Consider the following 118,700-nt stretch of genomic DNA (forward strand, 5'->3'; position numbering starts at 1 on the left):
ATTACCATTTATTTTGGGAAGTTTGGAAGACAATGCATATGTGCATCTGATAAATGAGCTAATAGAGATTGTGCAGATAGTGTTTGCACCTGTCATGTAAATTGTCCGAACCGCTTATCCCTTGGGGTTGCGGGGTGTTGCTGCTGGACCCAATCCCAGCCTTGTCTCAGGGCGAGGGCAGGGTATTCCCTGGATAAGTCGCCAGCTCATCGCAGGGCCCTCACTAGTGAGCAATGTGGGGTTCAGTATCTTGCTCAAGGACACTTTGACATGCAGCTCTGCCCTGCCCGGGCAATCCCTAGTCGACCTGCTCTACCCGCTGAGCTACAGCCGCCCCAGTGTTTGCACCTATTCTTACCATTACAACTGTTTCTAGATTGAAGTCACTAATTGGAAATCATATGAAACATTGGAAGGCTCTTTTCCCAGATTCCAATATTACACCTAAACAGCATTATCTGATACATTTTCCATTACAGATTAGATCATTGGGTCCACTGGTTAGACATATGTGTATGCGGTTTGAATCTAAAAATTGCCTCTTTAAACAATGGGCGTCAAAGCTCAATTTTAAAAACATTTGCAAGTCTTTGATAAATCAGAACCAGATATATGAAATCTGCCAAAATGTTGACCCTTCATTACACCCAATATTTTCAAATGAAAGGGAGATGAGACCTGTATCTGAGATTAAAGATCTACAGTATTTACAAGGAAAACTGTAAGAAGGTTATGATGACGTAAACCAGTTGTATCAGCCAAATGGCATATGATAAATGGCAATAAATACACTGCTCACAAAAATTAAAGGGACACTTTTTTTATTGGACCTGGCATGAAATCAGTTAAACCTGTCTGATAATTTTCTGGTTGGTTAAGCAGCTGAGGGCATCGTTAATCACTTTCAGCTGTATTGGTGTTCATGGAATTAACAACAGGTGCACCACAGTGGCAACAATTAGAAAACCCTCAAAACAGGACTGGTTTTACATGTGGAGGTCATTTCAAGTTTCTCCCTCTTTATCTTTTTTGGCGGATTTTTCACTCATGCTGGTTTTGGCTTGAGTAATTATCTCTACTGGCAGTATGAGGTGATTCCTTAACCCTACAGAAGTTGCACAGGTTGTCCAACTTCTCCAGGATGGCACATCCACACGTGCTGCAGCAAGAAGGTTTAATGTGTTTCCCAGCACAATCTCCAGAACATGGAGGAGATTTCAGGAGACTGGTGGTTATTCTCGGAGAGCTGGACAGGGCTGTAGAAGGTCCTCAAGCCATCAGCAAGACCAATACCTGCTCCTTTGTGCAAGGCGGAACAGGCTGAGCACTGCTCGTGCCCTACAGAATGACCTCCAGAGGACCACTGGCGTGAATGTCTCTACCCAAACAATCAGGAACAGACTTCATGAAGGTGGCCTGAGGGCCCGATGTCCTGTAGTGGGCCCTGTGCTCACTGCCCAGCACCGTGGAGCTCGACTGGCATTTGCTGAAGAACACCAGAATTGGCAAGTCCGCCACTGGCGCCCTGTACTTTTCACAGACGAGAGCAGGTTTACCCTGAGCACCTGTGATAGACGTGAAAGAGTCTGGAGAAGACAAGGAGAACGTTATGCTGCCTGCAACGTCGTTCAACATGACAGGGTTGGTGGTGGGTCAGTGATAGTCTGGGGAGGCATATCCATGGAGGGACGCACAGACCTCTACTGCCTAGGAAATGGTCCTCTGACTGCCATAAGGTATCGAGATGAAATCCTTCAACCCATTGTCAGACCCTACGCTGGTGCAGTAGGTCCTGGTTTCCTCCTAATGCACGACAATGCCCGGCCTCATGTGGCAAGAGTATGCAGGCAGTACCTGGAGGATGAAGGAATTGAAACAATTGAATGGCCTTCACGATCCCCTGACTTAAACCCAATAGAACATCTGTGGGACATGATGTTTTGGTCCATTAGGCGCCGCCAGGTTGCTCCTCAGACTGTACAACAGCTCAGGGATTGAGTATGTAATAGAGTTGTACAACAGTTAGAAAATAACTCATGGTGTGTTCCCCAGATATGGTATGACTAGCTTTAGTAGCCTTGTAATTTGACCTTGGGAGATCAAATTAAGGAAGGTCTGTAGCAGATGAAAACATACAATACAGGGAATTATTCGAATGTATAATGAGAAACTATTTTGGCTTGAAAGTGTTTAAAATGTTACATGTTAAATGTTTATCGAATCCAATCAAATCCACTTTATTGGATAGCACATTTTAAAAACAGCAACAGTACCAAGTGCAGCCTAAGTGCTACATAACAGATACAAAACAGTAAAATAAAGAAAGTTAAAGTTAAAATACAATAAATTAAAAGCATATAAAAGGCAAACCCCCCCCCCCATAAGATCAGATAAAACACTGACAAATATAAAAATACAGTAAGACAGACAGAGACCACACAACTCTCACGCTGTATTAAAAGCCAAGGAGTAAAAATTAGTTTTTAGGCGAGATTTACAAGTATCCAGGGTGGGGGCCATTTTCACATGGGTGGGTAGCTCATTCCATATCTTAGGAGCTACCACTGAAAAAGCACGGTCCCCCCTGGTCTTTTGCCTGATTTTTGGCACAAGATGCAGCTGATCAGCAGATCTCAGTGCTCTTGGGGGGTATAGGTATGTATAAGGTCAGGGATATACTGAGGTGCCAAATAATTTAGTGACTTAAAAACAAACAATAAAATTTTAAAATTTATTCTAAAATGGACAGGGAGCCATGCTATTTTGGCTGCCATCTGTTTTAACTATGTGAAGAGATAAAATTATGTCAAAGTCATGATTTCTTATGTCATGCTTGAAATAAGAAAATGCTACTTGAAAAAAATAACAGTTTTATACGTGTATGTGTTGATGAAACAGCTTTGTAACTGTTGATATTCTAGTTTCAAGCATGTACTTTCTCAGACTAGGTCATACAATCTCAGTAACAAGCTGTACTATCTTATTGATATAATTAAAGACCAAAACACATGAAACACTTTCAACAAGTAAAAAAGTCTAACAAAGACTGCTAAGTGAGAAGAACTATCTTATCAGACAAAAAACAAGCATAGGTCACCTTGATCTAAGATATTTCATTTTACTTAGATTTCAAGATTAAGATTAAACAAGACTTTTAGTAGAAACTAGTTCTGCAACATTAAAACATGTCTGAGAGAGAACCATGAATTAATTACACTTTATTCACTAAATGCATGTAGTTTTTGCATCTGATGTGTTTTAATGTAGTATGCGCTCATTTCACCAAAACTCCTAATTTGTTCTGCTGTTTGCAAGTTCACAATTCTTGTTATTGGGACTGCTGTATTTATTAGTTGTGTTTTCTGCCATACTATCTTCTCATGGGGTACACATGTAAGCTTGTCTTTTTCTCATGATAGTTGTGTTGTGAAGACAGAAGCTAAGTGACATCATTTTGCTCTTTCTGGATTCAAACAGCTATGTTTAGATATGCTGTATTCCCATTGCTGCATTTGGAAAATGTCACATTTATCTTAGAAATATTGTGAGGTGATTATGGTGCAGTACATTTTCATGACTGCCATGGTGGCTGTATGTTTTGTGAAATATATTTTTTTCATGTTGGTCATTCACAAACACACTGTAATGGGCCATTTAGAATTTTAGGTTATTAATGTAGAATGCACATACATAGAATGTTAAGTATAATTTAATGTCATGTAATTAGAGACACAAAGCAATATTTGAAATTCAGTTATACACAGCTGAAAAAAATCTTAAGACTGGGGGAAAATTACAAGTATTCGCATGTTGTCGTGATGGATCGTAACCAGGTTGTAAGTAGAGCATCAAAATGCAAAAAGAAGAAACAGGAGCAAGAGACAAAGATTAGAGAGCAGGCAATTTATTGACAATTGCATTTAAACTCACCCAGGCTGTTCATCAGCTGATCAAAAGTTTGAGAACACTTTTTACTTAAAAAGTAAAAATCTGCACCAAAATTTCATTTTCTGTCAGATATGCCCTGTCATGACTTCCTGATGGCAAAAGTAAAAAGTTTTTTCTGTCTTTAAACGTGGCAGGATTGTTGAGCTGCACAAGCAAAGGCCTCTCTCAATGCACCATCACTGCTGAGGTTGGACACAGTAAGACAGCCATTTTAAATTTCTTAAAAGATCCTGAGTGTTATGGGACAGAAAAGTAAAGTGTTAGACCCAAAAAGATTTCACCTGCCCTGAGCCAGAGGATCCGACCGGCTGTCCGTGAAGACGCAGGCCGATCCTCAACCCAAGTTAAGGCCCTTACTGATGCTGACTGCAGCCCAATAACCAGAACATGGCGTCTGCAAGAGAAGGAGAACAAAAAACATCTTCAAAGACCACATCTCCTTCCACGCCACAAACTTGCCCGTTTGGACTTGTGCAAAGGAGCACCAAACATGGGACACTGAAAGGTGGAAGAAAGTTTGATGAACAGCCTAATTGAGTTTAAATGCAGTTTTCAATAAATTGCATACTCTCTTTTTTTGTCACTTGCTCATATTCTTTTTGCATGTTGATGCTCTACTTACGACCTGGTTACGATCCACCACCGCAACATGGTGGTCTACTTTTCCCACGGTCTTATACTTTTTTATTGTCATATTATGAGTTATCTTCAAGCTTATGTCACTGACCACTGAGCTTGACCGTGAGAGGTGTGTTGAGCAAGAATATACCTGAGTTCATCACAATATATGCTATGTCCAGCATCTGATTGCACACTAGAACACAAAGCAGTGTAGTTCGGTGCTTGCAGACCATCCTGGCTACATCTGTAAACTGAACAACCCACAATTTCCCTTTTTTTAGATACATTAAATGTAATACACGCATAATATGTCTATCATTTGTTGTTAGTAGTCAGCATGTCTGATGATTTTTGGTCTACACACTAGACAGGGAGGCTATTTTACATGGTGAGCAATATATATAATCAAAAACAAGGTTTTTTTCAACATTTTCATGAGCAGTGAGTATTCTGTCACTTCTGTTCTTGAGGAGTGAGAGGGTGTGGATGTGATTTCCATTCTGCTCAGCAGCCTGTTAAGTGGCCAATGCTTATAAATCAGACAGTGCAGTGACCCCATGGTCCAAGTTGGAGGGGTGGGTGGATGGTTCATACACTGGACCTTCCTTCCAGTGACCTGGGTCCAAGTAGTTTTTGTGCCTTATCCCACCAAAACAATTTGATGATGTTAATAACAGTCCAAAATAATATGTACACTGTTTGTCAGCCAGCTTTATTCTGAAAGTCTAATCAGACATTGCTTATTACATATTATTGCCTAATTGACCAAAGAAACACTTCCATGAAAGTATACTGGACCTGGATATGGTTGTGCTACTCTGCCTTGCTTGCAGTTTCCCTTGTGGCCTAGCTTCCACAACGCGTCTCTATTTTCTCCTTAGAGCACCATTATAATAGAGTAATCTGAAAACTTTTGACAGGACACCTCCAACAGCAATCATGGTCAGTTAGGACCCATTCTATTATGAATCTTCGATCCATGGAGGTTTAATATTTGTAAAAAATATTTAGGTGGTGGTGGGGAGGGGGTCAACAGGAGAAACTACTGCCAAGTCAGCAATTCTAACTGGATTGAATGGGGGCCATCTTGGGTGCACAATTTAGTTCTAGAATCTGTAAGCCCTACATGTGAAAAACTGTCACTGGAGGGGTACACATTTTCAGCAATATTGTGGGACTGTATATTGACTTATGTCTTTTTGACAACTGCCTTTTGGTACATTATGTTGTAGGGATGGACTGGTTTGGATTTTTTTTGCAGCATCAGCAAAGTTAATGCAGTTCACTAAAATGACTTCACACTGGACTGAAATGGTAGCAAGAATTTAATTGTAAATCAACAGTGTTAACATGTGTATTGTTAATACTATAAAAAATACAATGATCATACGTGAACTTCTTAGTACATGCTGAGTATAAGACACAAGGGTGGGAGGTTGACACAGTGGCTCAGGATATGGGACAGGGCTGAGAGGTACAATGAATGTCTGACATGCTGTATGTGATCAGAATCAAAGTAAGGTGTGATTATGGAGGGGTCTTTTGTCACTTCAATGACCAGTTGCCTCAGAGGGACTGAATTTTAGATACCAGGTAGGTGTGCAATAACTTTGAAAAAAGAAAGGTCTATCCTCAGTTCTTTGGTTGCATAGTAAAAGTATTGCCATATATTCAATCGGGATAAGACCAACACAAAGCTTGATTATGCTCAAATGTTAGTGTTTTTTAACTACAAGTTTCCGGTAATTCTCTCGTTGCATATGTGTAAGCTAATGTCTTTTAAAGATTATGTAGAGTTATAGAAAAGGGTCTGCTCATAATCAGGTTCTCTAAAATATATTTCAATCTTTAATAATCCACAGAAAAAGACAGCTGAGCATGGTTTGCCATCTTAATGTAATTCCAAAATCATTTAAACACTTTACAAGCCAGTGTGTAGAAAGTTTTCAACAGTATATGAACACCACCATCATTTGCCAGATTACAAATGTTGGTAAGAGAGAGAGGAAATGAAAAATCTTGCATAGTGGTGCATGGAGAAAAATGTACTGCTCTGAACCTCTGAACCAAGGAGCTGATTGTTGATTTTAGAAAAAAGGAAGTAAAGACACACCCCTGTCTGCATGAGTGGTGCTGAGGTGGAGCAGGTGAACCAGTATAGGTTCCTGGAAATTAACATCCAAGCGAACCTCATAGTATCCACAAATCTCCACATTGGTAAAAGAAGGAGTAAAAAAGAAAAACATAGAAAACGCTTGTATGTGAAGGACTCACTTCTGTGCCATTTCTTCTTGATTTTTACTGGGGAGCAGTAAAAAGCATCCTGACTGGAGACCTCATAAACTGGCATGGTTTGTGCAGGTCCAGGGCAGGAGGCCCCTTTCAGCCTTCAAACAAGGCCCAAAAAACAAAGAACATCACTGGTGCAGTACCCATCTACAGAGCATCAATGATATCAGTCAAGTGAGATGTCTGAAGCCCAAAGTATACAGCCACAGTCTGTTCTTCCTGCTCCCATCTGATAAAAGATACTGCTGTACCACCAGACTACAGAAATCTTGATCATTCTTATCCTACAATAGTAATCATGCGACACTAGTAACCTTTTTTCATAAATGACATTTTGACATGTCAGTGGAAAAAGTAGGTGTAGGTGTAAATAATATTCTCACCTCATAAGATTTCAGAGCAAGATTTCTCATTGAAAGAGACTTTTGTTTCTGTTTACAAAAAGGATATTATTTAACAAACAGGTCTATTGACTAAACATGAAAAATACCAGAATTCCCCTTTAGACCACACTGGCACATTCATCTCTCCACAGTATGCTGCTGACTAGATTCTTACAAGGTTTTACAACAAGGGTGCTCTTAGAAAACTGACACAGTCAAACTGTACAGGCAGCACTCAGCACAGCAGCAGATCTTTTTATTTGAAGTTTACTGAAGAGGACTTGCTACTGTTTGGTGTTCATTGTATTTCTATCATGAAATCATTTCCAAATCTTTATAAAGGAAAGCTTGGTTCACTTCATATACATTTGACCTAAGCGGGGTCAGCATCCCTTTTCCTCTGCCCTCACCTGCCTGCAGTCCAGCCTTTTGGTTCCAAACTTTATATTTTATTAATCTGTGTATTAATCAATTTATTTATGTCACTATACAGTGAGGATTAGATTAAAAAAAAAAATAAAAACAAAATTATTGGAAAAACAGTGTTGATCATTTGCATACAGTCACGTTTGGGTTAGTAGTGTTTGGGCGGGGGTTGACCTGTTGACCTATGACCTGAAGGCTTGACGTCGCCAAGTTGACATTGTCATCATGTCAAAATAAGCGCGCACAGAGCTCACAGTGAGCTAACTTAGCCAACGAACATTTGCTAAAAATATAAATAGATATCAGGAAGTGGTTACGTGGTGGACTATACAGTACATCCTCTCAAAGTACCACACACTTCAGATAGCGATGCCAAGTGTGTGACTGTGTTTAAACTTGCCCTGACATTGTTGCCTTCATGGCAATGTGCAAGAATTCATTCTCCACCTTGCGAAATTTGTTTTTGGACCACAGACGCGCAATGCTTCACAAAAGACAGGTCCAGTTGGTTCAGCTGGCCTTTGAGAGAGACTTGACCTGAAGATGCACCATCAAGTGGAAAGACACCATTCTTTGAAGGTTTAGTGGCCACACTCATCACATACAGCTCTTCTAAAGGTAAATCGCGCTTTTAATGTACCTTATTTTGCCTGCCGTTGCATACCTGTTTATAGCATGGCTGCATGTGTGCGTGCATGAAAGAGAGAGATGCTGTGTGTGTGTGTGTGTGTGTGTGTGTGTGTTTGTGTGAGTGTGTGTGTGAGAGAGAGAGAGAGAGAGAGAGAGAGAGAGAGAGAGAGAGAGAGAGAGAGAGAGAGAGAGAGAACTATGCGGTGCCTGTGTGAAAACGTGCTCGATTGGATGTTTTTGTATAAGACATGAATTAGCGTATTGATTACTGACAGGAAACTGATCACGTATTTACATAGTATATTGAGTTGTTGTGTGGCAGAAAATTACCCCCCGCATTCACTGAATGCCCCCCCGTTAGATGTGCTCTGACGCCGACTCTGGACCTAAGCAATAATTATGCGCTTCACTGCAATATGCTCCTATTCACCCACAAAAGCATTAGTGCAGTACAACATTGATAATGGGTGATAATAGGCACATATATCTGATCATGAAGTGTACCAATTATATAACAGAGACCATGATGCTTGGGTTCTATTGGGAGACCTATGTTCATTGGAGTTTGTTGGGCTGCCTGCTCTCACTTGTATACTGTATGTCATGTTCCTTCCACAAAATATATATGCGTTCACATTCAAAAATATATCCATATTTGATGCATTTCTTATGACTTATGTGAAAACTAAAATATAATTTTTAATTTCCAAACAATTCACTAGTTTCTCTCAACAAAAGAAAAAAAAGAAAAACAATGCAAAAATAATCTCCATCTAATTTTTCATGTGGGAAAAAACAGCTCTTGCTCTCTCTGTCTTTCTGATCTCTCATTCTGACTGCATGCATCAGCATTCCTCTGCAGGAGCATGGAGAAGAAGACTGATGGAGAGATCAGAGGTGGCTCTCAGATTCGCATTTGTCAGTAGTTCCAGTCTCCAACAGCCAACTGAACGGGCCCAGTTCACTGAAGTTCATGTTGCTCTCGTTGAGCCGCTGTACACGGTAGGTCTCATAGTGGATATTGTGTGTCACATCTTTCAGATCCTGCAGGTGAGACCTTTTCAAAAAACACAAACAGATAGATTCACAACTTGATCTTAATTTTGCTGCTTTCTAGCTGATACATCCAATTCAAACCAATATGCAATTCAGCATCTACAATCTAGAATAATTTATCAGATTATTTGTAGCTTCCTCTGAAATTACTTACGGCTTTTCACTACTTTTGGACATATGCAGTAGCACTCCCAAAGACCTGTAACCATGCCTTAATGTGTCAATTCATACTGTGATGTGTTCTATGTCACCACATCAAGTGTGCAAGTGAGTGACACTGCATGGCAAATATGAGACACTGATAGACAACCCAAAAGACTATAATAAAAAATGCATTTTGATTACCGCTATGGTCTATACTTCTAAATATTTCTGTATAACGATGTGTTTGAGTATCATTTATAACCTACACAAATGAAGGAGTGTTATAATAAAGTAAGTGTTTAACATATTCATAATAAGATCTACAACATGATATCCATATTGCAATGAACTGTGGGTGATTAAATTAGTGAGATCCTGTGAGGTCTGCAGCCCAAGTGGACTCCCTGGAAGTCTGCAGAAAGTCTGCTGGGCCCTTGTGGACTGAGTGAACTGTAAGTTCAGACAGCCCTCAAGACTTTTGGATTTCCCACTAACATGCCAACAAAGTGCAATGAGGTCAAGACATTTGGATGCAGCCACAGATGTATACTATTGTGCCCCTGTCCCCAGTGCTCTCTCGTGAACTCATCCTCCAGCAGTAGTCCAACAGTGTATTTTCATGTGTTCTGGAGGAGTGGCTTTCGAGGGGTGGGAGGGAAATGCTTTGGTAGGATAATGTTTATCAGTTTGTAAGTGTGTGTGTGTGTGTGTGTGTGTGTGTGTGTGTGTTTGTGTGTTTCAGCTGTAGTTGATCACATGACCCTCCTCTTGATTGTTGTAGAGATCCCTTAAATATCTCCACTGACTTTTATGGTCCTGAAAATGATTCATACTCCATCTCTTTTATGATAAGCCACATGTAACACCACAATTAAACTCACCTGATGAGTAGATCTCTCAGATTGGCAAACTCACAGTGCGCCACGTTTTCAACTGTACAAAGAGAACACATGTTTTTTTTTTACATTTGGTTTTCAAAAATATCCACTTACAGTAAGTAAAGAATTTATAGATGCAACGTAATGAAATAATGCATATCTCTGTATGTAAGCAAATATCAGAATCAATATATCCAATCTATCAGCAATTAAATTGGTGAGTGAAAATATTCATATTGTATTATGTTACCAAACAGGAGTTATACTAATTTGCATTTCCACTGCGGCGTGAGGACCAATGACCCTCTTGGAATGCAAGGAATTCTTCTTTCTATCTTAGTACAAATAAGTCATATTTTGAAGGGACTTAAGATGCTCGGAAACTCAAGACACTGCACACATGTAAGACGCGGTGAAAATATTTATATTTTACGGGTCTTGAACATGTGCCAAAATTGTCTCAATAGCAACCCCCAAAGAGCAGCCCTCGCACCAACTTTCTCCTGGATGCACAAAATTCAGTTGCCATGTGGATCAAACTTGGTTAAATATTCAAACTTCTTTTTGCTGCCATGAATAATACCAATACTACCAGCAATCTGTATAGCCTAGATCTTCCTACACTGTGTGGAGTGAAAGAGGAAGACAGAGTGCTCTGTACCAGACTCCTCTGCCCCTAGCAGCTGATTCCGCACCTCTGGGATAATGGTTTTGCTCCTTGTCTTATGCTCAGTCCTAGCATTTGTGAAAAGTGTATTGTATCTTCATCTCTCTATAAAAGCAAGAAATCTCTGTCTGTCTGTATGTGTGTGTGTGCTTCAAATGTCTCTGCAGATCAGGATCAGACTGACCTGAGATTTTTAACATGGCTGCTGTGTGGTTTAAGGGTGTGCAACGTTTTATTTGTTTGGACTACAAGCCTCATTTGGCCATCCATGAAAACACTACTTAACCTTCCACTTTTCTATAGGAATACATACTTCCTATGGGCAATGCACTAGTCTCCTAAATACGCTCTTGGTGCCATGACCTAAAACACCCAAAAAGAAATTAATGAAATGAATTTGAATTTGCTATTATTTGCCATATGCAGGTGTATGCCTAAAACAAACCCCACCTTGAGATTCAACCTGATTGAAATCAACACAGATCTTGGATATTTGATCCAAACTCCATATTTTATGGTTGACAAGAGTCCTGTCCTAAAGACATTTGCATGCCAATATTCGGATATGGCAATAATGCCATCTACTGGCAACAGGAAATTACATGTTTTATATTGCCAAGCCCTGTGCCTGCACCTCGGTCGGAGGCCCGGCCGAGTCTCACGCCAAGTCCACTGCCTGCACCTCGGTCGGAGGCCTGGCCGAGTCCAGTGCGTGCTCCTCGGTCAGGGGTCCGGCCGAGGTCGTTTATTGCCAGAGACCCTTCATCGACTCCCAGGCCACCAGCTCCCGGCAAAACTCTGTTGATGGTCCGGTCCAGGACCTGGAGGGTTTCCCCGCCAGTGGTCTGGTCACCTGTGGCTCTCAGCCCATGCCTTCACCGCCAGCCTCCAGTGGGTCTCAGCCCACGCTTTTGCCGCCAGCCTCCAGGGGGACCCAGCCCGCGCCTTCGCCTTCGTCTACGTCGCCAGCCTCCAGGGGGTTCCAGCCCGCACCTTCGCCTTCATTACCAGCCTCCAGGGGGTTCCAGCCCGCACCTACGCCTTCGCCTTCGTCGCCAGCCTCCAGGGGAACCCAGTCCGCACCTTCGCCTTCGCCTTCGCCTTCGTCGCCAGTCTCTAGGGGGTTCCAGCCCGCGCTTTCGCCTTCGCCGCCAGCCTCCAGGGGGTTCCAGCCCGCACCTTCGCCTTCGCCTTCATCGCCGGATTCCAGTGAGTTCCAGGCCACTCCTATGTCTTCGTCGCCGCCCTCCGGCGAGTTCCAGGCCGCGCCTACGTCTTCGTCGCCGCCCTCCGGCGAGTTCCAGGCCGCGCTTCCGTCTTCGTCGCCGCCCTCCGGCGAGTTCCAGGCCGCGCCTACGCCTTCGTCGCCGCCCTCCGGCGAGTTCCAGGCCGCACCTACGCCTTCGTCGCCGGCCTCCGGCGAGTTTGAGGCTGCGCCTACGCCTTGGTCACCGGTCTCCAGCAGGTTCCAGCCTGCGCCTCAGTCCATGTCCCTGGTCCCCAGTGGGCCCCAGTCCTCGCCTCCACCTCGTTTATTTGAACCTTGGCCCTTCCCCTGACCCCCTCCACCCTCCCGGATTTGACTCTGGCCCTCCTCCAGACCCCCTCCACCCTCCCAGCTTCACTTGGACTTTGAACTCGGGTTTTGAGGGACATCTGGGAGCTGTCCCTTAAGGGGGGGGGGTTCTGTCATGACTCTTGTTTCTGTTTGTTCTTGTATCTGGTTTTTGGTTTTGGGTTTTGATATCATGTCTTGTGTTGTGTTTTTTCCATGTCTTGTGTGTCATGTGTCTGATTTTCCTTGCCCTCATGTGTCCTTTAAGTTTCTCCTTTGTTCTCCCCTCTGGCTCCCTCTGTCTGTTGTCTTGTTCCCTCCTGGTCTGTTCCTCTGTGCTCCTCCCCCTCATTATCTCACCTGGCTTCCTTCCTCCTCTCTCCTCACCTGTGCCTCGTCTTGTCATTAGTGTCTGTGTATTTAGTCTCTGTGTTTCCCCTCACTCTTTGTCTGGTCATTGTATTCTGTCTTGTGCTTTCTGTTTGCTGTCTCCTGTCATGCTCCATGCTCCATGCTCCATGCTCCATGCTCCATGCCCATGCTCATGCTCATGCTCATGCTCCATGCTCCATGCTCCATGCCCATGCTCCATCCCAGTTTGGTATGTTTTGGATTTTGATTTCTGGTTCCTGTTGTTTGATTTGAACTTTGGTGTTTTTGCATTCAGCTTTTGCTTTATTAAAGCTCGCCTTTCGTTTTCCTTATCTTGCCTCCATTAACTGCATTTGGGTCCACCTCCCTTTTCATAGTTTTCCCTTTTTACCTCGTCGCGACAGATTGATACGAGTCCAGGCCCAAAGATACACTATACGCAACAATAATGACTCATAGTCAGGCCACATACTGGCAAAAATGGTAGAGTGGTAATCCAATTAGAAAGTTGGTGGTTCGAACCCACGCAGTCTACACATGTTGGAGTGTCCTTAGGCAAGACACTGAATCCCATATTCAACTCATGGTTAAAAAAGTTCCAAAAAGTGAAATGCAGGTGTAGGCTTATTAATAGATACCCATTATTATACACATTCTTCAAATAATAAATCTGTATGAATATTTTCATAAAGACGCATGACCAATTTAGATGGCATAATGTAGATGTAGTAACAGCATATCTGAACAATTGCATAACAGTGGAAGAAAAATTATCACTATATATTTTTGTAGTTAGAGGCACTGTCTCAGGCAGAAATGGAATTTGCTATTTGAAAAATTCCTTTGCCAATGAAGCAGGTGATGATGTCATTGCTGCGTATGATATTTCTCATCTGTTCGGCGGTGGAGAAATTGGATGTCTGATTTCCAGTAAGAAGGGAGGATGTAATTGTTGAAGAAATGGAAGAAATAATCCAATACATGAAGACCTATGCTCTAGAGTCAGGAAAATAACCCTCTTGTGTAAATGAAGAAGTTTCAGGTTGCATTGGAGCAGCTGTAACAGTCGTTGATGCCTTCACTGCACCTACTCATCTGCTTTGCCAAAAATGAGATCACAATCTGTACACAGTGGGAAATGTGTTCATGATAATACCAGGTGTGAATGTGGCTAAACTGATGCCTTACCTTCAATGATTCCCCAGTTTGTTTTACGGCCCAGCACCTTGTTTCCATTCACCTGGTGCTCCTTGTCTGTTCCCACAACGGCAAAGGGAATGCTTTCCTGCCCACACAATATGTGCATGTTTTAGTCTCATTTGAAGGATCATTCATTCATTGTGTGATGCAGTGATTTACGCTTTACAGAATACTTTGCAAGCATGCTGTAGGAGCCTACTTCTCCAACTTCTGACTGAATTGCAACAAAAATGACAGGAGTGAAGACATTACCCTGATACTATTGTTGAGTATGCGTTCCTCTGGATCCTCATCATACTCTCTCTGGGGATAAACTTGAATCCCATTGTCCACCAAGTCTTGCCTTATCTGTCAAGAATCAAAGGTTAAATATTTGCTCGTGTTGCACGATCTGAAAATCCTCTGGAGAGGAAAAAATAACTACAGCTTTGGTTGAGGGTGTGTATATGTGATCCATCACCCTCTCTTTGAACTCCTGTCTTTCCTCAATGGTAAGTGTGTCGGCTTTTGCAATGACTGGTACGATGCTCACTATCTTCCCCAGCCTCTTCATAAATTCAACATCGATGGGGCGTAACCTGGAAACAAAAACAGATCTCATCTCAGTTTGGACAATGAAGGAGGTAGGTCTATGGCACAGAAATGTAACACTACAAAAGGCTGTGGATAATACTTGGATGCTGTTTGTTAGTAGGAGACAATTACTGATTAATGGTTTTTGTCATTTCATGTGATTTGTTGACAATAATTAGAAAAAGAAAAGAATATATACATTTATTATAACATTTGGGCCAACAATAAGAGGGGACCAAGTAATTGCAAACATTCCTCCTCACATTTGTCCTTTTCATTATGTCTACCCTGAATGCCTGTAATTACAGTTAAAGGGGACGGCTGGGTCTCAGTGGAGCTATCTGTTTTACTGAGTACCATTCTAGGTTTTTCTTTGACCGTTTTTACCACTCACTGCGATGAATGCATTAGGCGGACACCATCATAACCCAAAGCAGAAACCAAAGTATCCCCATGCTGGGGACTATAAATCTAAATGTAGTCTTGTTTCTCTAGTGACTTTGTTTCTTCAAAAGTGTTTCTTCATCACTTGGAATTTAGAAATCACAACAGATTTACCTATTAACAGCATTTAGCTCAGTCAGTGGAGCGGGTGTCCCATGTACAGAGGCTTCCCCTCTCTCTCATCCTGTTTCCTGTCATCTCTTCAGCTGAACTGTCAATAAAGCCATATAAAGACCAAAAAAAAAAAACTTAAAAAATTAAAGCTGCAAACAGCGATGAACGGGCCCTTGCAGTCCACACACGTCGGGGCATGCTGCTGTTGAGGCGTGCCACATATACGGCACCATTGTCTGATTACACGCATCTCTTAACTGTCCGTGTTTTGAACAGTGCAGGAGGGGGTTAAATGTCATTTCCTGTGTCCAACATGTGGCGCTGTGACCATGACTGTATATTGTGTTCAGGTCTGGACTCTTATCAAACATGTGAAGTTTGGTCCAGATAGAAATGAGGAAGTTGTTCCTTTATGATCTGGTGGCCTGCTGCTGCCAGTATTCAATAATGTACTCTGAAGTCAGAAGAACACTCAGCAATCTACATAAAAACAAAATGGACTAGAGGTGAAAAATCCCTCAAACGAATTTGTGGTCAGTTGTGTTTTGATTATTTATTGGTGGCAATGCTGTTAGAGGGTGTGCTCAACTTTTAGTTGCATGTCATCTTGTGGTGTATAATATGGAGGAGAAAAACTAAACATGTTATTTAAATAGGATGTTTGTCTGAATTCCTGTGTTCAGTAGGTGGCGCTATGGATATGACACAGTATTCATGCATGGAAGTATTCAGGGCAACACCGTGTACATGTGTGATGAATTTGGTGTATGTGGGAAATTGGATGTTGAAGTTATAAGGACTTGATGCTTTATGGTGAAGCATGAAAATGGACCGCACCATGACACCCACCATGTTTGACATAGGTGAAAGCTTTTGATAACTTTGCCCGTTCAAGGTCTGAGGATGATACTGAGAGAATTGGAAGTCTGCGGTGATTAATCTGTAGGAGGATTTCGTTAAAGTACGAGGCATGGAAATGGATCAGAAAGGGGATGAAATGGGAACATTGAATCAGAATGGCCGACTTCCTGTTGGAGTGACAGTTTGGTACCCCAATGTTTTTTGCACTTCTGGTCATGATACATAGGCATACATTCATGTATGTGCATGTAGGAGGCGGGGCTTGGATTTTTAATATTTTAGGGGGCGCTATAGATATCTAACATCATTCATCAGCTATGCTCAGGAGGGCACTGACAAATAATTGTACCAAGTTTCGTGTTAATCTGACCTACTGATGTGGTGATATATAAAATACTGAAATTTAAAAAGCAACACATTGTGGTAATTGGCCAAAAGGGTCTCATGGGGAAGTAGTAACCTGAGTTTCATGTCATTTGGACACACCAATGTGGAGATATGCAACACTTCCTGTATGGAATGAAATAAGCTGGAATTTGTTATTTAATAACTTGAGTATTGTTTGAAATATCAAAAATAGTTTAATAATTGTTTGTCAAATGGGTCAACAGATGCTGTGTGAAAAGTTTTGTGCAAATTGGTGAAATTGCCTGGGAGGAGTTATAAAAAGTTGGTTTGTGACGTTTTGCGAATTTGCGGAAAAAAAAGGAAGGCGGAAATGGCCTATTTTACCAGACTCAACACAATTCAGGGAACGCCTGGATATAAGGTGTTTGAATGTGCGATAAAGTATATGGTTAGGTAGAAGGCAAAAAACCACTCTCCTTGATTACAGGGGCACCTAGTGGTGGAAATTCACAACGACAATAGATTATAAAAATTTTCTGCAGCTATAGTCCAAGATTGGTGAGTTTTGAGGTGTGTTCAGGCAGTGAAAAAAAATTGTCACTACAAAATCAATAAGGACCTTAAGTGTGACGCTGAACAGCAGCAAATGTGTACTGACCTGTGTCCGGTAGCAGGGAGGAAATAGATGCAACAGTGGACTCTGCTGTCAGGTATTATCCTCTTGCGGTTGATATGCAGCTCCTCTCTCAAGTATTTCTCATACTGCTCATTGACGTATTTCACTATAGGCTCCCAGCTGGAAAGAGGAGCGGCAGAGAAGAGTCAGTGAGTGACGGGAAAATACACTCATTTCTTTCAAGGATGTGGTAAGCTTTATTTGATATTTTTCTTACTGTCAACATATCCCATGACATGACCAAAACCAACATTGTTTAAATCTGTCTTAATCATATAAGACTGCTCTACTATGTCTGTCCACAAGCCTATTATTTCATAATGAAGAGAGAAATGTTTGATAAATCTACAGCTTAGCATGCATGGATGAATACAAACCTGAAAAAACCTGCAATATCTAGATGTGCAATCAAATTGCCTGTGATTACCTCTGCAGAATAATCATAAAGGTCATTAATGTTTGGTTTTCTTCTAACAAAACCTACATTTCCAACTAACTCTGTTGCTCTCTGGTTTGGATTGCAATAACTGGAATAAATTATTCTATTCTATTCTATTCTATTCTATTCTATTCTATTCTATAAATACTATTGTAGCCAGCTGTGGCAAGTGTCATCTTTTTCTCTGCCTCCACCCATCTGTCCTTTTTTGTCTCCAACCTCCTTCCTCTCACCAGTTGTCATTGTTAATCTGGTCTCCAAATCCTGGAGTGTCAATCACTGTCAGCTTCATCTTCACCCCCTTCTCTTCAATCACTAGACAGAGAGAGACATAGAAGGTATGTTTCCTGTTTTCCTGCCATTATAAGATCAATTATACATTTTAATTAAGGTTTATATGACACCGTACATCTAAAAGAAAACACATTGCAGGTTATTAGGGAGCAGCAAAAAGAGGAAGGACAAAAAAAGAGAATTCAAAATAAGGTCAGACTACAATTTTCCATTGAATAAGCAAAACTATATCCTAAGTAGTATAGTGCCCGTTATGGTGTAGTGCCAAATGTTATTCTCAGTATAATGAACCTTGAGTGGCAGAAAACCCACTGTTTTTAACATATTCATACACCACCATTTCTCCCCCTTTCTTAAACAGTACAGAAATATGTTCCCAAAATGTGAAACGCACCTAAATTATTGGGTTGGGACGCCTGGGATCTTTCTGTGTGGAGTTTGTATGTTCTCCCTGTGCAAGCGTGGGTTTTCACCGGGTACTCCGGCTTCCTCCCACAGTCCAAAAACATAGTGAGGTTAATTGATCATTCTAAATTGTCCGTAGGTGTGAATGAGAGTGTGGTTGTTTGTCTCTATGTGTAGCCCTGCGATAGACTGGCGACCTGTCCAGGGTGTCCCCTGCCTTCGCCCTAAGTCAGCTGGGATAGGCTCCAGCCCCCCCCCCCGCGACCCTGCAGAGGATTAAGCGGCGTACATATAATGTGTACAGATGATGGATGGATGGATGGACATTCAGTTATCTGGATGTAGGCAAAATACACACTACACACACAACTTTTATTATAAGGAAGAATGTCAGGAAGTAGTTTTATATTATCTGAATTGGACAAGGAGGAGATTGATGAAGAGCTGCAGGTGAGAGGCTGCACACATCACTGTTGCATTGAGGTAACCATCTCCTTTTTCCTCATTAACATTATCAGGTCCCCTGTTACCACTGAGTCAAATGGGTTTTGCTTTGACAGCAAATGCTCTGCCATTGTCTAGTCAGTCAAATCTCTTTACTCCCATCACGTGATTCTTCAGTGGAAGAGGGGGGGATCAGGACAAGCATGTCATTGTTTTAAGACATAGCTATAAGCAGGTAGACCTATGTTAACATATAGCTTGTTTTTGTATAAAGTGTTTCTGATCTTTTTAATAATCACTTAGTTGACCTAAGCCCCTTTCACATGAACTTGGAAATACTATGTATGGTTTGGTCGAGAGGTGGCACCTGAGTAGGAGACTACAGACTGCTTTGTAAGAATGACTGTTTTTGGGTTGATATCAATATTACATGCATTTGGATGTACCATGATATAAAATATAGTGTGAAGCAGCTACACTCCATGCACAAAGATCCCACCATTAGAAATAAAGCTGTAGCATTCTGGATCTTTGTCTAGCAGCAGTGTGAATGGGCCATATGGTGTCTTATTATAGAAAGGAGACAGAAGAGATCCAAACAACAATCCCACTAAACCTGAGCTTAGCTAACATTAGGTCACTAGACTTTAGATTTATTTGTTATTACTATGCGCTTGGAAATGCTGCCAAAAATCAGTGTGGATGTACATAGTCTTGAGGAAGCAGTAAAGCTGTTGGAGCTTTACTGCTTCATCACTGCACATGCCTGCAGCTGTGATGCCATAGCAGTAAAAGGGGGGGCTGCACTTGATAACTGTGTGTGCTAGATGGCTGTGCTTGAATGCTGATGATGACCTGTGTGACCACAGTGTGCTCAGCAATAGTAGTGTGACGTTGTCAGTATGTCATGTATGTGTAACGTAAAGTTTTTTAAGTGTAGTTGCTATAATTATTATTATAAACACTATTTACACCCACAATGCCTGGTGAGATTATGCACCGACTTCAGACACTTCAGACTGCTCTTACTTGCTGGTTTAGAAGCCAGGGTGTAAATAATGTCTTTTCAGATCAGTTTGGGATCTTGTTGCTCTGCAGGAGATTGATTATGCTAGACAAGCTGTCTGGAGCCATTTCATGTTTTTTCAGTTGTTACGTTATAAGTCCACATCTATTTCAATGCTGCAATGCTGATTTGCTGTTAAACTCCAGAAATGTTTTGTGGACTACAAAACGTCACCAGTATACATGGGGCTGAGTATAAATGACTGAATTTTTACTTTGGGTTTGGGGTGTGACTGGAAAGGTTTAAGGTAACAAGGAAAAACACACTACTACCATCTACTAACTACTTATCAAAAGCCATATACAGTACTTACAAAATAAAGTTAATAAAGTGTTTTGTCAGCTCTGTTTCACTTGGAAATGCAGATCTATGGTCCAGTTTCATTCTGACAGTCCTGTCATGTGAAGGCAAGCCTCACTTCCTTATCTACCCATAACACATCCCTGATTTTGTGAACATGCACCCAGAACATATTTATCAGACTAATGGCTTATCTGTCCATACCACTTAGGGCTCCAGTGAAAGCAAGCTTCCAATTACTTATTGAAACCCCTTCGACCTTTTGTCTAAGGGGTCTTACTGGCTCTTACTCAGATTGATTATTGAATGACCTTTCCATAGCAAATACATTTTTTTATGATTGCTAAGTCACAATTGTAGGATTGTCAATACTGCTTTAATTTACATGTGTCAAGACATATACAATGTCTAACCAGAAACTAATTTCCCTGCACCATGTGTGTATGTGTGTGTGCAACACTGACACATGCGGTGGTGCAGAGCGCGATTCTGCAGACTACTGAGTTGGCAAAAAACCTTTTTTTTTTAGAATCCGCAGAGATCTTAAATAAATGGACCAGATTAAAGCAGTAAGCGCAGCTTCACATTAAAAATCAGTTATTCTTTTCTCTAAAGGACAAAGGACATCAGGAGGGAAAGAGTAGGCAGCTGGAAATGCTTTAATATCTGGCTGTTTAGCACGCAGCTGGCACTTAGGGAAAACCCTGTCTCACCTGATCAGGAAGGGGTTTCACTGTGTTATTGTACTGAATATGAGGTCATCTTGCTGTCTGAGAGATTAACAATAGTCTGCATAATAACCTTTATTAATGCATATTAAGACTAATATTTTAAGCTACAATCATAATCTTTTACATTGTTAGAACTCTTCACACAGCCTGTGAAAACCATTGCATTTAGTCAGTGAGCCACTTTTCCAAAATTCCAAATCCAAATTCATTTCTCAATGAGATTTATTTTACTGCAAAACAAACATGATTAGTATTGTTAATCCTAATCCATCCTAAATAAATCCATCCATCCTAAATTAAATCAATCATATTCTATGGTGAAATGCTGATTAATGTGGGAAAAACAGCATTTTTAGTGAGTGAGAATCATTGATGCCGACTTGGATTAACCATTGGGTGGGCGAGACATGCACATAGTGTAAGATGATGTGACGGCGTGTGAGAGGAATCTGCTTGCTCCGACCAAGTATGGGGACAGCTTTGCAAATAATGGAGGGATTTCAGTTATTCCAGCTGTTTCATCATTACCTGGGGATAGTAACCTGGGAAAACATTGTATCTTCCTGCTGTGGTTGTGCAGTGGCAGATAAGCCTCTTCTGTGCCATGCATTTTAACCTACATGTTCTTGGGCAAAAATCCAGCCAGATGGCAGATTGCCTTGTGATGGTGAGGCTTATAGAAAACCCATCTCTACATGGATGTTGTCACTACACTGTGCAATCAGTATTTACTTCAGAGTGAATTAAATAATGTCCTTGAGTATGCAGAATGTTGTTTTGATGGGTTTTCTAAATTAGGCAGCATATAGCCAGAATGTGATTAAACAGCATTTCAGTGACGGTGATTACATTTACTGCATTTTCTATATAGCAGAAATAAAGCCACTTAATGCTGTTTAGCACACATTAAATCTCTGTTTCTCTTGCAGTCACTGTTGTAATGTTATCAGTGGACATAAACTCTAATATGTATTAGCATCCACCAAGACCACCAGCTTCAATGATGAGCCCTGCTCATTAATGTTCGACATTGTCCATGATAGCCTAATGCAACTGAAGATTGAAATGAAGAATACCACAGCATAAATTTAAAATGCAAAATCTCTGACATTTAATCAATGTATACACTGCAGGTATGATATGCACATCTGAAAACAGATTTGCAACACCTTTTAAAACTAGGAAATGTATTTATGAAAGCATTCACAGACCAAGCTCGGATTCCTGTCATGAGACAAGACCTAAAAGGAATGGTGATATGAAAGTAGGATGTGTGAGCTCTCTACTATTACATCCCCTGCCTTAACCCCTGGCCTAAATGAAATAAACCACTCAGGAAGACAGGCACGCGTGCGTGTGTGTGTGTGTGTGCGTGCACGCACACACACACACACACACACACACACACACACACACACACACACACACACACACACACACACACACACACACACACACACACACACACACACACACACAGGGAATGTATTATTATCATTATTGAGGCTCTCAAAAGGGAAGAGGTGACCTCCTTGCCCATCAACATCAATTTGTATGTTTGTTTGTGTGTGTGTGTGTGTGCGCGCGTGTGTGAGAGTGCTGGGGGTAAAAGAAGGGAGTCTCTGTAGCTTGGAAAGAACTAGCCTTGGCTGGCTCATTGCAAACTGTTGAATCCTTAAAGTCTGAGTTTGCGGACTTACCATGGCTGACTGTCTGCAGTTTGACTGTTTTGGAGATCTTCTCTTCATTGTTTGGTGTGCAGGACTTCCTGCTGACTTTGGACTTGAAGAGAGTGTTGACCAGTGTGGACTTGCCCAAACCACTCTGACCTGCAGACACAGAAAAACAAAACAATACAATACCAAATACCAAAACAATACACTTGATTCAAAATATAGTAGAATAAATAAAACAATTTTCTACAGAAAAAAAAACAAAAAACTGTAGGGTGGTAAATGTTAAAGCTGTTGTAATGGAAAGATGTGTTATGTGAAAGAGAAAAGCCAAAACTGTTTTCAAATAGAAACTCTGGTGATGTCCTTAGAATCATATATGGACATTAAATGGAGTTAAACAGAGTTGCCCTTAAATGTACATACAACAGGGGACTGACTGTGTCAGAAGTGCTCTTACCCACTGAAAAATACTCAATTTGGTATATGTGAGGGATGGCACCTTGGCACTGGTAATTATTTGATATCAATACTACATTTTGGACAGTATCAATCACAGTGTGAAAAGCAATAATTAGGCGAATAGAAAAGAATAAAACATTCAGCTACTGTCTGTGTAGCTCTGGGCACAACCTATGTGAACTGCCTGACAAATATTCACAATTAAACACATTATTGAGATATTTGTCAAACATCCTTTTCCTCTCCACTAGAACACCTCTTTCATGGGACTTGTTATGTAAAGCAGCATGCTGCACTGATCGTTGTTTGTTGGACAATAGTTCAAGATTTCTCAATTCATAATATACATGGAAAATTGAAAGACCCTGTGTCACAGCCCAGTGAGACCAGTATCCCAGACATGTCACAGTATGTCAGATCTAATGTAAAGGTCTGTATGTAAGCGTGTGTGCAACATTAGCATATTTGAATCATTAAACATTATCAATAGGAAACTTCCTGTTTTCAAACAGTAGGGGAAGTGTATATCATCTCTTTGTGTATGTGACAGGAAAGAGCACACAGACCGACTCTCAAAACCACTTCCTCCTCAAATAATCATTCTTCCTCCTCCAATGGAAATGCACTGCAAAATACATTATCTTAATGAGGAAGAGACCCATCAAGCCCATATCATTATACACAAATACACACACACACACACACACACACACACACACACACACACACACACACACACACACACACACACACACACACACACACACACACACACAGTGGAATAGCAGACAGCGGAGAGGATGAAATGTGTGCTTCACCCTAAGTCTTGCATTGCAGGGAGGTGTGGGGATGTTTATTTGTGTTTTAGGACATAGCTGCTATGAAACTGTGTGATAATAAGTGCGATAATTATTTTATATTATTTTTATTTTAACTAAATCACTGGTTTTGGGGGGGGGGCTAAATTATTATTATTATTAGGTTTGTCACTGTCTGAGGTGTGTTCGTGTGCGAGACTCACCAACCACCATGATGTTGAACTCGAAGCCAGCCTTCTTGGTCTTGCTCCTCATCTGGTCCAGTACTGCCTCAATACCAATGTACCCAAACAGGTCAGTGCCCCGGATGAAGCTCATCTGCAGGCCTGGCCCAGACTGGCAAAGCTCCACGTTCACCTCCGCCTCCAGTTCCATGTCTTTCTCCATCTCGTCTTCTTCCATTCCTTTCTCTTTCCTCTTCTCCTCCATCTCTGCATGCACTCCAACACTGTACTCTTTTTCTGCCATGGAATTCTGGGTATTCATGCTGGCTGGTTGTACTTGGGTTTTTCCATCATCTCCCTGCTCTTGTCCCATGATGCTTCTCTCCTTCATCTGTCTCTCATCCATTAGGGTTAGTGGGTCCGTCTCCACCTCTCCAGTATTTTCTGCAGTTTCAGAAATCATTATCAGTCATTTTGCAATTAAAAAATGTAAAATTGTCAATGCTCTCTGGTGGAAACATACTATTTGTGACTATTTATTATACTTTGGGGGAGTTATAGTATGTGCTATGCAGGTGTGTAACTTGAAACATCACTTGCATGGCATGAATAATAGAAAATAATTTACACATCACTTTTTTACACAACACTTGTGAAAATCGATGCACATGCTAAATATAAACAAGTGTAAACCACTGCTGTTGATGAGAACAGTTTATACAGTGTGGTTTATCAGCTTGGAGTATGAAGTTGTCATTTAACCGTGTGGCTGTTTACTGACCGTGTTTGTGTTGTTGGTCAAAAGGGTGAAGGTGCAACTGACTATAAACTGCTGCAGAGAGAAAACTGGTTGGGATGGCCAAGAGTCAACCAAAAAACACCAAAAACCAAGTCTGCAATGAACTAGATGCTATTGGAAGACAGAGTCCACAGCCAAGTGTGTTTTACATCAACATGAGCTGAGAAGCTACTGTGCAATAAAGAAGCTCTTGATCCAGACATGACACCTTAAAGTTCGACTGATGTTTACAACTAATCACATGGACAAAACAAAACTTCTAGAGGTAAACTGGAGTTGAATGTGGCTGGACATCACCAATTCTGTCAAGACAAGTGACTATGAATTCATCTAGAGGCCTGCAAAAACTTTGTGGGCTGCTATCAAAAGCACCTAATTGTGGTGAAAATGGCCAAGAGACATTTAACCAAATATGAGATTTACTGTTAACATATCTTTGATCCAGCAGATTTGGTCACATTTTCAGAAGACCTATAATAAATCCAATAAAACTTCATGAATTTCTTTTTGTGACAAAGTAGCCTGTGTTCCACTCATTCTGCTGAGCATAGGCCTACTGTATGGAAAAGCCCCACTCTCGCCAGTGTTCTTGCACTGATAGAATGGATTTTAGCACAGACACAAATAGCATTGACATTAGCATGACAGCAATAGGTGTCACTTCTTGGAGTTGTAAGTGCTTGTATACACTGCCTGACAAAAAATAAAATCACCACCTGGATTTAACTAACTAATTTCTTAACCAACCATTTTTGAAGACACATCCTGTGATTTTGGAAAACGTTTTACTCTGTTTCAGAAGGGTCAAATTATTGGCCTGCACCAAGCAAAGAAAGTAACTCAGGAGATTACTGAAACTACTAAAATTGGGTTCAGAACTGTCCAACACATTATTTAAACTCAGAAGGATAGTGGTAAACCATCATCTCCCAGGAAGGAATGTGGCTAGAAAAACAGCTTAATTGATTGTGATCAGAGATCACTGTAACGCCTGGTGAAATCAAATCATAATTCCCTGTTCCCTATTTTTAATAGTGAAAGTCAGAGCATTTCCACACGCACAATGCAAAGAGATTGGGACTAAACAGCTGTGTAACCTTAAGAAAACCACCCATCAGTGAGGCTTATCAGACAGATGGGTCTATAGGTGGTCTCATGACTGCAGAATTACCTTGTTTCACAGTGATGGGTGCAGCAGAGTAAGAAGAGAGGCGGATGAAATGATGCATGTGATGTGACATTGCATAAGCTTGAAATTAAGCTTAAAATTAAGCTTATGCAATAAGTTTAAAATTAAGCTTATGCAATGTGTGCTGTAAATTACAGCACACATTTGTTGTGGGATGACAGTAATCAAAGCTAAAGACGGTCCAACAAAATATTAGTGTATGAACAAATTAAGGCCCAAATAGGTTTCAACCTGCGTGGTTCCTGTTGTTTTGGTAGTGATGACTTTTTTGTCCCAAATGATTGCATTTTTCACTGCCTGAGCATACCCCAAAACTCACCCAACTTGGAATATAGGTCACACCAGCTGAAAAATTTTAGAATCTATTGTCATTGTGAATTTCCACCACCAGGTTGCGCTATAATCAAGGAAAGTGCATTTTACTCCCATACTTTATCGCACGTTCAAAGACCTTATATCCACACATTCCCTGAATTGTGTGGATTCTCCTGATATAGGCCACACCCATTTCCGCATCCTGTTTTCTTTTTTTCTCGCAAATTCTGTAAATGTCACAAACCTACTTTTTTCAAACTCTTCCCAGGCCTTTTCACCGATTTGCATGAAACTTTGCACACAACATCTGTGGACCCTCCTGACAAAAAGTTATTACAAGAATTTTCATATTTCAAACACTACTCAAGTTATTAAATAACAAATTCCTGCAGATTTCGTTCCAAACAGGAAGTGTCACACATCTCCACATTGGTGACATGACATTAAACTCAACCAACTCCTTCGCCATGAGCCCCTAAGGCTCTATGCAAAATTTTGGGTGATTATCAAAAATCATACTGCAAAACATGTCATGTCATGTCATTGTCCGAACCGCTTATCCCTTTCCACGGGGTTGCGGGGTGTTGCTGCTGGAGTCAATCCCAGCCTTGTCTCAGGGCGAGGGCAGGGTACTCCCTGGATAAGTCGCCAGCTCATCGCAGTGAGCAATGTGGGGTTCAGTATCTTGCTCAAGGACACTTCGACATGCAGCTCAGCACTGCCCAGAGCTGGGATTTGAACCAATGACCTTCTGATCACTAGTCGACCTGCTCTACCCACTGAGCTACAGCCGCCCTACTGCAAAACATCAGAACTATAATAGTTGTGTGGGAATAAATAGTTGTATACAAGCTCTCCTCCACAAATTGAAAGGAACTATTACCGGTTCTCTGAAGCTAACATGGGCATGTTCACACACCTGAACACACACTTTTCATGATTTAGCTGGCACATACTGTACGTATTGAAGTCTACACCTTCCCTTTTCTGTGAGAGCCTGGCCTGTGCTGTAAGAGGATTGAATGGCAGTGGCAATCCCCCAGAGAACTTGACGCTGAGTGTGTTTATGTAGGCCCATGTGTTGGCATGGGTCAACAGATACTCTCAAATACACTGACAAAGTTGCCTGAAACTGGAATGACTGAAGCATTTGTGGACATGTGTTTCTGTATGACTCAATAAGCTGTACCATTTAACTTATTAATTGACCTTATTCACTCTCTCTCTCTCTCTCTCTCTCTTTCTCTCTCTCTCTCTCTCTCTCTCTCTCTCTCTCTCTCTCTCACACACACACTCACACACACACACACACACACACACACACACACACACACACACACACACACACACACACACACACACACACACACAGACTATTGGTTGGTTAGAGCTAGTCCACATAATTTAATCAGCTATAAATATCCAACTGTACAAGTGCTGGAACAGAACTAATCCTCATCAGTCAGTATGGAGGAGGGCAGAGTAAGAGACACACAGGTCAGAGTATTTTAAGTACAATTACATTTATACTATACTGAACTCAGCTTTACTTAAGCAAGATCTGTTTCCTCTTTAAGAACATATGAATAAAAGGACAGATGGAAATGTATTTGTATATATATAACATACCTTATTTTTATTTATTTATTCATTTATTGCCAGGCAAGGAGGGGCGAACAAAAAGATTCGGCATTGGTTGCATTATGGAAAATATGATTTTTGAGCTTGAATCACACTAGGTATTAAAAACCAGGATATCTCAATATCTGCAAAATAGATTTTGACCATTATTTTCTTCAACTATCTGTTAATGTGGCTCTTGTAATTGGCATGTGGCTCTAACACCCATGGACACACTCAAATTTGCCCAGCATGAGGATGAACTGAGATCCAATCACTCAGTCTGGGAAGCACTGAATGTGAGCACATTCTTTTAGCAGTGTGTACACAAATGTGTCCTGGGCTACACTTCTTACTTATGGCCTTGGGTAGGTAAAACCTCCCTACAGAGACATTTCTCCAAAACACATTAACGTTCACTGCCTGACTATACCGACACTGACTCGGGTTGGTAAGATTGTAGAAACCAACAAATGGAAGCTACAATTTGAAAGTATCCGACTACAGAGCCACTCCAAATAACATTAACACACACTGTCTGACTATACAGACTGCATCCAAATAGCCATATTTCATTGCACTTGCCATTCATCCAGTCCCTAAGGGTCCCCTGGGTGAGTTTCTGCAAGCTCCCAGAGTCTGCTTGGGCTGCAGACTTCACTGATGTTAGGGTGAACAGTTTGTGTTCCATGATGTTGGTGCTGTCTCATCAGTGGCCTCTGCTCCTCATGGGGAAAATGGTCATTGACAAATGTGTTATTGTCTCATGCATTATCCCCATCAAGTAATTCTTCTGACTCTAACCATCTATCTAACTATCTATATTCAAAGGCATGATACATGATCTTACTGACTGACTGACTGACAAAATATTAGGCATGAAGTAGCAAAGCAGATGATTAGCATCAGTGATGCTCCCCATTACATTACATTGTGTTTCTGTCTGAATTTGACTCTAATCAGGATCCTGTCTATGAGATACCCAAGTCATCCAGATTGTGTCAGTGACAGCTTAGGTGTGAACCCACACTGTAATAATATCCCTCAGTGCAATCTTAGCAGATTGTCATAGTGACGCTGCACAAAACTGCCAAGACATCATCTTCAACCACCACAAACACACAAACTCAGGAAGAAGAGCTAAAATAAGCTTGCACATTAATGTAGCAGTGAACCTGATAAAATATTAAACATGGATCCACATGCCCACAATACCGTCATGGCGAACACTGCAACAAGTGGGCAGCTGTTTTCTGATGTAGCCACGATACTAGGTATGCTGCAATCAACCACAGTTGACATTTATTTCTGAAGTGCAGATACCTTTGCAGATATGAGTTTTTGAAACTGTTCAATACAAGTAAGTGCTGCTTTTCCATCATGACCACTTCCAGCTGGTTGAAAACCCAACAACAATATAAAGTGTTTATCTTAGATTTAGCAAGATTTTGATTTGTTAGCAGTGATTTTTGCTAATACTAAAAGAGTATTTACAGCCACTCCTTTGACCACTATTGAAGACAAGCACGTCATCAGTTAAAGGCACACTTTAGAGCAGGTAGCTCTGTTTTTGCAAATCCCTGGTGCTCTGGGCCTATGTGTCAATGTAACTGAGTCAAGCTAAGCCATTCGTATGGACAAGCACAATATGTGTGAATGGCCCAATGGAGTCCCCTGCTTTATTCAGTCCTAGTAGAATCACCAACCTGAACCTTTGTTGCACAAGATCATAACAGTCCAGTGTCATTCCAAAGCAGATGCTGCCACATTTCACAAATGCACCATTTATGCTTAAAGCAGACTTCCTCTTGTGCATGTGTCAAAGGAAACCACAGACACAGTTTTCCAATTCGAGTATTGCACAACACAAACTGTCTTTAAAAGTGTACAGTTCTCTTTTAAAGACAGTTTGTGTACAATTCTCTTCTACACAGCTCCATAAAATGAAGAGGGGAAAATAATACATTGCAATACAACAATGGACAGCTAACTACAACTGAAGCAATAATCTGTCATTGCACAGGGAAACTGTGTGCTAACTTCATTAGGTACAGTAGCTCAAATTTGAAACAGGATGTCAGTCTGTAAACAGTGATGGATGTTTATAACATTTTGGGTATCAATTTTACTTTTCCCCTCCCCTTTTCTCTTACAATTACATCATGCTAACCAGAAAGATTTATTGGAACCTGTCTGATTCTCTCATCTGATCTGATTGCTCCACTTTCCTAACAAACCGGACCCCAGGCAGTTTAGATTGGACTGATCTCCTTTATGTTGGTACTCAACTCCTGAGCCCCCCGGGTCAATGTGCTCAGCCCCCTCCTGTTCACACTGTACACCCATTACTGAACTCCCAGACATCAAGAGAACTCTATTGTGAAGTATGCCAATGACCACCATCACTGACCATATTACCATAACAAAGAATTCAGATCAGGAGGATATCAACAACTTCCACTGCAGAGTGGTGCACAGAGAACAATCTACTGCTCAAATCTACCACTCATTGGCAAAACCATCGAGCTGATTGTTGATTTCAGAAGAACTTAGAAAAAGACATTTTCAATCATTGGCATCCTAGTAGGAAAAAAAACACTGGAAAGCTTGACTTCTTATAGAACATAAGAAGACTAGATTCCAATACCAAATTCTTATAAATCAGTGGTCCTCAAGAGGCGCCCCCCGGGCCGCATCCGGCCCACTGGATGAAACATATTACAATAACAGGAGATTTTTTTAAATGTAGATTTTAAAAACAGATAATAAATATGGAACAAATATGGGTATTAGGGAAATTGACCAAAAACAGAAGTGACCTTGTGTCTATAGGCTATTGGGAGCAGTGCTGGTTGTAAAGTCTGACAGCAGCAGGAAGGACCTGCGCTACCTCTCCTTCACACCCATAGGGTGTATCAGTCTGTTGCTGAGGGAGCTGCCCAGTGCTGTGAGAGTGTCCTGCAAGGGGTGGGACTCCTGCACCAGCAGCGATGGCAACTTGTCCATCATCCTCCCACCATTCAAGAAGAATGGACTGAAAAATTTGTATTCATTCTCCCTCCAACCCACACAAGATCCATGTGCTTAATAAGCCAGGACACTATACCTGTGATGAAGATTTCCAATTTGAAAGGCATTATGAGAAGAAGTATTATCTCAAAATTCTAAATAAATGCACTGAAATCATCATATCAAGCAGGATTCTTGCAGCTTGATATCTATGACACACATCTATGACACAACAAATATATATATATATATATATATATATATATATATATATATATATATATATATATGTATATATATATATATATATATATATATATATATATATATATATATATATATATATATATATATATATAATATAATAATAAAATACAGTATTATTTCATGTGGATGTGAACTGACCAACCTCAATACATGGACATTTGAGTCATTGAAAATAATATTAGTGGCCCTTTAAGATTTTTATTTGAGTACCCCTGTTATAAATCATCAGTGACATCTGTGAAGTCATATACTGTATCTTCACAGAGCCCAAAGATTACTAAAAGACAACACCAACCAAGTTTTTGCAATTTTATAGGGCTGCAAGCTGTGTGGCAACCTGACAAACTATATATATATATATATATATATATATATATATATATATATATATATATATATATATATATATATATATATATATATATATATATATATATATATATATATATATATATATATAATTTGTAACTATTTCAATTACTGAAACAGATTTTGGAGTGACCAAAAGGTTGAATAGTTGATGGTTGGTTGATGATTGTGTAAAGAGTGAGGATATGCTGCTTTTTCCTCCTCCTTTACCTATCTTTGGGTTTTGAGGTGTTCTTCGGACACAACACATATGATGACATCACTTTGGTCTGTAGGTGATGATCACTTTTTTTATATACCACATAATTCATCAAGAGGAAAAAAAATTGCAAATGAATCGATTATGGAAATAATTGTTAGTTGCAATGGAATTTGGATAACTGTTAAGCACTTCACTGAATATGTGTTTGGTATCTCAGAAGTTAAAGCACATTCCGTATCTTGAAAGCAACAGTGCACTTCAGTTTCAAACGACAGACTTTAAGGATTCAACAGTTTGCAATGAGCCAGCCAAGGCTAGCTCTTTCCAAGCAACAGAGACTCCCTTCTCTTACCCCAGCACTCTCACACACACACACACACACACACACACACACACACACACACACACACACAGACACAGACCCCCATCTTGACCGCCAAAGTGGACCAGTCCTGTCAGCTTTCATTGTTAAACCAGGAGATTGAGCATGCCCCGTCGATGACCATAGGGGATCAGAGAAACCAAAAAATTCCTACCTTCTCTTATTCACAAAGCCTGTTGTGTGGCTTCCCAGTTGGCACTGAAGCACTCTCTGAAAACATGGGATGGAAGAACTGTCTGCTTTCAACAAAAATCTTTCTGCACAGTTTGTCCGCCACAGCAATGATGATGGCAGTGCACTCTCTCTCAGTATGTCTTTCCCTCTCTCTCCTCCACTCTAGCTCTCTCCAGTTCTCCCTGATGTCAGGAGGAGTGCGAGCAGTGGCAAAATGGTGAGAAACAAAAAGAGAGAGAGGGAGGGGGATGTTGGTGGCTAAAAGGAGCTCTAGGATCCATTCACATGCAAATTGACCACGAAGCTTCCACTAATCCCTGAGAGGGTAAGGACTACGCCTCCCCTCTTCTCCCCCACTCCCTATCGTCCTCCTCCTCCTCCTCCTCCCGTCAGAATCATTTACCCAGCAGTGGCTAAGCTGTCAGTGGTTCTGCAGCCTCCACACTGCATTTCCAAGTAGCCAGTAAGGCCTCATTCAGACAGAATCAGGAGTTGCAGTTTACTGACAGTGGTGTGCAGCAGTGTAGTGTCATTTCATAGCCTGTTTGTGTGATGTAATGTTTTGAACATTAAAGGCACGCTCATCTGGAAGATGGTGGTAATGCATCTCAAAGCAGTTTGCCGACTGCCATCGAACAACAAAGGAGAGGCTGCTATGCTGCCTAGCCACGAGCATTCCTGTCCTACAGTCTTAAGTAATTGTTTATTTGCATTGACAGATAAAAAAAACAAAAACGCATTTACTTGCAATTAACAACTTGGAGTGAGTCCAAGTGAAAACATAACATTAAACAAATAAAATGTCCCTTGTGATCCTCCTGGTACAAGCATTTAGCTATGCCACTTGACATCAGTTTGTGTCTCTCCAGTTTTTTCTATTTTCTTTTAAGTACCCTCAGCAGTCCGCACACACTCCTCTTACTCAATATTCAGTCATATTTTGATACATACAGTAAATGTTCAATTGTAATGTTCTTCTAAAGTTGCTAAAATTGGCCATCCACAGAACATTTTTTTATTATGATAAGCATCCTATGTGTTTATGTTTTTGTAAATTGCCATTTTAATGAAAAGCATAATAACCAAGTTCAGCTCGGGATCTGATACTTTCAGTATCTCATCAATCACAACATAAACAAGTCTACTGGGAGCAGAACCAATAAAAAAAGAGCAAACTATCTGCAACTTCAACACATAATCCAGACTAAAACAGTTATAGTTGCCACTTTTAGGGAGGACATTTTAAAAAGTGACATGTGTGATGTGTGAATGTGTAATTAAAAGGCTTATAATATCGCTTCCCCATCATTAGAGCGTGAGTATCTACTACAGTTACATTTGTGTATTCCGTTAAATCAACCTACCAGACTTGCAAGCAAATAAAAAACAAGCAACAATTATAAAACACAATTCTTAGTGGTACTGTCATACATATGTATGACAAGTAGATACAAGGCTTTAATGCTTAAATCCTTTGCTGTTGATGATGAGTTAAAAAAGCAGAATCACAGGATTTTTTTACATTCTTAATTTTAGCCAACAAAAAAAGTAAAATAAAGAAGACAAGAGGATAACCTCTTACACAGAGGTACAGTTCTCACTAACCCATGCACTGAGCTCCAAGGGATCTTCTATAAATTATTATTCCATTTTCCAGAGAATTGATTGGTTAGAGGGCGTTGCTTTTAAATGTGATGCTCGGTTATCTCAAACATCACCTACTCCAGAGCATGTTAGGTGTGCAGCACAAGTTTCCATGCACCATAAATGTACCATAAACACAGGAAACCCAGGGTTTATTGCTTACATACCCTTGTGGGTATAAGCCAATGTTGGTAGGCATGTCTCTAGTAAACCATCTATTTGACAGGGGAAGGACTTTTCTTGTCCTGTAGATTAATGGAGCCAGCTGAACAACCTCCAGCTCAGCACTGGAAAAACCAAAGTGCTGGTGGTGAATTTCTACAGTCACAGACAACCCTGTACAGAGGTGAACATTCAGGCAAAGGACATTGAGATGGTACATTTTACAGGTACCTGGGAGTTCACATGAACAATAAACTGGACTGGACTGATAATACTGCAGCAAAATATAAGAAAGGTCAGAGCAGACTCCATTTGCTGAGGAAGCTCAGGTCCTTTGGAGTGCAGGGGGCACTCATGACTTCTTTCTATGACTCTGTGGTGGCATCAGCCTTTTTCTATGGAGGAGTCTGCTGGAGTATCAGCATCTCAGCAGCAGATAGGAAGAGACTTGATAAACTTATCAATAAGGCCAGCTCCATCCTGTGATGCCCTCTTGACCCAGAGCAAGATGATGCATAAGCTTTCATCACTGCTGGTGTAGGAGTCCCACCCTCTGCAGGTCACTGTCACAGCACTGGATAGCTCCTTCAGTGACAGACTGATACACCCCAATTGTGTGAAGGAGAGATATCACAGGTATATCATTATATTGTAATACTACTGTCCTTTGGGTGCTCTGACACAAAAACTTCCCATTCATGAATCATGAATAGGATAATTTCAATTCAATTTATAAAACATTTCTAACAGTTGTGAGATGGTGAGCGTGAATCAGTGATGAGTTCAGATCATGATATTTGTATTGCATCAGTGTTCAATCAATTGACTGACCAAGAACAGACTAACAATAACACAATCAGGGATCAGGGAAGTCAGTACTAATCAGTTAACAATAATCTATTTAAACAGTCATACAGAAGTCAAGTTGATGTAACACAGGAACAGGAAGCTCAGCTTTCTGTAAGAACAGAAACACTCTTAAAAGGAAAAGCGTCACTTGGACATAACCTAAAGGATATGTCTAGTGATATTATTTTTCCTTATTGACTTGTTACAGTCCCTTGTGGAGATCCAAACCAACAATGAACTAATCCCACTCTGAGTCTGATATGTATTCATGCTCTGTGCCAAAGATCTCCATTGTTGTCATAAAAAAAACAACAACACATCAATGGGCAACATGGTTAAACTCGATCACAGGTTCCTCCACTGCCATGAACCACTGCAGATATGGTCCTGCCCTGAAAAACTGATTAGGGGCTGAATGTCAGTTTTTTTCAAATCCTTTTCTTATTTTCACCAGGCGCTTAGTGAACACAGCTAATTATGTGAAAAGAGGGCTGGCCAAACACTGCAGCACCTGAGACCAACAGCTGCTGATTTCATGACTTACAGTTTGGTGGTGGTTCTGGCAACATGGGACCTAATGTTATTCAGCTATATGACAGCTACTGTTATATGTATTATCAAACAAGTATGTGGTAACTGTCTAACAGTAGCTAATGTCTGTAAACCACCTCAAATCTGGATTCTCTGTTGTAAAACAGGAAGTTGGATGGAGTTTCTTTTCCATGCCAAGACCAGCCATGCTCACTCTGAGCTCTTTACAGTTAGGCACTGTTGGTGGTTATCTTAGTATCTAGTAAAGCATCTGTTAATCAGGAAATTCTATAAATCACTGAGGGATCAGGCAATGCAAACATGGGACATTAAAAAACATTGTCTCCATAAAATATAATCCAGATTCAGTCAAATTAATGAATAAAGTTATACATTTGTGGTTTTGTGCAATAATTAATGAGGCTTGCACACAACAACTTGCCAAGAGACTATTGGGCCTCGACATATGTATGTACTTTACTGAGTGCCAGTGAATCTACTTGATTAGTATTATTTTTACACTTAATTAATTATAAGCTTAACAGTCATCTGTAAAGCACTTTGAATTGCACCATGGAAGGTGCTTTATAGATGGTTGGTTGTAGAGGTTGATTCTAATTATAATAATAATTTTTTACAATTATAATAATAACTTTATTTACATCACACCTTGAAAAACAGAATTTACACAGTGCTCTGACAGACAAGCAAAAACAGGGGACTAGACTAGACAAAGAAGTCTAGGTCTAAGTCTAAGGAGAAGTTAAAACAAGAAGGCAACCAAAATGTCAATACAATGTATTAAAAGTAAACAGGCAAAATCACATAAAGCAATGCAAATAAAGGAATACAATCCATAAAGTCCAAAAAGAAGGTATCAAAAAGTTGAACTAGAAATAGATAGATATATAGACAGAATCTAAAGAGATTACGAACAGTGAAATTAATTAAAGGATAGAAAGACCAAACATCTATTTTAGAAAGGCGACTTCACATAAAAGCAGGTTTGTATAAGTGATTTAAAAGAAGTTACTAAATAATTGAAATATGTATTATTCCAATCCTCCCCACACCACTTCCTCCTGTTTCAGCAATGTTTGAGAAAAACTACAGCTGCCAGCTGTTCTCGAGCCTTATTCATAAAACTAGTGTGTCATTTTTTTTGTTATATGCCCAACTTAACCCCAAAATGCTCATTACTATACTGTGCCTTAAAATTATGTTATTAGTTATTTTAATCTCAATATGACAAGCATTAAATAATTAAAAAACTCCTGTCTGTCACACCCTTATTTCCAAAAAAGATTAGTTTTTAGTTCAAATGTTATCAATAGACTCTGCTCTCTGTTCCATTAGCTGAGATGCCAACATACTCACAGCTGACAAGCATGCAAAATAGTTTTCACATGTTCAGATCTGAGGTGCTGTGAAATGCTTTCACTAAGAAACAAGTGAAAATTGCCCTCTAACAGTGTAAAGCAGCACACAAAAAGACTCAGCCTCTTGAACACAGAGGACTGTGGCTCAGTTAAAAGCTATTTAAAGGGCAGATCATCAGGAACGAGATATCTGTTCTTTACCTGGTATGGAGGGAGACACAGCAGTCAGCAGTGACACATATGTCCAACTGGGCAAGATGTAATATGCCTGTGTGTGTGTAGAGGCGTGGCTGTGTGTGCGTGTGTGTCAAAGGATGATGCATTTCCTGGCATGTGAGAGAAACTGTTTCCTGGTTAGATCTTCTGCTGTCTATATTACTCAACAACACATACTGCGAGGTGACAAGAATGGTATTAAATATATATTTTTCTATGTGCATATCAATGAATATTCTTAGTCATCAAGGTCATGGTAATTCTGAACTGAAGAAGCCTCTTGGAAGAGGGGGTGAAACGTCTTCAGTAAATGAAACAAGTCCAGCTGCCTATGATTTCAGATTTTGAAGGGTGAAGTTACCCCTGTCAGGGTAATTAGTAGTAAATAATTGTATATTTCCACTAGAGCCTGACCATTACTTGATTTTTGAGGTGATATTTGTGAATATTCACATATTTTTGCAATAAACTCTTAAAGGTGACTATTAAACACTTGTGACAAAAATATATAATAGAAGCAGAATATTTTGACATCAGTGCACTCAAACTTTACTGGGAATTAAATCAATATAAATTACCTAGTATCTTTTTCTGTATTATAATCCTAAAAAATATCAGTGCATATCAGACAACAAATATGCATGATATAGATATATCTAGACTGGTCCAAAAAAGTGAAATCACATTTTTTCTCCACCACAACAACTTAAGCTTTTGATGGTTAAGAGCTTTTCTTCCTTTTTTCCCTTTAACTTCCCTCACCAATGGGCCCTGCCACCCATTCAGTGTGATCAGTTGGCCGAACACAGAAAATGAAACTAGGGCCACACCTCACCAACTGGCCCAATATTGGCCAACAGGCTTGTCAGGGTCCTAATACAACTTAGACACTTGACATTCAGTGTGCAACACAACACAGAACACAATTTCATTTCAGAGGCTCAGCATAGAATTAAAATATGATAGTGTATCAAAAGAAATACCACAATAAGAATACTAAATATCAAAAACAGAAACATATTGAAAGTGCAAATTATTTAAGGTACATTGTTGAGTTAGGTAGTGCAAATATTTTGAGGAAACAAGATATCCAGAATAAACGACAATTGTCACTTGGCAGACCGATGATATGGGGGGGAAAGCCTTGTGGTCCTGCACCAAATGCTGCAGAAAGTAGTCCATGGTGAGGGTGGGAGGAGTCACTCATAATAATCCCAACTCGGGACATGCAGCACTTGTCCTGAATGTAGGATCTTCTCTGCTGTCCTCATCATTCTCCTCACATTCCTCCAGTCAGAGGCTTTGTGGCTTCCACATGGAGATGCAGCTGGTCAGGAGACTCTCTATGGTGCTCCTTTAGAATGTAGTGAGAATGGGCAGGGGCAGGAGGGCGCTCCTCATCCTTCGCCGGAAGTGCAGTCCTCAGACTGACACCTTCCCTCTGCAGCTGGATTCTGGATTTCCTCAGAGACCCCAGACAGTCAGAGTTGGTGCCCGGACATCAGGCACAAGGAAGGTGAGCACAGGGACCCCCTAGGGTTGTGTGCTAGGTCCTCTTCTGTACACCCTCTTCATCTTCAACTGTGCCTCCACCCAGCGCAACACCACCATCATCAAGTTTACGGATGACAACAGTCATTGGACTGATCACTGGTGGGGTGGAGACAGACTATAGGGAGAAGGTGGCTCAGCTAGTGTCCTGGTGCCACACAAATAATCTCTCCTTAAATGCAGAGAAGACTAAGGAGATGATTATTGACCCAAGGAGGAGGAGAGACCAGTACAGCCCACTTCACATCGGTGAGACACAGGTAGAGAGGGTGAAAACCTTTAAATTCCTTGGCACCCACATCAGTTAGGACCCCTCCTTGTGTCAAAACACCCAACACATTGCCAGGAAGTCTCAGCAGCGGCTGTACTTCTTAAGAAAGCTGAGGAAATTTGGACTGTCCACCAAACTCCTCAGCAACTTCTACAGATGTACAGTGGAGAGCATCCTGACCAATTCTATCACAGTGTAGTTTGGAAACTGGGGTTATTTATCTATTCTCTTTTAAGTATATTTTACATTTTTGTGTTTTATATTTTTGTGTGAAGGGAAACTTGCAAATTAAGAACTTCATTGCCTGGTGCAAACTATGTGTGTATGACAATTAAACATCTTGAATCTTAAATCAGAGGCTGCTGTGCCTTATTGACCAGTGCTGCAGTGTTCAAAGACCAGGTGAGGTTTTCTTTGATGTGCAACCCCAGGAAATTGGTGCTGCTGACACAGCTGTGTTGTTGATGAGAAGTGGAGCGCGGCTGGGATGCTTTTCCCTGAAGTAGACAATGATGTCCCTAGTTTTGTCCATGTTCAGGATCATTTTGATTTTGCTACACCAGCCAACCAGCTGCTCCACCTCCTCCCTGTTAGCCAGGTCATGGTCATCCCTGATGAGGCCCACCAATGTTGTGTCATCCACAAACTTCACAATGTGGTTGGTGGTAGCCCTTGGACCACAGTTGTGAGTCATCAGAGTGAACAGCAGGGGGCTCGGGACACAGCCTTGAGGGAAGCCTGTGCTGAAGGTGATGACACTGGAGGTATTCTAACTGACTCGCACTTGAATGTGGTCTTTCAGTGAGGAAGTCTAGCAGCCAGTTGCACAGGTGGGTGCTGAAGCCCAGGGGTCCCAGTTTGTGTACCAGATGCTGTGGAATGATGGTATTAAACGCTGAACCGAAGTCCATGAACAGCATCCGAACAAGAGTGATTTCTCCTCCAGGTGTGAAGAGTGGTGGAGATGGCACCCTCAGTGAAGCGGTTTGGCCGGTAGGCAAACTGGAAGGGGTAAAACATGGCAGGGAGTCTGAAAGTGATGTGCTGCTTTACCAACTTTTAAAGCACTTCATTAAAATAGGAGTGAGTGCAATGGGCCGGTAGTCATTGAGTGATGTCATTTGAGGTTTCTTTGGCACTGGGGTGATGGTGGCAGTTTTGAAAAATGATGGTAATTTGGCTTGATCCAGTGAGATGTTAAAAATGTCTGTTAGGACACAAGCCAGCTGGTCTGCACATTGTTCGACTGTAAGCATGCTTTGCTAGTCTGATGGCGCGGTTCAAGATGGCGCTTGTTGTTCTCAGTGCCATTTAGAACAGAAAGAACAAAAGAGGAATTCTCCCAGCTCTGGCTCACCCTGGCCACCATAAAAGATACCTCATGGACCTCGAGAAACCTGCTGGCAAGACGGCACAAGCAGACGACTCGCCTCTGCGCCTATTCGCAGGTGGGAGCCGGAGCCACAAGGAGCCATAAGGAGCAAGAGGTGGAGACCCTCCTCTGAGTGCCACCAGCGGCTCCCAGGGGCCTGACGGGAGAGTGGGATGAGTTCCCTTGATAGGGACTCACCCGCTCCTACACAAAAAAGAGAGAGAAAGAGAGAGAGTTGCGAGAGTTTTTTTTTAATGCCCTCCCTTGTAAAAGACACGCTCATGAAATCACACACTCACACTTAGACACTGGACTTGAAGGCTGAGTTCTATGCCCTTAGCATTTAGCATTTCAGTCAACCAGAGATTTGGTTGGCCTGGGTGGTGATGGATTTACGAGCGCCGATGTCTTCCATGCATTTGTTGATGTGGGCTGACACAGACATGGCATACTCATATATGTTGATGTGATCGTTGTAAGTGGCAGCTGCTTTGAACATATCCCAGTCAGTGCACTCAAAACAGTCGTGTAGTGCCTCCTTAGCGTCCTCAGACAACACCCTCACCTGCCTCACTGTAGGTTTTCCTCTGACCTGCAGGGAATGGTATGCTGGAATTAGCATAACAAATTGATGGTCTGAAGAGCCAAGGGGGCAGGGGGCTGCTCTGAATGCATCTTTAATGGTGGTACATTTACTCAACATGCTGGTGGAAATATGGGAGGACTGACTGAATTATTGCCGTCAATAATCTCTCATTAGCTTGTTAATTCCAGCTGCCGATATATGATCTATTTTGTTCTCCAGGGACAAACGTTTGAGAGGAAGATAGATGGAAGTAGTGTTTTACAGGGGTTTTAGTTTTAGCTTAGCTGATAGTCCTCCCCGACAGCCACCCTTCCACCTTTGGTCAAACTGCCTACGCTTGCTCCTGTGTTGGCTTGTGATGCTAGGAGTGTCCATACCGACTGGTTCTTGTCGACATAGCACTCTGAGGTTATGTAAACACATTTGTGGAGTCCTGTCTATGAAGCCGAAGTCAGTAGATGGTCATAATTCCAGCAAGAGATGGCGATCATATATTTCTAGAGATTTTTTATAAATATTCATTCATAGTTTCAGACTAAGGAGTGAAACTCAAGCATACTTAATAAATGGGCACATAGTGAAACTGTCTCACTAACTCACAATATTTAAAATCAGTGTGCATGAAAAAAATAAAAAAATTCATCTAGTGTTTTTTCTCACCTAAATTTGCCTCTGAAAAAAGAAATTCACATTCAACACTTGCTTCAACAGATTTCATTATAAAATGAAGGCTACCCTGCTTAGCAGACAGAACACAGGCAATTAATTCCTCACACTTGCAGCTATAGTAAAAACATTTTTTTAACATTTCAAACAAGCATTTTTTAACCATAATCATTATTAATACTACCAAATTAAACTTGGAATATAGGTCACATCTGCCAAAAAATGTCATCTATTGATGTCCCCTTTCCACCACTAGGTGGTGCTATAGGAAAGTGTATTTTGGCTTAGATAGATAGATAGATAGATAGATAGATAGATAGATAGATAGATAGATAGATAGATAGATAGATACTTTATTGATCCCGGAGGAAATTCAAGCATCCAGTAGCAATAACAAACATTGAACATACATTGAACATACATGCAATATCAAAAAAACAGTAGAAATAAAAATATGGAATAAGAAAATGTTATAAAAATGTTTTGAACAACTGTATAAAAATATAAAGTGATATTAACAATATAAAGTGACGGTAGAGGTAAAGAGTATTAAGGGGACAGGGGACGGTGTACAATTAAATTAAATTGGGCTATAAAAGATGAGTGCTCTTGAGTGCATTTGTCCATTGTCTATTGTGCTTCCTGACATCACTGCGAGCTGTTGTACAGTCTGATGGCCAGGGGGAGGAAAGAGTTATTGTGTCTGTTGGTGGAGCAGGATTGAGACAGCAGTCTGCCACTGAACACACTCCTCTGCCTGCTGAAGGTGTTGTGCAGAGGGTGGTGGGTGTTGTCCAGTATGGACAGCAGTTTGTCCAGGGTCCTTCTCTCTGCCACAGTCACCAGAGAGTCCAGCTCTGTGCCCACCACTGAGCCAGCTCTCCTCACCAGTCTGTCCAGTCGGGCAGCGTCCCTCTTCTTGCTGCTTCCTCCCCAGCAAACCACAGCGTAGAAGAGGACGCTGGCCACCACAGACTGGTAAAACATCTGCAGCAGTTTTTTGCATATGTTGAAGGACCCCAGCCTTCTCAGGAAGTACAGACGGCTCTGTCCTTTCCTGTGTACAGCGTCCATGTTTGCTGTCCAGTCCAACCTGTCATCCAGCTGCAGCCCCAGATATTTTTAGGTCCTGACCACCTCCACATCGACCCCCTGGATGGACACAGGTTTGAGATGTGGTTTCTTCCTCCTGAAGTCCACAAACATCTCCTTGGTCTTGGAGGTGTTCAGCTGTAGGCGGTTGGACCTGCACCACTCCACAAAGCCCTCAATCAGGCTCCTGTACTCCCCCTCCTGTCCAGCCTTGATACAGCCCACTATTGCAGTGTCATCTGAGTATTTCTGCATGTGGCAGAGCTCCGAGTTGTGCTGGAAGTCAGATGTGTACAAGGTGAAGAGGACGGGAGAGAGCACAGTCCCCTGTGGTGCTCCGGAGCTGCTAACCACAGTGTCTGACATGCAGTCTTTCAGTCTGACATACTGCGGTCTCTCTGTGAGGTAGTCTGTAATCCATCTCACCAGGTGTGAATCCACATTCATCCCTGTCAGCTTGTCTCTCAGCAGGAGGGGCTGGATGGTGTTGAAGGCGCTGGAAAAATCAAAGAACATGATTCTCACAGCACCGCTCTCCTTGTCGAGATGAGCGTGTGCCCTGTGAAGCAGATAGAGGATGGCATCCTCCACCCCCAACTTCTCCTGGTATCCAAACTGCAGTGGATCCTGTGCGTGGTGGACCTGGGGTCTGAGGAGATGGAGCAGCAGCCGTTCGAAGGTCTTCATGATGTGGGATGTTAGTGCTACTGGTCTGAAGTCACCTGGCTCCTTGGGGTGTTTAATCTTAGGAACCGGGATGAGACATGAAGTCTTCCAGAGCACGGGGACCCTCCCCAACCTCAGGCTATGGTTGAACAGTTGCTGAAGCGGCTCCCCCAGTTCAGCAGAGCAGGCCTTGAGCATCCTTGGACACACTTTGTCCGGGCCCGCTGCTTTCCTTGGGCGCAGTCTCCTCAGCTCTTTGCTCACCTGCTCCTTGGTGATGGTGAAGGGGAGGGGGATTGAAATGTCCGTAGCGCTGAGGAGGGGGGTTGAAATGTCCATGGGGGTAGGGAGGGGGTTGAACTGTCCGTGGTGGTGGGGAGCGGGGGTTGAACTGTCCGTGGTGGTGGGGAGCGGGGGTTGAACTGTCTATGGTAGGGGTGGGGGGGAGTATTGAACTGTCCGTGGGTGTGGCGGGTGGGGGTGCCCTGTAGTCCGAGGTGATAATGGACATGATGGGGGTGATGGGGGTGTGAAGTGGGCAGTCACTGGCTGTGGGAGCTGGGGTATCAAACCTGTTAAAAAACAGGTTTAGCTGGTTAGCTCTCCCAGCATCCCCCTCTTCTGTGCTGCTGCCCTTCTTCTTGCAGCCTGTGATGGTTTTCATGCCATCCCAGACCTCCCTCATGTTGTTCCGCTGCAGCTTCTGTTCCACCCTCCTTCTGTACTCCTCCTTTGCCTCTCTCAGCTGGACCTTTAGTTCCCCCTGTACGCGCTTCAGCTCGTCTCTGTCACCGTCCTTGAATGCCCTCTTCTTCCTGTTAAGGATATCCTTGACATCACTGGTGATCCAGGGCTTGTTGTTTGGAAAGCAGCGTACAGTCCTAATGGGAACCACAACGTCCATACAAAAGTTCAGGTAGTCAGTCGTGCAGTGGGTGACCCCCTCGATGTCCTCACCATGTGTGTCCTGCAGGACGTCAGTCGGTAGATTCGAAGCAGTCCCTCAGAGCATCTGCTGCCTCAGGAGACCATTTCCTGAAGGAGCGGGTGGTTGTGGACTGTCTCTGGATCTTTGGCTTGTAGTGTGGTGTGAGCAGGACCAGGTTATGATCAGACTTTCCCAGTGGGGGCAGAGGAGTGGCCGCATAAGCGTCCTTCACGTTGGTGTACAGGAGGTCTAAAGTCCTGTTCTTCCTGGTGGGGCAGCTTACAAACTGGTGAAAGTCTGGTAGTATTGAGTCCAGTGTGACGTGGTTAAAATCCCCTGAGATGGCGATGAATGCGTCTGGGTGTTGTGTTTGCAGCCTGGATACGGTGGAGTGGATGACGTCACACGCGGCCTCGGCGTGTGCACGCAGAGGGATGTAAACACAAACAACAATGGCGTGGGAGAACTCTCTGGGCATATAGTACGGTCTGAGTCCTACCGCCAGCAACTCAATGTCTCTGTTGCACTCAGTCTCCTTCACCGTAACATGCCCAGGGTTGCACCATCTGGTGTTAATAAACAATGCGAGTCCCCCACCTTTGCGTTTGCCGCTGCGTCTGCAGTCTCTGTCCGCTCTCACCGTGGTGAATCCAGGTACATCCACATGATCGTCCGGTGTGTTCTGGGTGAGCCAAGTTTCAGAGAGACACAGTAAACTGCTCTCCCTGAATGTCCTGTCGGTCTTCACAAGGGCAGCCAGCTCGTCTGTCTTGTTGGTCAGGCAGTTGACATTCCCCATGATGATCGAAGGAACCGAGGGCTTGTACTTCCACTGCTTAGCCGCTAGCCTAGCCTTCACCTTCGCCCCGGCTCTGCGGCCTCGTCTCCTCCTCCTCAGCTCCTCAGGTATGGAGTGAACAATGCCGGCTTGTCCCATTGTTTGGAGTGAAATCAGCTTCTCCCTTGAATAAGCAAGTTGTCCACTGATTTGTTGCCGATAAAAAGACGTTGTATCCATAGGATATATAAGGGCCTACACAGCAAGTGTGCTTAGTTGAAAAAAACAAAAACAAAACACACACTTAGACACTAAAAACAAAACAACACGTACGGAGCTACTGGATCAGTGTCCTGCTCGCGCCGGCGCCGGAAGGGGGAGAGGCTTATAGCTCACATATACTTTGTCACACATTCAAAAACCTTACATCCACGAGTTCACTGAATTGTGATATATATTGTGCTGAATCTCATGATATAGGCCACGCCCATTTCCGCAAACTGTTTTTTTCCGCAAATTCGCGAAATGTGAACTCCTCCCAGGCCATTTCACCGACTTCCGCGAAACTTTGCACACAGCTTCTGTGGACTCTCCTGACAAAAACTTGAAATATTTTTTCTATTCCAAACACTACTCAAGTTATTTAATAACAACTTCCTGTACATTCTGCTCAAAACACAATAAAGTGTTGCATATCTCCACATTGGTCTGTCAGAATGACATAAAACCCAGGTGACTACTTCCCCATGAGCCACTAAGGCTCTGTGAAAAAATGATAAACTTACTTTGTCGAACTCCTCTTAGGCCATTTCACCAATTTGCAACAAACTTTGCAAGTAGCATCTGTGGACAAAATACCCAGACCAACACCCAGGTGTGACGTAGGTCAAAATGGACCATCAATTTTGATGCTTCGCCATAAAACCATTAACTCATTATAACTTCCACATACAATTTGCCATCTACTCCTAATTGCTCAAACATGTAACATGTCTTGCCCTGAGTACATCTATGTTGCACACCCCAGCGGCAGCATGCCCGGATGCACAGGACTGCAAGAGCCTCTTCATCGCTGCTTGCAGCTTTAATTAGGGCCCGAGCAGGGAACCTGCAAGGACCCTATTGTTTTTCAAATGATTATTTATTTTTAGGGCCTGAGCAGGGAACCTGCAAGGACCCTACTGTATTTAGGGTCCTGCGAGGACCCTGTTGTTTTTCAAAGGATTCTTTTATTTTATTTTTTTTTCTTCAGACAAAGTGATTGCGTCGGGGCGGCTGTAGCTCAGCGGGTAGAGCAGGTCGACTAGTGATCGAAAGGTCACTGGTTCAAATCCCAGCTCTAGGCAGGGCTGAGCTGCATGTCAAAGTGTCCTTGAGCGAGACACTGAACCCCACATTGCTCACTAGTGAGGGCCCTGCGATGAGCTGGCGACCCATCCAGGGAGTACCCTGCCCTCGCCCTGAGACAAGGCTGGGATTTGCTCCAGCAGCAACACCCCGCAACCCCATGGAAAGGGATAAGCGGTTCGGACAATGACATGACATGACAAAATGATTGCATTTTCCACTGCCTGAACCTACCCCAAAACTCACCAAACTTGGAATATAAGTCACACCTGGCGCAAAATTTTATATTCGATTGTCGTCCTGAATTTCCACCACTAGGTGGTGCTGTTATTAAGGAACGTGCATTTTGGCTAATAACTCCCATATACTTTGTTGCACATTCAAAGACCTTACATTCACACGTTCAGTGAATTGTGCTGTCTTGCGGTATAGGCCACGCCCATTTCCGCCTACCGTTTTTTTTCCGCTACGTCGCAAAATGATTTCACCAATTTGCATGAAACTTGGCACACAGCATCTGTGGCTCCTCCTGACAAAAAGTTATAAAAAGAATTTCGATAGGCCAAACAATACTCAAGTTATTGAATAACAACTTCCTGCAGATTTCCTTCCAAACAGGATGTGTTCGATATCTCTACAATGGTGTGACATACAATACTTTGACATGAGTTTCTGAGGATGTGTCCAAAAGTTTAGGCGATGACCACAAGGTGGCGCTCTTTAAATTCAAATAGTTTATATCTCCACATCGGTTGGGCGGATTGACACGAAAATTGGTATAATCATTGCCACTGCACTCTTGAGGACATATGACAAAGGACTTATCAATCGGCCACTAGGTGGTGCTCTGGTGCCAGTTTAATTTTATATTTGGCCCTGTGCCTACACCATAACACTTATGGAAATGAAATTCATAGGGGTGGTATAGACTAGCCCCTACAACTTACACACCAAAAATGACCAGCAGGTGGCGCTATTTTCCACATGAAAGCGTTTTTGGCCCATAACTCACACATAATGTGTCACACATTGTTAAACCTTATATCTACATGTTCCCTCAATTCAGCTGAATTGTGTGGTGTAGACCACGCCCACTTCCGTGATAACTTTCCATTTGCAAAATCACGACAAATGAAAAACCTACTTTTTCAAACTCCTCCTAGACAATTTGACCAATTTGCACTAAACTTTGGATGTAGCATGTGTGGACCCTCCTGACAAAAAGTTATCAAAAGAATTTTGATAGTCCATAAAACGCACAAATTATAAAACAACAAATTCCTGCACATTGTGTTGAAAACAGACAATCTTGCATATCTTTACAAAATACCATGTAATTATCACATAAATGTTCAGAATTGTGTTCCCGGGACTGATGAAGCTTTGTGTAAAATTTGGTGCAAATAGGCCAATAGGTGGCGCTCTGGTCGCAGTCTAATTAGTTTGAATGGAAAGTAAACTGGAAAATCGTAAAATCCTCTTCAAAACTCATCGACTTTCAACCTCTTCTTGTGCTTCATGCTTTGAGCTACAGATACCATTCCATGTTTTAAAGAGTCAGAGGACCTTGAACTGTTGGGCATGTTGTCAGTTTATAAAGATCTTTTACAGTCAAGTCAGTACAGTTTTAAGGATTTTTAGGCCGTCTTCTGATTTTGTAATGGGTGTATATTGCGTGAGCTAGAGGGCGTGACATCTTTGCTACAGTGTAGAGCAGCTGGAAGAACTGGAGAAAAAAATTCTCTTCAGCTGGATTTGGATCCCACATCTTTTACATCACATAGACACTATATACAAAGAAATGTAGGACATCTTGTTGGCTTTCAGGTGATGGTCCTGTTTCAGATGTAGGACTTACACTTTTGGCTGTAGAAGCCCTAGAGCGACAAGCAGCCCAGCAGCTCCCCCGTAAGGCGCACTGTTAATTTTGAGCCTAGGTTTCTGGAGGAGAGCAGACAGTACTTGTTTTGTCTCTCGCTCTGCCACCATCATTTTTCACTCTCCAGAAATAAAACATGACATCACAGATTTTCATGTCTCCTGTTACTGAAAATATAAATATTTTGGCCATAACATTACATTTTTTTCAAAACTATTCACCTTTTTAAAGCTCTTTTAGGCCTCTCACTTTTAACTTTCATCATGCAGCACACCCCATTAGTTAATCAGTTCTTCTCTGATCTGGATGGATTCCCTGGATTTTTTTCAAGATCTCCTACGCAGACTCCCAAGAGCAAGCACAGTAAGACGGAACTTCCACATCTATGCCGTGAACACATTTTTTGAGCTCGAATGTGACATCATCCAGTGTTTTGAAACCATCAGGGGAATTTGAGCCTACCACTCTGCCGGAAGCATGAGGGTTTGTGCGGCTACTGGACGATGATACTCTCAGCTTCTTCCTGAGACTATTTCATTGCATTATGCCTCGTGTGGACATTTTCTTCAGCCATCTCAAGAAGCGGACCATCAGCTCAGTCTTTGTCTGGGGAATCATGCAGCAGTACACACACTTTTTCTGACTTCAGCATACATTATTTAATATTAGCGGGAGCAGGCCACCAAATTATAAAGGAAGAGCTTCTTCATTGCAAGCCGTTGCGTGTAGAAGCCCTGACGACAGCATGCCCCAAGGTGCGTGGACTGCGAGGGCCCGTTAAATGCTGCTTGCAGCTTTAATTATTGTTTGGTTTTTGGCCAGTGTGAAAGAGGTATTAGTATTACTTGAAATATGATCAATGTGTTTTGACTGTGCTTGAAGTTATCCACTTACAACAACTGCAGTTCCAAGGATTTCTGGCTGTCCCCAGACATGAGCTTATAACCATGGATTACGAGAGTCATGCTTTTATTTGTTGTGACTGGAGAGCCTGTGGAATATGATAAGGCACCTAGCTCGAAGAGTCACTGGTCTGCAGCACAATGGTGGCACAAGGATTCAGTGTTTCCCCCAAGTGGTAAAGAAGCACACCTACACAATTGCTCTCTGGGCAGTGCACTCAAGCAGGCAGGCATGCTTGCTTACACACACACACACACACACACACACACACACACACACACACACACACATGCATTCATGCACGCATACATGCGTGCATACACGCATGTACATGGAAACATCATCAATCATATTCTGTAGTATAAGCATATGTAGACTTAAGGATGCACAATTAATCGTTTCATTTCAGTAACTATCAGTAAGTATTGATTATACCAATGACCAAACTTTAAATATAGGTTAAATTTGTAACCATTTCGCTCTAAATGTAAGTGCTTCTTTCTTTTCGCATTTCAGTTTTATGTTCGAAAGGTTATTTTGGAAATGAAGATCAAGGACTTGTAATTTTGTCGTGTGTTTATTTGTCATAAGTGTGCTTTTGTAATTGACTTATTTATGTTGTTATTGCTACTTACACAACCAAAGAAACTCTGAATGATTATAAAGCTACTTGTACATATCTTGTTTAATGCCCTCAACCATTTTTGGCCCATCCAGCAGACATCACATTACACTTTATGTGCACATTTTAAAAAAAAAGGGTTGAAAGGGGCCTGTGGGAACTGAACTTAGAGCGATAGTTTAAGCTAACACAACATCAACAATCACAACCTTTTTGAGTCACGAACCCCCAATAAAATCCCATTTTTTAAAATTTTCTATTGACACTTTTGGCTGTGTAAGTGAACACAGAGTGTTTTTTTTCCATCACCTGTTTTAGAGTCAATTCACAGTGTATCTGCTGTTGTGGTGAAATCATAGGTTTTCCCATTAATTTTAAAGAGTGTCGGTTTTGGCTGCAGTAGAAGGTGCTGCAGGTGGTTCTCCCCAAAAAATACACTGCCGGCTGCAGCTAAAACGTTGAATCCGACTCAACGTTTGGAGAAACACAGCCCGAGGTAACGATCCGGTGGCCAATCAAATAAGCTGGTGATCAGACAATGACTGAAGCCACAATGAAGTGTAATGTGTCTTAAGTATTCACTATCTGGCAATGTGCACTACTAAAACACATCTGTGGATTCAGAAGATGATTGTAGGACCTGCATGTTTAACATACTGTGGAAGAGACATGAACCAGATATCATAAACAGAGCAGAACAGATCGCAGGGCATGATATTTAGCCTGGCTAAATGCTACAGAAGGAACACTATAGACAGTCGTTGGGTAGCACTATGTTAGGAGAAATGTCTGAGGAATAAAGATCACTAGTAGGACCAGCATGCCTGTAGCATAACAACATAGCAGCTTCAATTTTTTAGCGGGGGTTCCTAACACGTCACACACAGACCGTGGAGTGACATTACCACACGACCACACTAACCTGCAGCATTTTGTCCCACCACCAGATTCGGTGTAAATGCAGCCTTACCCTAGTGAGGTGTGCCACACAGCCCCTAAGATGGTCCCTCTCCAGAGCGGGACCAAAAGAAGGCGTTTTTTATGTCTCAGTTTCAGTATTTTACTGATCCATCATGTTGGCCTTCAGCTGTTTCAGGAGATGTGTAAAGTTACTGTTGGTTGAAACCCAACAGACACAGGTTTTGCTGCTTCACAATAAAAGTATTTAAATAACTAGGTGACAGTCAACTTTTACAGTGAAGAATTCAGGAAATGAAACCTGTTCATTACTAAAGTAGCAGAGCTTTGACTGTGCTGATTTTCTATAGCACTGCAGGGAGGAAGATTATTTCCAGTCTCTCCTTTGACCATTGCCCAAGACAGTACGCAATTCGTTAAAGACACATCCTCAAGCGGGTAGCCCTTTTGAAATGGAAATGCAAATTTATGGAAATGAAAAGCCCTGCTGTGTTGGGTTGATATGCTGAGTCAAACCAAATCAAGCTGAGCCAGAACACGTGGATAGAAAATCCCCATGAGTGGAGTCACACTCACAGCTCTGAGGGAGAGGAGTGGGCAAGTTTTGGGACTCCCTGGCTTTTCTAATAAGAACCTCTGTCACAATGACATTACACACTCAATAATTAAAAGAATGCTGAGCTTGTGAAGGGAAAAATATTAATTAAGTGAACAAACACTCACGAAAATAGCCCATCAAATGTCTATTTAAGTTACAGCAAGTTAATACTTGTCACTGGAAATAAATGCACACACACAGATTCAAATTGCAGCCCATCCTGTGGGAGGCAGCAGTGTACCACAAGGAATCTAGGCTACATAAGAAGAGCAAGGGGAATGTGGTTGTAAGCCTGTATCCATGCAGACCTGATGTTGGAGGGCTTTATAACCCACTGCTATGTGGTTTGGAATTAATGTTTTTGTGGCTGACCCTCCATGCAGACTGGGTAATGATTAATACTGTTGTCAAAAAGTATTAAAGACATATTGTATTATATCCATCCTAATTACTTATGGAAATTATTTTTAGATTATTATAATATCATTTCCCAAAGATTTGTGTAATGTACTTTTCTTGTGATTATGTTATTTACATTTCACTTTGTTTAGTATTTTTTTTCTGTATGTAAACTCTAACATGACCATTTTATCTAATTTTACTTAATTCATTTCAGTTTTGATCATGTGACTTATAATGTAGCAATTAACTTAATTAGTGACATTCAATCTCCATGTATGTATTTCTGACATATGTCAGTTTTTCTGTTGACTAACCAATGTAACATTACTGTAAACTAATTACATCTTTGTAGCAATGCTGCCTCTTTCTCAGTAGGTCAGCTCAATTTATGTGAATTATTCAGTTTAAAATGCCTTCTGCAAAAAAGCAGGTTGTTTATGGTAGGGCTATATTTTTCCCACGTTAAAACCTTTAATTACACCATCAGTCAGATTCTTTTCTGATATGCTTCAATATACAGGCACAAGCACAAGTCCTTTACTCAGTAATCGTTATTAGCTAATCTGTGATGAGTGGGTTCACTCAGTATAAGAGACATGCTAATCTAGCTTTGATTTAAGGCTGCTCCAAGCCAGTGTCTGCTTGCAGGAAAATTCAGTGGACGAATGGAGAGTTAGACTGGCCAAAAGTAACAGGAAATTAGACTGTTAGACATTTGACAGGTGGTCTGTGTGCAGAGCCTCAGAGTGTAGGACTACAGCTGGATGAGGAGAGTTGGACTCACACGCAGTCAAGAGTGATGGACAGTTTTTACCTGCTTTCAAACCTTCTATATGAAGACGATGAGCATATTATTCCCTATCTTGTTGCTGTTGTTTACATTCCCCCAGATTAAAAAAAATGCACAACATTTTTTTTTAGTTGCCTGTTTATGATTAGATGTTTTATAGCCCAAAAACTGTAAATGTGTTAGTATGAAGGAGTTACTATCTTTAATCTTTGGCCAGGTCCCCAAGTACCATTGTCCTCTTCCCCTGCGGAGGTTCCTAAGCCAATGTATCTCTTCTTCAACAGTCACTTTTTGGGGAAGTAAAATTAATCAAAACCTTTTTTAACTGTTTGTTGTGCAAAATGTGATGCAGTAGCTATTACACTGTAAATTTTAAAAGCTTATTTTTAAAGAAGTCAGTAAGCAGATTACCCCAGAATTCCAAAGTAAAGTATTTAATTTAAGTGAGCTGAAAAGTTTGAACAAGTTAAAAAGATTAGTCTACTTGGTCAAAGTCACTTTGTCAAATTTGACAGAGTAGGCACTGTGCCACTAGTTTCTTCAACTTGTTGTCACAAAGAGGGGAGAGTGAATTATGTCTACTCACATGTACGAGCACAACAAAGGTTAAAACCAGGGGAGTGAGTTGTTCCCCGAAAAACTGCAATTGCTGCTAAATGACAGCATTATTCATTCCAAGCAAATGATAAGAGAAAACAATTAAACCATGACAAGGCTATGTTCAAAATTCGCATAAAGAGGGTGACAGCTGGGGATGTTAATATTTCAAATCTATATGCCCATCTCAGAATCAATCACCCATTAATTGCTGCGAGGATGGACATTGTTCTGATGCTACAGAGCATGTATCATATTTTTGTGGTGTGAAAATAATGTAAATGTAGTAATAATCTTTATTTGCATTACACTTTTCACACAAGAAATGCAGCTCAAAATACTTTAATGTGACATGAGATGGAAAATTACAGTTGAAGTGCACTGCAGCATCACAGCAATGGCAAAAGTATAGCAATAATTTGATGTGATTTGTAATCAGCTGGTAGTAATCCTGGGGAATGTTTAAAGTATCAAAAATTGGATGCTAACCAACCCTAAATGTAACTCTGAAGTCTGAATTGTTTCCTTCTGCTTTGCTGTTGTCCATGTTATACAGCATAACAGGAATCAACATGGCTGTTGGCATGACTTAGAACTTATTCTGTGTTGGCAGAAAACAGTGTGAAAAGTGCTCAGGCATCACCAGCAGGATTGTGAGGATCAGGGAGTTGCAGAGGAACACACACCCACTGAAAACAAAGAGACACACCTAGGACTGCTACAGACACAGGATTATGTATACATGAAGCTGCACCTCATTGCTGACCCACAATAGCACGCAGACACGCACATTTGCAACATCTTATCATGGGTATTTCTTCATAGTCCTATGGAGGCTTATGACCTGTTGATAGGAACACAAGTAATCACTTCTCTATCTATCTTTTTTATTGTTGTATAATTTTCGGTTTCTCTCTGTTTCCCCTCATTCATTTTCTGTCTTCCAGCTGAAGCATAAACACCAAAAACAAACTAGGAGTGGATCTGTCTAAGCTACATTGTCTGTAGGAGGAAACAAAACTGAGGATGGACAAACATACACAAGCGCAGAGGACGTACAGTAAGGCCCTGCGCAAGTCTCTTCACCTCATTTCTTCATCCCACTTTTGCCCGCTCCTGCTAGATTTCTGACCATAACCACCCACTCCTGCATGCTGTGTGTTCCACTTCTGCCCACTTCCCCTAGTGTGTGTTTCTCCCTCATTTGATTTGTTGCCAAAAAAATTTCAGTCAGAAATTTCTAGTTTGTTTTTGTAGTAAATTAACACAGCACGCAACAGACAGTTGTTAAAAACTGACTGTGGATTACCAGTGCTGCTACATGCTTATTAGTTGGTTGGAAAGTTAGTTAACCTAGTTAGCTAGCATTCCAGGAACCTACACTGTCAGTAGAGTTGGTTAGCAGTTTTCTCACGAGTGAACAAACAGGGATATTTGCTATACCTACTGTGAATAACATTCAATTTTAGATGGCTACAATTGTTCCACTCTTGTGTTTGTGGGAAAAATCATAAACTCTCATTACTAACACTAATCTAATTTAAGGACCCCCTCGAAAATGAGATGATTCATCTCAAAGGGCTAGCCTGAATAAATAAATTCAAATTAAAGAGTGAATCTGGCACCTCTGACAGCTAAATAGTGTCTTTTTTAATAGAATAGAAAAAGAAACAGAAGAAACAGCGTTCTCAATATTGAGCAAATATGCCCAGTAAAATCCTGATTAAAAAGATCACTGGAACTCAAATACTTTATATGGCACTGTACCATAACAAATGATGCAAATTATAATCATCTTTTAATAATTCAATAAAATCTGTGGCAGGCTCATTTTAAACTGCTGTCATGTTTCTGAAGGGTTTACTCTGCTGTGGAGATCAGAGCACAGCCAGGTTGTCCTGTGAATGCCTCCGAACAGTTTGAACTCACAAGTAACCATTATTATACCAAAGAGGCTCTCTCACAAACAAGGGTCTGTGCTACAACCCCCATTACGCGCGCACACACACACACACACACACACACACACACACACACACACACACACACACACACAAAAGAGAATGAACACACTCACTTCCACAGAAGGGTCTATTAAAGATGAGTCAGGCTCTGCTCAGAGTAGCACTTGAAGCTTTACAGTTTCCTGTTGATGTGAAGTTAAGTAATGCTCTGTGTGGCCCTGGGCACACTACAAACACACACACACACACACACACACACACACACACACACACACACACACACACACACACACACACACACAGAGAAATATTTTATTTATAAACTTTTATTTATAAACTTTGCAAGTTATAAATTAGATGTCTAATCCACAGTGTTTTCTCTGTTTGTCTGCTAGTTGGAAATCCAATCTGCAGTTCATATACTTAACTAACAACAAACAGGGAATTGCAGAGGGACACCACACTTAGAAAGAACATGTCTAAACTTCTGTATATTACTAAGCCTGTCCACACGAATGCTGGTTCTCTCTTGCTCTGGGGCGGTCAGTATTTTTAAACATGATTCAAATAATGCTCAGACAAACCTCCATATTTCAAAGCCAGTGCTGTAAGATGTAGTTTAAACACTGAGTTTAAACTTTTAAATCAGTGTTTTTAGTACTACCCAAACAATATCTGAGGTTGATTTATTTGAGTTTGTCAAGCATTTGGAACATCAGCATTTTATTTCAACTGTGGATGCTGTTATATTTTGTTGCATGTGCTGTGATTAAAATGAAAAAAATACTTCTCTGCATCTTTATTTCTGATTACAATATTTGCATAGTGTGCTTAGACATCAAACTGAAACTAGGGCTATACAAATACTAGCAATATTATCAAAATCGCAATATGGCGAAGTGAAATATCCAAATCACAGAGGTGGCACCTACAAATTTTATACTGTAATGTAAAATATGTAAAATAAAACAACAACAACAACAACAAAACACACCACAAAAGAATGTATGTTTATTAAAATCTATGTTTTAGTCTGGAGCCCAGGTGTGTGTGTGTGTGTGTGTGTGTGTGTGTGTGTGTGAGTGAGTGAGTGAGTGAGTGAGTGAGTGAGTGAGTGATCTATGACCAAAATCCAGTGGTTCCATTTCAGTCATGTGCCCCCTCTAACTAAAATATACCATAATCTGAAGGAATTTTGCTGAAACATTTTGTCACATAATGATATCTCATTTATCTTTTATCTTTATTGATTAGGAATGTATTCTTTACAGCTGTTTTTCATCTCTGCTTGTAAAGAAACTTTACATTTACATGTTAAGGAATGTTGCAGTCACACTCATAGTCATGGATCACTCAATAAATCAGCAGCAGAGGATTTCTGGGTATGAGTTTATATTTCAATACCAGAACCTTTTTTAACAACCCTGAAGAAAGGGCACTGGGTGAAACACACTTAATACTCACGATGCAATTAATTCAATCATCATTATTATCATTAAGATTGCATGATGACATTTCTGTTGTAATTACTTGACCTATATACACACTATAAAAAACTAAACAGGCATAACATATAGACTATTTGTGGCCTTATGGTGAGTGTTGAGGATGAATTCAGCTGTTTTCAAGGTGCTCTCAAGTCTGGTGGTATAGCAGCAGATACTTCTATATGTTTTGCCACAACATATAATTATATACATATATACAACATATATGTGATGTCATAAAAGCAATTAGTCACAGCTGGACATGTTATTGATGTTTCCTGATGCATTGTAGGTGGATGTCAATGATAGAATTACACAGGTTATAAATCCTCAACATCATAAATCATAATTTTCCATTAGATAATAAATCACACAGTTTAGCTATGGAGAGGTAAAGATGGTTATGACAGAGCCATGCATACTTGCCAACTGCTAACAGAATATTACTACCCCTGTGGCACAAGCGGAAGGAATTCCTCAGTAACATGTATTCATCTATTAAATATTTCGTTGCTATACTACTCAGTGACATTACATTCTCTCACCTGCACCTGGCTGTTTTCTTTTAAAAAAAGAATTTATGTCCATCTATGGAAAAGTAGACATTTGCTGTTTGCTCAATGTTCCAATATTTAAGATGGTATCCTACAGTAGCCTATAGTGACCATGAATCCCCTTTCTATCAACAGCCAATAAGAAAAGCAGGCTCTTGTAGTGTACTAGCTGCTAGCACTGACTATAGACTAGGCTATCCCTTATTTTGTGCCACATTAATTTACTGATAGATTTGTAACTTGGCATAAGACATAGTTTGACAGTGACATTTCATATATCATCATATCTTGCAGCTGGGCAACAAGTTAACTCTTTGTAATTGAAGAGCTAGCTATACTATATAGCAGAATAGTGAGAATAGCTATCTAGCAGTAATGCTAGCTATTACCTGGTCATTAGTGCTACAACACAGCACTGCTGTTGTTGAAATTGTTGATTTCGTATGATTCTACAGCTGCAGTGCAGGTTATCTGCCCTGCCTCTAGGAACCATGTTTGGTGCTTTTGGGCTGCATTTTTTGTTTTGTAAAACAGGAGTCAACCCACGAATCAGAGTCAAGAGATGCATGCAGGGAGGTTGTGCTTGATTTTACTGGCCCATTAGAGCCTGTTACCATTTTTCCCATCTCCAAGCAAAACAGGTTTGCGAAAAAAAAGGATACCCGTATATGATTTGAGGACTAAAAGACAGGATGGGCGAAGGCAAGTTCTGGATGGGCTTAAGCCTCTACAAAAAGAGGCTAGCCTCGCCACTGCTCATGAAGACCCAGCCAGTTAGAACAAAGGATTTAGCCCAAATGTGCTCCATTGATAACTAGTTCATTAGTCTTGACAAAGGCTTTCCTTCTACCAAGCAGTCCAGTTCCACATTAAAGTTATTTTTGTGTTTCCATTCTAAAAAAAATGGATAGTATTAAAAGGACTGCTCCTTTTGGTTCTGGTTTTCTGTTACCCTTTTGGTGAGATCCCCCAGTACAATTATTCAACACTAAAAGGTGGGGCTGAAACACTGCAGACTACTAATTGGTCAGTTGGAACAACCAGACTTGTCTCATCTTTTGCTTAGATGTAGGATTACCCAAACTCATTTCATTCATTCATGAGGACATGCGCAGAACTTATTATTTAAAAAAATGAAGAAGCCAATGAGGGGCTTTTTTAATTGACATGGGACAATTTGAAAATTTCACGTCAACATTATCCTAATCATTGGTTCTCGTGTGAAAAGATGGTTATTTACATGCCACACTAATTAGTTTGTCACCAACAGACAGACAGTACAAAGTTACTATGCTATCACCAGGATCTATTACCCACCGTTTGATAGGAACTACTTCTCATTCCATCTCGCATGCATACTGCGGCTCTATAAATGTGTAAGGCGTTGGGCATTACTTAAAGGCATGTTGATGATGGCAGACCACAAGCGCAGGTTGAATGTGATGTGTATGGATGGGCTGTGAGGTAGTGTGGCAACTCTTGTTTAGGATCTGAGAGTTAATCACAATGCAGAATATGAAGACACTATGCAGCTGTGTACTGAAAAGGAGAAAAGAGTTTCTGCTTGGACAAGACAGACCTCAGGTCAAGAGTTCCCTGCCTTCTTTCCTTCTTTTAAGAAGAATGTCATAATATGTGATATGAACAAATAGTGAGATAAGTAAGTGGTCAAAAAGTAGGTAATATTAGAGAATATATATATATATATATATATATATATATATATATATATATATATATATATATATATATAGCAGGGGACACCCAGACTTCCCTCTCCCCGGACACTTTCTCCAGCTCTTTGGGGAGGATCCCAAGGTTTTCCAAGGCCAGCCGAGCAACATAGTCACTCCAGCGTGTCCTGGGTCTTCCTTGGGGTCTCCTCTCAGCGGGACATGCCAGGAACACCTCCCGAGGGAGACATCTGAAACAGATGCCCAAGCCACCTCAACTGGCTCCTTCGATGTGAAGGCCAGCCAACCTAAACCACAAATATGCTATACCACTGTTGGTTGTAGCAGCATGTTAGCATTTTGCCTGGACTTCTTGTGCAACTATTCGCGGTAGGCAATGCGAAAAAATTTAACTCTGCATCATTTGCACAAGTTTCAAATGTACAACTTTAGGCAAAAAAATTGCATGTTGTAGGGCTTTGGGCTATGGGCTGGGTGGGTCGATGGCAGTGGGGTTGCACTGCCCAGAAGCACAAAGTATGATGGCTGTTTGGAGTGAGTGCACACTCGCACAAGTAACGTGAATCATCACAAATGATTCTTCCACCCAACTCACATGCTTAAGACAAGGCAAAAAATTGCAATGTATTTGGTATGAGCACACCATTACAGTTTTCTTTGGGTGTATTTTTGGAGGTGGACATACATTTTTGACACAGATTAGGCAGTTACTATGCAACATCTTGCTCCATACTTTATTTTGTAGCAAGTACACCACTTTTATAGATTGATCATCCTGACACATGCACCTACACACTCACTGACATGTGTGACTCATCACCAAAAGCATTTCTTTGTGAAAAGTTCTATCCTTTTAAAGCCGCTTGTTGATTTATGGCGGTTTTATTTACTATGCGCTCCTGAATTTCACCCTTACATCTTGCCGTGTTTCATGTCACATTACACTTGCTTTCTTTCGCCTTTCAACCACAGGCTCACTCAGTTAACCCTGCCCATTTTGTCCTTTTATTCCTCCCTGTGTTTAAAATTGAAGTTACCATTACAGAGTTAGTTAATGTTTGGGAGTTTCAAGGAAACAAAGTCATTATCATCGTCTTCTCATGTTTGCCCGTCAGCCTACCCTTTTCATCTTTGTTAATGTCTTCATCAGTGTCTATCTTGTTGTGCGTGTTCATCAAACAATGCAAACAACCAGTTTGAGCTAATCTTATCTGGTGCAGGAAACACATTTCAGGGCCTTGACCCAAACGACTGGGCAGGAAATGGGGTTCAAATTCCTAACCTTCCCTTTGCTTTCCATCACACATTCATTGAAATATATTTGGGAAATAAACATCTATAAGTACTAAGAACAATGGGCCTACTGTTTGGTGATTTCACTACTCAAGTAAAGAGTTTCAGTCAGTTCTCACTTGACCTGGAACATCAGCCATGGCAGGGATTTGCATTTCCATTATGACAGGGCAACCTAATGATCCACTTGTCTTGATTAGCGATTTCTCACTGCAGTACGATTAAAGAACTGGGGCTAACAATGCTCTGCCATTTAGGTGATAAATACCTTCAGCTGAGTTCATGTTTTATTGGTAAGCTGATCTGATGTGACAATAAAAGGAACAGCGTTGCTGTTAGAGTTTGCCAAATGGAGTGCACCCAGTGTTTTGTGCCTCTTGCTTCTTGTTTTCCAGCAGTATCAACTCTCCTCTTACCAACCCATAAAAAACACTTTTTGTGACAGAGAATACCCAGTGATGGGTGTGAAAAAGGATGGTGGCTTAGACATCCGCAGGTGAGGAATTTACTCCCTAAACCACTGTTATTAAAACTTGAATAAGAAAGAGAGAGGGATTGGGACAGGGAGTCCAGACAAGCCTGGGCATGATAGCTAAAGGGAGAGGGGAGGTCAGAATAGATTAAAAGAGCAGAGAGGAATGACTAAATAAAGTCATTCAAGATACTGACAGTCCCTTTCTATAATTTTTGGACACAAAATATTTATCATATAACTGCTGGAGAGTCATACCTATAAAATACCTGTTCATGTGACATGGAGATGAATCAGAAAAAAAAGAGGGAAAGAGATAGAGAGGAATGCAGAACTGATGAGGCATCAATGTGTGGAAAATTAAAGGAGAGATAAGAAAGCTGCCTCAAGGAGGAGGAGATGGAGAGAGTGATATACAGTAAACAGAGAATAATCTATGTGACTATGGGAGCAGAACTGATCTTGATTCAGTATATGGCTGCATTGACTTCTTGGAATGATGGGCTAAATTTCTTACGGTCTATTATTGACTGATAAAAGAAAACATTGTTTTCGACCTTTCTCTCATTCTTTTTCTGTCACTTTCTTTTGTCTTCTGACTTTTGTTATCCTCTATATGTGACAGACAAAGGGAGCAGAAGAAAGGCCCTGGGGCCCCCTTTTTGTCTTGTACTTTTATGAGAAATGATCGGAGAAAAATCCTGAATAATGCAAAAGCAATAATGTTCACTGTGAACATCCATTGCCGTACATTAGCCTTATTTACCATGTGAAGACAAATGAAAGCAGCAACGTTCACATACTGCACGTTGAAAGAATCTTGTATAACAACACTAGGTAGAGTTTATTATACACATTTGCAAAAAAACATCAGTGAGAATATGTCTTTGTCAGAGTGCAATAACTAAGGAACGAGTCTAGTGATTATTACATTCACATAGCATTCTAGTTTACATATATTTTACTGATCATTAACTCAACTGTAGCCTAAAAAAGTATGTATTGTTAAGAGGGACAGATCATTTCCCCTTGATTTCTGAGTGACACAGTTAGTGTTTCTCTTGTCTTATTTCCATATCTACAATTTCATCTTTTCAAATCCTTTAGTTTGAATATTTTGTATGTTGAATTTGCTTTTTCAATTCACTTTTTATTTCTAAGTTTATTTATGACCTGATTTTTTATTTAGTGGAGTCAGTCACAATTCCTCCTATTGTTTTACTTAATGGGGACCTACAAATCCTGCACAATATGTCCCTAAATTAAGATTTCAAAATAAACAGCATTATCTTCCACCTCCTTCTCATATTTTCCAAGCAACAGCTGGATTGTTCTTCATGTTTTCACTGTTAGCGAACTTCTGGGTGTGGGGAAGGGAGGGCATAAGGCATGATTTTCCACATTAGGTGTTACATGGCAATATAATAATGACTCTGACATCAACCTCCCTCCCCTAACAAACCTGTCTTCATTTGACAATGGTAGTTGTGAAGATTCAAACAAAAAAAGCATCATCAACATCTCATATTGGTTGACATCTCAAGGATTTTGTGGAGAACAAACTACATGACAGTGTACCCAAAGTACCCAAAAGTCATACTTGGGTAAAAGTAGAGATATCGCATGATCTCATATTAATTGTACTTAAAGTGAAACTCTCGCCAAAATGCAACCTAAGGTCTGTTTGTGAATGTACACAAGTCTAACATTTTTTTAAAAGCATAATTATGATGAGTGCGTCAATTTTAAGATTGACTGTATTTTCGCTTTTGGGTCAAAATAATTTTCAAAGGAGTGCTAGGGGCAAATACTATGTTAGCATCAAAATCACCATTTTTAAAACACTAAGAAGGTTCGACACAACATGAAATTTTTCTTGAAGTATCTCAAGGGTCTCTACACGTGAACTTGAGCATCGAGAACATTGTTTGTGTACACAAAGTTTACCAAAACTAAAGTTTTTGAACAACTCACGTTAGCAGTTGTGTTTTCTGAGAAGTGTTGATCTCCGAATGCAACGTAACGGACGTAAGGTGAAACGCTACTGTCTTCCGGCAACAACTATCTACGCAAGATCTCACGTGACTTTTCCAGCATTTGATTTTAGAATTGTTTCTTACAAGAGGCTCCTTTTTCAACTTCAAGGTCAATATTGTTTTTTGCTAATGATAAAAACAACTAATTATGTGTGCATTTATATATAAAACTAAGCTTTAGGAGTGTTCCATCTTTACTCTCCTCCCTGTTACGTTAAATTTGGAGATTCTCCACTGGCAGGATGGCGAGTTCTTCAAAAACTGTTTTAGTAAACTGTGTACAAAAACAATGTTCTCAGTGCTCAAGTTCATGTGTAGAGACCCTGGTGATACTACGAGCAAAGTTTCATGTTGTGTCAAGCCTTCTTAGTGTTTTAAAAATAGCGATTTTGATGATAACAACGTTTTTGCCCCTAGCACTCTATTAAAAATGATTTTGACCCGAAAATGAAAATACGGTCAGTCTTAAAAGTGGTGCTTTCATCGCAATTATGCTTTTAAATGACTGTTTGACTCACGTACAATAACAAAAAGACCCTAGGTTGCATTTTGGCAAGAGTTTCACTTTAAGAATTAAAAGTACAAATAAAATTAAAGCTGCGGGCAGCGTTGGTCGGGCCCTCGCAGTCCACGCACCTCGGGGCATGCTGCCGTCAGGGCTTCCGCACGCAATGCCTCGAGGAAGCTGTTTCCTCATAATTTGGTGGCCTGCTCCCGCTGGCATTAAGTAATGCACGCTGAAGACAGAAAAAAGAGCGTGTACTGCTGCACGATTCCCCAGACAAAGACTGAGTTGATGGTCCGCTTCTGGAGCTGGCTGACGAAAATGTCCACATGAGGCATAATGCAACGAAATAGTTTCAGGAAGAAGCTGAAAGTATCATCGTCCAGTAGCTGAAGAGAATTTTTTCTCCAGTTCTTCCAGCTGCTCTACACTCTGGCGATGATGTCACGCACTCTAGCTCACGCAATACACACCCATTATAAAATCAGAAGAAGGCCTAAAAATCCTTAAAATTAAAACTGTGATGGTTTGGAAACCGTAAGAGATTTTTAAAAACTGAATACATGCCCAACAGTTCAAGGTCTTCTGACTCTTTAAAGGGTGGAATGGTATCTGTAGCTCAAAGCATGAAGCACAAGAAGAGGTTGAAAGTCGATGAGTTTTGAAGAGGATTTTAAGATTTTCCCATTTACTTTCCATTCAAACTATATAGACTGCGACCAGATCGCCACCTATTGGCTGATTTGCACCAAATTTTACACAGAGCCTCATCAGTCCATGGAACACAATTATGAATATTTACGTGATAATCAGACAGTATTTTGTCAAGATGTACACGATTGTCTGCGTTCAACACAATATGCAGGAATTTGTTGTTTTATAGTTCGGCCATTTTATGTACTATCAAAATTCTTTTGATAACTTTTTGTCAGGGGGGTTTATAGATGCTTCACGCAAAATTTAGTGCAAATTGGTCAAATTGCCTAGGAGGAGTTCGAAAAAGTAGGTTTTGCATTTGTCGCAATTTTGCAAATGGAAACTTAGCTCGAAAGTGGCCGTGGCCTACACCAAATAATTCAGCTGAATTGACGGAACATGTAGATATAAGGTTTAACAATGTGTGACACAATATGTGTGACTTATTGTCCAAAAACTCTTTCACGTGGAAAATAGCGCCACCTGCTGGTCATTTTTGGTATGTAAGTTGCAGGGGCTAGTCTATACCACCCCTATGAATTTCATTTCCATAAGTGTTATGGTGTGGGCACAGGGCCAAATATAAAATTAAACTGGCACCACAGCGCCACCTAGTGGCCGATTGATAAGTCCTTTGTCTGATATCCTCAAGAGGGCAGTGGCAATAATTATACCAAGTTTGGTGTCAATCCGCCCAACCGATGTGGAGATATAAACTATTTGAATTTAAAGAGCGCCACCTTGTGGTCATCGCCTGAAATTTTGGTCACATCCTCAGGAACTCATGTCAAAGTATTATCTTAAGTTTCATGTCATTTGGACACACCATTGTAGAGATATCCAACACTTCCTGTTCGGAAGGAAATCTGCAGGAAGTTGTTATTTAATAACGTGAGTATTGTTAGGCCTATCAAAATTCTTTTAATAAATTTTTGTCAGGAGGGTCCACAGATGCTGTATGCCAAGTTTCGTGCAAATCGGTTAAATTGCCTGGGACAAGTTCGAAAAAGTAGGTTTTGCATTTGTCGCAATTTTGCGAACTGAAAGTTAACTCGAAAGTGGGCGTGGCCTACACCAAATAATTCAGCTGAATTGAGCAAACATGTAGATTTAAGGTTTTACAATGTGTGACACAATATGTGTGACTTATGGGTCAAAAATGCTTTCACGTGGAAAATAGCGCCACCTGCTGGTGATTTTTGATGTGTAAGTTGCAGGGGCTAGTCTATACCACCCCTATGAATTTCATTCCCATAAGTGTTATGGTGTGGTCACAAGGCCAAAAACAAAATTAAACTGGCACCAGAGCGCCACCTAGTGGCCGATTGATAAGTCCTTTGTTAGCTATCCTCAAGAGGGCAGTGGCAATGCCTATACCAAGTTTCGTGTCAATCCGCCCAACCAATGTGGAGATATCAACTATTTGAATTAAAAGAGCGCCACCTTGTGGTCATCGCCTAAACTTTTGAACACATGCTCATTTAGTCATGTCAAAGTATAATCTTAAGTTTCATGTCATTTGGACACACCGTTGTGGAGATATCCAACACTTCCTGTTTGGCAGGAAATCTGCAGGAAGTTGTTATTTAATAACTTGAGTATTGTTTGGCCTATCAAAATTCTTTTAATAACTTTTTGTCAGGAGCGTCCACAGATACTGTGTGCCAAGTTTCGTGCAAATCGGTAAAATCGCCTGGGAGGAGTTCGAAAAAGTAGGTTTTCAACATTGTGCAACGTAGCAAAAAAAACGGTAGGCGGATACCACGAGACACAGCCCAATTCAGTGAACGTGTGGATATAAGGTTTTTGAATGTGCGACAAAGTATATGGGAGTTATTAGCCAAAACGCGCTGTGCTTAATAACAGCGCCACCTAGTGGTGAAAATTCAGGACGACAATAGATTATAAAATTTTTCGCCCAGTGGGACTTATATTCCAAGTTTGGTGAGTTTTCGGGTATGTTCAGGCAGTGAAAAATGCAATCATTTCGTCCGAAGAAAAAAAAAAAAAAAATAAATAAATAAAGAATCGCTTCAAAAACAATAGGGTCCTTGCAGGTTCCCTGCTCGGGCCCTAAAAATAAAGAATCCCTTCAAATACAATAGGGTCCTCGCAGGGGTTCCCTGCTCGGGCCCTAATAAAGAATCCCTTCAAATACAATAGGGTCCTCGCAGGGGTTCCCTGCTCGGGCCCTAATTACATATAGCATAACATATTGTATTGATATCTACAGTCATGGACGAAAGTATTAGCACCCCTGGAACTTTTCCAGAAAACGCACCATTTCTCCCAGAAAAGTGTTGCAATTACAAATGTTTTGGTATACACATTTATTTCCTTTAAGTGCACTGGGACAACACAAAACTCAAAAAAGCGACTGGACAAAATCATTGGCACCCTATTAGAACTGTGGGTAAATAATTTAATTTCAAGCATGTGATCTTCGTTTAAACTCGCCTGTGGCAAGTAACAGGTGCTGGCAATATAGAAATCAAGCTCCTTTGTCAACTGTGCGCAATATAATCAAGAAGTTTATAATCCATGGAACTGCAGCAAATCTCTCTGGACGTTGATGGAAGACAAAAATTGATGAAAGAATGCAACACAGGATAGTTCAAATGGTGGATAAACAACCTCAGTCAACTTCCACACAAATTCAGGCTGTCCTGCAGACTCAGGGTGCAACGGTGTCAGCTTGAACCATACGTCATCATCTGAATGAGATGAAGTGCAATGGCAGGAGACTGAGGAGAACCCCCACGTCTGACACAGAGGCATAAAAAGAGCCAGACTGCAGTTTTCAATAACATACATGAGTAAGCCTCAATCCTTCTGGGAGAATGTTTTGTGGACAGATGAGACTAAGGTAGAGCTTTTTAGCAAAGCACGTCATTCTACTGTTCACAGAAAACAGGATGAGGCCAACAAAGAAAAGAACATGGTACCTACAGTCAAATATGGTGGAGGTTTAAAGATCTTTTGGGGTTGTTTTGCTGCCTCTGTCACTGGGTGCATTGATTGTGTGCAAGGAATCGTAATGTAGGGCCTAGTGTCAGAAAGCTGGATCTGCGTCAGAGGTCATGGGTGTTCCAGCAGGACAGTGACCCAAAACATACCTCACAAAGCACCCACCAAAGGTTGGAGACAAAGCGCTGGAGAATTCTGAAGTGGCCAGCAATGAGTTTGGATCTAAATCCCACAAAACACCTATGGAAAGATCTCAAAATTGCTGTTGCGAGAAGGCACCCTTCAAATCTGAGAGACCTGGAGCAGTTTGCAAAAGAAGAGTGGTCCAAAATTCCAGCTGAGAGGTATAAGAAACTTGTTGATGGTTATAGAAAGCGATTGGTTTCAGTTATCTTCTCCAAAGCGTGTGCAACCAAATATTAAGTTGAGGTTACCAATGATTTTGTCAGATCCAATTTTTGAGTTTTGTGTAAAATTTGGCTTTTTTTCTTCTGCTTTTTTGTGTTGTTCCAATGCACTTAAAGGAAATATACATGCGTATACCAAAACATTTGTAATTGCAACACATTTCTGGGAGAAATGGTGCATTTTCTGGAAAAGTATTTGAATAAACATACTGAGTTACATTCTATCACTGCTACATACCATAACATTGTACACACACACTTTCTCTTGTTAGCCTTCATGAAAATCTGAGTTAAAATGTCTAATCCCCATAAAACTATCTCTTTCATCTCAGATGAACTGGACTAATTCCTTGATGAAATTTAAGGAGGCCAGGCGAAAATCCCAATTGGCGCCTTAGAACAGAAGCCTTCTGTTTGTTAAACAGCTCACGTGAGTTTCTGAATCCTCTGTAGTAGACAAGACAGTCATGTAAACAACCAGGGGTCTCATCATAATAAGTTATAGTGGGACTAGTACAAGGCAGGATATCCCATCGATCCAACCAACTGACATGTTATATATGTATGAATGATGCATGGATGAAATTAAAAGTATATGGTTTATATGCTGTGAAAGCCTCTTGCCCAAACACAATATGAAATGTGAACAGGAGAAGCTGGGGACTGAACTACCATCCCCAAGATGAGTGGACACACTGTACTTGAATCAGAGCAACACATTCTCCCTCAGTGGTGAGTGGCCTTATGCTTCAAAATAGGCCCTCTAACTACCTTTCTAGTGTGTTTTCACATTTGAAAGTCTGTGTAGTCAAGTTAGCAATAGTAAGTAATATATACATTGTAGGGTTAGACTTTTAAAAATAGGCCCTCTGTGGTAAAGTCCACAATAATTCACAAGATGCAAAGTCCAGTTACACTTTCAAAAATAAACCTTCCTTGCTAATGGAATAGGATTGGGTGTTGTTTTCCAAAATATCTTGGTTTTAGAATTTAAAAGAGTGGCATTTATTGTAACATGTTTTCAGTAAATGCGATGGCGAGACACTTTGTTATCTTGGGAGGCAGGAGCTGGGAGGAGGTGGATTTAAAATATAATTAAAACCCATTTCAAAATGTCATACAAGCTTTAAACAAAACACACAACTTGTGAATGTATATGTGTATAAATATTAATTGAACATGAGGAAGAGCCTCTGACTAAAGGAACATGAAAATGATGTGTTGGTGTAAACCAGAAAAGTTTCTGGATGGACTGATGCATGAGAATAAAGACTGCTTGCTGACACAGCATCAAATTTGAATCGACAATGAGAACGAAGCATAAAGAAAGGTAAGGCAACTCTAAGTGATGTTGTTGTGTTTATACCTTCACGCCAGAGGTGTCACTGTGGGGGAGTAAGAATGAGGAGAGGGCAGCTGGTGAGATAGAGAGAGTGGAAGAAGAGTGTGTATGTATGGCAGTCCTGTTTGGCAATGAGGATGACCGCTTCAGCACCAAGTCCACCGCCTTTTCTTTCTCAAGCAGGTGAGCCGCCAGTACCATTTGCAACATGGCGGAGGTTCTTCAACAACTACATGCTAGTCATAAATGCAACGGGTAACGCATGGTTGGAGGTGAGACACTGCACTGTTTTACTACACTGCTTGGGGCCAGAGGGACAGTGACTGTTCTAAACATTACCAGATCAAGGTACAATGTTTGATGACGCCATGGCTGTGCTTGAAAAGCACTTCATCCCTAAAGTTAATGTGTTGGCTTGCAGACACACATTCAGACAGAGGATTCAACAGACGAATGAAACCATGAGCTAGTATGTCGCCGCTCTCATAGCTTTAGCTGCGCCATGTGGCTTTGGCACAATCGAGAGGGAGTTGATACGAGATCAGCTAATTGCTAATGCTCATTTCTGTGCTGTAAGAGACAAGTTGCTGCTGGAGGAAGACCTCACCCTGGACAAAGCTCTGACCATCACTTGCCAAGTGGAGGCAGCAGTTAAGAATGCTACACTACTCTCTTCTGCTACTATGGTACCTGCTGCACCAGTACAGACCATTGAGGCTACACATGCACCTTTTCGGGGGAGAAGTGAGACCAGCTCAAACCCGCGCACCTGGATCTCAAAGCCATCGCAAACAGGCTAGGGGTAAACAGCATCAACGCCATTGTTTCAGATGTAGATCTGGGCCTGTATTCATAAAGACTTTTATCTTAATGTTAGGAGTACTCCTAAATCGGACTAAAAGTTTTTATGTAGGAGTTGTTTCTTAAAAGGAATTCACACAGCCGCTGAGACCTCCTTTTAGTTATGAAAACACTGAACTGCTAAACTAGAAGTAACTCTCTGTTGCTATGGATGACATCATTTTCAAAGGACGCATTCAGAAGCGGTGACAATGGTGATGGTTTACAGGGCAGCCCATTGTAAAGTCATTTAGGCAATGCAATGCATGAAGTGAAAATAAGGAAGTTGCTTACAAGCCAATGACAAAGCCTATGAAAAGATATTGGATAAAGAAATGTATTTATGAGGAGATTTAAGTGCATCCCCCCTCCCCCCAAAAAAACAAAAACAAAAACACTTCGAAAAAAATTACAAATTTGAAGATTGTGATGAAAAACGTGACTTGCCAATAAAAGCGACATTTGCTTGAAAAGCTACGTCAAAACCACTCCATTAAAAAATTGGTAAACGTGTGTTGATCCAGGCCATTTCACAACAGTGTCCAGTATATTGTAACATGCGTCAAAGACAATTTGTGTATTGATGGAATGCAACTTTTTCCGATTGACAAAAGCCTTATTCGCACGGGAGTAGTCTAACCTGGGTACCTCCAGTAATCTCTCTATAAAAGCAAGGAATCTCTGTCTTTCTGTGTGTCTTTCTGTCTGTGTATGTGTGCCTCAAATCCACCTTATTCCTGACTTTGTGAGTTTTTGGTTCATAGCGGTAGGCTGTTACACTCTTCTGGTTGAACTCGTTGAACTTGGTGTTTACGTGAAGCATTAGCCTGACTACATCGACATAGTACATTTTCTGAAGGTGTTTATTAATAAAAATAAATATCTATTTCAAAGCTGCGAGCCACGCTAGTCTCCGTTCCTCCCACCTCAGCATAGCGTGCAGGGCACGGACATGTTTGTTGAAGTTGTTGATGTTCTACACAAGACGTTTCTGAAAAAAAACTTCAATTTTCATGAATTGTTGTGACAACCAACTGCGGCACATGTTGTACCTGAGCTCATTTTAAATACAATTTAGCGTTTATGACATAACGCTAGTTGTTTAGGGCTAGCTTGGCAGTGGTGGTCAGACATGCAGTTGCAGGCAACCAGAAAAAGAAACCGCCAGCAGAAGTAGTTATCTGTCATGGCAGCCCCCATTGGCTTCCGAGGAAATGGGTGGACATCTCTGCAGATCAGGATCAGACTGATCTGAGAGTTTCAACATGGCTGCTGTGTAGTTCAAGGGTGTGCAATGTTGCATTTGTTTGGACTACAATGATACCTTTAATAAATTATTTCATAAATTCTTTATGAATTCCACTAGCATTGTCAACCATAGCCAACATAGTCACGTGTGCACCAGAGCCAGTCACTGCACACCATAGCCACGTGTGCACCAGAGCCAATCACTGCACACCATAGACACGTGTGCACCAGAGCCAATCACTGCAGAGCTCACTTCCACGACATACATTAAGAAACAAGTGGATTTATATCTGCAGCGGCGCGAGCTGGACCGGGATTTTACCTGCGGTTCAGTCCTGTTCTGTACATCTGAATTGACTGTTATGGATTAATGAGACTAAACAAGTCTGGGCCAGGTCCGTTCCGGTCTGAGGAGATCCAGATACACGAGGACAACAAAGCAGAATCGGAATCTGTGGATGTTCGTGTGTAGCTAGCTGCTAGTCCACCCCCACACGGCCCTCCTCTCAGTCGATGGACGCACTGGCAGGTCCAAAACTGGACTTAGGGTAAATAATGTCCGCCACGCTTTTTTGCAAACATTACCGTCACGTTTGCTTTGTGTCTGGTGCAGGAAGAAATGGTAAAAACTGGCTTTTGTCACGAAAGTATCTGCAAGCAGAAAGTTTGGTTGCTGAGGAACAGGGGAAGTTGTGAGAGGGACGCCGGCGGTGATACAGACAGCGACAGAGATGGCAAGTTTTGAGAGTTGAGAGATTTGTGACATATAGTGTGTTTGGAGTGTATAGTTATAGTATGTTATATAGTGTTTAGTGTAGTGTGTTTAGTGTGTAGTGTAGTCGTTTTTTTGTGTTGTGAGTCAAAACAAGGAGAAGACTGCTGAATGTGGAACAGGCAGGAATGAGCTGAGGAGCCCTGAGCATGAGGCTTTCAAACACTTATGAACAAATTTAGCAAACAACAATTTATATTTGCACTATAAGTAATAAAAATGATTCATTAAACATATTTCTGGTTTTCACAGTAAAAAAATTGAACTTTTTCCTACTCTGCCTTTGTTATTGATGATGTGATTTTAGGTCGATAGTGTTAATATAGTATGTCAAAATGAAAAAAATAACAAGGCACCAAACAAGGCAAGGTAAAAAGTTTTTAAGGTAAAATATAATGGTATGATCAAAAGTAGTCAAAAACAGCCAATTATATCCTGGATGTCCCACCTTCAAACACAACCTCATTTGGCCATCCATGAAAAAGCTACTTAACCTCCCACTTTTCTATAGGAATACATGCTTCCTACAGACAATGCACTAGTTTGTAATAATTGCAGAGGTTGCCTGTGATCTTAATCCCGTGCGAATCTGCCATGTCTGTAATTTGTACAGTAAAAACAGCCGGTGGTTCCTAAATCTCTGCGGGAAAGGGTTGTGCACCTTACCCATGAAGGAGACCAGGAGATGGTTCACACTAAACAACGCCTGAGAGAGCTTTACTGGTGGCTGTATATGGACGATCTGGTCAAAACAATTCTGTCATTATGCACAACCTGCCAAGCATGCGACAAAACTGCCAGTGTTTGTCCTGCCCCACTACAACCAGTCAAGCTCCCAGAGGGACCATTTCAACATGTGGCTATTGACATTGTGGGTCCGTTTGAACGTGGAGCCTATGACAGCAGGTTTTCGATCACCCTTGTTGACTATTTCAGTAAATGGCCTGAGGTAGCGTTCACTCCCACTGCTACAACACCTACTGTCCTGGCATTCCTAACTTCTGTCTTTGCTCATGAAGGAAACCCCTGTACTGTGACAGCTGATATGGGCGCCAGTTCACATCCTCTGCCTTTTTTGATTTCCTGACCTTTTAAGCCCCAAGCCAATTTTCTAGGGTTAGGGGTTAGGGGTTAAGGTTAAAACCTCCAAGGTCCCCTTTAAAGGGTTAACAGAGTGCTGTGTAGTGACTGAAATGCTTCACAGCTACTGAGCTGTGCCACAACTGGAGAATTCTCTTTCCAGCTCCTCAGAGGATGGCCACAACTGGACATCCTGGCCCCACCAAAGCACAATGGGCAGCACAGTCATGTCAAAGCTAAAGTTGCCCATCAGCAGGCCAGAAGCGCATTTTACGCAAACAAAATGAGAGGGGCCAAACCAACCAAGATCACTTTTGGTGCTACAGTCAGAGTGCACAAACCTTTTCGTGTGGGAAAGGGAGAGATGCAATACAGCAAACCCCTGTCAGTGCAACGGCATACTGGTCAGAGAATTGTATGTTAGATCTCTGGGCAAACACGTTTTTTTTTTGTTTTTTTTTCCCCCACCGGAATGCAATCAGCCCTGCCATTCACACCTGGGCTCACCTAGCACTAGCAAACCACTTGAAGGCCATCTGGGTCAACAGCCCATAAATGACCTTAACAAGTATGAAACTCAGAGTTCACACATGTCGTAAACGACTCTGTAAAGACACTCTCCCACAGAGTTTAAAAAGGCAGACCCAAAAAGGCAGGGTCTGTTGCTGGCTCTAAGCTTGTCACACTGGAGTAAATGGTGGCGAAACTGCTGGCAATCATGGACAATGTCAATGACCTTGAACTACTGGGCATGTATTTTCAGTTCACATGCCCAATAGTTCAGTTATTTCAGTTTTTTCAAACCTTGTACGGTTTTGAAATCATCACAGTTTTAGTGTTAAGGATTTCTAGCTCGTCTTCTCATTTTATAATGGGTGTATAAGGCGTGAGATAGTGTGCGTGACGTCATTGCTAGAGTTTAGAGCAGCTGGAAAAACTGGACAAAAAAAATCACTTCAGCTTGATTTGGATCCCACATTACTTCACATAGACAATACACACAATCTTGTTCCCTTTCAGCTGATGGTCTTATTTTAGATGTAGGACTTACACTTTTGGCTGTTGAAGCAATGTTAATTTTTTTTTTCAGCCTAAATTTCTGGAAAACAGCACATGGTACCTGTTTTGTCTCTCTCTCTGCCACCCTCATTTTTCACTCTACAGAAATAAAAAAGAGTTCTGCAATGTCTCCTGTTACACAATATATAAATAATAATTATAACCATAAATATAACCAATAACCATTACATTTTTTCCCCAAATCACAGGAGTTTGAGTGGCATTTTCCCATTCATTCTTATGGGGACATTTTCAACTGTGGCTGCGCTACTGCTCCAGCATATATGCAGCCAGAGAAACTGTTCACCCTTTTAACCTCTTTCTGACCTCTTACTTTTCAGCCTTTCTGCCTTTTGAGCTTTTTTAAATATTCATCCCTAACCCTAACCCTAACCCATCTGACTTTTCAGCTTTTGCAAACTTCAGCTTTTTCTGCAAATTCTTGACCATTCAGCCTTGTCAGAGGATACAAACGTCTGTTTAACAGTCTGTAGGTCATATACTGTACTCCTCTCATCATTTGTTCTTAATGTAGATTGCGGGGAGTTCTTCTGACTATAGCATACATTGTTTAATACTGGCCAATTGATAAAGGAACAACTTCCTCAATGGAAGGTGTTGCGTGGACAAGCCCAATGGCAGCATGCATCGACAGCAGCATGCTCTGACACATGAGGACTGTGAGGGCCCGTTCATCGCTTCTTGCAGCTTTAATTCCTTTTATTCTGCACTCTGACTGCAGTTTTGGAGGCATGAACACACCCCAAATGTCACCACATTTGGAAAAAATAAAAAATTAAATAAAATACATATATGTGTATATATATATATATATATATATATACACATATGTATTTATTTTATTTATATATATATATATATATATATATATATATATATATATATATATATATATATATATATATATATGGTGTGGCTCTGACCTGACCTGCGGGCTCTGTAGTGCCCCACCTCCTAAATGCACATACATGAACAAAATTTGGTATGCATATTTCAGTCCCTCTCACTCAGTCCAACAGGAAGTCAGCCATTTTGATTTGAAGGGCCATTTTGCCATGCAAACCAGTCTTCACATTCACTCAGTATCATCCTCGTGCCTTGAAGATCAAAAGTTGTTAAAATCTTTCCTGGCCATAACTGGTGGGCATGACAGTGCAAACCATTTTTTTCTTCGCCACAAAGCATCATGCCCTTATAACTTCAAGACACAATTTCCCATCTACACCAAACTGCACATACATGTACATGTAGACGGTGTTGCCCCGAATATGTCTCTGCCTCAATACTAAGTCGGCCATTTTGATTTTGGCTGCCATTTTGAAATATTTCCAATCCTCATACTTTAACGACCTCCTCCTACAGATTCTACCACAGACTTCACAGTCAGTCAGTATAATCGTCTAACCTTTAAGATGAAAAGTTATGAAAATCTTTATCCTACGTCATACCTGCTGGCCGAGGTGTTGCGGTCAATTTCAATCTTTTGCCATAAAGCACCAAGTCCTTGTAACTTCAACATACAATTTCCCATCTCTGCCAAATTTCTCAGGAATGTAGAGGGTGTCGCCCTGAATATATCTGTGCATCAAAACTGTGTCAGATCCATAGCTCCACCCACTGGACACAGGAAGTCAGACAAACATCATCTGATTCAAATGACATTTACAGGATGTTTTCTCCACAACATCACATGCAAGAAACAGGTGAGTGGGGAATCTGACTGTGCATAGCCCGATGTGCGCGGCCTGCGAGGGCCCGTTCATCGCTGCTTACACCTTTAATATTTTGATTGTATTTGTAAATGCTGTATACATGTATTACTAAACAACGCTTGTTCAAGTCTTTTTTGTTTATTTCTATTTTGGGAAATATCATGATAAATATCCAACTGTAGACTACATATCGTGATGATATCATACTGTGAGTTTTTGGCATGGTTACATCCCTACTCAACACCATTCTTTTTTCCCCTGTATGTCATAAGCTCTTTTGGATAAGTCAAGTTCATTGTGTATGATATCATAGCATCTAGAGGTGAGGATGCAGATCCCAGCCAACTAAACTCCTCCTTACCCTCTTGTTCAAAGCATGAACTTAAAGTGGTTGTGAAAATGTTGAAAAAATGAGAGACCTTACTAGTGTGGTCCTGGCCTTGACTTGGTCTGAACCCCTCAAAGTCTTGGTCTTGTCTCTTGTTGTTGAAAATGTGTTACATATCAAAGTTATCTCATTTTCGTAGCAACGAGATTGGGGTTTCTAGGTCAACTTGGGATTGTCACAGTTGTTCTTTGCATTGTGCAGTAGCAAGGCTGCAAACAATAGCCATGTTGCTTCTGTTGTCTTTGCAACAGCGTATCAACTTTTCAATTCAATCATTTGTGTTTGTGTTTGTCTTTCTGTTGTGGTCTTTTAATGTCACAGAGTGCATACAAATTGGCAGATGTAGCATGGTGCAAGACTAACCCTAACTGACATAAAAATGTTTTTGTTTTTTTTAAATTAAGCATGTCAAGCACCTTACCTTTACGTTTTTTCATCCCCCATCTGGTTGTGGTCCGGGCTGAACACTCAAATGTGGATGACAACCCACCATTGCTTTGGACAGTGAGGGGCTGGGTCACTCCTGTTGGGATGGTGTCAGTGACAACATGCTGGGAGAAGGAAGCGATCCTCTGTAAGATTGTGCCTACGCTATCTTTGACATCACCTACATCATTCTCCAACGACTGGATGGCTCTGTGGCTGGAGTGGCTGGAGGGGCCAGGCAGCTTAGAGATTACCTGAACAATCTGGGGCCCTAGTTGGGGGTTTTGGGCTGCAGAAAAGGGTATCGGGACAGGGATTGAAACCTGTGTAAGAATTGGAGAGCATGGAGAGAAAGGCAAAAGGGGATGGTGGAGGGAGATTGGTGGGGTGTCAGAAGAACTGTTCAGGCTGCTGAGAGAGGCTGAAGGGCTGGCTGAAGTGGACGGTGGGCTGATGTGGAGCAGGTGGTATCCTGTGCTCCTTGGCTGAGGTTTGGGGCTGAGAGTTGAGGGGATGCTAACCAAGCTGTCCAGATCCAAGGGAAACTTGTTGAGGCGTGGAGTCTCTTTAGCCTTGGGCTGTGCAGCCTCGAGAATTTGGAGCCCTTGCTGCTGGCAAAGTGTTTTGGGGCCACAGTAGTCCTCCTCCCCATAGGAACTGGCATTATGAAGGCAACCATACCAGTGGGCATTAACACTGGCATGCCTCATGCCCCCATCCCGATGCATACTCACCATTCCTCCTCCTCCATCACAGATTTGGAGGTCTAGGCTGGATATGGAACCATGGCTCATCCCCCGAGGCTCTGAAAGACCCTGCATTATACCTGGCCCCTGGTCTTTCTTAGAGTGGAAAACACTACCATGGGAGGAGAACTTCCTAAGGTTGGGGTTTCTACCCAAGACAGCACTTTGCTCTAAGCATTGTTGTGGGAGCTGGGGCTCAGTTTGGGGGTACTCCCCTGGAGGAGTAGGCCCGGAATATGACCCCATTTTAGTAAAAGTGAGGGCACCCCCACTACCTCCAGAGAACTCCAGGCTGGATGTGGAGCTATGAAGGCTGTCGTTGTCACTGCCGGGCCCAGTCAACATGGAGTATCCATTAGGGTTTAACCTTTTGCCTTTGCTCTGGAAGGATGCAGCTCTGGCCATAGAGGAGCCATTGTTGTGGATGGCTGGAGTGTTCAAGGTTCCTCTGTTGAAGGACAGGCTACTGCCTACAGTACGGGATTTTAGCACTGGGCTGGGATTAGAATTAAGGCTAATGTGGGGGTGGTGAGCTGTTGAGCCCAGGTTGTTGTTATTGTTGTTGAGGGATAATGAAGGGGCCTGGCAACCTCCTCCCCGCATCTCACTTGCTTCGTTGTGGTTCAGGAAGAAATTGGGGGTACGGGGAGAAACAGGGGTGGAGACAGGGGAAGTTGTGGAGAAGGCCGGAATATCATCCGCATCTTCAATGTCGAAGGATCTCTTAAGTGCTGCAGGTGAAAATAAATAACATACAGGTCATTTATAAAATGTCTAACACCTACCAAACATCCACAGTGCTCCATCATCTATGCCATACACATTGACATCCCTTGTTGAACAACAATTTCTCTTTCCTTCTCTCACAGAATATAGAGCAGAATTTGAACTCTAACATCACCAGAGATTTCCTTTGTTTTAATCTAGTCTTCAGGAAGACGGCTGTCAAATGTACAAAATGTGATCAACTACATGTTCAACCCTCTGGTGGGACAAGATCTATAAACAGTGATTTACAATGAATACTATGGGTAACAACTTAATTTTCGCTTCCAAATAATTTCAGCTGGGTATGTTTTCAACCTATCTGAACACACTTCTTGACTCTTTGGACATAATTCTAGTTATTGTCACAGCACACTTTAATGAAAATAAATCCCAAGCTACAGTGGACCTATATAGTATGACCTCCTGTTAGGCTATTTCTAGCAGCTGGTAGAGTAACATGGTCATTAGATGACTAAGGCTGCATTCAGAGAGAATTCCAGGTTGCAGCGATTAGCCACAAAATCCATGGGGTGATGTTGTGTTGTTGAACTTAACCCCTGCCAACTGGTTTGCTTAAAGTAGAAGCTGCTCTTTTGTTATGTTACTAGCATGCTGTTCCTATTGGCAATGGTTTCCCAAATTGACAGATTAAACAAAATTAGTAGGTGATACAAGGCATATCATTGCAGTGGGTTCTAAACTGCAGCACATGACTGAATTGATTCATAATAAGTAAAACATCTACACAATATCTGTTGTGTTTAAACTGTAGCTTTTAGCCCTGCTAAATAGCCTACCCTGCTACTGACTGCTCTACTCACTCATGCCTCTGACACACTAGGTGATGCATGCAAGGCCTACAGTGATTCACAGATGGAAAAATCATTTTGAACTGGTGCACAAATACACAGTGAATGAATAGACATGACACATTATGTTATAGTCCATAGTGATTTTGGTCATACATGCTGTTGGTCTGATTTCCAGCTTCATTGATTGACTACCACAACGTGACATCAGGTCGTATTTCTCCAAAATTTGAGTTTGTTTTTGCTTTAGCTTTACTGTTTTTTTTTCTGGCACTTGCTGTGATCGACTGTAGCCTAAATGCATTATTGTCATTCAAATGAATGTAAGGAACTGCATTTTTGTGGTAGTGCAAGATTTGGTCTAAATGCAGCTGAAGTCTTATTTTTTGTTTTTATTTAAACAACTTTTCTTTAATGATAACAAATCTGGTGCCATTAGACTGCTGCTAGATGGACATGTCTGTATTAACATGGCCATCTAGCAGCAATCCAGTGGCACCAGATTTGTAATGCCTGCCTCCATTCTGTGAGGCAAGTGGAGAACAGAGGAAACTTCATTGGATAAAAACATTTTGTGAATTTTGAAAATGACTACATACATATGTTATTGAAAGTGCTCACTCTTAATTTTACTAGATGTTCCTGCATCCTCAATCAGCTGTGCCAGTGAAGAAGGCACATAGCACTACTGGTTTAATGATAGGGTCACATGCGAAATTTGCAGATATATAGCTAAATCTATCCATTGAAACATATTTGGCAAGGCAAGGGTCAGGTGCCTTCCTGGAGTCTACTTACAGGACTGAGTTTGTTTTTGCTATTTTGAGCGAACTGCCCCACAACCAGGGAATTTTTTGAGTATTTCTTAGATAGCAAAACTAGCTACTAACTTTCGCCAGAATAGAATCGATTATATATTAGCTTCAGCTACTTCCTTTTCTGAAATACATGTTGTTGTCTTCAAGCCTTGTTCTTTATCAGATCGTAGCATTGTCGCAGCGCACTCCACACTCTTAGGTACACCCCTTCGAGCTCCACAATGGTGGTTCAATGTCTCACTTCTCAAAAATGGAGATTTTTGCTCTTTTCTCAAAAAAAATTAAACACTTTTAATGATGTTAATGCAGGCTCAGTAGATGATCCTAGATTTGTATGGGATGCTATTAAGGGTTGTATTAGGGATTCCTCAATCTCATTCTCATCCCATCTTAATAAGAGTAGACGAAATAAGATAAATGAACTGGAGAATACTCTCACTCAGCTACAGGCGCAACACCAAGCCTAATATTCTGAGGCATTACAAGGCAGAATAGCTGTAACAAAAACTGAGTTGAACTCTTTGCTAAGATGTAGGGTGGAGTTCTTAATGCACAGGATAGGACTATTTCAATGGTGCCAGGCCAAGTCACCTTTTAGCTCTAAGACTGAAAAACATGAAAAATATTCAAATATTACGGCCATTAAAATGCATCTTTGCACACTGTGTAACCGACTTGATATCAATTCTATTTAAATCTTTTAACTCATCTCTTTACAACTCTGAAATATCCCTTGATACGGAGGTGTGTGCAGATTTTTTCAGGATCTCAATCTACCTTCTCTGTCTGATAGTGAATCAGAATCACTCAATATCCCCATTTCTCTAGAAGAGTTGAGGAAGGCTCTGGTCTGTATGAAAACGGGCAAATCCCCAGGGTGGGATGGAATTCCACCTGAGCTATACCTTACTTTCTGGGATGTACTGGACAAACCACTACTGGATATGATTAACACAACCATTGATAAGAATGCATTTAATGCTAGCACTGACTCAGCTATAATTACAGTTCTGCCCAAGCCGAATAAAGATTTAACTAAATGTGGCAATTATAGACCTCTCTCCCTCCTGAATGGGGATGGTAAACTATATGCTAAAGTACTTGCAACTCGGTTGGAGATACATCTTACAAAGCTTATACACAATGACCAAACTGGTTTTATTAGAACTTGCCTAGTATCTGATAATCTCTGGATACAAAATTAACTGGACAAAGTCAGCCCTGATGCATTTAAACTCAGCTGCACGTAAAGCTCCCCTGCCCTCCCATATACCAGTGATTAAAAGCTTTAGATATCTTGGAGTTGAAATTTTTTCCTCCACATCGTCTGTTGCAATAAAAAGTTTTCAGGTTATATAAAGTCAAATAGAGAGGGACTTTGAGTGCTTGTGAAATCTTCCAAATTCACTACAAGCCCGGATAGCTATGGATGAAATGCATATACTGCCTCGTGTTAATTTGTACTCGTCAATGATTCCTCTTGCTCTTTCTTTGGGATATTGGGATAAGCTCCAGTCATTAGTTTCGAAATTCATATGGAAAGGAAAGGGATTGCACCTAAAACTCACAACTCTCCAGCGAGACAAGATGTTAGGGGGATTTCTTTGAGACCGATTGAGGAGAATATTGCACTACCTCACAGGTTGCAAGCCCTGGTGTATGCTAACATACCACTGAAAAAGGCCGAAGTACGTTTAGGCCCTGTTATTTCATTTCTACTCACATCTTACCATACTGTAATGAAGCATGTTGGCATAGATTATAAATGGCATAATCACACACCGATTTTTAATAATTTCTCACTTCTTACAGGTAATATGCCCTTTTCGTTTCCACATTGGAAGAGCAGGGGAGTGAATGTACTAAAAGATCTGTATAGTGTCCATGGTTTACGAGCTTTTAAGGACCTACAAGCTGAATCTGATCTTCCAAGTTCTTCCTTTTTCTTCTATATGCAGTTACGATCCGCTATGCGGGGGAACAGCTCTACCCACACACCCTCTACACTAGTTACTTGCCTCAGCAGGACCTACACAAGGGATGGTCTCTAAACTTTACAAATTAATTTCTGGACCCTTTAAACCCTTACCAGTGGAAGGTGTTTGTAATAGAGATTTAAATGAAGTAAATGATAGGGAGATTTGCTTGGACATGAAGCAGACACACTTAAGCTGCAAACACAAAGGGTGGCTTGAAGTCAAAGCTGGAGTCAGGGTATCCAGTTGAGTTTTGTGTTACACCAACACACAAACCAACCACAGCAACATGACGCACCATGAGAACGAGTGAGTGGGTGGATAGTAGGAGAAGGGGCATATAAATATACCTTAGTTCCAAAGTGAAAGTTGAGATGTCATCCAGAGTCAGAGTGGAATTTGCATCTCAATATCTCCCTGATACAGCTGGTCACAATCGGAAAACTATTTGATGTTTTTTAGATCTTTTGTTTATCATGTCAGCATTTGAATGCTTATCCTATTCTTCCCCTAGTATAACACCAACACACTAAATACAATAAGTAAGTTATTTTGTTTAGGCGTAAAACTATGTTAAATTACAACTAAATTTAATTGTATGTGTATGTTTAATTATATATGTCAAAATAGTTGTTCACTACTCTATAATGAATTGTTTTACTGCTTGATCACATCTAGGCTGCGAGATTACAGAAGATGAGCGTGCATATTTACAGGTATAGCATGAAAGATGCAATGAGAGACATCTGCCCAAAGAGCCACTGACTGCATCTTAAATTCCTTACAACATGCTGTTTAGTCGACTAAAATAGAATGTTTATTAGTATTTCTGAAAACACTGGTATGAAACCAACAGTATGTGAACTGCATACTGACTACGAGGAAACAGTACTGTATGCTTTTTTTGATTCCTGAGTCAGCAACAAGGAATTCACAATAACGTGATAAGGGTGGCTAGCATTGCTACCACGGTAAGTATATTTCTAAACAACACATTTTAATTCACATTTTAAATCATTTTTGGCTTGCTTGCTCTACCCACTGAGATAAAAAGTGCCCCTTATTCACATTCTTAATATAAAACAATATCTGTGCTCATATTCAGAGGCATATACAATATTTCATATGCATTGGAAATGCAATTATAATATCTGACTTCACATTATTAGCTCAATCTGCTGCTATAGCAAACTCACGACTCCTAATCAGTTTAATTTAAGGTTTTATTCTCATCACATCAGTTTTGTTTAACCGGATCCTGTTAGAAGGATATTTATACAGTACACCACGATGCTGCTGAAGTAAAACTTAGAGGGACTGACTGAAATGCTAATGTGCTGACTTGAGTACTCAATGCTAAAAAGCATTGTTCTTCTGGAATTTATTATTCTTCCTCCACACGTTTTTGGCACGCTTCTTCTCCTACAAATCCTGTGCTACAGAAGCCATTCAAATATCAAAACATCCAGCTTTTTAAGGACATGATAGCATGTTTTCTCTTTTCTATCTTTTATACTTATATTATTCAGCTTTTTATGCAAATCAATTTCCATTCATCCTTATAGGGAATTTTTCAAAATTCATTCTGCTATAACTTCAGCAAACCGTCAGCTACAGAAACTGTTCAAGAACCAAAATGTTCAGCTTTTTAAGCTCTTTCAGCTTTTTCAGAAATTCATCTTTTTCAAAAAAAAGCAAAAAAATCACATAGAGAGTGGGTCATATGACCGCTAGAGTGAAGAGCATCTGGAAAAAACGGGAGAAAAAAATCTCTTCAGCTTGAAGTGGATCCAAAATTTTTCACTCCGCATAGACAATACATACATAGAAATGTAAGAAATATTTTGGCTTTCAGTGGATGGTATTATTTTAGATGTAGGACTTACAGTTTTAGCTGTTGAAGTCCCAGAGCGACAAGCACTCCAGCAACTCCCCATAAGCTGCAATGTTAATATTCAGCCTAAATTTCTGGAGCAGAGTAGATGGTACTTGTTGTGTCTCTCAATCTGGTGCCCTCATTTTTCACTCTAGAGAAATAAAAAAGACATCACAGCGTTCAGCAAAGTCTCCTGTTACTCAATATATGAATATTTTGGGGACAACAATTACACTTTTGTCAAAAAATCGCAGGAGTTTGGGAGGCATTTTCCCATTCACTTTTGTGGGGACATTTTCAACTTTGGCTCTGCTACTGCTCCAGCATGTGTGCAGCCAGAGAAACTGTTAACTCTTTTGAGCTCTCTCTGCCCTCTTACTTTTCAGCGTTCCTGTCTTTTCAGGTTTTTAAATATTCACATATCTGCCTTTAGAGCTTTTGCATATATTCAGCTAGAGAAATTGTTCAGCTATGAAAAATAGTCACCATTTTTTGCTCTTTCAGCCTATAACTTTTGAGCTTTTGAGCTTTTTCATCTTTCTGCCTTTTCAGCTCCTTCAAACATTCAGCTTTATGATCAGCCACAAATTTGTTCAACCTTTTAAGCCTTCCAGCTTATTACATTTCAGCTTTTCTGCCTTTTCAGCTCCTTAAAACATTCAGCTTTATGTTAATCTATAAAAATGCTCAACTTTTAAGCCTATTCAGCCTATTACTTTTCAGCTTTTCAGCCTTTACAGCTCCTTAAAACATTCAGCTTTATGCTCAGCTGTGAAAATGTTACTTTTTCAGCTTTTCATCCTTTTTTCACCCTTTTACATTCTTTCAGCCCTCTTACTTTACTGCTTTGAAGCCTTTTTTCACCTTTTTAAGCTCTTTCAGCCCTCTTACCTTTTAAATATTCATCTTTCTACTGTTTCAGCTTTTTTATACTGTCAGCTTTATGTATGAGAAACTGCTCTGATATCAAACTGTTCACATTTGGCTCTTAACTCCTTCAACATTTTTCAATGTACTCCAAGCACAGAATATTAATTTCAATTGGGAATCGATTGCGTCTATTTGTCTAATTTATATCATTCATAATTTCAGAGATATTTGATGTTTTTCTGCCTTGTTTTTCCATTAAAGTAGATTACGAAATCTTCAAAAATCTTCAATTTTCACACTTTTTCAAGCATTTTCAAAGGTCATCTAGTCATTCACACTTCCACATAGATATTCAAATGGTTAAACATTTACAAGATTAGGATTTTCTCACCTGAATTAAATTTTTTTCATTCATTTCATTTTTTTCATTCATACTTTTGGCACAGTTGCAGTTCAAACATTGGTAACTTTTCAGCCACTTTGAGATTTTTGCGTTGACATGTATGGGGTGGAATGCTGACAGTGGAGGAGCCAACTGACAGAGCGGGGAGGAGCTCAAAAATATTCAGAAAACCTCATCTTCAACTTGCCCTCCCTTCCACAATTTTCACTCCAGCAGAAAAATAACAACATCAGCTTGTAGGTACACTCATGCTGGTGATACAGTGGATCTCTGGAGGCAATTGGACAAAACATTTTGGTTCGGTGGGTGTTTAACTGACAGGAACACGACCAACTGCCATATTAAGTCCCATGAATCCATCCATCCATCTTATTCTGCTTTATCTGAGGCCAGGTCGTGGGGGCAACTGTCTGAGCAGGGACACTGAGACTTCCCTCTCCCTGGACACTTCCTCCAGCTCTTCTGGGAGCATCCCAAGGCTTTCTCAGGCCAGCCAAGCGACTTAGTCACTCTAGCGTGTCCTGGGTCTTCCTTCCTTCCCCCAGAAACACCTCTCGAGGGAGGCGTCCTGGGGGCATCTGATACAGAGGTCCCATTAAACTGAGAGGAAAAATACCTGGAGGCACACACACACATCCACTCTTTTAAACTGCTCCACAAGACACATTTCTGACCACACATACACAAAAAAAATTCACAAAGTGCTCACAAGACTCTCATAGTTCTACCATAGTGACAGCAGTTATTGTTTTGGAGAGAGAAGCATGATAATGTGAGGTGAGCCTTAGCGCTGAAATCACTATCAAATCAATTCTCAAAGTCTGTTACCAGGACCAACCTGATTACCATCACCCTGGCAACTAAGATCAAGTGGGCCAACACAGAGAGACAGATTTATCAATGAGTCAGTTTAATACACGCACTCACACACACACACACACACACACACACACACACACACACACAGTCAAATATGCACACATGCCATGCACTCACATGCACACCAATACACACAGTATATTTCCCGACATTTGAATTATATTTAACTATTATCTTTTCATTTATAAAAGGCAGGGATGCAATTCAAATATTGAAATGTTCCAAATCATTGATATTTTGAGATGAATTGAATTTCTCAGTCTGATCCAGAGTATCTGCTTCATTCTCACTGTACAATCTCTTCATATTCCATCAGCTGCTTTTCAACACAAATTCAAGTCAGCATTGCAGTTTGGCTCAAAGCTTTTATTCTATTTTTAATGGTTCATTCTCACCAATTCACTTTGGCCGTAGTTTTTCAAAAAATCTTAAATTATTTCCCAGTTTTTAGATATTCTGGACATTATTCAAAGTTTTCACAGCCAGCAAAATTGTGATGGCAATTTCGACAGGTTATGGACTAAAGTAAGACATGATTAAATGAAACAATGAAACAAACAAAAAAAAACATTAATAAAGAAAATAATTGACAATCGGCTAAGCTCTGCAAACATACACTAATGTTTTTTCAGTTCATACCTGAGCAGCTACTGGCTCACAGCCTCTTTTGGCTCCATGCAAGCTGGGGAGGGGTGTCTGTTTGTGGTTTGTGTGTGTGTGTATGTGTGTGTGTGTATGTGTGTGTGTGTGTGTGTGTGTGTGTGTGTGTGTGTGTGTGTGTGTGGCTCGGTGTGTTGAGGCTACAAGTGTGAACCTGCCCCCCTACAAAAGATAAGGAGTCCTGGTATCAGGTAATTGCTGGCACCTTGTCAGAAGCTGGGAACATAATTATGGTAGTGTTTGGCGCCACTCCCTCTAGTCTCATAGCTGTACTGACCCTAATCCCTTTTTACACAATGCCTCCTCAATCTGATAAAGAGATGCTCAAACACTAACCCTAACCATACTCTAACCCAGTGGTGTCAAACTGATCCAGTAAAGGGCCGCTGTGGCTGCAGGTTTTCATTCCAACCAAGCAAGCGGCCCTTTACTGGATCAGTTTGACACATGTGCTCTAACCCATGTCAACTGGTTTGCTGAAAGGAGCAGCTGCAGTTTACTTTACTAAGTAAACAGTCAGAATACATGGCAGATCATTATGGTGGGTTATATACGGGACACAGGCCAAGTCTGTCAAGTCTGATTAGAGGTTAAAAATAATGCAACATAAAGTCATGTCTGTTGTGTTCCCCCTGTTGCATTTAACCATGCTACTAGTGCATCTTTCAATGACCTGTCCAATTCTACCACTATCCACAATCCATAAATGAACAGGTGAAAATTGGTGCACAGGGCCAAACTGAGGGAGTACACGACACATTACCAGTGATTTTCATTCCTGCTGCTAGTCTGATCACCAGTTTATTAGTCACCACAATCTGACGTTGGGCTGCATTTCTCCATAAGTTAAGCGTGTCTGCTAAATGATTGAAAAGAAACCTAGCTTTGTGCTTTTGGGATTTTTTGTTTCCTTTATCCCAGTGTAACAAATTTGTACCCAACCATGACTTCTGTGTACCATTACACCCACATATTGGTCTGTGTGGTGTGCACATTTATAGCTTTGCAAACGTAAAAACTACAAATAAAAAAGGTTCGAGATGTTTCAGAGATGCTACAGATCCATGGGTGATGACACTGGCATACACAAGTGTCAGTTCTACTTTAATTAATGATGTGCATCTCTTAAGTTTGTAAACACTGGCAAGTGAAGAGCTGCAGCTGTTGCTATTCTTGGCAAAAAGCCAGAACCCTAGAAGAAGGAAAAATTGATGCAGTGCTCGTGTGTGTAAGTGTGTTTAAGTTCTATATCATCATGTCTACATTGCAATGAATTGTGGGTAAAATATGAGAGGGCCAAATAAACAATAAATAACACATCATTCTCACACAGACTTCTACAGACAACAACGTGCTTACAAAACAATGCATTTTACTTACTTACACTGCATAATCTCAACTACCAATAAAGGTTCATGTGGCATTTCCGTATGAATGAATTGTTCGGCGTGAGTTCGCCATATTTCTTTAGCATGCAGTACCTTTGAGGTTATTCTGGAGAATATTCTGGTTGTTTTGGATTGTTGCAACAATAATAAACACACATTTGCACAAAGCAAGTATATTTTCCTACATGCATGTTGAAAGGAGTATTTAAACTTGCAAAATATCCCTTTAATTTAGAACAGATAAAAATGTTGTGAATAGTTTGCGATTAATGAGACCTGTAAATTATACAGAGATTATTTTATAGAACAGAAAGGGTAGCCTTTTGGACCCTCAATTTGGAAAATGCAACAAAATGAACTGGTTTCCAATTGCAAGAGGCAGGTAATTATTGGCATCAGTTAAAAAATCCACATCGCAGAACCAGTCAGAATCAACCATTCTTTGATATCAGTGATATTTAAGGTTGACACATTAAATGATAGTGTAAACCTGTTGAGACGGCTGGTTGGATACAGTGAAGAAAGCAATTTCTCTGTCCTTACCAAAACCAACCATCCTAATGAGCTATGGACCAGTGAGATAGGGTTTTTGAAATAGTTAGCACTGGGAGGACAGTAGGGATGAGGACACACTACAAGGGGATTTTGAGTCTGGGCATGTCCATGTCCAACCCCCCTGCCCCCTTGCCTGCACATTCCATACAGGTAGAACTCCCTAACAGAGAAGACAGCACTGACATACACAAACACACACACACACACACACACACACACACACACACACACACACACACACACACACACACACACACACACACACACACAGAGTCACTCTGTCTTTCTCTCAGCCACACATGCACAAACGCTCACAATTTAACAAATACATCAAAACAACTTCCACTTACTAAAAGCATGTCTGGAAGACACATTCCACACAGCCGTTTGCTATGTCATAACATTGAAAATAACAGTTCCCAGGACTCATAAACATGCAAACACACACACACACACACACACACACACACACACACACACACACACACACACACATAATTGGCTACTATTTGCTATTACTATTTTCATGGCTCTGCAGACTGAAGCTGGGCTCACATATGATCCCACTGATGTGATCTCATAGGGAAGCAGATGTAAACAAACTGTATATTTGCATGATGCAACATCCTGCGGTAGAAACCCGTAGCATTGAGAAAAAAACAAAGCAGAACATTAAAGGAGTCTGGATGATTGGGGAGACATGGTCAACACAGGTTTTCTATTCTTAAGTTAGAACTAGAGTGGAGATTTTAAGTTCTTTTCAACAGTAATATGCTAGCCAATGCTGTTCTCAAGGGCTACAATGTGTACTGTTGCTTGGCAGCACCGTCAACTACTCCGAGGTTGCATTCTCATTGGTTGCTGTGCACTGGCTCGGAGAGTGCTGATATTAATGTAATGATCCTTATTTTAAATCTTAAATATCAAACAAGTTTGATATTATCATGGTGGCCCTGGTGAGTCTGTGTACAGTTCAGAAGGCAGATGCCTGGATCTGTTAACCCAGATCATATGTGCTGAACAACATGTTTTGAATATTTGAATTTTTGAATTGAAAATAACAATGAAATACTGTTTAAAAAAAAATCTTCCAGGTCATGTGACCATCATATTAGCACAAATATTACATACATCTTTCTTTTAGAGTTTCTTTTATTTTTGTATTGATATTTCTTATCAAATGCATTTTTTCAGCTGCCTCCAAGAAAAGAGGTATGCTGTTTTATGAGAAAATTACAAATTCAAACTCAGTGGATTATTTAGTTCATTTGGGATGACAGTCTTCTGACTGGAGCCCTCATATTTTCCCTGCAGTAATGTGCTTGGCTTTGTTCTCTCATTGGTTGATCCAGAGTGTCTTAAGGGCCTGACAACTCCAGACATGTCTGACTAAAAGGCAGTCCGCACTGATGTCTTGCCAAATACAAATACATTATGGAAGAATGGCTTGGCAGCAAACCACACCTTTGTGTGTGTGGGTGTGTGTGTGTGTGTGTGTGTGTGTGTGTGTGTGTGTGTGTGTGTGTGTGTGTCTGATCACAGACTGAGGACAGAGAGGGATTAAAGCTGATTATGTGGAAACATTTTTAGTGAGATTGGATGAAAGCGTGTGGGTGCAAGTGCTTGTGTGTTAATGTGATCTACAACCTGATTTTCTCTCTATTATTTCATTTTGTGTTCATAACAGAATGCTACCTGCCATTGAACAGAGAAAGCACACTGGTGTTTTACTTAGATGTTGTGCTCCCCTCTGCCAGTGCAGACTGAGATGGAAGAGGTGGACATACTTTGTTCGTGACAAGGGGTGCTATATCAAAAACAAAGACTGTGTGTGTGTGTGTGTGTGTGTGTGTGCGTGTGTGTGTGGTCACTGGGTCAGTAAGTCATGGGACCCTCTCTGATCTTTGCAGGGTTCGTGCCCTTGTGGAGCACAGTACCAGGATGTGAATGACAGTGCTGGGAGGGGCAGCCCTTAGTACCCCTGACCTCCTCTAATCTCCCATGTCACTCAACGGCCCTAAAGCCCTCGTGTCACTCCCTCTAATTATAAGTATAAAGTATAAACATTTGACTGCTGATTCACACATGTCACTCTAATGTTTGTCCTGAACTTTAAAGACAGAATTCCAAATTGAATACCAATTTTACACAGCATGTATACAACAGATTTTTAAAGGTGGGTAAAGCTGCTAGAAATAGGCATTTGACTGATTTCATTTTGCCAGTGGATGAGTTCGCCTCTGTGTTTTTTTTTCTGTTTATTTTATCTAGTGACATGTTCATCATCATGAACAGACTAGAAAAAACAGAGAACAGTAGAAAGCAGCAGATCATATACCTCATCAGACTGCATCCAAAAGATGACGCTTGTTATATAAAGTCTTAATAAATAACATTCTGAATTTGACATATCATTTGAGCTGATGATGGAAGTAGCTAAAACGTCATCTCTGTTGAGAGTGGCACCTCCACAGTACTGATCAGGCAGCTGGCAAACCTTGTGTAGTAACACTAAAGCCATTTATTGTGGTTACTTTTAGCAATGTCTCTTTCAAACACAGTGCTAACTGAACGGTTTTTGGTACAGTTGGAAAAATGTTAAGAAGCCAGCTTCCTTAACTCCATAACACAACATTGCATTGCACCTGACAACTGGTGAAAACCAGCGTGTCCACCCAGGTGAAGATTTTCAACACAGCTGATCAGAGCAGTGGCAAATAAAAACCTGATACTACAGTACAGTCATTTGACGGAGGAGTAATTGTCAAGTGTACACGTTCACGTGAAACTCATGTCAACACATTTGTATAAATTTCCTAATTCAAAGAATTTACTGATTCATTCATTTTGCATTTGTTATTAACTGATTACTTTATCTATTTGGTTTTTAAAGTTTAAGGGCACTGACTATCCTAGGTGATTGTTAGAAATGCCAAATGAGCAACAGTTGAGCAAAAGCAGCGTCAGTGGCGGTCTGTGACTGAAGGCTACACTAATTTGTTAAGAGGCATCTGTCTAAACAGAAGAATGTAGAAGGAAAGTAAGAATGAAAGGAGGGAGGGCAACTTTTGTTGTAATGTCCCTGTAGGCTCCCAGGACATGATGGATCATCCTGTTGAAGAGCAAAGTCTATTCATCCTGACATTCTCACTCACTGTCCTCACACTGAAGATACTTTGGTAATAAGTATTCCCAGATCCTCTTCGATGTTGTTATTTTGTACTACCTTTTTCTCAATCTTTTCCCTGATGTGATTTCAAAGATGTTTCAAAGTACAGTGTTTCTAGAAAAATGTAATGAATATCACTGACAGCGGCTGTATCCTGTGATTGATTATACTGAAATTCCATGTACATGATGACAGAGACAGGGGTGACAGGAAGCTTGCTCTGTAACAGTGCTGGCAAACAGAAATACATGGACACATATTTCATCCATGTCCACAATGTAGCAAGAGACCAGGCTTTAAAGGTATTCACCGTTTTCACAAAGTTGTCTGGGCAACTAGTGTGTCAGAAAACTGCAGCATTGTATATTAAGGGAGGTGTGTCTGATATTTTAGCTTCAACTTTTTTGTGCACTTACTAATGACAAGTACTCCAAATTATACAACTTTCATGTTTGTCCATGTCTACTGAAACAGCACATAAGTGTTTTCACTCCCTTTAACAACCACCTCACCTTGTGAGATTTCAGAATAAAAATTCTCCATGAATGAGACATGTGTTGCTGGTTACAAAAAGGAGATTCTTTTTAACTAAATGGGTCTATCTTCACAGGAGTCTGCAATGTTTAAATGGTCGTAACTTGACGTTTGGAGTTGCCCCAAAGGATTTTGTTGAAGCCATTGAGGCTATGTCATAGCTGCCTGCTGAGGCAATCTACTGGACCAGTTCAGAAACTTTCTGCAAGTATGAATCATTTACACACTCTATCGTGTAAATATAGGGTCCAGGTTTAAAAAAATACAGATATTCATTCAAAAAACAGATATTTCGATAAAAATGTTTGTATACTGGCCAATCAATCAATATCAGAAATGTTACTCCTGAATATTTTTTATCAGTACCAGCCCCCAAAAAACAGTCTTTATTGATTTTTGTTGTGTTTGAGTGTTTATTTTTTTTATAGTAGTTTTCTCCATTTGAACATTCATGTCTTGGAATTATGTGATATGGGTGTCTATTTTGTATGCTGAAAGCCTTTCAACGTTTTCAAATGTTGTGAGCATATCTAACTTTTCTGTCATCTCTTGTTATTTCATTGCTTAATTAACTTAACTAACTTAAAACATGTTGACTTTTTTACTGATTGCACCTTCAATGAATAAGCCTCAACAATACATGCTTTTAATCTGTCCTTTTTATATTTTGTTTTTTGGAATGCCTAGAGTGCCTTTAAAATCAGCCTTTTTTCCTGTTTTCCAAGAACATCTGATTGACACATTTTTTTTTACCTACATTGTGTAAAACAGAGCAACCAATCATCTTCTCTCTCGTCATATTTCTCTCTTTTGGAAAGTGGGCATACACTTTTATGGAACATGATCAAACATGCAACCAGAAACGACCAGGAGAGCACAGACAGTTCATTCACAGATCTGTATTTACTCTTCTAGAAGATACTATTGTCTTCTGACTCTCTCTTTCTCTCTCACACACACATGCACGTGCACAGACACATAGACACACACAGGAGCCCTAGTGTCAACACACAGAGAGCTTGTGAAGGCTTGGCTTACACCGTTACTAGTGATCGTCTCTTACCTTTCCAGTCCGTCTTACACTAGACTCTGGTAATGACACTGTAAGTCTCACTCAGAGCCACACAAAACCTCTCAAAGTGATTCTTTCTTGACATGAAAATAAAATCTGATGCTCATGCAACAGGGAAGTAGGGTGGGTAAAAACCACATTTTATTTCTTCAAAGTACTATATTTGATGTGCGATGTGCTGTTTAATCAGAGTCAGATCTAATTACATTGATTATTGATCCATTTAGCATTCCTCTTCAATCAGCCTTTGTAAATTAGGTCTGTAATGTCAGAAAATTATAGAAAATGTCCATCACATTTTTTTGCCCAAGTTGACATCTGAAAAGTTTCGGTGTAGCTTTCAATGTAAGACTAAGAAGCCTGCGAATATTTACATGTTAATTTAATACTGTTTATGTTGATCATCTAATCTAATATTTGACCAATCTAATTAAATCGTGTATATTTTGGGGAAACAACTTAACAAAAAAGTATCGTCATTTCAGACTTGTATTCAGCCCTGGTGCAGAATCAACTTTTCTATATTCTTTCATTCTTCTTCAACACGGCCTGGAGGAGCTGCCGACCCAGCTTTGGTTTTACTATGTGCCAACAAAACAGGCTGCAGTAAAGTCATTCAATATCGCAATCTACATACCTTCAAAGTCTGATAGAATCCCTTCGAGGTGGTCATTCACGGAAAGTTCCGACATCCTGTTTGAGTGCAGGGGGCACAGTGATTCCACTTTTAGTCAAAAAAATAATACTCAGAACTATCCTTCAGGAGGACAACTGCGCTCTGGTCCTGCTGATCTGCTGTGCCTGTCCGAGCGGAGTGCAGAGCATGGATGAGTCTGTAGCCCAGCCCCCCTGCTCGAATATCTGCAACCGGGACCCGGGGGGCACAGGGGGTGGGGACGGACGGCTGGTGGGCGGAGACGCATGCGACACCTGGCAAAAATGCTCAGATACATTTCTCTTCTCTTCGCTTTCTTTCCTCCCCTTCTTCAAGCATTAGATTGGCCGAGAAGCCTTTCTTTCCAAGGATGGTGGAAAAGACTGTAGTACAGGACGTACTATATGCCAACACTCGAACAGCAAACACGCTAAGTTCACCCTAAGGTTCAATTTAAAAATCAGGCATCCACTTGTTGAAATGTCAGTCTTTCAGCAGTATATCAGCTGATCCTCATATCTATGAATGCTTTTTTGTTGGTGTTGTTTTGTTAAACTCAGGAGCCATTTGGTGGACTCATTCCAAGATTTCCTCTGGTTTTATACTGGATGTTACAAGCTCCATGACTTTACTTGCTCACATGAGGTCCCACTGTGAGGCCAATAATTTTTATTAATTTAAAAATATTCTGGTAAGATACTCTAATATTTAAGTTAAAGTTCCATTTAGACAGCACCTTTATCTTGGATGCTACACCAGGGATGGACTGCGGTCAAGCCACCCACCAGTCCGAAATCCCCGGTCAAGCTCTCCGCCACTTAATTTGCAGTGCCTGTATATAGGCGATATTACGGTAATGCCGTGCCAGAACAGATTTCAAAATAAAAGCAGACACTTATGAAGGCAGTCTGCAATTTCACACATATACAATCAATCAGCCAGTCTGTTGATGAATTATTTAAACGATTAGTTAATTACTTAATTGAGCATTTAAGGAATTAATTCATTGATTATTTATTTATTATTCAATTCATATTACAATCCTTTTTCTTATCACACTGAAGCCGTAGAAGATTTCTGTCATGACATTTCATCTGTTTGTACAATTAGTCCACCATGAAAATAAACACAATAGCTGAAGTTTCTGATGAGGAATTTCAACATAAAAGCCCACTTAATAGTCAAATATTACCAGTTTCCACAGACTCATTTCACTTCAGACTGATAGAACTCAACCTCAGAGACTCACTCAGATAAGGCCAGGAAGTTCTGATGTGGATCTTCAAAATTAAAGCCCTCTAAAATCTGACCTTTGATGATATTTTCTTTTGATTTCAGATTTACTGTAAAAGAAAACTACCTGTTTCCACAGACTCATTTTACTTCAGAATGATAGTACTCAATGTCAGAGTTGCACTCAGATAATTCCAGGAGGATCTGATGTGGATTTTCAAAATTAAAGCACTCTAAAATCTGACTTTTGATGATATTTTCCTTTGATTTCAGATTTACTTTAAAAGAAAACTACCTGTTTCCACAGACTCATTTCACTTCAGACTGATAGTACTCAATGTCAGAGTTGCACTCAAATAATTCCAGGAGGATCTGACGTGGATTTTCAAAATTAAAGCACTCTAAAATCTGACTTTTGATGATATTTTCCTTTGATTTCAGATTTACTTTAAAAGAAAACTACCTGTTTCCACAGACTCATTTCACTTCAGATTGATAGTACTCAATGTCAGAGTTGCACTCAGATAATTCCAGGAGGATCTGATGTGGATTTTCAAAATTAAAGCACTCTAAAATCTGACTATGATGATATTTCCCTTTGATTTCAGATTTACTTTAAAAGAAAACTACCTGTTTCCACAGACTCTTTTCACCTCAGACTGATAGTACGTAATGTCAGAGTTGCATTCAGATAATTCCAGGAGGATCTGATGCGGATTTTCAAAATTACAGCCCCCTAAAATGTGTCATTTTTGCTAATATTTCCCTTTATTTCAGATTTACTTTAAAAGAAAACTACCTGTTTCCACAGACTCAGCATTACTTTACCTCCAAATTCAGATTGACATGAACACAAGGAAGAAACACTTTGCGACTGAAACAACAGGACATGGTAGTCTTCCGGGGTGACTGGGTTGGTGAAATTGGCCCTGCTGAAAGAGGTGTTCATGTCAATCTGAATATGGAGGGAAAGTAATGCTGAGTCTGTGGAAACAGGTACAGGTACTATTTTCAAAGGAAAATATCAGCAAAAAAGTCACATTTTGGAGAGCTTTAATTTTGAAAATCCACATCATAACATCCTGGAACTACGTGAGTGACACTCTGACTTGAAGTACTATCAATCTGAACACAAATGAGTTTGTGGAAACAGGTAGTTTTCTTTTAAAGTAAATCTGAAATCAAAAGGAAATATTATCAACAATCTCAATTTTCAAAGTGCTTAAATTTTGAAAATCCACATCAGATCTTCCTGGAATTAACTGAGTGCAACTCTGGCGTTGAGTACTATCAATCTGAACAGAAATGTGTATGTGGAAACAGGTAGTTTTCTTTTAAAGTAAATCTGAAATCAAAGGAAAATGTAATCAAAAATCACATTTTCGAGGGCTTTAATTTTGAAAATCCACATCAGATGTTCCTGGAATTATCTGGTTGCAACTCTGACATTGAGTACTATCAATCTGAACAGAAATGAGTCTGTGGAAACAGGTAGTTTTCTTTTAAAGTAAATCTGAAATAAAGGGAAATATTAGCAAAAATGACACATTTTAGGGGGCTGTAATTTTGAAAATCCACATCAGATCCTCCTGGAATTATCTGAATACAACTCTGACATTACGTACTATCAGTCTGAAGTGAAAAGAGTCTGTGGAAACAGGTAATTTTCTTTTAAAGTAAATCTGAAATCAAAGGAAAATATCATCAAAAGTCAGATTTTAGAGTGTTTTAATTTTGAAAATCCACATCAGATCCTCCTGGAATTATTTGAGTGCAACTCTGACATTGAGTACTATCAGTCTGAAGTGAAATGAGTAGTTTTCTTTTAAAGTAAATCTGAAATAAAGGGAAATATTAGCAAAAATGACACATTTTAGGGGGCTGTAATTTTGAAAATCCGCATCAGATCCTCCTGGAATTATCTGAATGCAACTCTGACATTACGTACTATCAGTCTGAAGTGAAAAGAGTCTGTGAAAACAGGTAATTTTCTTTTAAAGTAAATCTGAAATAAAGGGAAATATTAGCAAAAATGACACATTTTAGGGGGCTGTAATTTTGAAAATCCACATCAGATCCTCCTGGAGTTATCTGAGTGCAACTCTGACATTGAGTACTATCAATCTGAAGTGAAATGAGTCTGTGGAAACAGGTAGTTTTCTTTTAAAGTAAATCTGAAATCAAAGGGAAATATCATCAAAAGTCAGATTTTAGAGTGCTTTAATTTTGAAAATCCACATCAGATCCTCCTGGAATTATCTGAGTGCAACTCTGACATTGAGTACTATCAATCTGAAGTGAAATGAGTCTGTGGAAACAGGTAGTTTTCTTGTTAGGTAAATCTGAAATCAAAAGGAAATAGTGTAAAGAATCCTAATTTTCAGAGTGCTTTAATTTTGAAAATCCACATCAGATCCTCCTGGAGTTATCTGAGTGCAACTCTGACATTGAGTACTATCAATCTGAAGTGAAATGAGTCTGTGGAAACAGGTAGTTTTCTTTTAAAGTAAATCTGAAATCAAAGGAAAATATCATCACAAATCACATTTTAGAGGGCTTCTATTTTGAAAATCCACATCAGGTCATCCTGGAATTATCTGAGTGCAACTCTGACATTGAATACTATCAGTCTGAAGTAAAATGAGTCTGTGGAAACTGGTAATTTTCTTTAAAAGCAAATCTGAAATCAAAGGAAAATATCATCACAAATCACATTTTAGAGGGCCTCTATTTTGAAAATCCACATCAGAACTTCCTGGACTTATTTGAGTGAGTCTCTGAGGTTGAGTTCTGTCAGTCTGAAGTGAAATGAGTCTGTGGAAACTGGTACTTTCCTCTTAATGTGGATCTGAATTTGAGGGAAATATTGAAAATATTTGACTATTAAGTGGGCTTTTATGTTGAAATTCCTCATCAGAAACTCCAGCTATTGTGTTTATTTTCATGTTGGACTAATTGTACAAACAGATGAAATGTCATGACACACATCTTCTACGGCTTCAGTGTGATAAGAATAAGGATGGTAATATGAATTGAATAATAAATAAATAATCAATGAATTAATTCCTTAAATGCTCAATTAAGTAATTAACTAATCGTTTAAATATTTCATCAATCAATTAACAGACTGGCTGATTGATTGTATTTGTGTGAAATTGCAGACTGCCTTCATAAGTGTCTGCTTTTATTTTGAAATCTGTTCTGGCACGGCATTACCGTAATATCGCCTATATACAGGCACTGCAAATTAAGTGGCGGATAGCTTGACCGGGGATTTCGGACTGGTGGGTGGCTTGACCGCAGTAGGGATGGCGAACCTCCAGCCCCCGGGCCATATATTGCCTGCGAGGCAATCCATAAGTACACCCTCAAAAAATTGATTCAGGAAAAAAATTTTCAAATGTGCAATTAAATGCCCCCAGGCAGGTGTCTGTGTTTCCAGGCCATGACCAAGGTCATTGAACATGTACCGTAACTGGTTAACTGATGTTAACCGTAAAAAAAGACAAACCTTGAGGTCATTACAGCAAGAAAAATACAAAACTGGATGTGATTAAAGGACAAGCACGCGTGGATAAAGTTGCCACTCTTCTACGGAGTTTGATTTCCCCGCAAAAAGTTTTACCCAAACCGCGAGCGGACCAGGACAGCGTATCGCAGACTCGCTTTGTGGTGAGTGAGCTAATTGCTAAGAAGCTTAAACCTTATGCCGAGGGTGAATTTATGGAGTGCTTCACTGTGGAGCTGCTCACGCCAAAAAAAACCCTGGAAAACCAGCTGAGAGTAGCATCATCATCACTACCACCTCTCACCAAGGAGAAGCAGTTCCAGCCATCGCATTAGGTCACACTGATATGATCAGGCACCACTGGGCCCAAAGGGTGCTTGAGCCCCTGTCCTTTTTGCCTCATATTAAAACATACCATTTTGTGTGTTTTTTAATGAATAAATAAATTGCTGTTGTGCATATAGATGAAAAAAATGGCAGTATAAAAACACCTGGGTTATCTATCGTATTCCTGTAATATGGTGTTGTGTGTGTTTTGAACCTACAAAGCAGCGTCTCTGTCCGCTCCGCTTCTCACAGAGGGGAGAGAGTGTTTAAGCATGTCTTTATCAGATTGATAGAACACTACCATAACCAGTGTTTGGCTCTCTAGAGAGAATTAATTAATTAATTAATTAATTCTGGGATATGTGGAACAAGCAACAGACACTACCCATCCAAAATGGTGACATCTGGAGAGCACATTTTGAAAATCTGTACAGACATACCAATAAATCAAATCAGATCAATGTATCAATGTATTGCAGATCAATGTATTATACAAGAAAAATGCATTGAACAAGAAAAACTCCAAACATTGGGATAAACAATTAAAAACAACAAAACTCCCCTTGATTTCCCAATTACTTGGGAAGAATTGACCACACAGACAAAATCTCCCCAGCCGAGGAAAGCTTGTGGTGTCAGGACCGGTAACCAGAACTCAGACGCAGACCAGAGTTATAGTTCCAATACAGGTGAATTTATTGAAAAAAGCAAAAACAGATTGTGATTAGAGTGGCAGGAGTTTCCAATTAGTCTGAGAGTGGGAATGGTGACTCCAGTGCTCTAGGTCTCTTGGAGTTGGCAGGCAGAACTGGGTCCAGGAGGAGATGGTAAGCTGATTCAATGATCCAGGGGAGAGTGGAAGGTCGGCCTGGCTTATAAGGGTGCGTTGATTGTAGGATGAACAGATGTGCTGGAGTGGTGTGATGAGCCGCAGGTGTGTAGGCAGGAGCTCCAGCGACCACGCCCACCAGTGGCTTCCAGAAAAAATTATCATGGTTATTGGTATCCCACAGTATTTTTAAAATGTCTTCAAAATGTTGAAAAAACACTGATACTTTATATTTAAATAGATTTATTATATTAAAATAGTCCAAATGCAAAACTAACATGTTTTAAAACCGCAAAACAGGTTTTTTGTGATGAGGCAGCCTGAAACGTGTACCCACTCGATTGGCCAGCAGATACTCTCTGTGAAAAAATAAAATGTAAAATGTCATTATTAATTATTTCTGTCATTGTTACTTAATACTAAGGATGCAACCAACAGATCACAAAACTCACAATTTAGATCATATCACTTTTGTTAGAAACAGGTTGGATCATTTTTTAGATCATATATAAATGCTAGTGCATTGCCTGTAGGAAGCATGTATTCCTATAGAAAAGTGGGAGGTTAAGTAGCTTTTTCATGGATGGCCAAATGAGGTTGTGTTTGAAGGTGGGACGTCGGGATATAATTGGCTGTTTTTGACTACATTTGATTATACTTGTCATGTCTCCTGTTTTTGTTCTTGTTTCTGGTTTTTGGTTTCTTGTTCATGATTTACATCCTTGTATCTTGTCTTGTGTTATGTTTTGCTTTCTCCATGTCTTGTGTCTCGTTTTGCCTTCTCCATGTCTTGTGTCTCTTGTTTTGATCTTCCATGCCCTCATGTGTCCTTTAAGTTCTCCCCTCTGGCTCCCTCTGTCTGTTGTCTTGTTCCCTCCTGGTCTGTTCCTCTGTGCTCCTCCCCCTCGTTATCTCACCTGGTTTCCTTCCTCCTCTCTCCTCACCTGTGCCTCGTCATGTCATTAGTGTGTGTATTTAGTCTCTGTGTTTCCTTCACTCCTCGTCCAGTCATTGTATTCTGTTTGATGCTCCATGCTCCATGCTCCATGCTCCTGATCCTGATCCATGCTCCTGATCCATGCTCCTGTCCATGTTCTTTGGTCCCGTTTTGGTATGTCTTGGTTTTGAGTTTTTTTTCATGTTTATGTTGAACTTTGAATTTTGGTTTGAACTTTGTCTTGATCTTTTGTTTGCTACTTTGCCTTTTGCTCTTTTGGTCTGCTTTTGGTTTTTTTTGTAACAGCTTTAAATAAAAGCTCGCTTTTTGTTCTCCTGATTTTGCCTCCGGTGTCACTGCATTTGGATCCACCTTTCCCTTTCATAGTTTTCCCTTTACCCCAACCTGACAGAATGACTGGGCCATATAACAAGGACCCAGCAGTGAATGGCCTGGAGATAATCCGTTGGTACCAGGACTTTGTTAATAACCCCACCAGCAGGGCTCGGCAGATAGCGGCTAGCAAACTTTTCTTTCAAGCCTACGACTCAGCCCATGCCTCAGTCACAGCCAAGCTACCAGCCCAAGGCCATGCCTCAGCTCCAGCCTCAGCCCATGCCACAGCTCCAGCCTCAGTCCATGCCACAGCCGAAGTATCTCCTTTTTGGGGAACCCGGCTTGCCTTCAAAGTGCCCCCACCGAGAAAGCGACGAACCCGTCCACGTCCTGGCTCCCTGAAGTCAGGCTCAGGGGCCTCAGCCACAGCCACAGCCACAGCAAAGCTCCCAGCACAGGCCGCAGCCGCAGCCACAGCCCAAGCCACAGCCCAAGCCACAGCCGCAGCCACAGCCGAGCTTCCAGCCCAGGCCTCAGCCTCAGCTAAGCTCACAGCCCAGGCCGCAGCCACAGCCACAGCTAAGCACCCAGCCCAGGCCACAGCCGAGCTTCCAGTCCAGGCCGCAGCCACAGCCGAGCTTCCAGTCCAGGCCACAGCCACAGCCGAGCTTCCAGCCCAGGTCGCAGCCACAGCCGAGCTTCCAGCCCAGGCCGCAACTTCAGCCACAGCCGAGCTTCCTGCCCAGGCCTCAGCCTCAGCCACAGCCGAGCTCCCAGTCCAGGCCTCAGTCTCTACCCCGTCGACACCAGCCAGTGGCCCCCAGTCGGCGGTCCGGTCGACACCAGCCAGTGGTTTTCAGTCGGCGGTCCAGATGAGGCCTGTACCTGCACCTCGGTCGGAGGACCGGCCGAGGCCTGTACCTGCACCTCGGTCGAAGGACCGGCCGAGGCCAGTTCCTGCACCTCGGTCGGAGGACCGGCCGAGGCCAGTTCATGCACCTCGGTCGGAGGACCGGCCGAGGCCCACGCCACGTCTTGTTCATGCACCTCGGTCGGAGGACCGGCCGAGGCCCACGCCACGTCTTGTTCATGCACCTCGGTCGGAGGACCGGCCGAGGCCCACGCCACGTCTTGTTCATGCACCTCGGTCGGAGGACCGGCCGAGGCCCACGCCACGTCTTGTTCCTGCACCTCGGTCGGAGGACCGGCCGAGGCCCACGCCACGTCTTGTTCCTGCACCTCGGTCGGAGGACCGGCCGAGGCCCACGCCACGTCTTGTTCATGCACCTCGGTCGGAGGACCGGCCGAGGCCCACGCCACGTCTTGTTCATGCACCTCGGTCGGAGGACCGGCCGAGGCCTGTTCCTGCTCCTCGGTCGGAGGACCGGCCGAGGCCCACGCCAGGTCCAGCGCCTGTTCCTGCACCTCGGTCGGAGGACCGGCCGAGGCCCACGCCAGGTCCAGCGCCTGTTCCTGCTCCTCGGTCGGAGGACCGGCCGAGGCCCACGCCAGGTCCAGCGCCTGTTCCTGCTCCTCGGTCGGAGGACCGGCCGAGGCCCACGCCAGGTCCAGCGCCTGTTCCTGCTCCTCGGTCGGAGGACCGGCCGAGGCCCACGCCAGGTCCAGCGCCTGTTCCTGCTCCTCGGTCGGAGGACCGGCCGAGGCCCACGAGGCCCACGCCAGGTCCAGCGCCTGCTCCTGCACCTCGGTCGGAGGCCCGGCCGAGTCCCACGCCAGGTCCAGCGCCTGCTCCTGCACCTCGGTCGAAGGCCCGGCCGAGTCCCACGCCAGGTCCTGCTCCTGCTCCTGCACCTCGGTCGGAGGCCCGGCCGAGTCCCACGCCAGGTCCAGCGCCTGCTCCTGCACCTCGGTCGGAGGCCCGGCCGAGTCCCACGCCAGGTCCTGCTCCTGCTCCTGCACCTCGGTCGGAGGCCCGGCCGAGTCCCACGCCAGGTCCTGCGCCTGCTCCTGCACCTCGGTCGGAGGCCCGGCCGAGTCCCACGCCAAGTCTTGTGTCTGCACCTCGGTCGGAGGCCCGGCCGAGTCCCACGCCAAGTCCTGTGTCTGCACCTCGGTCGGAGGCCTGGCCGAGTCCCACGCCAAGTCCAGTGCCTGCTCCTCGGTCGGAGACCCGGCCGAGTCCAGTGCCCGCTCCTCGGTCAGGGGTCCAGCCGAGGTCATTTATTGCCAGAGACCCTTCATCGGCTCCCAGGCCACCAGCTCCCGGCAAAACTCCGTCGGTGGTCCGGCCCAGGCCCTGGAGGGTTTCCCAGCCAGTGGTCTGGTCACCTGTGGGTCTCAGCCCACGCTTTTGCCGCCAGCCTCCAGCGAGTTCCAGGCAGCACCTACGCCTTTGCCTTCGCCTTCGCCTTCGTTACCAGCCTCCAGGGGGTCCCAGCCCGCGCCTTCGCCTTCGCCTTCGCCTTCGCCTTCGCCTTCGTCTACGTCGCCAGCCTCCAGCGGGTTCCAGCCCGCACCTTCGCCTTCGCCGTCGTCGCCGGATTCCAGTGAGTTCCAGGCCGCTCCTATGTCTTCGTCGCCGCCCTCCGACGAGTTCCAGGCCGCGCCTACGCCTTCGTCGCCGCCCTCCGGCGAGTTCCAGGCCGCGCCTACGCCTTCGTCGCCGCCCTCCGGCGAGTTCCAGGCCGCGCCTACGCCTTCGTCGCCGCCCTCCGGCGAGTTCCAGGCCGCGCCTACGCCTTCGTCGCCGCCCTCCGGCGAGTTCCAGGCCGCGCCTACGCCTTCGTCGCCGCCCTCCGGCGAGTTCCAGGCCGCGCCTACGCCTTCGTCGTCGCCCTCCGGCGAGTTCCAGGCCGCGCCTACGCCTTCGTCGTCGCCCTCCGGCGAGTTCAAGACCACGCCTACGTCTTCGTCGTCGCCCTCCAGCAGGTTCAAGCCTGCGCCTTTGCCTTGGTCCCTGGACTCCAGTGGGCTCCAGTCCTCGCCTCCACCCTCCCGGCTTTGACTCTGACCCTCCTCCTGACCCCCTCCACCCTCCCGGCTTCATTTGGACTTTGAACTCTAGTATTGAGGGACATCTGGGAGCTGTCCCTTAAGGGGGGGGTTCTGTCATGTCTCCTGTTTTTGTTCTTGTTTCTGGTTTTTGGTTTCTTGTTCATGATTTACATCCTTGTATCTTGTCTTGTGTTATGTTTTGCTTTCTCCATGTCTTGTGTCTCGTTTTGCCTTCTCCATGTCTTGTGTCTCTTGTTTTGATCTTCCATGCCCTCATGTGTCCTTTAAGTTCTCCCCTCTGGCTCCCTCTGTCTGTTGTCTTGTTCCCTCCTGGTCTGTTCCTCTGTGCTCCTCCCCCTCGTTATCTCACCTGGTTTCCTTCCTCCTCTCTCCTCACCTGTGCCTCGTCATGTCATTAGTGTGTGTATTTAGTCTCTGTGTTTCCTTCACTCCTCGCCCAGTCATTGTATTCTGTTTGTTGTTTCCATGCTCCATGCTCCATGCTCCATGCTCCATGCTCCATGCTCCATGCTCCATGCTTCGGTCCCATTTTGGTATGTCTTGGTTTTGAGTTTTTTTTTCATGTTTATGTTGAACTTTGAATTTTGGTTTGAACTTTGTCTTGATCTTTTGTTTGCTACTTTGCCTTTGGCTCTTTTGGTCTGCTTTTGGTTTTTTTTGTAACAGCTTTAAATAAAAGCTCGCTTTTTGTTCTCCTGATTTTGCCTCCGGTGTCACTGCATTTGGATCCACCTTTCCCTTTCATAGTTTTCCCTTTACCCCAACCTGACAGAACTATTGTATTTCACCTTAAACACTATTTACCTTGCCTTGTTTGGTGTCATTATTTTCAGCACAACCTCATGTGTGACTGTACAGTTATTTTTTCATTTTGACATCCTATATTAACACTATGGACCAAAAATCACAAATTAACATAAAAGCAGAGTAAGAAAAAAAAACACAAATATGTTTAATGAACCAATTGCACTAGTTATAAAGCAATATAAATTGTTTGCTAAATTTGTGCATGAGTTTTTGAAATTTACAAAGTTGTAACTATTTACATTTAAATGCAGGCAATGCCTCAGGCTCAGCACTCCTCAGCTCATTCCTGCCTGTTCCACATTCAGCAGTGTCCTTCTTGTTTTGACTCAACAAAAAAAATGACTACACTACACACTAAACACACTACACTAAACACTATATAACATCCTAACTATACACTCCAAACACGCTATATGTCACAAATCTCTCAACTCTCAAAACTCGCCATCTCTGTTGCTGTTTGTATCACCGCCAGTGTCCCTCACACAACTTCCCCTGTTCCTCAGCAACCAAACTTGCTGCTTGCGGACACTTTTGAGACAAAAGCACGTTTTTACCATTTCTTCCTGCACCAGACACAAAGCAAACATGACAGCAATGTTCACGAAAAAGCACGGCGGACATTATTTACCCTAAGTCCGGTTTTGGACTTGCCGGTACGTCCGGTCCGTTGACGTGGAAGGTTGGCCGTGTGGGGGTGGGCTAGCAGCTAGCTACACACAAACATCCACAGATTCCGATTCCACTTTGTTGTCCTTGCATATCCGAATCTCCTCAGACTGGAACAGACTCGGTCCAGCCTTGTTTAGTCTCATTAATCCACAACAGTCAGTTTAGATGCACAGAACGGGACCAAACCGCTGGCAAAATCCCAGTCCAGCTTGTGCCGCAGCAGGTATAAATACGCTTGTTTTTAAGGTATGTCGTGGAAGTGAGAAACTCTCAGATCAGTCTGATCCTGATCTGCAGAGATATTTGAGGCTTGATTTGATAGGATTTGGGATTAGGATCTACAGTGATGACAAAGGGATGTCATTCGGATTGGACAAGTGTGGCCAGATGGTCTCAAAGAGAGGCAAGATGATCAGGACAGAGGGGATTGACCCACCAGAGGGCAACATAGGTGATATCCAAGACAGTCAGTTGTCAGTGGACTTGGTCAATCTCATTGGTCAAATGGCTGCTGAGCCACGTACGTGCTGCTCTGGTGAACAGAGCTGAGATGAAAGTCAGTTATCTCAGTTAATTTGCATTCACTAACTGAGTCCATCCAGTACGTGTTTGTCTCAAATCCTCCTCACTGCAGCTCTGCATCAATATTTGGGGAATTATAAGGTCGACTTTAAAAAGTGAAATCTACAATTAATACGTGGTTCAGATAACATGCCAAATCACGGATCAACTTTGTTCCGTTATGCTACTGTCTGGTCAGTTTACACTGGTGACAACAGCAAATTTGACAGAGAAAGTTCGACATACACACACATCATGCACCCCAGCTTAAGGTTAGCTTACCTTGCATTCGTTTAACAGTTGAGGGTGATGGCCGCATAAATTGGATGTGTTGCCGCCCCTCGCAACAACTCTCTTCTCGCAGCTCCTGCAGACAGGACTGCCATCCTCAACCAGCTATCCTTGAGCATTCTTATAATGACCAAAATACGCCAAGACTTCAGATTTGGTTCTCTCGCGGAAAAATGCCTTGAGGGCTTATGTATGTATGTATGTATGTATGTATGTATGTATGTATTTATGTATGTATGTATGTATGTATGTATGTATGTATGTATGTATGTATGTATGTATTTATTTATTTATTATCAAATAGTATGAACAAGTGAAAAAGGAACAAAAAAACAAAGCGACAGACATTCTAAGACATGACAAGGGCACGCATCGAAATGATATAAGGACAAATATTACCAAAATATTTAAATAAATAATATACAGAAGATAAATAATATAAGAAATATAGAAATGACAAAATAAGTAAGTGAATAAATTAAATACATAGGGCAAGCATTTTTTGTTTTTGTTGCATTTCTCTGTCAACATATGACAGAGACTCAAAACGTGCTTTTAATTCCATTAAAAATTATGGGAATGAAGGGGTTGCCTTGGACATTTTGACTTTATGTATATGGAATTTACCTAGTAATATGAAGAGGTTAATTATGTTAAATTTATTAGTGTGAGAGAAGGAGAAAAATAATAATTTTCTCATCAAATTGATACCTAACTGTAGTTTTAATGAAAAGAAAATGTCCTAAATATTTCTGAAAGGTGATACAAAATGGACACTTATGAAATAAATGGATGACACTTTCTCTCTCTCTCTTTTTTTTTTTAAAAGATACAGCTGTCATCAATGTCAGAAAATTTGGAGATGTATGCATTAGTAGGATAGATGTTATGTAATAGCTTGAGATGTAATACTCATTTTGTTAGAAATTAAAAATTTAAATGGGGCAATCAAAGCTCTACTCCAGTTTATATCATTGAAGAGGGAGTTCCAATAAGTCTTCCCATGAGGGATATGTTCCTTTTGCTATAAAGCATCTTCGAATATGTTTATTGGTACATTTGTAACTAATAAATTGGATTCCATCTAAGTAAAGTGTCTGGTGAGGGTTAATAACCTTGTGTAGATTACTACATCCTTTCATTAGCTCTTTCAAACCATTGCAAACAGAACTAACTATAAATCTAAATTGCTTGGATTTGATAGGAAATCTTTTTTTTTGTAGAAACAGCTCATATGTCATCATATGACCTTCGTTGTTATAAAGATCCTTTAAAAGTATTACGTTTTTTTCAACCCAGTTTTGACAATAGAGGGACTTATTTCCTTTCCCTTTTTTATTTTATTTAATATACTCATTATTCCAAATTATTGTCTCATGTGGAGAAAATTATGTGAGTAACATAATTTCCATGCTAATAAAGCCCATTGATAGAATTTTGATAGACCGAGGGGAAGTTTGGATATATTACAATTCCATCTTAAGAGAAATTGAAGACCTCCTACTTCTTTAAATGTGTTGTGAGGAAAAAAATACCATATTGAGTCAGCAGCTCTTAAACACTCTTTCATCCATTACAGTTTAAATGTATAATTTGAATTCTTAAAGTCCAAAAGTTCAAAGCCACCTTCCTCCCTGGATCCAGACATGATTTCCTTCCTCAGGTAATGGTGTTTGTTCTTCCATACAAAGTTGATGAAAATGTTATTATGTCAATGCAGGTTGAGTCCAGGACAGTGAGGTAGAGAGCAGGATAGATAAACGTGAAACTTCTTCAGCTTTAAGAAAATTGATGGAAATGTCTCTTTGTATCCACATGTTTAAGATGGATTTGGTTTTTTGTAGTTTTGAGGAGAAGTTGAGAAGCTGTCGTTCCATCGGGTCCTTACAAACATGAATTCCAATGTATTTAACACAGTTTTTAACAGGTATGTTATGCAAGCTTTTGTCTTCAGTTTGAAATAAACACAGAATTTCTCACTTGGATTTGTTTAGTTTTAAGCCCGTTCAGCTGAAAACAAGTCTACAAGAGATATAGCATCTTCAATCTGTTGTTTATCCCTTAAAAATAAAGCCGCGTCATCCGCCATATTGAGTTATTTTTATCTCTTTACCAAAAAATAGATAAACCTTTAAGAACAGTATCATGGAAAATGTGCAATGACAGTAATTCAACAACAATCAAAATTAAAAAATGTGAGATGGTACAACCTTGACGAACAGATCTCATGATAGGGAATCTTTGTGTAGCATATGGGTATAACAAAACACTGCTGTCAGTATTCTTGTAAAATATTTCAACTGTTGAAACAAAATTTGGACCAAAACCAAAGAGTTGGAGTGCTTTGTTTAAGGAGTTGTGTTCTACAGTATCGAATGCCTTGTAGAAATCGAGAAAAACTACAAGGGCTTTAGATTTGATATCGTTAGAGTAATCCAAAAGGTCAAGAACAAGTGTTAGAGCTTATGTGACGGTTGGTCATAAACCCAGTTTGAGTTTCACCTATAATCTCATTAAGACCTCTTTTTAAGCGTTTGGCAAAAATTTAAGAGAAAATCTTATAAACACAGTTTAAATGCGTGATGGGTCTCCAGTTTTCAATTAGTAAATGGTCTTTCTCTGGTTTTGGGATCAAGGTTATCAAGCCCTGTTTCATAGTTGTTGACATTTCTTTCTTATCCAGACATTCACGTGATAATTCTATTAAAAGGTTTTCAATTATGTTCCAGAAGTGAAGTGAAATTTCAAGTTTTGTAATGGATTCCTCACAATCCTCCTGAAACTGCGCAGAGATAGAGGGAGTGAATGATTGAATTAAACTCAAACATTTCTCACAATCATTGATTTGAAAGTTAGACTTGTAAATATTACTATAAAGGGAGCAGACATATTTTAAGATATCTGAAGGGTTGTTAGTTATGTTATGTTCTTGAGAGATACTATATCAATTCTTTTACGGTTTCGTTTCTCTAAAGCAAAACAATAACTAGAATTTTTCTCTCCCTACTCCAGCCATTTTGCTAGATCTTATAAATGCACCCTTAACCATATCAATATATAAGATGTATGTCTTCTCTTAATCTTTTCATTGTAATTTGTTCTTCCTCTGATAGGGAAGTTTTCTGTAGTAAGGAATGAAATTCATTCATGATACTGATTTATTTAGCAAATAATTTTTCTTGATATCTTTGGCATGAGGTATTGCTAGTTCCCTAATTTTGAATTTAAAATATTTCCACTTTTGAGTGTGACTAGAATCACTGTTACCAAAGATCTCTTTTGCTGTTATGTTCACTAAATTGCAAAATATATAATCTTTGAGCAGATTAATTTCCAGTAACCATGAAGATTATTGTTTTTTGCTTAGTTCCAATTAGATGAATAGTGATTAAATTATGATCTGATAAGGGGCATATTCATGAGAGGTTTCTGAAACAAAATGAGTACTAGAGGGAGATATAAACCATGAACCAGTTCTTGATTGCAAAGATCTGTTAACATTGCTCCAAGTAAATTCTTTTTTGTCAGGATTTAAGAAACGCCAGATGTCAACATCAGAGAGTCGTTCAGAAATAAAGACTGTGCATTTAAACCTCGAGTTTTGAGTAGTTCTTGCAGGTATTTTATCTATGAGATAATTTGGTGCATCATTAAAATCACCACCAATTATAATGTGTGTGTCACATCGCGGTGAGGTTGTCTTGTCATTGGGATCTGTCTTGTGAATTCATGTCTTATTTTGAAAGTAATTCCCCTCTCGTTTCAGATCACGTGCCCTTCCTCCTGTGTTCCCGGTCTGACATCATCCCTAATCCCTGATTGTTTGCACCTGTGTTTCCCTCCCTCATGTGTATAAAGTCTTTGTCTTCCCCTGTCTGCGTCGCCTAAGTATTTTGTCTTCTCGTCGGATACCAAAAGCCCTTTCTCACAGCCTTGTTAATCTCGCCACGTTAAGTATTCTCTTGTTTTATTTTTCTGCCTTTTGTCCTCTTGAGAGAGTGATTTTGATTTTGTGATTTTTCTGGTCAGGTGTTTGTGTTTCAGTTTATTCGCTTTTGTAGCTGTTGTTTTGTTTTCCTCCTTCTGGAGCGTCCTTAGTAGTTTGTTTCTTTTTATGATAGAGTAGAATAATTTTTTATAGCCTCGAGTAATCCTCTTCGGAGTGACTTTTCGTTTGATAATTTTCCTATTACAGAATTTCAAGAATAGCGTAGATTCCTCCTTCGGGAGCGCCTTTTGTTATTTCATGTGTTTTATGTTATTCGTGTTGTTTGTCTTTTCAGAGTTTCATAGCCGTTTATTTATCATCTCTTCTGAAGAGTTGCAAAACAGAAAAATAAACCTTGATTATACTTCTGCTCAAACCGCATCTGAGTCCTCTCTTTGTCCCAAGTCTGACAGTGTGCTTCCTTGTATTTGTTTTTAAGATCAACCAGTTAGTCACAAAGTTGTGTAAACATAATCTTGGCTTGAGCTGGGTAATTGTGGCTATATAAACACTAAGAAGTAGGAGTTATTCAGCTTGAGTTTCAAGACTAACCATCTGCCCTCATCTGACTTAAAAGATTCAATTATGTCACTATTAAATTTGTTAAGAAGGATGGCGACACCTGCAGACAGTTGGGAGAAGTGACAGAAGTAGTCCTGATCACCCCATTGAGCTTTCAAAAACTTAACATCACTGTCAACTGAATGAGTGTCTTGTAAGAATATTAAATCAGCATTTTTTCATTTACAAAAAATGAAGATTGACTTTGTTTTGGTAACATCACGAATGCTATTAACATTAAAAGCTATTTTTGATTAAAATAATCCGACATGAGAAGAAAGAAAGAAAGCAAAAAAATGAATTGGATGTCTATGAAATAAATCTCTGAGCTGAGACTTATACTTTATGTAAAAGTACTGAATAAGTATTAAACACTGAGTGTTGAGTACCTTGAAAAAAAAAAAAAAAAAAAAAAATATATATATATATATATATATATATATATAGATATAGATATATATAGATATATATATATAGATATAGATATATATATATATATCTCTATATCACTGCAGAAGTGAGTATGACGCTCTGCATAAACATGTAAAAAAAAAAAAAAGGACACTTTAAAACATGGGCTACATCTTAATTTAGTGGTTAGTTGAACATCTAAATCAACAATGCCATTATTTATGCAGTGAATCTCACACCATCAATAATGGCAGCAGGACCCTGCCATTTAGTCTTTTTTCCTCCAGTGCATGCTTGCTTGATGAGAGGCCAAAGCTTGTTTCTGCTTTGCTTTTCCTGATAGGTGAGATCTTCCGCCATCTGAAGGTTTTTTCTTTCATAACATCTGCATTTCCAGGCTTTTCATGTTTTCTTTCACCGTGGCTATCTCCGCAGTGTTCTTTAACATGATTTTTTCGAAGTTCGAGAAGCGTTCATCCAGACTATTAATGGCTTTTAGTATGTCCGAGTTGGAGACCAGCTCTTCTTCCATTTCTGAGCAGAGATTTTTGGGGTTGGGGCTATGGAGAGGAGAGGCTGGTAATGCACAACCCAGCGTAAGCATGGTCTGGAATATTGTCCATTATTAATGTTCCTTTTTTCTGGTTTCTTGCATCTCGTTTGTTTGCCATCTTAGCACGTGTTGCTAGTTAAGTTAGCTAGCGGCATATGCTCCGTGAGAGAGGTGACGTTATGTCTTTTAATTAAGTAGATAGTTTGAGCGAGCCTTCCGATAAAGTATAATAACGCTCATATAAATGTCTCATTTATATGAGACAACTCAGATCTATCATTTTTGGAGTGATTTAAAGCTGATATATGAGATTTTAGAAGGCTCATTTTTTTTTATTTAACATCAGAATGCTCTGAAATTATTTGAGGCACATTAAAGGTTATCTACTGCTTAAACATCAGTGAATATAAAAACCAACATGAACAGAAAATTGGATTAAACACTAAAATGGATACAATTTAAAATTGGCTTAAACATTAATTAATAGTCATGATATTTATGCTATTGCAATTAAGTTAAAAAGGCCATAAAGATTATATTGTGAGCGACTTATGTCATGGCCCCTGAGGGACAGTATGAAAATTGAAATGGCCCAAAGGTTCCCCACCCCTATTGTAAACCATCACTCAGTAACTTATTTAAAGTAAATCATCTTTTGTAATAATCATTAACTTATTGTAGCCTCAATATATAGCCTCAGTTTTATTAATCTGTAGTTTTCATTTTCATATACATTTCAGAACTTAACTTGACTGGAGTTCATGTATTAGAGCCGTAGCTCCTACCGTCTAGGGCACCATCTCCCATCTCTTTTTAAATGAACATTTAATCTGTCCGACTCAGAGACCTGTGTAATTATCATCCTCCACCATCTGTACCTCCTCCTCCCCTGCCACAAAGCTGACATTTGAAACTAAGAGTTTTAGCGAAAATAGGCATTTTCTTTGACCTTTGACCACCCTTATGTCTCAGTCAACGGCATATCTCAATGTCACAGTAAATTGGTGGGTGCTAAATTTGTAAAATTAAAATTGGATTCACACTGTTACTTTACTTCATTCAAAATGGAAAATATTTGAGACTAAATGCATTCTATGTGTGCATCTTTGCTAAAATATTCATTAAAAAATAATACACAGCTGTAGTTTTACATAAGACTCTGCAGAAATATAGACCTTGGAGTGTGTAACAATTTAAAATATAGTTTAAGGAATATTTGCTCAAATATTCAACATAGCTTTCAAGAGATGAGTGCTAATGTAGTGCACTGGGTTAGGTGTGCCGAGTGTTTTATTTACCTGTTTCACTGCACGCATCCCAAGACACGGCTATCAAGGGGAATAACCATGTAACTAAACAGTTCTATTAATTTTGTTTATTATTGAACTAATAATTAGTTTTTGATGTATTGTTGTCAATATAATTCTCATTGTAGTTATTACATTTCGTTAGGATAATACAGGGACTGTGAGGTGATGGAGGTAACGTTAGCTCTACTACATGTAGAGTTCTCAACGGGTCAAACAAACCCGAACAGACCCGCGGGGGGGGGACACTTCATGTTGGTGTGTCAGGCTGCGTCTGGTTTGGGCTTAAAAACCCGTCAGGTCGTGTTGTAATTTTCAGGCCCATTGAAAACTCTAATTACGTGAGAATGATGAGCAATGGCGATTGATTAGTGTCACTGTCAATTGCTGTTGCATACTTACTAGTAGCAAGTGTCCATTTTAGGCTACATCATAGCATTTTAGATATTTAGATTAAAGTTGTGTTGAAAGGCTGCATTGTAGTTTGAATTTGTAGCAACCCTCTATGCTGTGGTTAAACATATTTTAAAAAACTGATTTAAAGCTGCTAAATGATAAGTAAAAGCTTTGCAATTTAAGCATTACTAAAGTAAGTGTAAATTTAAAAAAAAATGCCCACAGTGTCAATTGCTTTTAAGACAAGTTGCTTTGCATCATGAGTTCATGAAGCAGGGAAGCAGCTATCGAGGGTCGGTCGGATGGTCTGTTAACTACACAGGTCCCAACTTAAGGTCATCAACTTAATAAAAAGAAAGCCCACAAAGCAATGTTACATGACCAAACAAAAGTAACGTAGTACCTGTAAGTACCCCCAAAATAGCGTCTGACACTGGCAAAAAACTTTTACTCACCGAGTGTTTGAGATAAAAAATAAAAAAAATCTCCATCTCCTGATGGAGACTTCAGCAAAATTTCCCCTGGAAAACAGCCTCCATCCCCGCGACTGACGGTCAGACAGCATCCTGTTTACTGATTATGTAACTATGTAATTTAGCGCGAAAAACTTAAGTTTGACACTTTGCAGGATGTTTGGTGGGTCAGGATCTCAATCACAACACATTATAACTACATCCATATGATTATAAAAATCTGTGGGTTTAGATTGACAGGATGAAAAAAACACATGAAAAAACATCATGATCATGACATTTACCATCATGCCTCTTTAGGTGCTACAGCGCTGTATTTCTGTATGAATTGCTCGACCACAACCAGTGGCGGAGAATTGGTGAACCACTGCTGCGGCATTAATGCGGCTTCACTGTGTGAAAGGGGCTAGTGTCTCTGTTCCCTGTTTCTGGCTCCTTTGCCCCTCCCCCTCAACTGCCTCAGGCAGCTAGGCTCTCCTCGCTGACTGCCTGGCAACGATGTCTATCAATAAAAGCATAACTCAATATGTGCAGGTAATTTGGGAATTGAATTGAATGTTACAATCTCAAGGCGGGAAGTAGAATTACACTCATACATACAGTATGGTCTAAAAGTATGCATAAGACAATGAGCAATAACAAAAACAGCAATAATCAAATACAGCAATGATACAACTAAATTCTAAATATATACAATCACATATATGAATAAGACTTAAAATATAAAAGCCTGTATGTAAACATAGCCATTTATACAAACTTAAACAACTATGTGGCCATAAAATTAAAACTTATGGGATTTGCCTCTGCGTCCATCTTCAGTTTTTGCTGACTGCCAGTTTTGTTCTTTGGATTACAGCTTACTCTATTCCAGCTCACTGGTTATTTCTATACCTGCCTGCCTTGGTGTTTCTATAATCAGGTCCGCTTTTGCCAACCTAACCATTATGAACTGACCCAATATTGATCCATCTCATTGAAAAGACTGCTATCAAAGTCAAGGCTTTTGGATATTCTGTTAATGGAAAAAATTCAACTGCCAACTCCAACTCCAGTGTCAGTAAGGCAACAGCCTGCTAGCCTCTTGCCTGTCATCTCGTGTTTAGCAAGCCACCATCTTGCTAGCATCCAGCCTAGCTCTTCCTGGGTGTTTCATGCCTTTTACACATCCTTCGTATGGGTGGCCGGCTGCAGGTTGATCAGCCTTCAGCTTGTGTCCTGTGGTCAACCGCCTCTGAAATTCACCTTTACGTGGTACTTGTGGTCCAGCATGGGTCATTCTGCTTGTGCCAAATCCACTGGCTGCTCTTTCAGCCACCTCTGATACAGCTCTGATGGTCTTCCACAGGGCCTGACCATGGCTTCTGAGGTCTTTCAGCAGTAGAATCACTGAACAAGGCAATGGTGTCTTGTTGATGTTCTCCAGGCCATTGACAATCTCTTGCCTTAGTTGTTGCACTTGCTCTTTATCCTTGAGGCTTGCATTGTAACATCTGCCAAGGATTTTGACCGGCTGCTCAGACACCATTGTAGGTACAGCTAAATGACAGTAAAGCTTTAATTTACTGACTGATCGATCACCACCCCGTTAGCTAAGGAGATACTTCCAGATTTGCTGGGCTTGATTTTCATTTGGCCCTCCTGATGTTTTCCTGCAAATTTCCAAGTAGCTGTTTGGTACTATTTTCCGCGTGCGCAGCCCTGTTGTTTACAGTAGGGATCAGTGGGTGCCATGCTGTAGTTGCTTGCCGCAACAGGAGGAGATGAAGAAGAATCAGAATCAGAAATCCTTTAATGTCCCACAGACGGGGATTTTTTTTTTTTTTTTTTTTTTTTGTCACAGCAGCGACATAATATTACAAAAACAGAACCATATTGTATATTCACACAGTCAGGGTTAGGGTTAGGGTTAGTTTTTAAGTTAGTTTTTAAGTTTTTAAGGTTCAGGTGAAAACCAGTTCTTTGCAGCTCTAATTTGAGCGGCCCAGAAATTCCATTGTAAATTAATAAGGTAAGGTAAGGTAATTGTGACGCTCCTCTCTCATATACCAGGTAAAGAAGTGATAGTCTCAACCATGACCTTCTGTTATTCCAAGTAAACTTTGTAAATAGTTGCTTCATTTTTGAGAAGAACTGTGGTGGTGGGGGTAAAGGGATCAACTGAAATAGAAATAAAAACTTTGGTAGTATATTCATCTTGATTACATTTATATGTCCTAATAGAGAGATTGGCATTGATGACCAACATTTCATGGATTCAGTTACTATGGAAATCATAGGATCATAGGTACAGGATATCTTATTTAAATCTGTTTACTGCATCATTGAAAGGGTGGTTTATCACCGGACAAAAACATGACAGAGGATTTTGTTTTGTTTACTTTAAAGCCTGAACATTTTCCTAATGTGTCAATGTGTCCATTGGGTCAGTATGAAGTATCTCAATCCATTTTTGAAAGTAGTTACCAAAGCCAAATGAGATAGCACATCAAATAGCTCCACTCCAATCTGTTGAATGCTTTTTCAGCATTTAAAAACAGATTGGCGGTGTCAGGGGTCCAAATCAAAGGCAAGAACAGCTCAGAGACTAAGTCCAAATCAGAGGTGGGGCAGCAAGTCTCCCTGGATCACCCACTTTTATACCTGGGGTTAAGGTCACCAATGCCCTCTTGGACCACCCCCCTTCGTCATGATCACACGAGACTGTCATCTGCTATTTTCATTTTTGAATGTGTTATGTAAAAACCTACAAAATGTCTCATCCAGGCCCTAAAAAACTCATTATTAGAGCATCATTTGGGACTGCATGGGATATTCCCAAATCTATTTATAAGCATGATCATGGCCCAGATTTATTTGCCACTACAGCATCTGATTGTTTTTTCTATTTTATATTCTAGGGCAGAATAGCACGGATTGGTCAGCTTTTTCTCAGTCCTGCAGCTGCCACAGAGGTCTGATTATTTTTGTTCCTTTTTCTGAATACATACTGTATTGACTACTCTCAGGACCATTTCACCCAGTATAACAAAATGTGTCTCTGAACAACATTACAGACCCTAGCTCTAACTACCCCTTGGGCTCTATATACACGTGAAGTAGGAGAGTGGTCTGACAGTAGTATGCTGTTATAGTTACATTCTAGCACAGAGGATAACATAGAGCTGGAAATCAGGAAACAATCTATAAGTTAGCATGACTTAAATCAAGGAGAAAAACACGATAATTTTAGTTTATCTGGGTTTAATTTCCTCCAGGGGTCACACAAGTTCAAATCCTTCATATACTGTAACAGGAGGAGGAAATTTGGGATTGTCATAATTTGGGGCATATATGTTAATATGTTATCTTAATTATTATCTTTTCATTTATCATTGTGAGACATTCAATATTCCCAAGCACCATTTTTGGGGGGTATTTACTGACTTGTCACTTTGTGTCTTCACAGACCACCTCTTTCTCTGCTAACATCTCTTACTGTGATGTTGAGAAATTTCTTGTCATGTCATTGTCCATAACAGCTTATCCCTTTCCATGGGGTTGCGGGGTGTTGCTGCTGGAGCCAATCCCAGCCTTGTCTCTGGGCCCTCGCAGGGTACTCCCTGGACAAGTCGCCAGCTCCTCACTGAGGAGCAATGTGGGGTTCAGTATCTTGCTCAACGACACTTCGACATGCAGCTCAGCACTGCCCAGAGCCGGGATTTGAACTAGCGACCTTCCAATCACTAGACGACCAGCTCTATCCGCTGAGCTACAGCCTATAGAAAAGGGGACAAATTTCCATTGCTTTTGGGAATGTAAATGGATTTCCAGATTTTGGACACCTATTTCAAAAGTAGTTGGTGGCATATTTAAAATAAAATTTAAGAAGGACCCTAGGCCTTCCAGGGAGTTGCATCTCGCTGCATCACATTATAAGCTCTTTGAAAAACTCCTTGTAGTTGCTCAAAAATGTATACTGAAAAACTGGATCAAAACTCTTCCACCTAATGTTACCCTTTGGTACAGGGAGGTCTTTTATATCCACCCTAATGAAAGATTACAAGCTGTTGTAAAATAAATAAGTTGTTTCTTAAAATTTGGATGTGTGTGTCTCTAATTGAGCACTCTGTTGCTTTTTGTACTGTCATAGATGTGACAAGAATCCTGCTTGCAGCTTGATATGACGATTTCAGTGCATTTATTTTTGTTGTTCTTACCTCTGAATTTTGAGATAATGTCTCTTCAAAATTCCTATGCTTCCTCTCATAATGCCTTTCAAATTGGCAAACTTCATCACAGCTATAGTCTCCAGGCATATTAAGCACATGGGTCTTGTGCGGGTTGGAGGGTGAATGAATGCAAATTTTTCAGTCCACTCTTGTGAAGGGGTCTACAATTAGGAGGCCGGCAGGCCGGGTATGGCTGGGGGCCGCCAACTGAGGACCACTGGTATAGGCCCTCCCCTTGTAATCCTTAATTTGAGGGACACAGATAGGCTGCTGATGACTGGTTACCCTCAACTTATGTTTACATACTGTGGATTGGAAACATACTAGAATTAACTTTTTTTAACTTAACTTTTTTCTGTATTTATAACTGTATAGTTTATAAGATCACAATACTCTCAGCCCTGCCAATCATTTTGGGAAAAAAAATTAGTGGTCAACCTACTCTCTCACATGGCTCCTTTCACATCTCAGTTGCTGTAAACGTTTACACTAGTTTCTAAAGTGAATCACATAGACTGCAACAAGCTCTCTGACAGAAATGTTGTACTTGAATTTCCTCCTCCAGCTGTTGGATAACATCCCCCTCCGCTGACAGCTCACCTGGCATGAAATTCTGCATCAAGACATTGAACACATCTTCATTTCACGTCCCGCTGGACATAAATGAATCTTCTTGGTTGGTGGAGTCCACATGGTGGAGTCCACATGGTGCACAGCAACAGCAACACATAACATTTCCTGTCACAACATTCAAAGTAAAACCGATGGCTATCACGTTTCATTATCTCAGCCTACAGCAGCCTATTTCAAAGTATACTGAACATCTACTGATGGTGAGAAACACATTTTTAGACTGTCATACCTGTTAAATATCATTCTTTATATAAGAATAAGAAATGTAAATTTTAGCTAACTTTTTATTGAATTCCTCATTTCCTGGTTCTCTGGCCCTCATTACTGATGGTAACAATAGGATGAATTGGAAATTGGAACTGCAGTTGAAAAAATTACCTTTCCCAGGATTGCTCATATTGCTGTTCTGGTCAATCTATTATAGTTAGAATACCAGCTGATTGTTTCCCCCTAAATATGTCTCGGCACTGAGCTTTGGGTCACTATTCTGTTGAA

General features: G+C 41.0%; 1 protein-coding gene and 1 long non-coding RNA gene across 7 annotated transcripts; one reads left to right on the plus strand and one right to left on the minus strand.

Moving 5' to 3' along the window:
* Positions 1 to 5,876: 5,876 nt before the first annotated feature.
* Positions 5,877 to 93,348, minus strand: sept12 (septin 12). 5 transcript variants are annotated; one of them, XM_037090463.1, is made up of 12 exons: positions 93,178 to 93,347; positions 76,272 to 77,494; positions 76,013 to 76,142; positions 24,021 to 24,425; positions 22,565 to 22,693; positions 17,858 to 17,939; positions 17,168 to 17,305; positions 14,630 to 14,747; positions 14,422 to 14,517; positions 14,158 to 14,254; positions 10,379 to 10,430; positions 5,877 to 9,354 (listed from the first exon to the last, which is right to left on the minus strand). In XM_037090463.1, exons 1-12 carry the CDS (start codon positions 93,230 to 93,232, stop codon positions 9,189 to 9,191), a joined length of 2,691 nt encoding a protein of 896 aa, XP_036946358.1. In that variant the 5' UTR covers positions 93,233 to 93,347; the 3' UTR covers positions 5,877 to 9,188. The 5 variants fall into 5 exon arrangements, with proteins under 5 accessions (XP_036946358.1, XP_036946359.1, XP_036946357.1 ...); XM_037090464.1 differs by having other exon boundaries at positions 76,752 to 77,494; positions 93,178 to 93,346; XM_037090462.1 differs by having other exon boundaries at positions 76,013 to 77,494; positions 93,178 to 93,348.
* Positions 14,714 to 24,105, plus strand: LOC119014984. 2 transcript variants are annotated; one of them, XR_005073132.1, is made up of 3 exons: positions 14,714 to 14,792; positions 17,861 to 17,962; positions 23,981 to 24,105. It is a non-coding gene; the product is annotated as an uncharacterized LOC119014984 (long non-coding RNA). The 2 variants fall into 2 exon arrangements; XR_005073133.1 differs by lacking the exon at positions 14,714 to 14,792 and adding an exon at positions 17,296 to 17,375.
* Positions 93,349 to 118,700: the final 25,352 nt, after the last annotated feature.

Source organism: Acanthopagrus latus, chromosome 24, assembly GCF_904848185.1.
Source record: "Acanthopagrus latus isolate v.2019 chromosome 24, fAcaLat1.1, whole genome shotgun sequence".
Lineage (NCBI taxonomy): Eukaryota > Metazoa > Chordata > Actinopteri > Spariformes > Sparidae > Acanthopagrus > Acanthopagrus latus.

What these genes read in the sequence shown, in the direction of transcription:
- sept12 (XM_037090462.1), bottom strand. Translation starts at nt 93,232, where the DNA reads ATGTCGGAACTTTCCGTGAATGACCACCTCGAAGGGATTCTATCAGAC. An exon ending in CAGATTAACAATGACAACTG is followed by an intron (nt 17,306 to 17,857) that starts GTGAGAGGAAGG and finishes TCCTCTTTCCAG; the next exon opens with CTGGGAGCCTATAGTGAAAT. An exon ending in CTCCCTGCTACCGGACACAG is followed by an intron (nt 14,748 to 17,167) that starts GTCAGTACACAT and finishes TTTTGTTTCCAG; the next exon opens with GTTACGCCCCATCGATGTTG.